The sequence below is a fragment of the Uloborus diversus genome, chromosome 7 (assembly GCF_026930045.1).
Source record: "Uloborus diversus isolate 005 chromosome 7, Udiv.v.3.1, whole genome shotgun sequence".
In the NCBI taxonomy this organism is placed as follows: domain Eukaryota; kingdom Metazoa; phylum Arthropoda; class Arachnida; order Araneae; family Uloboridae; genus Uloborus; species Uloborus diversus.
This window is the reverse complement of record NC_072737.1, coordinates 19,749,694-19,862,760: the sequence shown is the minus strand read 5'-3', so window position 1 is coordinate 19,862,760 and position 113,067 is coordinate 19,749,694. Positions and strand designations below refer to the sequence as shown.

At 35.8% G+C, this 113,067-nt stretch overlaps 2 protein-coding genes across 2 annotated transcripts; both read left to right on the top strand.

Annotated features, from left to right (window-relative positions):
* Positions 1 to 42,503: 42,503 nt before the first annotated feature.
* On the top strand, positions 42,504 to 72,713 carry LOC129226320 (neprilysin-1-like). Its single transcript, XM_054860921.1, has 9 exons — positions 42,504 to 42,563; positions 52,695 to 52,841; positions 53,304 to 53,384; positions 58,145 to 58,362; positions 61,215 to 61,391; positions 64,919 to 64,999; positions 66,261 to 66,388; positions 71,274 to 71,475; positions 72,606 to 72,713. Exons 2-9 carry the CDS (start codon positions 52,715 to 52,717, stop codon positions 72,711 to 72,713), a joined length of 1,122 nt encoding a protein of 373 aa, XP_054716896.1. The 5' UTR covers positions 42,504 to 42,563; positions 52,695 to 52,714.
* Positions 72,714 to 75,068: 2,355 nt separating this feature from the next.
* LOC129226123 (uncharacterized) lies at positions 75,069 to 101,442 on the top strand. Its single transcript, XM_054860722.1, has 9 exons — positions 75,069 to 75,139; positions 79,464 to 79,576; positions 80,689 to 80,793; positions 81,431 to 81,498; positions 90,386 to 90,501; positions 91,608 to 91,673; positions 95,113 to 95,206; positions 97,255 to 97,313; positions 101,254 to 101,442. The coding sequence occupies exons 1-7, from the start codon at positions 75,101 to 75,103 to the stop codon at positions 95,143 to 95,145; spliced, it is 540 nt and encodes a 179-aa protein (XP_054716697.1). The 5' UTR covers positions 75,069 to 75,100; the 3' UTR covers positions 95,146 to 95,206; positions 97,255 to 97,313; positions 101,254 to 101,442.
* Positions 101,443 to 113,067: the final 11,625 nt, after the last annotated feature.

Sequence of the window (113,067 nt, the reverse complement as noted above, 5' to 3'; positions counted from 1 at the left end):
CAATTCTTAGTAAGCAATACTTGCAAAAATATTGTTTTGTTTACTGAATTTTGCGCATAGGAACGGCTATACAGGGTGTTCCGTCTTAACCTGCAAGGCCTTTATTTTCGCAACCGTTAGTTCTAGATGTATATTTCCAATTGCAAAAACTTTCAAAATCAGATTCGGAGTTCAGACATTGAAAGTTTGAAGCAAAAATAAAAATGAGTCAGAAAATAAAAAATTTAACTTTTTATACGGGCCTCAGGTCCTCTAACTAATATTTAAAGAAACAATCTCCATTGAAAACTATTACTGACACAAAAAAACTTGACATTTGTGACATCAGAACTCAAGGAGATATTCCATTTCAAAGTTTTAAGGGACCATACAGAAGATGAGATTGGAACTTATCGCCCTTTCAGAAGAATGACAGGTCGTCCAAGTTAGAAAAACAAGGTACTATTTATATTTTTCATTGCTATTCAAAAATAAACGCAAATGTTATACCGTGATACAAAAAAACACACTACAAAACCTCGAGCAATTCGTGAAGCTACGCTCTATGCACACATATCATTTTAATCACTTGTTAACTGCTATATTTCCAGCCAAAAGGTGTTATTGATGGCGAGTGAAAAGTGGTCTAAGTCACAAAACGCTGTATTTCAAATCTCGGTTAATTATTGGTCGTACTAATTTCAAACTTTTTTTGTTGGAATTATTTTTAAATGGAGATTATTTCCCTAAGCATAAGTTAGGGGACCTGGGGCCAGTATAAAAAGTTAAATTTTGTATTTTTTGACTTATTTTTATTTCCACTTCTAACTTTCAATATCTTAACCCTGCATCTGATTTTGAACATTTTTGTAATTGGAAGTATAGATCTAGAACTAACGGTTGCGAAAATAAAGGTCTTGCAGGTTAAAACGGAACACCCTGTATATTTGAGAAAGAAAAATATTAACTACTTTTAAAGTACAAGAAAATTTATAATTCTTTCTTTTTCTTCTCGCAAAATTTTCAGCAAATTCCTTGATTCTGAAGAAAGAGCATTTGTTTTAGCGTCCTGAGTGTTCTTTGAAATTAAACATGACAAAATTTATTTGTTCGAAAGTTTGCCTTAAAGGGGACTGTCATCATCTCAAGGTCGATCTGCTGAGCACCCCATCCCAAGGGATGTCCATCCCCGCTAAGGGCAATGGCTCACCCCCTACCCCAAAGAACGAGTCTCCTACAATGTTACAGGGTTTACTGTAAAAACGCACCACACCTCAACCTAAAAATTTAAATGGCATTGTCTGCGCCATGAACCCCGCCTTGGCGGGCACAACCTGTCATTAAATATTCTCTGTTGTTTGTGTATTAGTGTCTGAAAAGTTTGAAATATCCTAAACTCTTTATCCGAAAGAAAAAAAAAGACTATTGGTCAATTATACAAAACGGAAAAAGACAAGAAAATTTTCAGATGAAAGGTAAACCTGATCTCTAATAGGGGGTGTTCTGGTGTCATGTCTCCCAGAGGATTGTCCATACGGAACAGATAGAGGAAAAAATCAGTGCCTCGTAAAATTAGAAACGGAGGTGGTCGCCGCATAGAGGTATCCATACTCATAGCACTAGCTCAGCCAGAATCTTTTCCATGGAAGGAGTATGGTTATAACAGTCCTCTACACTATATTAAAACCTGTATGCGTCTGGCTGTGTGTGTGTCTGTAACCCTATCTCCTCCGAAATGGCAATGTCTACCAAGCCAATACTGGTACCGTTGGATACGGGACATACAGGGAAAGCTTAGCCAGTCTACATACCCAGTCTCACCCCTCTAACCTTTAAGGGGCTGGACATCCAGTCCTGAATGCTTTGAGGACATACTCACCCCTGTATGTCCTCATGAATGCAGGAGTGAAAGCATTAAATTCATCAATTGTCACCCACCACAGATGACACTGATCCACCGCAGGTGGCGAACGGATGATGGAGAGCGGAACAAGCGGGAAACGGTGCCCCTTAGCACATTTATACAGCGTGTTCCCGTATAACCTGCAAGACCTCTAACTTGGCAAACGTTAGTACTAGATACAAACTTTCAATTGCAAAAATAGTCAAAAAAAGGTGCCGAGTTAGGATCAGAGGCGGATACAGAAAACCATTTTAGGAGTGTCCAGCTGAAGAATGCCCCTCCCCCCCCCCCCCCCCACCCATGACGAACCTACGGTTTTAGGTACGAAAACCTTTTGAAACTGCTTGGGAGTCAATTAAAAAGCACCAAATCGGCCAGGAATAAGGGACCTAGTTGGAGATAAATGTTGCAAATCAATTTCATAAGAAACGATGTAGTACTTCAAATATTTACGTTCAAAAGTAGTTAATGAATTGAAAAGATACTGTAATCATTTATATTTTATGCAGTAAGTGTTTGAACACGATGTGGATGGATACTGTTGTCGACGGTTTAGGGGAGTGGGGGGGGGGCGTAACCCCCATGACTGAGAAAAATGTCTAAGTGTTAAAAGAGTGCTCGAAATTATTTTCAGCAGATTTTAACTGAGTGAGAAATTTCAGCTGATACTAAAAAACCGATAATCGTAAACAGAAAATTACACTAACTTCTTGTATCTCATTCAATCAACACAGGCATCACTATTTCACCTCGATCCTGGAGCCCGGTGGATGATGTTATGTGACAAATGAGCAAACGCAGCGATTTCAGTTTCAATAAATTAGTTTTTCTTTTACTACTTCAAATATCGGTATCATATTGCGACGGAAGTGAAAGGAATTCGATGTAGTTAGAATAGTTATTTGTGTTGTTTCCGTTGCGGCCTGTGGTTGCGAATGTTTTGAGAACTCGATTACGTGAACTTTTACTACTCTTGATGCCTCAAAAACCTGATTTGAAGCAGAAATGAAAATGAGAAAATTGATGTTTGAAGGGGAATATGATATATTTGATGACGTACAAGTCACGTGAGTAATTTTCCCTGTTTCAAAAATGCATGCATGTACAGTACAACTACCGATTATCCACGGAATTGTGTGGCACGAGTGCCGCGGATAATAAAAATCGCGGATAAATCGCAAACAGACATAATAAAATAAGGGATTAATAAGGTGAAAGTTGTCCTTCCTCAAAAACTTGAATTGATGCAAAACACTTTCTACAAACAATGAAAAGAGATACTGTGCAGTATAAATGTTTTGTATTTTTTGCGAAACAGAACTTAGCATCAATATAGAACAAGTGTATGTACGATGAAGAAAGCACAATAAATTAAGAAATTAAACAAAAATAACTAAATTTAAATTCGCAATTTTTCGACAAAAAAAAAAGTCATTCGTCTTTTCTTCTCTGCTATAATAACATGTTCCTGATTATTGATTGATTCGCGAATAACCGGGAGTTTATTGCATACATACGTACACACATACACACACAGGGGATTTCAAATATTTTGAGGTTAATTTTTAGAGGAGTCAGATAACATCGAAGAAAATGAGAATAGCAGGGGTCGCAGAAAAATAAATAAATAAATAATTTGAATTTTGACCTCTTGAGTTCAAATTATGTTTTTCGCAATCACGAGTGTGTGTGTGTATGTAGGCGTGTGTTTATGTGTGTGGGGGGGGTATGTGTGTTTGTGTGTAGGGGGTATGTGTATGTGTGTGTAGGCATGTGTGTTTGTGTCTGTGTGCAGGTAGGAGTGTGTGGGTAATTGTGTGTATGAGTGTTTGTGTGTGAGGGGGGGGAATGTGTATGTGTGTGTAGGCATATGTGTTTGCGTCTGTGTGCAGGCTTGAATGTGTGGGTAGTTGTGTGTAGGTGTGTGTGTATGTGTTTGTGTATGTGTGTACGTGCGTGTATGTATGTGTGTAAGTGTAGGATATTGACGCAACCTGGAGACGGTTTTCGCTAAAGGAGTAGTATCGTGAGGCGGCCGGTCGACGGTGATGCTGCAGAGGGTGCTGGTGGGAAAATAAAATGATAGGGCCTCAAAACAGTCAAATGAAAGCTATAAGCAATCGTGATTGCTCAAAAAAAAAAATAAAAAATAAAAAAAAAAAAAAAAAAAAAAAAAACGGCCGGAGTCAGATTTTCGAATGAAAGGACAATTTACTTGCTGAAAATAAGTTCCAAACGAGCCAACTTTCCCGTTTACCAAAATTAGCTTTCTAGCATTCCATCAATGATCAATGTTCTCTTCATTAGCTAAGATTGCATTTTTCGTCAAAGATACCTTTTTAACATTTAGAACTGTGTGATTTCTAACACCAAAATATTCTTCTCTCATCTGATGAAATAGATTCGTAAAAAATAAATAAACGAACAAATAAAGTAGCAGCAACTTTTAAACAATGCTGAAGTTCAATTATTGAAACTCCGAATAGCCACTAAACCACTTTTACTTGGGCAACCCTATACCATCGGTTTCATAATATTTTTACCTACATTTTTTTTTTTTAACATAACTTATGTGGAAACTCAATTAAAGTAAAATACTCATTTCTGGCCACATTTTAGCCCCAGGCAATCCTGATTATGTCAAACGCAATGGGTAGGCAACCTTACTAAAGTGTTTCGTTTACAACTTTTACTCTTCATTTATTTATGATTAGTGGTACCCGCACGGCTTTGCCCCTAGTAGAAAATTAAAAAGTCATTTGGTTCGCCTGTACATTAACAAATAATGGATGATGAATTTCTCGACAATTGGCTTGTGCTCATGTTACGGTTCCACGTTATGATGATTTCGTAATTTACTATTCCACGTTGTGATCATTTGCTCGGAAAATTTCTTAAAATTGGAATCGAAAAAGAACAAAATCGAATTTTTGAAAAATCGCTTCGAGGTGAACACCCCCATGCTACAAACTAACTTTGTACCAAATTTCTTGAAAATCGGCCGAACGGCTTAGGCGCTAAAGCGCGTAACAGAGATCCTGACAGACAGACAGAGATCCGGACAGAGATACTTTCAGCTTTCTTATTAGTAAATAGAACAATTTTTGGAAACTCAATGAGGGTAAATGACTCATTTTTGGGCACTTTTTAGCCTCTGGCAATCCTGCTTAGGAACCGGAAAAAGGTAGACACTCTTACTTTAGCGTATTATTCACATCTTTTGCTCTTCATTTATGACAACAATTTCTGGAAAATAGATGATGGGTAAATTATCTCCCTCTTTGAAAACCTATTATCCCCTGATAACCCTGATTAGGGACCCGAAAAAGGTAAGAAACCTTACTTAAGCGTTTTATTTCCATCTTTTACCCTTCACTTATGATAATTTTCTGAAACTCAATGAGGGTAAATTGCTCATTTTTAGGCACCTTTCAATCCCTGGCAACCCTGATTAGTTCACGTGAAAAAGAGGTAGAAATTCTTACTTACGCGTTTTATTTACAACTTTTACTTTTCATCTATGGTTCTATGGTAACAATTCCTGGGATCTTAGTCTAAATGTTTATATACTCTATCCTCCTTTCAAGTTAGTTGCAATGTTTTTGAGACGCCCCACAGTGTGGCATAGTGGGCAAAAATCCACCGAACTCGCGGGTTTTGAGCTAGGATCTTCTATTATGGCTCAAAATGCGGCAAAATTCTTCGACTATTTCGTATTGGTGCTACAATTTTGAATTTCTTAACCCCCTAAGCCCCGCAGAGCTCAGAATGGACCCAAGTCGCGATTTTGAAAACTAAAAAGTATGACCATATTTTTTCCCTGATATGTGACTCAATGCTTAGTATAAATCGAGGAATTGGATGATAAAACACAACTTTTGATCGCTGCCAGGTGTTTAGAAATGCTTTTTTCCACCGTATAAGTCATTAAAAACATGATTTTTCAGGTTTTTCCGTTGCAAAAATGTGTTTTAACGGTCTTCTCGCATCTCCCGCGCAAGAACAAATAAATATTTTAATTCTAATCTACAAGTTTTCAATCATTTTCCAAAGTTCAAAAGGTAAAAACCTCCCTAAAACACCGAAAAATTGCTCAAAGTAAGAATTTTAGCTCCATATCCTACCATTGTCCATGGGAATACATCTGTGCAATAGCGACAAACAGCTTATTTTATATGTATACATTTATGGGTATACATTTTGAGAATAAATCGTCTGCGTTCGAATTAAGACCTTTACATTTAGAATTTCCGAATGCTTTTGATGTTTTTAAGAAAATTTAATGTATTAAAGAAGCAGTTGAGCAAATGTGTAGACGCAAAATTAGTATGTTTGTTTCCTCGGAATAATCGTAATCTTTGAATTGTAACTGGTATGTTCACTCTTTTACGTAGGTGTTTTTGTTGAAATTCTAACTTAAAATGTAAAAACACATGTTAAAATTTTAATGTGTTTTAAACTAAAAAATCAATGCTCAGATGAACCCTTTAAGCCCCAGTTTTGTTCCTAACAACATCATTCATAGGTTATAATACAGCTAAATTTAAGGTAGGGATGAAAGGATTAATGAAATTATATGATTTTACTTCACTCTATTTAATTTAAAAAACAAATATTTACAAATATATGTCCATTAGCTTTCACTTTAGAAGTATGAAAAACAGTAAAGACATGTTATTTTAACTTTATTATAAAGTTTTATTGAATTTATATTAAAATTTATGTTGTTTTGTTGGTCTTACACGCAGAAACTGATTTTTGAAAAATGTAATTTACATAATTTGTATAAATACTTATTTATCTAACAGAGGACAAAGTTTTCTATTTTGCATACTTATGTAAAAGAGTGAACATACCTGCCATAATTCAAATATTCCGATTAATCCAAGGAAACAGACAAACATACTAACATTGCGTCTACACATTTGCTCAACTGTTACTTCAATACATTAAATTTTCTTAAAAACATCAAAAGCATTCGGAAATTCTAAATGTAAAGGTCTTAATTCGAACGCAGACGATTTATTCTCAAAATGTATACACATAAATATATACATATAAAATAAGCTGTTTGCCGATATTGCAGATTTATTCCCGTGGACAATGGTAGGATCTCGAGCTGAAATTCGAATTTTGAGCAGTTTTTCGGTGTTTTAGGGAGGTTTTTACCTTTTGAACTTTGGAAAATGATTGAAAACTTGTAGATTAGAATTAAAATTATATTTGTTCTTGAGCGGGAAACGTGTGAAGACCGTTTAAACCCATTTTTGCAACGGAAAAAACCTGAAAAATCATGTTTTTAATGACTTATACGGTGGAAAAAAGCATTTCTAAACACCTGGCAGCGATCAAAAGTTGTGTTTTATCATCCAATTCCTCGATTTATACTAAGCATTGAGTCACATATCAGGGAAAAAATATGGTCATACTTTTTAGTTTTCAAAATCGCGACTTGGATCCATTCTGAGCTCTGCGGGGCTTAGGGGGTTAAGAAATTCAAAATTGTAGCACCACTACGAAATAGTCGAAGAATTTTGCCGCATTTTGAGCCATAATAGAAGATCCTAGCTCAAAACACGCGAGTTCGGTGGATTTTTGCCCACTATGCCACACTGTGCGCCCTGATACACTTTTGCGATTTCAAGATTTATTTAAAAAATAATTTTAATGAACTGCATTTTCAATCTGACTGCAGAAATGTACATATTCTTTTTCGGATTAATATTTATGAATACTATGTTATGAAACTGACATAAGTCAGGGGTGCTAAACTAGCAGGAGGGGGGGGGGGGCTTTGCACAGACTGCGCCGTTGAAATTTTTATGGAAATGGTGTTTAAATGGATATTTCTCTTTTTTGGGGGGGGAGGGGGTTTTCGCTCTGGGGGGCTTTATGGTATGTATTTGGGAGGGGGGCGCTCCTCGGTGAATTCGACATTACTTACATTTAATATTTCCAAAAGCTAAGCATTTAGATTTAGATGCTTCATCGTTATTATTTGGTTCAATTTTTCGCTTAATGTTTAATTTTAAAATATTATGGGTTATAATATACTGCAAACATTACAATTTTACTTTCAATTGCGTCATCTATTAACCTAATTGTGTCGTCTAAATAATCAACTTCGTCTATTAAAAACAATATTTTAAAAATTTTAATCATCTGTAAAGGCTACTTTTTCGCAAACTTTTTTTTTTTTTTTTTTCAAATTTTCGATACCTTACGTCACCAATATTTTCATCGATATTATTAAACTAGCCGTCTACGATGAGCAACGGGTTCGCCAATTATATAACTAACTGTTAGATATCTGAATCGATTATTTCAGAAAGGGCGTAAGTCCTACTGGAATCCATTGGACTTACGCCCTTTCTGAAATAATCGATTCTCTTATGGTTAAGATTTGCAACATTTTAACAAACACTACATGAAATAGCACTAAAAATGATTTTGGAACGAAGTTAAGAAAGAGCAGGGATACATTAGCGCTAAAAATTGTTTTATTAATAATGGTGAAAATGAAAATATACCTGTAGTTACAACAAGCGATGGCGTTTGAAGTAGACTGCGAACTAGCTGTTGGAAAAGAGTATTCCCAATTTTGCAGATGCTTCATCCCATCAACGGTCATCGAAATCAACACATTGATACCTGCTTCTAGCTTGCTGCCAACGAAAAATTCAAATTACAACGAATAGGTATCCGCTGCAAGTCTGACTGTGAGGTCCGTGAACCAGGATATGGGACTACAGGGGTGTATACTGCCGTGGGCAGGCAAACGGCTTTATCTGCAAAAATGAGTTTTCGAGATAGTTGAAGAAATGTGTGTTGGATTCAATACTAACAATAAGGAACTGCTGGAATTAGATTTTTTTAACGCCTTTTTTTTCAGCAGAAACCAAAATAAGCAAGCTTGTACAATTAAGCTAACGTACAATAGATGACAAAAATGCCAAAAAGTGAAAAATAAAATATTTGTGATTACTGCTCTTTACCAGCCCACGGCAGTATAGTGCTTCTTACTTTTTTGTACGAAGTAAAGAAATTGTTCTACCTTAATCACGAAATTTTTTATATTTAAATTTGGACGATATTTTCATTTTAATTAACCCTTAATGAGCGTTGACTGGTTTGTTTTCAGCACGTCCGTAATCGCATATGTACCTACGAACGAATAAGCAATCGAAATGCTCATTTTGACCACCCCCCGAGTTCATTATAACGAATTTTCTCATGGCGTCTTTATGCGCCTATGTATATTATAGGCGTATAAAGACGCCATAAGAACATGTACGTATGTATCTAGCAAAAATCAAAAATAGGAAGCTGTAGAAGACTGAAATTTCATATGTAAGCTCTATATAGGGTACAATTGCATTCCGCCTGTGGTTGTGATTGGATGTACCAAACCGGATCCTTACTTGTTTTTTAGGGCAAGACAATGTTAATTTCATTAAAAAGAGATAAAATGGAGGGAGTGAAAACTTTCATTCGTGAAGCAAAGACCCCAAGTCACGTGATAGATTTCAAAGCAAAGCATTGGAAGAAAACAGGTTCTTTCGCTAGTTTCAAGCAATGGTCAACCATTTCTTGTTGTTGAGTGACGTGACTTGTGGTCTTTGTCTCAGCTTTTGCTAAACCAATGATTGGATTTGCTCCGTCCTCCATTCACTAATTCCTGCTCTAAGGTAAATTTCAATGCATATTGAAGAAATATCATAACTTGACAATGTATCGCCAAATTTTTGTCTACAGTTTGTAGATTTATCGCAAAAGTTAATGACAATAATGAGATGCCGAGTCCAGCATTTATTTGACGATATTTAATGATATTACTATAAAACGCCCGTCAAACCCTAGCAAGAAGTTTCATTTGAGTCTCTGTAACACGGTCCTGCCTACATTAGTTCCGTACAACATAAAGGGGGGGGGGGTTAAAATTTACTAACTCCGCGGCACTGTATTCTTGTCCTTTTCCCACGCTGTTAGTTCTTGTTGTTGTAATTTCAAATCTCGGACGCCAATATAATAATCTAATTTCTTTCTATTTGAAAGAATCAGTCTATGCATTTACTATGCTTTATACATTAGTGGGTAGGTAAATGTCATTATCTACGATAAGGAGTTTCAGAGTTATTTGCCGAACAGTGTCTTTGATTTCCCGCTAACATAAGGAGAAGATCGGATTTTGAAGGGATTTTTAGGCGTAGGAAAATATTTAAGACATAAAAATCCCAAAACTTGTTTAAAAGTATGCATTTTGCGTTTTTAAGTGCACTCCCCCTTTCTTTTTCTTTTTGAGTTTTTAAAAAATATCGATTATTTAATAGGCGTGCAAGGAAGTCGCGTGGTGTGGAGTCAGAATTTTTTTGAAAAAAATTTCAAACAACAACTGCGAATTTCTAGTTGTGTGTAGAGAGGGGGGAGGATTGATTTACCCATCATTTTAATACTGTTCCGTTGAGGGAGAATCTAGGGAGCTGGAAAGATAAGCGAATGCAACTTATCTAAGTTTGCTATATGTGTATACACTGAAATAACTAATTGAATTGTAAATCAGTGTTTCTCCAACTTTTTAGCCCCGCGAGCTGATAAAATATGAAAAACATTTCGCAGGTCGGTGTTTTTTTTTTTTTTTTCAATTTAAAAAAAAAGATTGCTAAAATATTACTAATCATATTATTAGTAGCATTTTTATTATGATTTACTAACGAAAGTAGTTTAATGAAAATACTTGTAGTCAATATGCATTATCTATGTATAAACAAAACCTTTAATAAAATTTTTCGACTTTTTTCCAAAGATACTAGTACACAATTCAGTCCAGTAGGATAATAGAAGCGACTCGTAACAAATGGAAAATGTAAGCTCATTCCTGTGTTGCCAACATTCAGAGGAAAAATGGTGGATTTTTGATTTTAAAATTGTATTACCATAAAATGTTGCGAGTAAAATGTTTCCATTAGTTTTTCTTCAGGCATAAAAATCGTTTAAATGAGAAAAGGAAAAAATATAATGAGTCTAATTTCTAGTCAAAGTTTCAATATTGAAACTCCGAACAACGGCAACCCTATGATTGGTGCAGCTTTGCTTAGACAACCCTATACCATCGGTTTTGTATAATTTTTACTTACATTTTTACTTTCTTCTATATCTAATATATAGAAGAAAGTATTAGATTCGTGCAAATTTTCGAATTTCGAATTTTGACGGATTCGAACGTTTTGAGGTGTGCTGAGTCCATTTCGACTATTTTTGGAAAATGTCTGTCTGTCTGTGTGTATGTGTGTGTGTCACGTCTGTGTGTGACCAGTTTTTTGCGGCCGCTCTACAGCAAAAACTACCGCATGAAATCGAACGAAATTTGGTACACATATGTGCCCCTATGTGAACTTGTGCCCATTGGTTTTTGGCGCGAATTCATCCAAGGGGGGTGGAGCAATGGGACGTTTTTTGAGTTACGCGTGATTGCTATTCCTCAGGAAGTAACTGGCAGAATCAAACAAAATTTGGTCCATGTGTTGCCAGTAACAGGAACAGGTGCTGATTCAATTTTGGTGTCAATAACTCAAACGGGGGTTGAGCTATAGAACGTTTTTTGTCGTAAATTGTGACTGCTGTATCTCAAGAAATAATGAACGGAATGAAAGAAAAATTTATCGGCAAGTAGCCCTTAGTGGGTATAAAAGCTGATTTTATTTTGGTGTCGACAGCTAAAAAGAGGGTAGCGCAATCGCCCGTTCTTTTTTTCCATTGTGAGTGCCCTATCTCAAGAAGTAATGCTACTTTCTGGTTGAAATTTGGAATATATGTGAATCCATATGTAAACAGGCTTTGGTTCAACTTTGGCGCCAATCGCGCCAAGAGGTGCTGATTTATTTTTATTATCATTATGATTTATTATGATTTATTTTTTTAGCGAATAAAAATAGCTTTATTAATGCAACAATAAGAAAGATAAATCGTAATAGATTGTCGTCTGCGTATTTCTCGTGATTTTAATCGTATGGAAATGATCGGAAATATTATCTCAATGATTTAAATTTTTTAACTGTTGCCAACTTATGTTTGTTAACAAATAAAATATTTGTAATTAATTCAAGCAAGGCTTTTAAAATAACTTTCAATTTTCGCTCTTTGCTTTGCTTTTGCAATAATTCAGACATTGGGATGGTCGTCAAGTTTTTGCATGTGTAATTTTGTTTTTGTTGGGAATATTGCTTCCTCGTCAAGCATGGGGAGGGATCAGAAAAAGGAAAAATATAGAAGAAAGTTTCGTGATGGCCACAACATACTAGTTTCATATAACTTATGTGGTAACTCGATGACGGTAAATTACTCATTTTTTTTTGCACTTTTTAGCCCCTGAGAGCCCTTGTTAGGGATCGGAAAAAGGTAGGCAACCTTACTTTAACGTTTTCTTTACCGCTTTTACTCTTCATTTATAACAACAATTTTTGGAAAATCGCAACAGGTAGGCAACCTTACTTTAACGTTTTCTTTACCGCTTTTACTCTTCATTTATAACAACAATTTTTGGAAAATCGCAACAGGTAGGCAACCTTACTTTAACGTTTTCTTTACCGCTTTTACTCTTCATTTATAACAACAATTTTTGGAAAATCGCAACAGGTAGGCAACCTTACTCTAACGTTTTCTTTACAGTTTTTACTCTTGATTTAAGGCAACAATTTCTGGAAACTCGATGAGGGGTAAATTATTTCCCGCATTGAAAACCTTTTATCCCCTGACAGCCCTGATTAGTGATCCGAAAAAGGTAGGCAACCTTACTTAAGTTTTAATTCCCCTCTTTTACTCTTCATTTATCATAACTATTTTCGGAAACTGGATGAGGGTAAATTACTCATTTTTAGGCTCCTTTCAACCCCTGGCAACCCTGATTAGTTCAAGTGAAAGAGGTAGAAATTCTTACTTTCACGTTTTATTTACAACATTTACTCTTCATATATGGTAACAAATAATATAGGAAACTTGATAAGGGTGGATCGAGCCTGGTGGGATCTCGCCCTGTTATGATCCGGACAGAGTTTCCTGCGGACAGGGGCCGATTCGCCAGATGAGCGGTTGAGAATCCCTCTTGCAGATGATAATGAACATTTCATTGCAACGACGACAAGTGTCAATCATTCTTTTATTGGGAACAATTGCTCCAGCAGAAAAACAAAGCGTCGAGATGTTTGCGCCAACCGTCAGTGCCAACAATCTACTCAAGCACTCCATTGTCTGGAGATTGCCCTGAAATTGCTAGGGACAAGATATTCACGGTCTTGTTGAATGTCTTTGTTTAAAAGAATTAACAAAAAAGGATGCAATTAAATGATTGTCTTTTGGGAGGGGAAAGGAAGAGAAGATTTCATTCTATCTCAAAACTAACCATATAAATAGGCTTAAAAAATAATTGAATAAATTAATTAATTAATTAATAATAATAATAAATCAAACAAGTGTTTAAATTTGGTCTCCCCAACGCTTTTGACAGTTCGAGAAAAAATTAGCTATGCACCTACAAATATTCATAGTTGAATCCGTCTGTTCTAAACTTTGACTTGAATAAGGAGTAAAAAATAATAGTTATGTTATTTAACACACATATCGTCGCCTCAGAGCAACATTAGGATATCTTAATGTTATTTCTGGGATTAGATATCTTAGTGTTGCTCTTGAGGCGACAATATTTCCTGTATATCACCACCGATATTTTCTGTAGGGGTCGATGCAGACTTTTACTTTTGGATAAGTATTTTGTGGGGGGATAGGGAGACACTTTGTTGAATTTTCTTTACATTTTTGGGAACGTGTCCCTCTTCTCTTTCTGAGGAAAAAATCTTCTCATAACCTCTCTAGCCTAAGAATCTTTGCGAAGCGAATGTTTCTTACAAACCAAATGTAAAAGATTTTGAAATTCTGAGGTTTTTCGTTTCTACCAATGTTTTTCGAATTTATTAAGGAAACGAAAGGACTTTCTAAAAGGACTAATTTTAAGGTACATTTTGTAAAGAGGTCGCTTTTGCGACACTAAGTTTGGTAAAGAAGCTGCTTTTTTGATACAGAATTTTCAAGTAACTTTTACAACAACGAATATTGTAAAAAGGACCCGATTTGTGCCCGACTTAACTCATGATCTGTCCACTCAGGATATATAGTCTATGTTTGCAAGGTGTTTCAAAACTCAATTACCATACTTGTCGCAAACTTGCACGCAAAGCCAAAAACTGGCGGATGCGAAACTAGTCAAAAATGAGGCAGTGATAAGCAAATGGATGCAAGTGGACTATTTTAAGTTTCGAGTAAAACGCGTTTAAAGATCAGATCCTATGTAGGCTTTCATTGAATTTTTTTTTCTAAATCATGCTGTGCAGCAGCACTACCAGGGCTACTAGTACAATCTCTTGCCCCAAGACAGAGGATAGGTTCACCGACCATTTATACTATTATCTCCAAATTTTTAATTTTGCCACTTGCATCCCTTTGCATCTCACTGCCTCAAATGATTTACACAGAGACAATTGAAGGGCTCGGGGAAAGAATGTGATACGCTACATGATGTGAATTTTTCAATAGGCCAATTTCCAACTTTTGAAAAATTCTACAAATATTTTTATAGGTGTTATACATTCTATTATCTGCAATACTTAAACCAGATACATTTTTCTCCAAATGATATAATCCATTGTCATGTTTATTTCAACTATCAAAGCTGCATTTAGACCAAAAAAAAAAATCATTTTTTCAAAAGTGTGGCTTATCACGTTCTTGCCCCGAGCCCTTCAATTTCACACAGTGTTTTCGTTTTTTAGGAAGGTTTGCAGCAATTGAAATTAGTTGCCCGTAGCTCTAATACACGCGTTGAAATAACAACGCAGTCATCGGTAAAAGCTTGTCAAAAAGAGTCGTCGCGTCGATGTTTTGCATTATACGAGACATGTAGTTCACGTGCAGGCAGCAAATTGCAGCAACTGCTTTGCAACCCTTTCTTAAAAACCAAAACTTTATGTAACATCGTTTCTGTGACACTTTTTGCATCCGTCAGTTTTCAACTTCGAGTGCATAGTTTTTTGAGGAAAAAAATAATTTATCAATCGGCATAAAAACCCTAAAGTATAAATATTTTATGGATATTTCACGGGTCATGGATTCGATTTTCTTTTTTTTTGAAAACTATTAGGATTTTGTCTATGTGTCCTAAATTTGTTGTCTTTGCTTTCTAGTGGCTGCAAAGGTTGGCTTCAACAAAGGACGAACTTAGAGAAGACGCTGCTATCTTTGTCAAGTCTATTGCTACTAACGTTACTCTTGTGGATACTTGTGTCAGTTACGTATCAAAGTAAGCGCAGATTATTCAACTTACCCAATCACACATTAATAAAATTACTTGACGGTTCGGTAACTTTAACCCTGTAACTACAGTGGTGCCATTCATTTCATGTGCCTTTGTTAACTTGGATGCCTTCAAGGCGTCATTGCCAAAAAAGTCAAATTGATGAAGAAGCACAAATAGTAAACATATTCAATGTAACTACTTCAAAAGATGAGTCAACATCCAAAAGATTTGGATGTAAAATGCAGTAGAGTCAGATGTGGTAAAAGGAAAAAGAAATTTCAACGTGAGACCCTTCGCGTCCTTTAGGATGAATAAAGACATAAAATTTTGAACATTGTGTCCAAAACTACACTCTATGAGAATAACTGAGTGTAAAACATTTGACTTTGTGACTGAGGGGTGCAAACGGCAAACCCTTCTGTGGGGGAACCGTGAAAAGGAATGTTGAAGCCAATTAGTATATGACTAAATTTTTGGAATTTCGAAAAAATCCAGGGGTTTTAAGTCATGAAGTTGCTCTTTGCACGCTGACGGGAAATTTTAAAAAAATCTTTTTCCTTAAAGTTAAACTGATTGTTGAACATGCGTCACTTCACACACACACACACACACACACATATATATATATATATATGTGAGGCAGATCGTGCAACGTCGGACAACGCAGCAGAAATTGTGTTTAAAAAAAAAAAGAAGATGAGGGGGGTAGAAATTTGCAAGGGGATCTTGAACTAGAATAAATCCAAAATACGGAAAATCTGAAATTTTGAATAGTCAAATAACGGGTTCCGACTTTGGCGTATTGAACTGTATTTTCTCAAAAATTGTTATGGATGAAACAAAGACGAGATTCCTTTAAAATGAATCTTCTGATGCGTAAAATCGCGCCGTCAACTCTAATTTCCCACCAAAATGGGTGAATTTCTCGAAAATAGGGTCGAGCTCAATTTTACGCAACCTTCGGTATCTGTCAAATAGTCAAAAATAATGATAAAATTATACGACGACCCATGCGCGCTGGGAAAAGAAATAGTGCAAAATCAGGGAAATGGCTTTACTTTACAGACAAATAGCCATTTTTGAAATTCAGGGTTGACATTCAAAGATCTATCTGGCTGTCTAAGAGAGAGAAAAATCTCAACTTTTTTTAGCCTACTTTCCCAGTAAAAGTCTGAGAAAGAAGAAAAACGCATGAAAGAAGGCTTAATGCATCTTAAAAAATATCGCGAAAAACAAAAAAATGTAAAAAATAAATTAAATAACTAAATAAATATCGAAAAATTAAAAATTGGAAGGGTATTGAGATGGGTGAAAATGTCTGTCGGTCTGCCCCCCCCCCTATTTGAGTAAAATGCCCGATTCGAACAAAAATTTATTTTGTTCCAGGGTGGTGACAGATCAGGGAAATCAGGGAGATCAGGGAAAAGTCAGGGAACTTTATTAATCAGGGAAAAGTCAGGGAAATATCAGGGAATTATGAAAAATAACAAAAAATCAGGGAAAATTGATTTTATGAAGAATTTTTTTTTTTTTTTTTTGCTTTACAAAATTAAGTACTTTAATTCCCTACGCATTTTCCGCCAATTATCTGTTCAAGAAAAAAAAAAGTAAAATTAATGAGGTGCGATTATACACTGCCACATATTTGTGCATCTTTTTCCCTCAACGTCAAAGTATTGAATCTTACTCATCAACCACAGGATGAACTTCCTAAGATTGCTTCTGTGTCTGTTAGGTTGTTTATTTTACCTAGCTTGAAATTTCCTTTTTTCAGTGCCAAACAACCATAGAGGCAAAGAGGAAGCCTTCATTAATGCCTTAGCTCCTTTGCCTTTATTCCATTGTCTCGAAGTGATTAGCGTACTGTAATCACGATTTCAAGAAGAAATCTTTGGTTTTTGAATTAATACTGATAAAAGCTTAAAAGTTATTACTTCTTCATGTTTTTAATTTAATTGCTAAAATTTAACTTCCAATAAAAAAAACTTTGTTTTTTGCCGCTATACTATTTGTTGTCACCGCAGATTATAAAGGTTTTCTTTTCTTCAGACTTAAGTGATTCTTTAATTTTATAGCCAAGTTGTATTCTTCTTTTATACATTTTGAAATTAACTAATTGCTTTTTTCTTTCTTTCTATCTTTCTTTTTTTTTTTCTTGCATTTCAAAGTTGTTTGCTACAAAAGCAATCTAAGATTTTTTTGTTACATACTGAAATCATTTGAAATAGAGTTAACTTGTGTACTTAAATAAATATCTTTATTTTTTATTGTTAAAATGCTGTATTCATTCATTAAAACTTAATGTTCTTGATTAGAGAAAAGCTCCTTATGAATGGATGTCAAATGGTTTCATCTGTTTTGCATAAATATGTCAATTAGTTATATAAGATTAACTAAACTTCTATCCTTTCACTATTACTAGTTATTCTTGCAACAATAATTATAATGTTTGAAAACTTAGTTCAAAATAATTTCAATTACATTTTAGTTCTATCATAAATACACATGTTTTTAAGAGTAATTTTAATAGTTTCTTAAAATTCTTATGCTAAGTGGTTTCTGGAAGTAAAGTTTTTTTTTAAATAATTTTCTATAATCTTTTCATGTAGAAAAATTTAATGTACTGTTTTGTAGATTCCCCCCCCCCCCCCAAAATTGACTTGATATGCTTTTTTAAAACCATTCTTTTAAAAACGTAGCATCTTTTTAAAAAATATTTTTAGTTCAACAACTTTACACAACTTAAAACGTTTAAAATACTGCATTTTATACAAACATACAATGGATTTCAAGTAGAGCAAAGAAAGAAAACCATTATCATTGGTAACGTAAATCAGGGAAATTTGGTGAACTTAATCAGGGAAAAGTCAGGGAACTTTTTTTCACAGTTCCTGTCGCCACCCTGTGTTTGAAAGATCTCGGCGAGGATACCTCATTCCTTCTGTTTCATTTTTTGATTTGAACAATTTTTGTTCAATTTTGAACAGTTCAAAAGAACTTAACATTAGCGCCTACGGGTAAATTCAAAGCAAATGCAAATCCTGCACTTAGAGACGAATTTTCTTCAAGCAAACTTTGTTAGAAAAGGCTCTTGATGAAGAACATGTAAAGAAAATATCTTTTTGATTTGAACAATTTTCCTTTCAATTTTGAACAGTTCAAATCTCTTAATATTAGCGCCTACGGGGAAACTGAAAGTCAATATAGATTCCGAACTTAAAAGTGTTGGAAATAGCTCTTGACGAACAACTCCGACTCCGAGAATTTTGGGGCACCTGACTTCGACTCTTGTACCCGAAAATTCGTCGGACTCCGACTCCTTTTTCCAAATTATAAATAGCCTATTGACTTTTTGGTGCTTCAGCAATGAAATAATACCGTCACGCATGTTATGGCGCGAGTTTCATCGTTGATGACGTCAGAGCGTTCGACGTCATCAACGATGCCTGAGAAAATCGCCTGTCAAGGTATGAGGCATAAAAATTGCTTCTACATTTGAACGAAGCCATTGCCTGTTTGGTAATATTTTGATCGTTGAAATTTTAACCCTAACTCCAGGAGACTAACCTTAAACTACAGTAGATAGAATTCATTGTTGAAAACTTTTTCTTTTCTTCATTCCCCTGAAATGACACAGACAGTCTTACCAGTAAAACAGTTAAGTTACCAGATCCAGTTCAGCCTTGTCACAATAAAGCCTTTCCCTGCATGTTAAACATTACCAAAACATATTATCAAATCACCATGCCGTGGCGAGAGTTTCATTGTTGATGACGACCGGAGCGTTTCTCGATCATTGGCTATTATATGTATGAGGATGACATGAGAAAAGAAAATTTGTTTGGAATTTTCAGCTTTTATTTTCATGAAATAAATCAATCCTGAGGGGTCAAGGTCCCTTCATTTTTGTAAGTGATGGGGGCAGCAGTTACCCCCTTTGCCTCCTCGTACGAGCCAACCATGAGAGTGTATATATCCAAAACTGTCAGTCGTTTCCTTCGAACCAAATTGCGCAGATAAAAACAAAAATACGCCAACCACCGAGGACAATGGAGTTCCATTGAGAAGATCTCCGACAGGCGGCTATTTTCCAATAAAAGCTGTCGTGGAATCTGTCTCGATTTTGAAAGAGAACTTGGGACGTTGTCGAGATCTCCTTCGGGATCATTGTTAATTCAAATATAGGTCAATGTGGAAGGGAAAAAAGTGCTGTCGAGTACACGTAATGCTCTCGAGCAGCCGAATAATGCGTCATGTCTATTTTTCAAAGAAAGAAATGGTTTTCTTTTTCTTTTTAGTGTTTTCTTAGGTTATTTTGATGTGAATTGGGTATTTTAACCCTTTCAGACGTGGCGTCCGGTATACCGGACATGAACTTTAAATAGCTGCTAATCATTTATTAATTGAATAAATTACTCGATTTTTTTTTCGTCGTTAACTCTTTACAGTCTGCTTATTATTATCCGTGCAAGAATTTTTCATTTTGGGATTGGCAACATTAAGAAATAGGGATTTGGAGGATGGGACTGGATCATTTTCACAACCACGGATTCTCGTTGCAAAAAAAGCAAGTTTTTTTTTCTTCTGATTTTTTAAAAATATATAATCTTTTATTAATCGTTTCAAATGCTTTTATTATGCTTTATTATTGCTTAGAGAATATTTTACAATGAAGTTTGCTTGATATTTCATCGTTTTTACTTTCTTCTATATCTAATATATAGAAGAAAGTATTGGATTCGTGCAAATTTTCGAATTTCGAATTTTGACGGATTCGAACGTTTTGAGGTGTGCTGAGTCCATTTCGACTATTTTTGGAAAATGTCTGTCTGTCTGTCTGTGTGTGTGTATGTATGTGTGTGTGTATGTATGTGTGTATGTGTGTGTGTCACGTCTGTGTGTGACCAGTTTTTTGTGGCCGCTCTACAGCAAAAACTACCGCACGAAATCGAACGAAATTTGGTACACATATGTGCCCCTATGTGAACTTGTGCCCATTGGTTTTTGGCGCGAATTCCTCCAAGGGGGGTGGAGCAATGGGACGTTTTTTGAGTTACGCGTGCTTGCTATTCCTCAGGAAGTAACTGGCGGAATCAAACAAAATTTGGACCATATGTTGCCATTAACAGGAACAGGTGCTGATTCAATTTTGGTGGCAATAACTCAAACGGGGGTTGAGCTATAGAACGTTTTTTGTCGTCATTGTGACTGCTGTATCTCAAGAAATAATGAACGGAATGAAAGAAAAATTTATCGGCAAGTAGACCTTAGTGGGTATAAGAGCTGATTTTATTTTGGTGTCAAAAACTGAAAAGGGGGTGGCGCAATCGAATGTTCTTTTTTTTTCATTGTGAGTGCCATTTCTCAAGAAGTAATGCTACGTTCTGGATGAAATTTGGAATAAATGTGAATCTATTTGTAAATAGGCGTTGTTTCAATTTTGGCGCCAATCGCTCCATGGGGGTCTGATTTTTTTTTTTGTGTTAATAAAAATAGCTTTATAAATGCAACAATAAGAAAGATAAATTACAATATTCTCGTCTGCTTATTTCACGTGATTTTAATTTTCGGGAGATAATCGGAAATGTTATCGCAATGATTTAAAATTAATAACTGTTGCCATTTTATGTTTGTTAACAAATAAAACATCTAATTAATTCAAGCAAGGCTTTTAAAATAACTTTCAAGTCGTTCTTTGCTTTGCTTTTGCGGGAATTCAGGAATTCGGACGGTCGTCAAGTTTTTTTTTTTTTTTTTTTTGCTGGGAATATTGCATTCTTTTCAAGCATAGGGATTGATCAGAATTCACAAGAAAGATATAGAAGAAAGTTTCGTGATGGCCACAACATACTAGTTTAATCTAAAATATGTATTTCAATAATATATATCCGGATTATTGGACGTGTGATAACCCTTTTAATTTTTCGCCAATACACTTGAAATTTTGTCTATAAGATACTCTTAACCATAGCAAACTGTCGACGAAATAAAACATTTTTGGTTAAGTATTTCATAATTCCGTCTGAAGAAGAATTTGAGCAGTAAAAGCCGGGACTGCAGCGACCGAGTTGCGTTTTGGTCCTGATTTTGGTGTAAATGAGTCAGCATCGGAATCGGAAGTTGAGGGGTTAAAATTAAAAGAGTCGGAGCAGATCTTTTCCTCCCAGTGTCTACGATGGGGTTGTTTCTATCAGTTAAGGGTACTACTTTTTGTCACTGAAGTTGATGGAATGAGGAAAAAAAAAAAAAAAACATGGAGCAGATATAATCTTTTATTTTCCAAACGTTTCAATTTTTAATTAATTTTTTTTAATTATAAATTTTTCAAACAAGGCCTGGTCTTTATGACGTCACAAGTGTTGAACTTTGGCGCGTATTCCACTGGCGAGCTGAATGCTTACGCTTGCTGTCGACCGCATTTCCAGGTTATGATAATTCAGAAGCGAATTAAATATTGCACCCTACGCTTGCTATCAACCGTATCGTTGCCAACACATCTGAGTAAAGATGCGAATTAAATATTGCGCTCCGCGCTAGTGGCATCAGTGAATGGCATTTCATCACTTCTGGTGTCAGGTGCAGAAGCGTAAAAAAAAAATTAATTAAATCTGCGCACTAATTAAAATAATTTTTGAAAAATATTAAATTTTGTCAAATTACTTAAAAAATGGTCAGATCTTATGTTTTTAAGCGAAAAAAAATGTTTTAAAATTTCGGAAACGTCCGCATTCTGCCGGTGCCCAGGAGTAAGAGTTTGAATGGGGCTGATTTTGGGGTAAAGAAGTTTGTGTCGGTAATCGGGAGTCAAAAGTTTAAAATGGGGTCATTTCCAAAATTTTAAAAGTATTTTTTTCTGAAAGAACATGCTTAAAATCATAGGATCTAACTATTTTTTAAATAATTTGTTTAAGTTTAATATTTTTAAAAAATTACTTAAATCGGTGCGCTTTCATTGTTTACATTTCTTGCCGATGACATCACAAATGATGAAATGCCATTCTGTGTTGCCATTCACAGAGCAAAATTTTTAATTCGCATCTTTACTCACGTGTATTGGCAACGATAGGGTTGATAGCAAGCATAGGGCGCAATGGTATCGTTTCAGAAATTTTAACAGCATTTTTTTCTGAAAGAACATGCTTAAAAACATAGGATCTAACCATTTTTTAAATAATTTGTTAAAGTTTAATATTTAAAAAAAATTACTTAAATCGGTGCGCTTTCATTGTTTACATTTCTTGCCGATTTCTTCACAAATGATGAAATGCCATTCAGTGTTGCCATTCACAGAGCACAATATTTAATTCGCATATTTACTCACGTGTATTTACAACGACATGGTTGATAGTAAGCGTAGCGCGCAATTTTAATTCGCTTCTTGATTATCAAAACGTGCAAACGTGGTACAAAGATGCGCCAAAGAGCATCATTTGTGACATCATCAAGACAACGCCTTGTTTGAACGGACAGTTTAAAAAATTGATTAATAAATAACCATAGACTAATAATAAGAGTAGACCGAGCTTTCCCTGACTTGCTGATGAAAAAACTGGCTCATGGATACATCATGTGACTGGTGGGAGGCTTGGCGAAAACTTTGGCAGCATGGTTGCTAGATGGCAACATTATCTATAGTTTGGCATTCGACATGTATTTTAAGACGTAATGTGTTTTCTTTATAATTTTTTTTCCAGGTCCAGAGATTGAACTGTTTTTCTTTTAATGCATTATTTTGACATTAGTAATTAGTTTTTGATCACAGTTTTCAGTAACTTTTTAACCGACTTCAAAAAGGAGGGGGTTATCAGTTCATACCGTATGTTTTTTTTTTTTTGTTTGTCCACTCACAGCGTCTCACCTAGTGAACCGATTTTGATGATTCTTTTTTTTAATGGATAGGGGATGGCTCAACTTAGGTCCCATTACTTTGTTTGACCATATTTGTTCCTTAGACAAAAAGTTATGGGCAAAAAAACAGTAAATTTCATGCAATTTCCCTATTAAATGATTAAATGTGAAACCCATTGTTATAAAAATTTGGTGCCATATAACAGTAACATTAATAGTAATTGTAATGATAATTTTGAATAAAGGCTTCTCGGAAGCAAGCATCACGTTTCTTCAGTGTCATTGCTCCATAGTGGTGGTAAAGCTAACCTGGAAGCAAGGTGAAGCAGTGATCAGGATCTGCTTAGCCTTCACAATACTACCAGGTTATGTTTGCCTCAACTATACAGGACTGAATCACAAGCAACTACTATGCTGTGAAGTGCAAATTAGTTAGAGATATTTAAATGGTTATACTTAAATTAACACACAAATACATTCCAGAGAGGAACAAAGATACATTTTTAGTGCCAATCGCTTGAAGTTTAAGACGTGCTTATAGTTTTTTTTTAGTATGAAGCATTTTTAGGAAAAAAAAGGGTTAAATTTAATAATGGTAACTTCTTACTTTTACTGAAATATATACATTTACACTAAAAAGAATGAAATAAAAAAGTTTTGGAAAAAAATAGAATCGACTTCGAAATTGTTCTAAAAAGGGAAAAATAATTTTATTCTTTTAACACCATCGATAATACTTTTAAACATAATTTTTGAAGTTGGCGCAAAAACGATAGAAAAGATCATTCACAGCCATAACTCAACTACAACTATAAATTTATCCAGATCTAGTTTCTTTACTACCACATATATTTTGCATTGATAACAGCATATTTGAGTAACGATATGAATGTTTCGTTCCTAACTTTGGATGATTTTCTGAAAAAAATATGAAAGAAGCATAGTTACACTGGATTTTACTTTTTGTTTTTGCGCCAACTTCAAAAATTATGTTTAAAAGTATTATCGATGGTGTTAAAAGAATAAAATTATTTTTCCCTTTTTAGAGCAATTTCGAAGTCGGTTTTATTTTTTTCCAAAAATTTTTTATATTTCATTTGGAACTGCTACGTCAGCGTTGGCGTGAACGTAATGGTGTAAATGTTTTGCGTTAACGCAAAAATGTACTAATCGGTATCTTAAATTGAAATTGTAGGTAAAAATCTTACCGTTTGCCGATTCTTTTCTGGGCGCTTGCATCTTTAATTGCTTAGAGAGTTATTGAAATAGACTAAAGAAAATGCACAATACTATCTAAACGAAAAACTCACTATATTAATAAAATATTTACAGCTTAGAATAACAAATGCAAGCGTTGATCGTCTGATACAATCAACGCCCGCTGTTGCTAGGATATCCACCAGTCACATGGTTTGGTTTATGAGCAGCAAAAGGGTTACCATAGCTCGGTCTATTCTTATTATTAGTCTATGTAAATAACTGTTGGGGAAAATGAAAGAATTTTCTGGGTCCATGTTTTTTTTTTTTTGCTTTTTCTATCAATTTCAGTGACTAAAAGTACTACTTTTGACTAAAGGAAACAAACCCATTCCAAAAGTCGGGAAGGATCGTTTCCCCTCAGAGTTCGCAACTCTGCCTTTGTGGTGTCAGAGTCCGAATTGGTGACGGGCTAATTTTGGGATAAAGGAATTGGAGTCAAAGGCACTAAAATTTCCCTTGTCGGAGTCGGAGCAGGGAACGATTTTTTTACTTCTAACCCACTAGCCCTGGTTTTAATGTAGAGCAGGATTTTAAGAAGTGTTTGTGTTGAATGAAAAGTCGCCAGAAATGAAGAACTAACTTTTTTTATGAACCAAGCTAGCTGCGTCACCCGGCTCTGCACGGTCTACCTCGAAAATAAAAGTTGTGTCAAGTGACGCGTGTTCGACAATCAGGCTTGAACAAAACAAAAAAAAATTTAAAAAAAACGGTAAAATTTTACGGCAGATTTCGGAAAAATAATCAGAAAGGAAACATTTAAAATCCAAATAAATTTTAAATTACAGGAAAAGCCTCAAAACAGAAACCAGAATTTTACTCGTTCATATTCGAGAAAAAAAATGGCAACAAATCTTTCGTCTCAATGATTTTCTTCACGCTACAAATTTCAATAAAAGCATTGTTACGGAAAGTTGAGTTGAAGCATTGAATAATAACTTGAATGGAGGAAAAGCCTTCAAAAATTAGGGATTTTATGTCGAAATCCAAGTATCATAATTAATATAGTTCTTCATTGATACCTCCGCTAATTATTATCGGAGGATTATGTTAAGTAGCCAAACATAAAGGCAGAAAAATTACGAATCAATCTATACCTGGTTCGATGGTCAGTTCACTGGCGTTCGGGAGAAGTAACTCGGACAAAGATACATAGGTACATACGCTCAGTTTTTAATTATATAAGATATTTTTTTCTTAAAATATATATTTTGATGTTTCTCAGACGACAGTTTACTTAGTGTTCGAAAATGGCTGTACACCTCTAGTTTTAACACTACGGAATTTGCGTTCCTTACAAAAAAACACTCGGTAAGAATATTCGGTGTTCTAGAGCTTGAGTACGCCGCCTTGCGGTGATTTAAGGAATTAGCCGAAGAGGTAAAACATTTCAATTTTGGGTGGACAAGGCAGGTATCTCATTGGACAGTTTATATTCTACGTAAGTGGGGCGGTCTTGGTTCTACCTCTTTCAGCAGTTATTAGACAGATACAACAGCGCCTCTGCAGTTTGTTTGGATTTTGAATATAATATTGGTACGTAGTCGCTTGGAAAATTTATACTTTCTAACTTGGCGGAAACAGAAAAATATCGTTTGCTTCATCACCACTGGCCATGCCTCTAAAACCAGCTAAACTCAAAAGTGAAGCTCTCTTTTTCAAGAAATATAGTACTCAATGGTGCCAATCAACAATAAAAAGATGCAAAATGTTAACAATTGCATTTATGAGAAATAAAAAAATTTTGAAAAAAAAAAATAGAACCGACTTCAAAATTGTTCTAAAAAGTGAAAAATAATTTTATTCTGTAAACACCATCGATAATACTTTTAAACATAATTTTTGAAGTTGGCGCAAAAACGATCGATAAAATCATTCACAGCCATAACTCAACTACAAGTATAAATTTAACCAGGTCCAGTTTCTTCACTACCACATGCATTACGCATTGATGACAGCATATCTGAGTAACGATATAAATGTTTCGTTCCTAAGTTTGGATGATTTTTTGATAAAAATATGAACGAAGCATGGTTACAATGGATTTTACTTTTTGTTTTGCGCCAACTTCAAAAATTATGTTTAAAAGTATTATCGATGGTGTTTAAAGAATAAAATTATTTTTCACTTTTTAGAGCAATTTTGAAGTCGGTTCTATTTTTTTTTTTCAAAATTTTTTTATTTCATTCTTTTTAGTGTAAATGTAGATATTTCAGTAAAAGTGAGAAGTTACCTAGTAAGAAGTGCGGCTCTATATCACTGTATTGCTTTAGAAAAGCCTTTATTCAAAATTATCATTACAATTACTATTAATGTTACAGTTATATCGCACCAAACTTTTATAACAATGAGTCTCATATTGTCGCGTAGATGAAAATAGCGAAGACAATGTGAAAGCCAAATGAAGCGAATACTCGTTAGTCTCAACTCGAGATCTTTATTCAGAACCACGAATGAACGTTACATCTCCTTATATACAACTTGAAAAAGTGCTGGAACTTTCCAGACTTTAAAAGATACAGAAATTAATAGAACATTCGAGAAACAGTAGAAACGAAATTTTAGTAACATTCACTTTGTCCTAGTCGGGATTTGAACCCGGGTTGCTCGTGTGGGAGACGAGAATTCTACCACTGAGCCACCGTTATCCTCGGATGAAAAGAGCGAACTTCGCTACAATATGATTTTAATCATTTAATAGGGAAATTTACTGTTTTTTGCCCATAACTTTTTATCTAAAGAACAAATATGGTCAAACAAAGTAATGGGACCTAAGTTGAGCCATCCTCTATCCATTAAAAAAAGAATCATCAAAATCGGTTCACTAGGTGAGACGCTATGAGTGGACAAACAAAAAAAAAACATACATACGGTATGAACTGATAACCGCCTCCTTTTTGAAGTCGGTTAAAAATATAATACAGTGAAACCTGTGTAAGTTGACCACTCGCGGTGCAGTGCTTTGGTGGTCAACTTAGACAGGTGGTCAACTTATAAAGGGCGGTAATTTTTTTTTTTTTTTTTGTCATTTCTTGCACCACGTATTCATTTTTTGAGGAATTCACCCTTACTCTTTCTGTTCAACTCACTTTCATTGTTTAAGATTACTGAAAGTGAAACAATAATTAAAAATACTATTCAAATAATTTTGTTAATTTTTCCTTGTTTTTAACTATATTAGACACTTTAGTTTTAGAAATTCCATACATGCCAGCTAATATTCTCTGGCTTTTTCCATTTTCAGTTAATTTTAATATTTCATACTTTTTATTAATCTCAAGTTCAGCTAACTTTCCTTTTGAAACCTTTTTATGTAAAACTTATAGCACAAAGAACAACAAGCTTGACTCTACCAGTTTATAAAGGCAAAATGAAAATGTCCTCTCTCTTAATCCCTCGCACCAGAAAAATTTAACTTTACTCATTAGCAAGCTCAGATCTGCGTACCCGCAGTGCAAGAGACCCGCGTCCTTAAAGGGGCTAACGGCTCTAGAAATTGAAGAAAAAATAGAAAAAGAAAAAAAAAACTAGCACTAAGACATATTCACATTACTAAAAGACTTTACTTTACTATCTCAAATAGAACATCAAATGAAAAACAAGTTTTGAGAATAAAGAGCAGCATAAAGCTTTATTCTGCTGGGTTTAGTTAGTAAAATGCTGTTCTGTCATCAAAGCCTTAACAACATTCTCGGAAAGCTATGAAAATAATAATAATAACAAATAAATAATAAAATAAAATAATTTGTTGAAGAAAGTTTAAAAAAAAAATTAATAAACCAAGTGGTCAACTTACAAAGGGTTTCTTACAATACTCCAAACTAAATTTGGCGAACATTAGTGGTCAAGATAGACAGGTGGTCAAGATAGAGAGGTGGTCAAGTTACAGAGGTTTTCCTTCATTATATGAGATAGGACTAATTCCGTTCCTGACAAAAACGGTCAACATAGACAGGTGGTCAACTTACAAGGGTGGTCAACTTTACAGGTTTTACTGTATAAAGAAAAATTATTTTGAATTTTGACATCTTGAATTCAAATTATGTTTTTCGCAATCACGAGTGTGTGTATGTAGGCGTGTGTGGAAGGTATGTGTGTTGTGTGTAGGGGTATGTGTGCTGTGTGTAGGGGTATGTGTATGTGTGTGTAGGCATGTGTGTTTGTGTCTGTGTGCAGGCATAAGTGTGAGTAATTGTGTGTATGAAAGTGTGTGTATGTAGGGGGTATGTGTATGTGTGTGTAGGCATGTGTGTTTGTGTCTATGTGCAGGCATGAATGTGTGGGTACTTGTGTGTATGTGTGTGTATGAATTTGTGTGTGTGTATGTGTAGGTGTCTGTATGTATGCATGAATGTGTGAGTAGTTGTGTGTATGTTTTTGTGTGTGTATGTGTCGGTGTCTGTATGTATCCGTGTGTGTATGTGTATGTGTGTGTAGGTGTATGTGTGTATGTATGTGTTTGTGTATGTGTTTGTGTGTGTGTAGTTGTGTATGTATGCGCGTGTGTGTAGGACATGGATGCAACCAGGAGACGGCTTTCGCTATAGGAGCAGCATCGTGAGGAGCCGGTCGACGGTGATGGTGCGGAGGGTGGCGAAGGGAAAATAAAATGATAGCACGCCAAAACAGTCAAATGAGAACAATAAGCAATCGTGATTGTTCAAAAATTTAAAAATATTGTTTCAAAACGCTGTAGCTATAATGGGGTTGTTTCCTAAATTTCGAAAGTATGTTCTTCTGAAAGAGCATGCTTAAAAACATAGGATTTGACCATTTTTTAAATAATTTGACGAAGTTAACTATTTTTTAAAAAATACTTAAGTCAGTGCGCAGACTCAATTTCATTTTCTATGCTTCTGCGCATTCAGGGCCGGATTAACGTCTATTTACGCCCCTAGGCCAAACTTAGAGATTACACCCTCCTACTCCCTTCACATATTCGAAGTGTATCGAAATCGTATCCCCCCCCCCCTCTTCTTTCTCAGAGGCGTAGCAGCGTCCGGGAGATAAGTGAAAATTTCGCGCCCCTTCCCCAGTTTGAAAATTAAGGGATGGGTTTCATTTTCAATTTTCCCATGGTTAATGTTCAAAGGGGGGGGGGGGGCTGTGGATTTGCCGGTGCACTCCAGAAATTTGCCAAAATTGACGCTTCAGAAATGCAATTTTAGGCCATTTAACTCGAAGTAACGGTCATCTTTGATGATGTTAGAGAAAGGGATCGGTTAGGGAACTCTCCCCCTCCCTTTTCGAAATTAAAGTCATAAAACTAAGTTTTTGAAAAACTTCAATGATGCTGGGAGACAACGAAGAAATTGAGGTCCTAAAACAATTTTAGAGGATATTTTTTTGATGAGCGGGTTGCTTTAGCAAGGAACTTATTTGAAATTAAAGACTGCAACATTCGAAGACATCTTTTATGATGTTAGGGAAATGGATGGGGTTAAGCCATTCTCCCCCAGAAAGTTTTCGAAATTAAAAGCCTAAATACTTTATTGTGAGTCATCTTTAATAACAAAAGAAGGAGGGATGGAATTGGGTAACTCTCTTCCGTAAATTTTTCGAATTTAAAGTCCTAAAAACAAAGCTTTAGACAATTTTAATAATGTTGGAGAAAGGCTGAACTCTGCAGCTATCCGGATTTTTTTTTCTTCTAAATTCAGGTCCTAATCTTAGGCGATTTAAATGAGTTGGAGAAGGGGGGAGGGGATACTGAAGTCAAGGTCACTTCCCTGGAAAATTTTTGGGCTTGAGGACTTAAAAACAAAATTTTAGACGATCTGTTATGATATGAAAGCCTTTGAAAAGAAAACTCTAAATTTGCATTTGTAGGACTTCTAATGCATCTGATGGTGCTGGGTAAAGGGATTGGGGGTTTGAGGACTCTTTTCCGGAAAATTTTCGAAATTTTAGACCATCTTCAAAATGCTAAGAAGGGGAGGGGGACCCTCCTGCACAGATGTTCAAAAGTTGAGGTCCTATGAAAAAAATCTCGATAATGTTCGGAAAATATAGAAACACTCGGAAACTTTTTGAAACTAACGTTTCATAAAAAGCAAACTCAGAAAAACTTTGAAGATGTTAGTGGAAGTGGGTTGGGGGAATCTCTTCTGTAATTTTTTTCTGAAATTAAATTTATAAAATTCGCAATTTTAGGTTACCTTTGGTGACGTAACATGATGGGATTAGGCTCAGAAAACGCCTCCCTCCCCACATTGCTAAGTCCCGAAATTTTTATTCATTTCTTAAAATATGTTATCAAACATCTTGCCTCAATTTTTCTTTTTCAAAAACATTTAACTGTTTTGGTTTTCCATTGTGAAATTTTCAAATTTTCCGCCTCAAAATGTTTATCTGTTTGGAAAACAAATGTCTGTAGCCCAAGGAAAAAGCTTTTACCGGTTTGAGCTGAGATGATATTTAGCAGTGATATCTGAAGTATTTTTTCCCCTTTTTATTTACATTTAGATATCATGACTCTTGAATTCCTTGATAGCTTCATTTTTTACCTTGAAAATATTTAAAACTGCTGGTCTCTCTCTGTAAATATATTTAATTTTTCTTTTATTTTTATCAACTTTGTTGTGATCTAGATGATGTTTTGAAAAAAAAAAATATTCAGAAAAATAATATGTTGGAAGTGAAACCCAATAACAGAGGTAATTATAAAGGAAAAGATAGAAAATTGTGTCAAAGAAATTATTTATTAGGAAACTTGTATGCAATGCTTAGTGTGGAGAACTAAAGCAGACTATGGTGAATATTTTGTGTACAAAATAGGGGATATTATTGGCAAAGGCCGCAGGAGGTCACTGTGAACTCCCCAAAATTTCCTTATGCGTCAAACAATGTCTGACAGTTTGGACACAACATAAAAATATTCTTTAAAGGGATGTCTATTGTCTGTTTTCGTTAGATTTTGCTACACGTGCAATTATGCATACTCGTGTTTTGTCATTCCGTAAAATTTGAAACTTCATTCGGTAAATTAATAATTTCATCCCTTCAAAAATTTAAGCTTCGGGCGCCGCTAATTATTGACTGTCAAAACTAAACATGAACTAATAAATTATTAATTGCAAAACATATACTTATTGACATGATTTAAAGACATCAAGAGAAAAATTGTTTCATGAACAAGTTTTTTACATTGAACACTTTCTATATCATAGTTTTACCGAATTTTGAAATCATTGTTCAAATCAAAGATATTGAAAATTTAGTGTCACCGGGTTTTGAAAACCAGTGGGGGTGCTCAAACACCGAGCACAATGGACCAAACAAGGGCAATTTTTCAGAGCGTATAACTCTCAAGAAAATGTGCTTCAGTTTTATAAACAGAAACACTAGGCGGAAAATATCTTATTTTACTTCGGGTTTTTACCACAAAAAAATTTTACGAGAAAAAAATAAATAAATGAAAATAAAATAAAGTAAAATAGAATGAATTAAATTAAAGCAGAGAAAATTTTAGTGAGAATCAAAACACAAATAGTTTAGGAACAAAAACACAACAGTATAATTTGTTCTTTTTGTTAAGCTTAGCTAAATATTTAAAAATTCGTCCCTTTTTGTATGGCCTCTTTTTTCTGCTTGTAGAAAAAGAGGCCATACAAAAAGGTTTTCATCAGTTTTCTGCTGATAGTGGGGGTGCCCGGCACCTCCGCAAATATTGGGGGGAGAGGGGGTTGCTGGAGCATCGCAGCGCCCTCGGAGTCGGCGCCCCTAGAAAATTATCTGTTTTGACCAGAAACAGTACCTAGACTCAAGCATTACGCCCCTCTCCTCTAATTGCTTTTTTCTGCTCAGTGGTAAGGTCCCAATCAGTTCTAGCTGTATTTTTACTGTCCAAATACTAGCATGCCACTTTCCTTTTATTTTTCTAATGAGTTGTTCATTTTTTTCTCCTCCTGGATATGCGCCCTTTTTGGCTTGCGCCCCTAGGCCAGGGCCTAGGTTGGCCTATTGGGTAATCCGGGCTTGCGCATGATATCACAAATGATGAACTGCCATTCGCTGTTGCCATCCGCGCAGAGGGTAATATTTAATTCGCTTCTTTACTCACATGTATGGCAACGATATGGTTGATAACAAGTGTAGAGCGCAATATTAAATTTGCTTCTTGATTATCATAACGTGTAATCGTGGTAGAGAGCAAGAGTAAGCATTCAGTGCGCCAATGGAATACGCGCCTAAGTTCATCATTTGTGACTTAATAAAGACCACGCCTTGTTTGAAAAATCGGACATTTAAAAAAATTAATTAAAAAATAACTATTGGGAAAATGAAAGTATTTTCTGGGTCCATGTTTTTTTTTTTTTTGCTCATTCTATCAACTTCAGTGACTAAAAGTAGTACTTTTGATTGAAGGAAACCACCCCATTGGGGCAAACCTAACCTGGCAGCGTTATGAAGGCTACGCAGATCCTAATCACAGCATTACGAAGCTGCCAGGTTAGGTTTGACCAAAAATAGAAAAATGAAACACATATTTTTTAAATGATGCACATCGTCTTAAAGAGAAAATTAGCATCTTTCAAATAAAAAAACCGCAACAAAATATCGTGCATCAATCCGGAGATAAAACAGTTTGAATTTTTTTTTTCGAAAATTGCGAGTGAGAAAAAGCTGCCATGCAGGAGCGCCCCAATTGATTTGAAATTTTGAGATTTTTCCAGCCCTTCCCCCTGCAGTAAAATAGTAGGGGAATGTGGGGCAAAGTGAAATGGATAAGGTGACTGAGCTTTTTCAAACTGAACTAGTTGGAAATTTGTTTTGAAAATTACAGTACAAGAAATAACATAGTATTTTTTTTTATAAAACTTGCATTGAAACATTATTTTTACTTCCTTTTACAAAAAAGGAAGTATTGTATTCGCGGAAAAATTTTCACTCAAAAATCGGCCTCAATTTCCATTTTTCTCACCCCCGAATGAATGTTGAGTATTTTTTTTCGACTTGATCACACGTGGATATATGCTTAGGAACGTACAGACCCCCGAAATATCCATTTTGACGACCCCCGAGTTAATTACAGCGAATTTTCTCGTGACGTCCGTAAGTACGTATGTATGTGCGTATGTGTGTATGTATCTCGCATAGCTCAAAAACGGTACGTCCTAGAAAATTTAAATTTGGTACGTAGACTCCTAGTGGGGTCTAGTTGTGCACCTTCCCTTTTGGTTGCATTTGGATGTTCTTAAGGGGGTCTTTTGCCCCTTTTGGGGGGGGGAATCATTGTTAATTTCGATGTAAACTCAAGTTGTGTTATAATTTGTCGGACACTTGGCGATATATCGCCAGTCTTTTGGTTGCCAAGTTTTCTCGCCAAGCTGGCGACAAATTTGGCAATTTTCTTTTTTTTTAAATTTGGTTTCAATTTGGACACTGTTGGTGATATTTAGAGAGTAAACAACTGAGTCACATTAAAATTGCCAATAATGGGGAAATGACATTAAATTGGAGTAAAAGGAAGTCATGTGATGCACACATCAGCTCGTTTATTTTTGGCAGTAACTTTGAGCTTTCAAGAAAAAGTGGAATATTTTCATTTTTTTTCATGAGGCAAAGTGAAAAATAAAATATTTCTGTCATGAAATATTTTCTATTCGATTATAAAAAGTATTTTTGATCAAATGAATCTGTAAATAAAATTTTGAATGAATAAATAAAAAGAAAACAGAACTATAAATGAATTATTTAATTAATTAAGTAATAAATACATGAAGAAAAACAAATGAATGAGTAAAAGAGTGAATGAAAAAAAAAAAAAAGTGAAGAGATGAATAAATAAGTGAATTACTAAATAGTGGAATGTAAATGAATGAATTAATAAATGAATACAAAAATGTTTTTGTAAATGATTGAGTGAGTAAACAAAATAAGCTCTTTCACTTTGCCCCGCATGCGCTCGACTACTTGAGCAAAATATTTAAAATACAAATAAGCTAAATATTAACTACATAAATAGCGCACCGCATATTAGAAGGCTTCAATTCATATTTAAAACGTTAATAACAGGAACTTTATTATTTTATAATATCAAAAATGATTTTGGACTTACAACAAATATTACAATAACATTATCAATTTTTAAAATCGCCTGCATTATCATAAGTTTCAATCTTCCGCGGTATTTTTTTCCTTATTGGAATTGACTGTATCGTCGCCTCAAAGCAACAATAAGATATCTTAGTGGGCCATTCCACCGTCAGGTATGCGTCACCGACAAAAATACGCGTAAATTTAACTAACCTTTCGTCATATCTCTTAATATTTTAATGAAACAGGGGTAAGCAATTTTTTTTAATCTTTACATTTGATAAAAAGATACTCCTGACACAATTATATTTTTACTAAACAATTTGGTTATTTAAAATAAAATTTATTTATATGCGTCACGTGCGGGACATGAAAAGTCAACCTCTTTTAACTTGCTTACGAATAAGCTAATATTTTTGCTATTAATACAGCAATGACGAAACAAACTGTAGAGCTTGAAAGCTATAGTTCCAACGTAAAGGAAACATATCTCATTAATTTAGAAATAATTATTTAAACCATTGAAAAAAAATATGCATATGCCCATTCCATTGAAAATAGTCTTTTTATCCCGCACGTAACAGTTCCTATATTTCAGAAAAAAGAAATAATTTTTGAAGAAAGTTTTTGCTTAAGAAGTCACACATGCGTTTGTGATTTCTTAAGCAACAAAATTCTGTTCATCATCCTTTTAAATTATTATTTTTTTATGAAATATATGAAGCGTCACGTGCGTTTTCCGTGGAATGGCCCTAGTGTTATTTCTGGGATTAGATATCTTACCGTTGCTCTGAGGCGACGATATATGCAACTACATTGTTAAAATATTACCAGATAAGCGGTGCTAAAAACAGAGTTATGACTTTTCACTTTGCCCCAAATTCCCCTACTCACTATTTTCATTCCTCTAAAGTGTAATCATGGCCACCCACCTCGATTACTAATTTCTTGAGGAAACACTCTTTCGCTCGATTGAATAAACCTCTGGGGTTCCAAAAGGGGAAACGCAGCTGCACTCAAATTTACTAAAATGAATCATAATCGCCCGAATAGGGATCCTAGCCTGGCCCCAAATAGTTGAGACATTCCATCTGGAAATAAAATTGCGTTCTTGTTTTGTTAAAAATGCAAATTAAGGTCTTTTATTAACAATTTTCACTTGATGAGAAATCACGTATTGCTTATTAGCTTCACTTGACCAAAGTTGATGTTGCTCTGATTTTTCAGATTACCGTGACGATGATTGTTTTTAGTATTTATTTAGAGATTGAAATTTTCGTCGTCATTAGTTACAAATCGTTTGTGGTTTGATTTTATTCAGATTTTTTTTTCAGGGCTTAACTCAAGCAGACTTTAAATTAAAAAGGAGGTTTCTTTTGTGTAAACAACAAATTTTTTTTCATTATCCTTTTAAACTATTATTTATAACTAGCAAAAATACCCGGCGTTGCCTGGGTCAGTAATAATTATTAGAAAAAATCGTTACTTGCTTTTGTTTTCTGTTTTAAGTAAAAGAATCTAAAACACATCTTTTTGACGTGATTAAAAATCGAGTTTCTTCCTTACCCATAAAACTAAAATAGCAATAAGTATAAAGAACAAAGTAGTATTGATTTAGAAACGAAAGCACCATATTTAAGCATATACAAATTTCCAAAACATGAAATTAATCTTCTCATGGTTAAAAAGATTAATCTGTTGATACTTTTTTTTTAACATGGAGTCTAAAACCTTCTCTGTATGGCTAATGAAGTACGAAGTGATTAAAAAAAAGTAGCTGCGCTCGTAATCCCCTTATACTTGCTTTAGTGATTTCGGGAAATTTCAATCATTGTGGCTCTTGGTGCGATTTTACCGAATTTGCGAAAGTCGTTTCGGGGTACCTTCGATGATGCTCCCCCATTCTTTCCTTACTTTGTAAAACGATATGATATTAATTTTCGTTACAGAGATATCGTCGCCAGATGCTGAGATATTTTTGGTCACCATAAAATGGCGCTAAACAGTTTCATCCGAAATGTTACCAAAATAAGTAATAAAATTTGGTGATTGTTTGAAATTGTGCAAAAAGGAAAATTAATGGAAGTTTTTGTGCTGTTTACGGATTTGCCTAATTTAGTTGCTGGATTATTTGACACAGTAAAAAAAGTCTTTTGAAAATTCTTTGATTGGCGATATTTTGTTTACATGGTGAAAGCTGAGAAACATTATGACGTAGTCTTCGGCTTCAAAAACAGCAACGTTGAAAAAACTGCCAAATGCATCAGCTACGGAAATCTTTCTGCAAAAATTTTGGCGATATGCTGGTTGTTTGGATAATGAGTAAGTGTTCAGTCAGCATAAATAATAATAAAAACCATTAATTACATTAAAGTTCCGTTTAAATGGAAAATCATCAGCCAAATCATGTATTATTTGCCAATCTTGTGCAAAAATCTTACTTCAAGATTTGACTTGAGAAAAGCCTTGAACAATCACGAAAAGCATAGAAAGTCAACAATACAACAATTGTCGCTATCAACAGGGAGTTGAGATGATACACTAAATACTGTATTGAGTTGAGGAAAGCCTTCGAACATGGATCTAAAAAGCTCATAACTCGTTTTTTATTCTACTTAGAAATTTCGAACAGGTGCCATCTTCAGCAGAAAAACCAGAGCTTTCGATGGACATATAATGTAAATATGTGCAAGTATTTTTTCATCCCAATATTAGAGAATTTATACAAAAATTGTGTTTTATTGCCCCCCTAAGGGGGTTTTGCCCCCCCATAACGGGACGAAAACTACCCTATGTGTTATTCTGATGCATAAGCTATATTATTGTAAAGTTTCATCAAAATCCGTTCAGTAGTTTTTGCGTGAAAGAGTAACAAACATCCATCCATACATCCATACATCCATACATCCATACAGACAAACTTTCGCAGATATAATATTAGTAAGATGAAATGTATGAAGCATCACGTGCGGGACAAAATTACCGTTCTCCGTGGAATGACACTCGCAGAAGAAATCCTGCGCAATAAATGTCTGTATTTGCAGTTTCAAAGATTTTTTTTTTCACAATAAGTTTTTAAAACTGCTCTATTCTTTTTTTTTCTTTTTTTGGGGGGGGGGAGGGGCAAGGATTAAAAAGCAACAGCAAAAATCCTTTTGAGTTAATATTTTTAAGTTTAGAAGTTTTTTTTCGTTTTTGCTCTTAGCTTTGGTAAAGTAAATAAATAAATCCTTAGGAAAAGATAAAAATATGCAGTAATAAGTGCACGGAATCACAGTAGCAGATTAAAGTGTGCAGTCATCGTAGAAAAAAGTATTGCTCACTGTGTGATGACAATTATGAATAAAGAGAGCGAAAAAAAACTTTTCTCTTTTCCCATCTCTCAGCTCTTCGCCAATTGTCTTCTGCAACGAACCTTGAACCCTGAGTCAAACCAATGAACTCGGTGGTCGTTGAGTAAATTGGGTAATGGTGAGTGTCTGCGGACACGAGGCTGTTGTGGTTCAGAGCAACACACACCACACTCACTGGAAATCTGAAATGATTCACCCGGCAATTAAAGAGAAGCGCTTGTTTCATAACACGAGCTTTGATTTCGCATAGAAGAAACAAGTATCCTCATATAAATAACAGCCGATGATCAAGTAACCCGCATGTTTCAACAATGAAACTAGTGCCACGGCATGATTATTTAAGAATATGCTTTGGTAAGGTTTGACGTGCAGGGAAAGGCTTTATTGGGACAAGGCGGAACTCGATCCGGTCACTTAACTGTTTTACTGGTAAGACTGTGTCATTTCAGGGGAATGAAGAAACGAAACAGCGGTTAACTATGAACGCTACCTACTGGAGTTTAGGGTTCATCCATTGGAGTGAAGGTTAAAATTTCAACGATCAAACTATCACCGAACAGGCAATGGCGTCGTTCAAATGTAGAAGCAATTTTCACCTGTCATACCTTTAGTTAGCCAATAATGAAAGTAATAAAGTAGTGCTTTGCCGTGGACAGGTTAAGGACATTGAGAAGGAATAGATGAAGAGAGTGCAACCCTACTATCTCGATACGGCAACAGTACCATGTGACCTGGGGAGCAATTTCGAGTTGACCGTAACCGCTGAAGAAGTTTTCATTAGCTGAAGCCATGCAATATAAAAACCTTTAACTGCAGAAGGGAAAAATTAGATTTATAGTAATAGTGCAGTATTCTAGCATTGTAAACTGTGAGGAAAAAGCCACACCAGGAGGTCCAGTAACTTTTCCCTAGCATGTACGAATGTTTTTTACTTCTAAATAAAGAAAAAATAACATTTATATGCATTCAACGAGTACATATTCCACAGTTGCCTATAATTTTTAAATTTTTGTTCTTATTTTACCTATAAAAGTTATAAAGCATTGTATATCTTGAATGCAAATAACATTTTAGTTCATAAAAACATTTTTTACTTAACTAGTAATTATTTTAACGGCTCTTAAGCATTTTGTGTACATTTGCTTTGTTGGCGAGTATCTTCTCGCCAAGCTCCTATGAACAGCAGATGCGCAAGAATAAAGATTTGCTATTTTTATGCTTCAATTTAAATACTAGTATGCCTTCGTATGAAATCATTTCAAAACATTGATTACAACACATATGAATCCATAAATTTTCAGTCAATAACAGAACACTTTAAACTATTTGTACATGCCCGTCATGTTAGGGAATAAACATCAAAATACATGAAAAATGCAATTACATTATATTTTAAAATCCGGAAAGAAGTGGGGAGAGGGAATTTGAATGATAGGCCTGTATTTGTATCCGTTATTTACTTATTATTATGCGGTAAAGGAGTTGGAGTCAGAGTTGCTCTGATTTGTAGCCCCGACTTCATAATAAGCACCGTCGCGCCGTCTGAAAAATATTTAATGCCAAAAGAGCGATCGCGTGCGAAAACGCGACAACTTCCCAGCCAAACAAGTCACCTGAGCTGGGAAACATTGGGTCCCAAGCTTATTTCACTGAGACATTTGCTATGGCTCCTTCCATTAGTATTCCTTCTCAATGGTTAAGGACAGTAACTGCAAATGTTTAAAAAAAAATGTCTTCAAATAAGTAGACATACAGTTCCTTATGACAAAAAAATAAATAAATATTTTTGCAGCAAAATTACATAGGATTCTTCAAAACACATTTTAAAAAATATCAAAACAATTTCTCATATAATTTCTTCACGTGGTTCAAACATGACTTTCCTTTAAATAAAGCACGGTGAATGTAACGCTTTATCGTTATAGTTCAGCTGCAGTAGTGATTGTTAGGTCGCTTTAATTTATTGCACAATCTATGCAGGAGCTGTAATTTTAATCAAAATTAAAAGATAATTCACTTATAGGGGGGGGGGCTGCGCTTTTGCTATCCTAATTTAAAATTATTTATGTGAACATAATTTTTTTCCAAACTAAAAATTTGATCCGGATAAACGAGGGCCGGATAAAAATGGTTCTACTGTATTGCACTTAGGGTAACTTTGAACCCTAATTTCTCTTTTTTTAAACTACCTCGTATACCTCATATACATTTCAATAGTGTTTTAAACAAAGCAATTCATTACATAAGACTAATAGTTACATACAATGTTGATCTTTAGTCGTAATGACAAAGCCAATGAGCTTGCCAAGGAGTCCAGATCCTACCCCAATCATCGAACCTCACTACTTTAATGGATGCTAATGCCGGGGCCAACCGAAGAATTATCAGCAATAATTTGAAATTTTCTATTCTAGCCCTAAACTGTAATCGCACAATAGCATCGATAATAACCAAGCTACCAACAAAACATGTAAAGGGCATTAAAATCTCAAGTGACAGAGTAAGAAGTTACTCAATTCACTGCCCTGACTTTCAACTGTCTCCTCAGCATATATATCTTCAGCTGCCCAGCAATTCAGGCCAGGCTTCTCAAGATCGGCCTGGACGACCCAAATGATTTGATATTTTCAGAAAAGGCTGTAGAGTATTCACCAAACAAATGAACGAACATCTACAAGCACTATGAACTAACTACCTAAGAATTTGGAGGATAAAAAAGCTTCCTAACACCGTAAGAGTAAAGAAACTTAAAAGAGAGGTCACGTCTTTGGTAAAAAGAGGATGAAATTGAAACCGGGATTGTGGGATACATCGGTGCGAAAATGGGCGGGATTATGACACCGTGGTCGATTCGCGAGCTTGGTGATAGCGAATATATCCTTCAAATTGGCGATAGCGAACGAATAGGAGAGCTGACGGATTGGTTTGTGTTTTCATGTATTTTCATAAAAGTGCTTCATAAACTTTTGCAGCAACACCGAAGTTAAAATTAGCTACCAATTGAGATTCAATAATGCAATGTTTTGAATCAAAATATAAATTCAAGATCTTTAGCGAGAAGCTAAGGATTTTGGATTACATCGGTGCAACTTCCGGCTTCAATTTGGCGTGTCCTCTCTATCTTACTCTGTGCCAAACACTGACTTCAGAAGGATTGAATAATGCAGTTGGCGATGTACAATATTGCTAACTTTTTTTTGTGAAGTGAAGAGTTGAAAACTTATTTCATAGCCTTGCTGGGAGAGAGCCTCTAGGACTTTCTAGTTGTTTTTTCCGTTCTTCCATAAATTCTTACGTAACTTACTGGTAGGGTTTGAGAATGTTGTCCTAAGATGTTGCCTTTTTGTGAGCAATCACGATTGCACATTGCTTTCATTTGACTGTTTTTGGCGTCCTATGATTTTATTTTCCCACCGCCACCCTCCGCACCATCACCGTCGACGGGCTCCTCACGGTACTACTCCTATAGCGAAAGCCGTCTCCAGGTTGCATCCATGTCCTACACACACGCGCATACATACACAACTACACACACACGCACACATACACACACACCACAACACATACACACATACACCTACACACACATATACAAACACATACAACGCGCATACATACATACATACACATACACAAAAACATACACACAACTACCCACACATTCATGCCTGCACACAAACACAAACATATATGCCTACACACATACACATACCCCCCCCCCCACACACATTCATACACACAACTACCCACACACTTATGCCAGCACACAGACACAAACACATATGCCTACACACACATACACATACCCCTACACACAAACACACACGCCTACATACACGCACTCGTGATTGCGAAAAACATAATTTGAATTCAAGATGTTAAAATTCAAATTATTATTTTTTATTTTTTTTTGAAAAGTAGTCTTGGGAAAATGAATTTCAATAATGCAGCAACCATTCCACAATGGGGTTGTTTCCTTCAGTCAAAAGTAGTACTTTTTACAAAAGTAGTCACTGAAATTGATAGAATAAGCAAAAAAAATAATAACATGGACCCAGAAAATACTTTCATTTTCCCAACAGTTATTTTTTTAGTTAATTTTTTTAAATGTCCGATTTTTCAAACAAGGCTTGGTCTTTATGACGTCACAAATGATGCTTTATATCGCTTCTTTCTATCGCGTTTCCACGTTATGATAATCAAGAAGCAAATTAAAATTGCGCTCTACGCTTGTTGTCAACCATATCGTTGCCAATACACGTGAGTAAAGATGCGAATTAAATATTTTGTTCTGTGAATGGCAACACAGAATGGCATTTCATCATTTGTGATGTCATCCGCAGAAGACATAAACAATGAAAGCGCACAGATTTAAGTAATTTTTTAAAAATATTAAAGTTAAATTATTTAAAAAATGGTCAGATCCTATGTTTTTAAGCATGCTCTTTCAGAAAAAAATACTTTTAAAATTTTGGAAACGACCCCATTCGAATTGCGCCCAATTGCGTGCCTCTCCAAATGCGGGAGGTTAAAAAACCGGACCCCCCCCCCGCCACCCCCGTAGTTGAAGTCAAAAAAAAAAAGTTGAAATGTAGGTCATTGTTTTTTCTTACGTTTGTTCAAAATGCAGTTTTTTAATGTTTTTTTTTATAATGATTCTTTTTCCTTTTTGTAAAACTGTCAATTTGTCCTTGTATGCTGAAATGTAGATTTCACCAATTGATGATTTATATGAAATATCATTGAATCATAAGAAATATTTTTCTTTTCCTCTTAGAATCCAAAACAGATGCTTTAGAAGAAAAATTAAGAGGTTGTTGGACCAAAGAATGCGTTCAAACAGGTAAATGTTGTTGCTTGCATTTATACAAAACTAATTTAAGTAACTGTGCCAATTCTAATCTTAAACATCTGACTACTATTTAATTTTTTCACCGCGTAAATGAGGATCTTAAGCCAATAGCATTTAATGTAAATCACTTGGCTTACGTCAGTGCTGATTCTAAGCAAATAGCAACCATTCTTGCCAATGTAAGAACGGAATTTGAGCAAAATAAGATTCCTTTAATCTTTATTAAATTCTGTCTTGCTTTAAAAAAGAACATTTACCAACTTTTCATACGTTTTCTATTAATTTTGTTTTATTTTATTCATCTATTAATTTTTATATTTTGAAAACAGTTTTGAAAAAAAAAGAAGTGATGGTGCGGGGGGGGGGAGCTTTTTCTTGTTTTAAAGAAGAACATTTACCAACTTTTAATAAGTTTACTATTCATTTTGTTGTTTTTTATTTATTTTTATTCTTTTTTTACATTTTGAAAACAGTTAAGAAAAAAAGATTAAAAGTGGTGTGTGGGGGGGGGGGGCTTACCAATCTACAAATTCATGTCCGCTCATTTCATGCATAGTCATGATCAATTACTACTTACTAGACCATCCCCAGTAAGAGAACCCCATATTTAAGTGGTTAGAATCTGAAAAATGTCATTATTTCATAAGTCAAATTTTATTTAAAAATTCATAAAAATATGATCCCATTGAGATCCCAACTTGAAACTTTGTACAAATAAAGATAAAATACACACAAATTTTTAAGAATTTAAGAAAAAAATTCATTATACGTTTTCTGAGAAATTTAAATTTAAAATTTAAATTTTATTTTTTTTAAATGATTTTTTTTCTGAAGTTAGTCATGTTGCATATCCTAGTGAACAACAACTAATGTACTTTAAAATGCTTTTTACCAAATCTTTCTATTTATATTTGGTGCTGAGTTATCGTCCATTTTATGTTCAAGCATACATGAGAAAAAGAGGGTTTTTTCGAACAATCACAGTCTCATTAATAAAAAAATAAAAGAGATAAAAATCTAAAAATTTGGACTTTTCATTACCTCGAGAGTACAATCGATGAGCCACATTTCAAAGAAATACGAAAAGGTGAAGGAAGAAATTTCCCAAATTTTGGATCATGACCCATAAATGAATCCTTAACTGCCCTTTACTTGCACTAAGATGAGCTGCTGATGGCGTAAGTGGAATGTGGGGAGGAGAAAGGGATGTTGATGTTCGGAACGGGAGTCATCTTCCATAAAAAACATCAGATGAAAGTAATACACATTAAATACATTATAATTTAGACAACAAAAACTAATCATTAAAACATCACATCATAATTTTTTTACGGGTATTGTAAGATTTGAGGCGAAAACTACTATTGCGTAAAAACCTTGATTTTCTTCAATATTTTTTTGAGTTGTGTCACTTTCCTTGCCGGGGTGCGATATGACGATCAATGGCATCCAAGGTTGCCCATCCCCCCCAAATTCAATGTCGCAAATTCCCCCCCCCCCCCAAAAAAAAAAAAAATTCTCTCGACCGCCTTTCCCTTGTCTATTTTTACCTCTATTTTTTTAATTTATTTTTTTAAGTATTTTTTTAATTAAAAACAATTAAATTATTTTTATTTAACTATTTTTTAAATTATTATTTTTTTTAGATATTTATTTATTTTTTGTTTTTAATTATTATTATTTTTTTATTTTGAATTTATAATTTCTGCTCTACGCTAATATGACATACACACAGACTAAATAAAAAAATTAAAATATAAACAGAATAAAAAAAAAACTTTTCCTTGAAAATAAATCAATAAATAAAGTAAAAAAACATTTTAACCCCCCCCCCCCCCAAGTTTTGATCGTGAAACTTGCGCCATAATTCCCCCCCCCCCTTGTGAACACCCCTCATGGTATCAAATACGGTTGTAATCTTTTGGCGCAAATCTTGTTGATCACGTGGCACATGGAGCTTGAACAAGCGATCTTTGATATAACCCCATAAAAAAATCGTCTGTTTGATAATATGGGGCGCCCATCTTGTTGGAAAATGAACGATCGTTGACAGAGACATGTCACAGCGAGTGAAATGAGAAATAGACTTTAGATTTTATATTTTGCCGAATTACAAAAGGTACAAATATCGAACATTTATGAAAAAGAACTTGCAATGTTTCTCTTTCCAGTAAAGCCAACGTTGCTGCTGCATCGATAATGTGTTTGTCTCAGTGGTTCGAAGTAGCGCGCTACAAGTAGCGACGCTACTGTAGTAGCTACATTTTTAGTAGTTTGTAGTGTAGCGCACTACTTTAAAAAAAAAGTAGAGTAGCGAGTAGTTTGCAGTGATTTCTGAAAACTACTTTTGAATAAAGTTTCAAAAAAAAAAAAAAAAACGCGTTTTCAAACGAATCTGACTGGTGCAAGTCTTACGCGAGTAAAACTTGCACCAATCAGATTCGTAAGACTGAAAAATACAAGCTGACCTCTGATATATTATTTTGACGCCACGCGTTCTATCTGTTTGACGCCATTAGTTTGTTTGGCATAGAAACTTACACATTTTCCCAATATTCGCCTTGAATAGAGCATGGCTTAGAAAGAAAGAAACGAAGTTTTTCCATTTATGCAAACTTTGCCCCTTAAGCAAAATGCTTTCAGTATCAATTCCATTTGCACATACAGTCGGATCTCAACTTACGGAGGGATGCGTTTCAAACTTTAGATAAACAGCTAGCTTTGTGAAATTATGTTTCATCAACTTCATATTTAGTACGAAACTAATGCGGAGCGGCGATTTGTACGTTAACAATCTGATGTTTCGACTAGTACGGTGCGAGTAATTTTGGCTTTCAGTGATGCTGAAAGGAAATTCCATTCACGAAACTAATATTTAGTACCCAAGAAAGAAGATGATATAAGCCCTGCTTTTAAATAATTTTCGTGTTGCGGGTGAGGAATTTGCGTCAGCTGCAAAATTCGTTTCTCGAGTAAAACTCGCTATATAGACATTTCGCGTTTGTCGAATTGCGTTGTAGCCCGAGACCACTGTTGTTGAAAATTGCACATTGAAGTAAATAAGCATTTTTAGTTATGTTTCATGCTTCGGATAATTAGTAGTACCGTTTGGGATATTTTCCCTATTTCTTTATTTTTCTTTTTTACTGATTAAATGTTGATATACTAACATATTAAAAGTCAATTATTAAGTGTTGTGAGTTTTTGAGATTATTCGGTAAAATTGAAAAATTATTTTATTTCATTTTATCAGGGGCGTAAGAAAAGAGATGGTGACCAGGTTCGGAACCCTAGTTTTAAGTGCAAAAGCAATTAATTCCTATGAAATATAAGTTCCTTTAAAATTAACTCATATAATGAAAATTAAAGTTTTTCTCTTTCGTTTAAAAGATGCTTTTCATCATCTAAATCAATTTTATGTTTATGTATGTCTATATAAAATTTAAATCAAATTAAGACTGGATTTATCTCAATTTCAAGTAGCCGAGTTACACTTCTTGAATGAAATACTATTTACTGTCGGAAAAGGATTAAAAATTTGAAGGTTGAATTCCTACCACTTTTAAATCCTTTCTTGCAGGGAATATTCGTGCAAATGGTAAAAAATGTTTGGATTGACGAATCGTTTCAGTAAAGGCAAGAAAGAATATATAATTTATAGCAATACATTTGACCCTCCTTTTTACGCGGGGGTTACATTCCACGGAAATGCCGCGTAAATCGAAACCGCAAAAATTGAGACCTAATAGTAGTGTTAAAATAGGGTTAGGTTTCGTAGATAAAAAAATACTTCATTCCAGTGATGACTAATTGTATAATAAGTTTAATGTGTACTTATATCGATTATTATGCACAACATGCAGAAAGAAAACATAAACTAATTTCGTGTTCTGTTTATAATGAAGAGCTGACTATGATAGTCTTTTGGTAGTCATTAAGAATTTTTCTCTGTAATTCTTTGCAGAGCATTAACGCATACGTGATCACTTGCGTCATTTCCATGATAGAATCTTCTTTCACTAAAAAATCAGAACGATCATTTCTATTGTCTAGGAAAGGCACAAAATTTTAAAGGTTAACGTACTTGGTTATGCGTCACCGAAGTCGGTATCCTCGTTGGTTTTTTATCACTCCTAAAAGCTCTTCTTCCAGTAAGTTCTGAACTGTGTGAGTTTAATAACTTTACTTCTGGAAAGAGCTCTGGGACCAATTGCAAAAAAGGTCTCCAGTGGTCCAAACTCGATTATTAGCACGCCAAAATGCAGTTTAATACGTGCAATCTGCAATCTTTAGGAGTTAGGATTTTGAAAGAGGGGAAATTTTTATCTGTTTGCATTGCCGAAACCGCGTAAAACCGAAACTCATCCGCGTAAAATAAAATAAAGGTGTCAAATCTTAAACCGCGTATAATCGAAACCGTGTAAAATAAACCCGTGTAAAACGAGGGTCTTCTGTATTCCATGTTAAAATGAGCCAATATATCAATCTGAAAATTTTTTAATTTTTTTCATTCAATCCTCAAACGGTGTGTATGTGTATGTTATTTATTTATTTTTTAAAAAGTAGCGAAGTAGCGACTACATTTCAAAAGTAGTTTGTAGTTGCTACATTTTGGAAAAAGTAGTTGTAGTTAACTACATTTTTGCTAAAGTAGATGTAGTTGTAGTTCGCTACAAAAAAAATGTAGTTTTTCCAACCACTGGTTTGTCTTGATAAACCTTCCAAACCCTTTACGGTCATGTAATTGTGACATCCCCCGTATTATTTTAGTTGAAGACGGTAGACAAATCGTAAAATCATTTAGGGCTTCTTTAAACATAAGGGTACCACAGACGCACTTGGTATTTACGTGCGGCCAAGTTCAACAGATATCTGGCAGCGATCCACGCGGTATCATCTAAGTGCAATGAAGGCTGGAGACATGCCAGACAAGAAGACGTGAACTTGAAAAGGTTCTTCCATTTATTTTAGTTGTGATAACACTTAACAAATGAAAGCTTTAAAAGAATCATGAAACAAAACGGCCTGTTAGACTCTTGTTGCGCTTTCGACAAATGATAATGAATTCCAACAAAAAAAGGTTGATGGATGATTTCGTTTTAAGACGCGTTTACAATTGTTCTGGAAAAATAGTGACAAACAACTTTCACATTATTTATTTAGCATAGTATGGGTTTTTTCTCTTGTAATTTTATTTTAAAATCAAAAAACAGGATAAGTCTAAACTCTTGTGCAAAACTTTGAGGAGTGTTAGAGGGCTAGATAAGAAGCAATAATCATATGGAACAAATTAGGGCTCGACTGATGGCATTTTTTTGCCGATAAGCCGATGCCGATTGTTGGCCGATTGTTCAAAGACGGCCGATGGGCGATTGTTTTTCTCCAAATGACCGATGGCCGATGTCGATGGCCGATGGCAAAAAAATAAATAAATAAATAAATGGAAATAAATTGCTAAAATTGTCAGGGATTTGAAGAATTCTTCCCACTCCCTTTCTTACTCTTGCCACCATTTTCCTGATGTTGAAAAAGGGAAGTTTTTGTTTTATTAGGAGGTTTTCAAGAAACGCTCTTATAATTAAGTGTTAACTTTTTCTTATGACGAAATTTAGGAAAACTTCATTGTTTTTTTCATCGTCGAGTTAATCTCTACAGTAGAAAAAATATTGGTTCCATGATTTTCCTCTGCCACCCCCTAAGAAAAAAGCAAGGAGCTGTACTAATATGCTATCAAGAAAAACTCTTGTTTGGTATCTAAGTAATTTTATTCTGGTAGTGATACGAAAGACTTACATTTCTAAGAGATTTTCTACTTGCCTGCAAATATAGATTAAAAATATACTATCCTTTTTGGGGAAAAGCGTTTGTGTTTCCAAAATATTGAGGGTAAATTTGCCGCCCCTAAAAAAGTGCCGCCAGGGGCTAACCGCCCCCTCCATCCCACCCTATCTACGCCACTGGTTTCACGTATCGCCTCAACCCCCCCCCCCCCCCCCCTCTATCACCTCAAGTATATTTGGTCAATACACGTATAGTGTAATCGGAAAACCGGGATTTTAATCTTAAGCAGGCTATTAAGTGAAAGTAAAGTAAGTTTGTACGCAAAATGTGTGTGTGTTTGTGTGTGCATATTATATATATATATATATATATATATATATATATATATATATATATATATATATATATATATATATATATATATATATATATATATATATATATATATATATATATATATATATATAACTTTATTTTGAGAGTCTTAATATAAGAGCTCATGAAATCAAAGAAGCAAAGAGCTAATACACATTAATTTGAGGAAATCTATGATCTAAGTGAGATTGGCATATAAGACCAGCTGCGTTGGTGGGAGGGCTGCCATTGTTTGTGATTGATAAATTTCTTGAATGTTAGGTTGTAATTTACGCAGTGCATCAGATTACTTTCAATACCCTCTTCGATGCTTTGACTTTGTATGTGGTGCTAATGCTAAAAATTCAGATTCACTCATATGTGGATGAAAACTACACCAACAACCTGAAAAAGGCGATAGTGTCGAAAATATTCACATGTGACCACAAAATTGAACAAATTATAGTTAGTTTTACTTTTTCCTTTTATTTTTTCTAAACATGCACGCCTCCCAGGACACTCTTCTTCGCCCACTAGTGAGGTGTGCACTTGTGTGGAGTAAAAAAAATCAAAATCTGATAAACGTTTAATTATAGTGCGGGAAATTTCCTTTTTGTAGAGATATTTAGTCATGCAAAAGAATTTCGACAGAAAAAAAATATCTTGAGGGATCGCCCGCGCCTTGAAGTTGATAGCGCTTTTTTATCTAATTTTACCTATCGTCTCACTGCTTTAGTATCACATGTGAGGTTTTGAAAACCATAAAATTCCGTATGTATGCCATCAAGCACCATTTCTTTCAAAGTTTTATCTGAAATTTCTATTTTGGAAAGGTGGAGTCAAGTTTCCTCTTTTCTGCTTATCGATGTGAGCTCATGGTAGTCTTTCAACTTCGAAATTGAAATCTGAAGTTTTCAATGCCCAGTCGAATTCTTCGTATTTGTCTTCGTATTCCGACGCAAACCAAGGTCTCTGATGACGATCATCTGCATTCTCTAGTGTTATATTTTTTTAAATTCTCAAGTAACCAGTGTACTGAACTACAGTACTGTTGAGGATCGAAACGTCATCTGAGAACATGGTTTCCGTCGGAGTACGATAGCAAAGTTGAAGAATCCGATTGGACAACAAAAATTTATAATTACGATGGGGGACCCAAAAGAAACCGGACTGATGGTGCGATGCCATTCCTAGATGTAGTACAGTGTTCTCCAGCTAGATGGCTCAAGTAGAAACCTTCACAAACCAGCTGTGCAAGTGGCTTCAGTTGAGTTGATAACGTCTGATCGTAGTGTTAGTTTTCTCAGGTGCTGTTACTTTCCGTCTGCGAACTCATTATGGAAGATTTAAAAGAACAAACTGTAAGCTTGAAATTTTGCTTTCTGCTTGAAAAGTCGGCAACGGAATAGCTTACCAAATGCTTCAACAAGCTTTCAAGAACGATGCTGTGAGCCGTACACAAGTTTTCGGGTGGTTGGGCGCTTTAAACGTGGTAGTATGAATGTTGAAGATCATGCTCGCTCTGAGCGCCCTTCAACATCTTGAAATGATGAAAACGTTGAAAAAATCTGCCAAAAAAATCAACGATAGTCACTGTTTTACAATTGAAGAAACTTCAGAAGAAACAAGAGTGAGTTGGAGCCTCGCGCGGGCTATCGGAAGAATGGTTCCTTCACCATGATAACGCTCCCGTACACACAGCCATCACTATTAACCGCTACTTGGCCTCTCAAGGGTGACCAGTCGTTCCTCGACCCCCGTATTCGCCAGACCTAGCCTCCTGTGATTCCTTTCGGTTCCCGAGGCTAAAAAAAATTCTGAAAATAAAGCGTTTTGATGATGTAGAGGCTGTAAAATCTGCTTCGCAACGGGTACTGGACATGGTCAAAGTTAAAGAGTTCCAGGGGAACTTCGAACAGTGGAAAAAAAGAATTAACAAGTGTATTGCATCTGAGGGTGAACACTTTGAAGGAGACTGAAGAAATTTTGTGAATAAACTAATATATAAATATTTTAGAACAAAATTCCGGTTATTTTTAGGTCCCCCCTCGTACAGATTACAATTTCGATGCTGAGAGACTACCTTAAGCTGATTGATAGGTGGGAGCGGGAAAACTCTGATCCTCGACCTAAAATAGAAATTTCAGATAAAACTTTGAAAGAAATGGTACTTGATGGCGATACCTACTGAATTGTATGATTTACAAAACCTCACGTTATACTGAAACAATGAGACTATGCCTAAAATTAGACAAAGAAGTGTCAACCAGTTTGTTGTCTAACCAAGAGAGATGGAATTCTTAGAGTCAGATTATTAGAATTCAGAAATATTACCCAACAATGCATCACTAAGGCCAAACATTGTTAGGAGTCAAGATAATGAGCCCGACTTGATTGCCAAACTACGCTTTGTTGTGTGAAATGTGGTTATAGTTTGAGAGCTCAAAAATCATTCAAATTTATTTAGCAACGTCTTTTGCTTCAAAGTGCGACTTTTGTGGGGATGTTGCAAACTACATATTTATTTTCAAACTTTTATACTTAACCAACGTTTTTTTACACGTAAATTTTACATTTCGCACCAAAGTTATGCTCTCACGTTGCTTATCACACGTAAATTTTTCATTTTGTTATGCGCTAAGGGGAAAATCAACTTTTTCTCTCTCTATGTAAGAAATGCTTTTATTACTTTTTTTTCGATATGTGTGTAAGGATTAATTAATACGACAGCACATTTTTACAAATAATGACTTCAGATACTTCTTCTCAAAGTACGGCGCCTTACGATGTTGGTCAGTTTTAAGGCTACGTTGGTCAAATTCAAAGCATGTGTGGAACTTTAAAATATAGTTCATTATTAAAATGATCACATGCGGTGTGTAATCTACACAAAAAGCCTACTCTTAAGTGATGTTACATCAAATTTTTATTTTTGATGAAATTATTTTCAGTTTTTCCAGTTTTTATGCAATATTATGGTCAACTTCAAGACACGGTCGATACATCAAGATATTTTTTTCTGTCGAACTTTTCCGTACCATTACTTTACGTTTATCAGATTTTGATTTTTTTCACTCCACCCTAGTGTGCACCTCCCCAGCCTCAGTTTGAGAACCCCTGAATTAGAGCGAGCACAAAAACCCTTTTAAAACTTGCATCCCAGTTTGTTTTGACGTGCAGTGGTGAATTTAAAATATCGCAAATGTTTCAAGTGCGCGAGAGGCCCCATGGCCATAGGGGCCCCGTAGGAGTTACAAAAATGCTTATGATAAATAGTTTACAAGTTCTGTGATAGAGAAAGAGGGCCCCAAAATGTATTTTGAAGAGCCCCAAAACTTGTAACTCCGCCGAAGCAATAGAGAAAGTATGCATTACTGTGATTCATATTACAAATATCGAAAATCAAAAAATTACAGTCGGTTCAATGGGAATCTCACAAAATGTCACAAAAACCGGTTTCGCCATCTCATATGTTTCCAAGTTGATCTCCAATTCTGCAATATATCACCAAATGATCAGTTTAAGACGCTATATTAGTTTTGCATTGATTTAGTAATTGATAGCCACAAAAAAAAAGAAGAGTAAATAGGCCTTTTAGAGCACCCGAAAACAAAAAGGGAAGTGCACAAATGGAAAAAAAAAATTTGGCAAAATTTTGGAAACGACCCCATTACGTACAATTTGCACAAAAATCTCTGCATCTAAAACCAAAAACTGTGTGGTGAAAACTAGGAGATAAATTTTTCTTTTGCCTCATGGCAACGATCTTTTTATTTTCGATCTAAAACCGCTAAACTGCTCTTGGTCATAACTATTTTCCGAATTTCTTGCTGTGTGTTGAGCATTTTTGGCACCAATGAAGAGATAAAAATAGAAAAGAGATAAGAGAAAAAAAAATACTTTTAAAATTTTGAAAACGACCCCATTCTCCTGTATATATTCGTTACCTTGATTGATTAATTCTTGACACGCGTTCCCTTATTGCAGCGGGTCAGATATTATCTCTGATGGATTCAGAGTCGGATGCATGCTCCAACTTTTACGACTTCACCTGCGGTCAGTACGGCAGAGCTCCTGGACAGACAGAATCAGTGGACAAAAGCTCTGCGGACGTCGTCTATTTTTCAGCAAAAAGTAAGATGTTTTTTCTGCCTCATTCTAGAATCTGATCGTGATAGTTTAGAAGCTATAAACATGATTCTGGGTCTTTCATTTTGGGGAGGAGCCTTAGAGCAGGAATTAGCAAATAGAGGGAGCAAGTCCAATCATTCGCTTAGCAAAAGCTGAGGCAAAGACGCCAAGTCATGTGACTCAACAACGACAAATGATTGACATGTTTGACGTAAAACTAGTTAAAGAAGCCTAATTTCTTCCAATGCTTTGCTTTGAAATTCATCACGTGACTTGGGATCTTTGCTCCATGAATGAAAGTCTTCACTCCCTCCATTTTATCTCTTCTCAACGGGTGGATGTATGGTTTTAATATTCTTGACCTTTGTAATGAAACAATATGTTTCTCTCCCTTTGTCAGCTATTCATAGAATGTCAAAGGGTTAATGACCATTTATTTATAACGTGAATGTTTGTGTTTGACAGGACTCTTAGAATCTAGAGAAAATAATGGAGTACAAAGTCTGGACTCTGTGAAGGCTCTCTATTCCGCTTGCATGGAGTTCGGTAAATATATCTCTCTTTATAGTTGAAAGAAATACCAGGTGTTTTACAATCAGTAACACGTAGAAGTGTAGTAAAATTATCAAAAGTTGCTGAGGCGGGAGCTCTAAAATTATACAGTTGTAAGCATTGGAATATGTTTAAAATTTAATCCGACTTCCCGCCATCACGCAATAGCTCCAAAATGCATTTTTTCGTTCACGTGGCTTTTGCTGTATACAAAAAGCGACAGCCCAGGTAGCGCACGTAACGTTTAAAACGTTTCATAAACGTTTTAGGTTGGTTGTCACAACGTTAACAACCATTTTGAAACGTTTACGAAACGGATGTGTGCTACCTGGGGAGTTTTCTTATTCTATGTTATGTGTCACTGAGGAATCACCAAATCATATTTAACACATTATTATTATAACCATACTAGAGGACCCGACAGACGTTGTTCTGTTCAAACTTTGTAAATAGAAAAGTTAGGAGATTTTCAATAAACTATCTAGCGTTTGAACCGCTTGGTTGAAAAAACATGTAAAATGAAAATGTTTTTAAGATGCTTAGTGTCAGAATGCGTGTATTTATTACAACTTGATTTATCGAATGCCCACTGAGCAGTTGTTTTTACTAACTATTTTTTCTCGTTGTACTTGAAAGATCTTAATAGATTATATGGTTTGTTCCTTCAGTCATACTCAAAGGATAAAAAATCGCCCTCAGATATTAAGTGTAAAAAACTAACTACCCATCTAGAACAAACGAGAAATCCCACTGCAAAGTCCCCCATATGAAAAAGAATAAAACAATCGAAAGGATATCGTTTTAAAAAATGATAAAAGTAAAACAGTTCCCTGAATAAGCGAAAATCCCCCCCCCCTCCCGATGTAAAATGTAAACCCGATGTAAAACACATTCTTCAACTAATAGACTAAACACTATAAAAACCAAAAACAATTCTTTGCAATTTAAAATATTTCGCCAAATAAACAAAAAAAATACTATAAATTACAATAACAGTAGCTTTAAAATGTAAAAAAAAAAATAACGTAACTCTATTGTTTATGGCTAAAGTCGCCAAGCCACCACGTTACTGTAATCCAGCCGATCATAAAGCGAAGCGAACTCCGACCGATTAGCGGTCCGATTTTTTGAACGAAAACTTTTAAATCCGCTCTCTCGCTGAGCATTTGTCTCACTTGCTATTTTTCCTTGCGTTCTTGGATGATTTTCATATATTGCTTAGTTAGTTTTTTCCACTAAAGATAAAAATCTTCCACTGCACTGATCTTTTGTGTACAGAGCTATCCTGTTGGACTAAAATAAAATATGTTTCGTCTTTAAATTCCACTATCTTTCCCTTAATTATGTACCGATTAGTTTGATAATCCTTAAAGTGTTCTTACCATTTGGTGCCAAAACTCAGATGGATTTCAGCTGAGAAACAAATGTTGCTGGGTACGGTACTTTTTAATCATTTGGTTAGGAAAACCTAAAGCGCCGATCCGGTCACATGGTTCAACTACGACGACAGAACACACGTTTTGCGTGAACCTTGCTGTACTTTACTTTAAAATATATCACTGGACCTAAAATCGTTGCTTTCAAGAAATGAAGGCTTCACTCTCACTCTCTACGCTTTATCTATTCTCAGTTGACATATCACAATAGGAAATTTCATTATAAAAAGCAGAGCTTGCTTTCTTATTGTCATTTGGCAACGGGTTAAATATTTATTTCAGTTCTCTCTCAACAATAGTTTAAAATAAATATTAATCATTTGGGAGATTTTGCCATCCAATGTTTAAATTAAATAATTAATTAACAAAAACGTTTCCGATTCGATCCATCGCGCTTCGAAACCATGCTTGCTACAACTTAATTACACACAAAAATTTTGATCAAAATCGGTCCAGCCGTTTAAAAGCCTTATGGTGACAAACGTCCGCACAGAAGATTTTTATATATTAAGATTTAACTGTTGGTCAGGATTGAAATTATTGGTGTGAATTAGCGTAACTGGGGCGGAAATAACAAGGCAAATAAATACAATTTGTTTTATATTGAACTAGCAAAAATACCCGGCGTTGCGTGGGTTAGCAATAATTATCAGAAACAATCGTTACTTGCATTTGTTTTCTGTTTTAAGTGAAAGAACTTAAAACACACCCTTTTGACGTGACTTAAAATCTAGCTTCTTCCTTACTCATAAAACTAAAGTAGCAGGAAAAAAGAGCAAAATAGTATTCATTTAGAAACGAAAACACAAAATTTAAGCGTATACAAATTTGAAGAATTTCCGAAATATGAAATTAAACTTCACATGTTTTAAAAAGATTTATCAGTTAATACTTATTTTTTTTTTTTTTTTTTTTACATTGAGTCTTACCTTCCCTGTATGTCTATTGAAGAACTAACTGTTTAAAAAAAATGTAGCCGCGCGCCCGTGATCCCCTTAAACTTGCTTTAGTTATTTTGGAAAATCTGAATTATTGTGGGTTTCTAGGTGCGATTTAAAATATTACCGAATTTGCAGGAATCGTTTTGGGATACCTTGGATAATGCTCTCCCTCCTTACTTTGTAAAACGGTATGTTACTCATTTTTGTTAAAGAGATATTGTCGGCATATGCTAAGATACTTTTGGTCACCATAAAATGGCGCTAAACAATTTCATCCGTAATGTTTCCAAAATAAGTAGTAAAATTTGGCGATGGTTTGAATTTGTGCACAAAGTCATATTAATGGAAGTTTTTGTGCTGTTTATGGATTTGCCTAATTTAGTTGCTGGATTATTTTACAGTAAAAAAAGTTTTTTAAAGATTCTTTGATTGACGATATTTTGTTTACATGGTGAAAGCTGACAAACATTATTACGTAGTCTTTGACTTCAAAAACCGTGACATTTGAGAAAACTGCCAAATGCATCCACTACTGAAATCTTTCCGCATAAATTTTGGCGAGGTTTCTGCTGTTAGATTGGATAATGATTAAAAAATCCAATCTGCACAAATAATAAAAAAAACCCATTAATTACACTAAAGTTCCGTTTTAAATGGAAAATAATCAACCAAATCTATAGTTATTATTAGCCAATCTTTGGGGAAAAAACGTTACTTTAAGATTTGACTTGAGAAAAGCCTCAAACAGTCAGACGAAACACAAAAACATTCAACAATTCTAACTATGAACCGGGAGTTGAGTACACTAAATAATGAATTGGGTTGAGGAAAGCCTTCGAACATGGAACAAAAAAAGCCCATAACCCGTTTTTCATGCAACTTAGAACTTTCTAACAGATGCCATCTTCAGCAGAAAAATAAGCGCTTTCGATGGACACATAATTTTAAACATGTGCACGTATTTTTTAACACCGTCATATTGGGGGTATTTATGCGAAAATTTGGACAAATTAGAATAAAAAAGGAACTATCAATCGGATTTTTATCGAAATGGTCTACAAACCTTCCCAGTACCAAAAAGAACAAACGGTGAAAGTTTCAGCCAAATCTGCCGGGTAGTTTCTGAGATCTTAGGGAACAAATTTACCAAAGTCCATTTTTATATATATAGACTAGCTGCATTCTTTGCCCGTACACCTTGAAAATAAAAATTGTGTCAAGATTCAACAATCAGGCTTAAATAAATTAAAAAAAAAAAAACGTGCAAAATTTTCTTTCCAAACAATGATGACAGATATTAAAATACTTTTAAGAAATTAAATCGAGAAAGATGGATTTAAAAAGCGTAACCATGGAGACACAAAATAAAATAAGTTTAAGAAATGAAAATGAGAAAGAAAATGGTTAACAATTTGAATGGACATGAGATTTATTGAAACTGATTTAAAATGCTTGTAACTTTTTTTTCGTTTGAGATCGAAGCTTAATTTTTCGACCACAGGTCGAGATAGATCTGGAGTAAAAAATGTCGCTTTTTCCATTGGTGTCAAAGAGGAAAACTGTGGGGACAATTCTTTCACTTTTTATTGATAGATTGAATGAGGAAAGTAGTGCTTAAATTTCAGCTAAGCCTAAACAAATTCGAGCTAAAAACGTAAATAACTTCCGCCCTATTTAAGTTAGAGCATTGAAACAAATTGCGTAGAACGCGGAAAATTCTACTCTTTCGAACGATATATGATATTAATATAGGTGCAAGTAATTTTCTCCCCCACATTTGGGAATTTATGTGAAAATTGGGCCTAAATTGGAATAAAAAAAGACCTATTCATCGAATTTTTTTTTTCGAACCGGCCTGCAAACCTTTCGGGTGCTAAAAGAAAGATTTTGTGAAAATTTCAGCGAAATCGGCCGGGTAGTTTTCGAGTTGTGCGCGTTCACACAAACAGACGCTTTTTGGAGACTTCATTTTATACTATGTAGTGATGGGACAAAAGGAAAGCACATGTGTGCCGTTTGCAGATATTGAGATGAACTTGAGTACGTTTTAGACACGACTCGAACAACGTACGGTGTACATACGGAGCTGTAATAATGAAAGGTATTGTTTTCTGTTTAATAAAATGATTAAACACCTCACATGACGTTTGTTTTTCTTACTGCGACAATACAGCTATTACTTAGGGGTTTTTTTTCCTTTTTTTTAAGATGTAAAAAAGTTCTTGAACCTGTGAAGTAATGGATCAAACTGCAAAATCATACGATAATTTGTGAATTTTAAAAATATGTCAAAGACTTTTCGGACACCCTGTACAATTATATATATATTAATGTTTTTACTAGGACAGTTAATTTGGAAAATAAATGCTCATTCTAGGCTTTCTGAAAGACGGCCAAAGTCCTGAAGAGTTGGTGAGACGCTTACTGGCCACCTTCCAGATAGGCAAATGGCCGTTGATCGAGAACTTCTTCGAAGATGAGCCTCCTTTGACTTTGGAGCAGAGACTCACCGCTCTCGCGTTGGTGGATGTTCCGGTGGCATTCCGGATGGAGGTGGTGCCGGATAATCAAGTTCCCGGATCGTATCTCGTCAAGGTAAACGTTTGGGCTCTAAGGATGATTGGAATCACTTGATTAGGCAATAGAAAAAGTTTTTGGAAAATTCAGCAGGGGGACGAAAATGTGCACATCTGCCTCTCTTTTTTCAAAAAAAAAAAGAAAATTGCAGAAGATTTATACAAAAAAAAAAAAAGAAAAAGCGAAATAAATAGGCAAATAATTCGGAAGAGATTATGTGACATACTTTTGAAATAATTAAAGTAACTACTTGTTAAAAAATTGAAAGTGAATAAAAGGAAATTTTTAAACTTTTCTTCCATAACATGATTATTAAAAATAATTTCTTCCAGAAATAGAATTTCAATTTATATCATACGTAATATTTTTCAGCTAATAAGGCCCCGTACCACTCCTTAGATTTGATTTGTACAGAGCTAACTGTGTCATGGAGAGGCAGAGTCCCGCCATGACGTCATCATTTCACAATGAAAGCGAGCCATCATGGTTTTCAAAACGAATGGAAATATGAGGGATGGAACTTTAATAGGGGCAACTATTTATTTACAGCTGATACAAAAGTAGTGAATGCCACCAAGTTTTGCAGTAGTTCAATCAGTCACCAGCGTTGTGTTCCAACTATGTGGAAGTTGTATTTTGCTCTTGTAATAGCAACTGTTCCGCTGATAGTTCAGATGGAGCGGTCTACTGCGGCGAGAATCTCTTTAACAGTTCTGAAGCGAATGCCACAAAAAGCTTCCTTTAGAGCTAAGTGAAAGTCATAAAGACACAAGTCTTTTTGGTTGATTTGTGGTGGTTAGATGAGGGAACTACTTTTTTTGTGGCGTTTGCTTCAGAACAGTTATAAATATTCTTGCGGAAGTAGACCGCTTCAATCGAACAATCAGCAGAATAGACGCTACTCCTAAGACTTTCAACTCAATGAAAACGGACTGTACACAGTGCTGGTGAGGTGATTGTATTGAAAGACTAAAACTTGGTGTCAAGTATGACTTGTTAGATATAAATAAATAGTTTCCCCTTTTAAAGTACCAACCCTTGGATGAAAGTAGTAAAAGGAAATGAAGTTGAACATATGGAAATTCGTTTTAAGTTGAGAGGAAAAATGGGGAAGATTTTATATTTCGTGCAGAAGGACGAAGAATAAGTTAAAATGAAGATGGTTCCGCAAAATGCGTAAAAGTTTACATGTTTGTTTGTGTTCAAAATGCATCAATGTGTTTGGTAACTAAATTGATTCTCATTTTCAGAGCAGGGAGATGTAGATATGTAGTAAAACTAACCTATTTTTATCGACTAGTAAGTAAGAAATACCGGCAGAGAGTATAGAAAACGGAGCAAGGATCACTCTTCAGGGCAATAGGGCGTACTCGGAAGCGAAAGGGCAACAGGAAAGCCCAAAAGGGGCATTAAGACGTGCCGTAAGAACAGCCAAAAATTCTGGAATTCGTACTATGTAATAAAGAGTAGCAATGGTAAAAGGACAATTCAAGATACAGATCCCCGTAACGTTAAAGAAAGAGCTGAAATTCCAAATCTGTTGTATTTTTTGCAAAGTAATGTATTAAATACATTTTTGTGATTTGTTTAAAGTGTTTTATTTTACTGTAAATTCCTTTAATTTAAGATACAACAAGAGTCAAATCATGAAGTGTCAGGGAATAGGAAACAAATAAACACCTGCAATACTAAACTAGGCAAGAAAGTTTATTTTGCAAATACAAAGGATAAAAACATGTGTTTAGGATTTATATACATGGTACGATCCAAAAGTGATGAGCCTTACGTTATACTGACGCATGCACGCCCTGCAGCTCGCTCCGCTTCACAGCGATGGTGGTGGGGGTTGTTGGCTTTACAACGTAACGCAGTTGCCTCCCAGCTTTCGGAGAGGTACCATCAGTAACCCCTATACGGTGGTGCGTGACACGGCGATATGAAAAGTTCGGCAGAGCAATGCAAAGAGATCAAATTTTGCTTCCTGTTTCCTTCCCAAACGTTCGCAATGCTTAAACAGACGTTTGGGACTGAGTGTCTGTCCTATTCGCAAGTAGAAAAGTCGCATGAGGCCTTTCGTAAGGCTAGGAAGTGGTGACCGACAAACCACAGTCTGGACGTCCGTCCTAAGCCCATACTGACGTAAATGTGCAACGAGTGTGTGAACTTTTGAACACGGCGTGGTGTTTAAGTCTCTACCGAGGAGCAAAAGCCCTGGACTTATCGTAAACAATGGTGCAACGCATTGCTACGGAGAAGTTGTACATGCGGTAAGTCTGCGTGAAACTTGTGCCGAAAGTTCTGACTGAAGAAGGTCTGAGTCAACGCTCCCGTGTTGCCCTAGCCTTCCTACAGTCCAGGTTGTGGCCTCCTTACTTCTTCTTGTTTCCACTATTAAAATCAGCGCTGAAAAGGAAACATTTCGACTCCATCGAAGTCATCCAAGCACATGTCAAGGCAGCCCTTGCAGATATCTCGAAACAGGACTTCAGGGATGCCTTTTGAGGCATGGAAAAGCCGCCTACAGAAGTGCATTGTTGCAGGAGGTGCCTATTTTTAAGACTAATAGGCACTTATACCGACCAGCTCAAAAAATCTGTCTTTTTTAGCGAAAGCTCATTACTTTGGAATCGCACCATGTATGTTGTTTTCACTCTACATTAATTCACTTTGAGATATGATAAGACTCAAATTATGTTGTACAAAAGAACAGGAAAATTCGATTCGCATAATAATGTTAAATGAAGCAAAAAAGTTTGAAAACCGTCTGTAGACATCCAAAGACTTAACAAATACCTTCTAGGTTTAATTATGTTGTTTTATTTTGCAACCACTTGCAGAATTCTAAACTTTGAAATTTACTTTTCCTACAGTTGTCCCCAGGCGGTCCGCGGGAATCTATGCGCACTCCCGAAGACATTCGAAGCGATGTTCTTCTTCGTGACGGTATGAGAATCCAGTTCATCCGATTGGGGTCGTCTGAAGCAAAGGTGGGTTCCGAAGTAGAAGACATTGTGGGCATGGACGCCTATTTCGCGCAGGTGGAACAGGTAAGTAGTATTTACTTCACAGCTATGAAGTTCTTTTCGCCTTGCAAAGTGTCTTTTCGTCATACAGACGAAAAAACACTTTGCAAGAACTGGTCTTGAAGAACTTGCTTCAGAACTCGTCTTTTCGTCATACAGACGAAAAGACGAGTTCTGAATTTACCATGAACTATGCGGTCCCTCCTCCCCTTCCAAAGCTATTTTTGCAATCATTCTCTTGTTATCTGGGTAACCCCAAAGTAAACAGAAAAACCAAGGGAGAATAAATTCAGGGAGTAAAGTGTCTGTCAAAGGGAAATATTATGGCTAGTAGCTTGAAACCGTTACGCATGCCGTCTAAAACTGCTTGCAATTATTCGCATTGAATCAGCAAGTCTTCCGCTGATAAACTAGTGTGCAGCTGTAACATATACCCAGACCTAGGTTGTTTTGTTTCACCAGCAAAGAGCTCTTTGGTGATGAATCCGTAATTGAAATTTTGCCAATGGTGCCAAGTTTTGTGCAACAGTCGTTCCATTCGGCCAAAATAAGATAAGGCTGAACAGCAAGTCTTGGGCGTCAAAATTATCTAGTTTATCCAGTTGTGTTTCCATATTTGGCTCCCAAACTTCTTAATGTTGCCGTTATTGCTCTTTGCTCGATGTTGCTCCGTGGTCTCGCTTTCCGTGGGATATCATTTTAAAGGGTTGGACATTAACCTGATACATTTTACGACACTTCTATTCAAATTTTACCAAGAGCTACACTGGAAGAGAAACATTCTGCATAAGCTAGGAAAAAAAAAAGAGTTTAAACTTAAACTTCGAATTTTAGAACTTTCTTTCCATATGGGTCATTCCATACGAAATGAGCAAAATTCACAAAAAAGTGGTGGCCGCATGGTAACAGATTTTTATGAAATTTGGTATACAGGTTCCTTTTATGCCTGTATAAAAATATCTAAAATATTTTTGCTTAATATTTTTTATTTGAGTAGTTACATGCGATTGAAAATTGGTCCAATTGAATAGCATTCTCATTAATGCTAAATGTTGCATTTTTGAAGGCTTGTATCTGATTAACTATTTAATGAAAACATAAAAGTTATATGTTGTTGCAATCTATGGAGTAGAGTAATTAATCTGATATCAGTAAAAATTTCAAAGTTATTATAGTTGACTTTTAACCGAGTTTCAAAAACTGAAAATATTTCAGTTTTCTCATAATTAAGCATTTTATTTTTCAATCTCAATCTTTAAGGAATGCATTAACTTTGCTGGTATTAATACCCAATAATGTGCTTAGTATCATAAAAAAACTACCTTACTTTTGAAGTTGTATTTTAACTCCTTTGTCTTCAAAATCAGTTTTAAACTTAGTGACATTTTGTAAAATGATGATTTTCTCCTTCACATAGACACAAAAATTTAAATGAGGGAAAATTCAGACAACTTTAAAATTTTGCAAGAATATAGAGCTGTGTTTCTACTATTTGCTTGAAGAAACTCGAAATTGGTTTTCAATTTCCAAACTTAAAATAAAATTCAGAAAAATAGCATTTTCTTTGTGTTTTATGGGTCATCCATACAGATTTGACGAATGCGTGCGCTCGACCATTTTAAATTTTTTTTTTTTGAAATTCATATCCCTTAAAGCTGCATATGAAAGATGTTTAAAACCACTTTTATTTTTTCTCTCAACTGGACCTTTGATTTTTTAGAGGTCATCAAAAGGGATTTTCGTAGTCAAAAAAGGGACTTTTTGCATTTTGGCCAAAATCTATTTGAATTACATTTATAATAGTTAATTTAAAGCTTTGATGTTAAAGTGCAAGTTGATAGTCTTACATGCTGAATTACGTAGCTGTAAGTATTTAATTAATGGCAACAGGTTGAAGTTCAAGGTCAAATGTAAAAATTTTACTCATTTCAAAGGGGGATAACTCGCGTAGGGGACGGAAACACAAAATGAAATACAGCAAAAACTAATTACTGGAACCATGCTAAAAAGAATATGTAACTGTTGCTGTGTGTTTGGGTACCCTTTATAGATTACAGCCCCTCAAAAATCGGAAAAATGACATTTTTAAACCTCTGTTAACCAAAAGGGGATGAAGTTTATTTCGTCAAATATCTTATTCATGGATAAAACAAATTTCCTCAAACTCATAGTCCAATCTCAAATGCTATTGTGAATTACACAAAATGGTCCTCTGCCCATATCTTTAAACTTAGTATCTTCTCTAAGAGCTATTTTTTTTCCTATATCACGAATGGAGAGGAAAATTCAACACAATAATTAAGGAAACATTTCAGCAAGTACTTCATAAACATGCTTTTGAGAAAATGAAACTCGAAAGAAATGGTTAGTTTTGCTACACTTAGAATAAAAAGAAGTAACTAATGAAATTTTACCTTAGTTCAAGTTACTCTAGCAACAAAAATACTCTGATACCAATGATTAAAATTTACTAGCATCTAAAAGACACTTCAATGTGTTACGTAAAAAAAAAATTTAGTAAATTTAGAGCATTCCCTCATCTTCAAAAAAACATCTGAAATAGAGGAAAAAATGAAATTTTCGGAAATTTTTGATCTTTTAAAGTACGATTTCGTCATCAAGAAATTCATAAACAATTACGAAATTAGAGCAGATAGTCAGTTATAGATAGTAAAAATGATTCAGATTAAAAAAACTGTTAGTTTTTCATTAAAAGAGCTGGAAGAGTGAATTGAAATCTGAAGTAAATTGGCAAAATTTCAATCTTTGTTAATGTCTCAGATTCAAAAAAATATCCTAATAAATTTTACTTTGCTATTTCCCAATAGAGATTTGTTTATAGAATATGGAGATATTTATTTTTCAAGTGTACGTTTATAACTTATGGAGTTATTGAGTCACAAACTGTCCGCCATGAACTCTGAAAATTTAGGCTTAGCGTAAGCATCAACTTCTAATTTCAATAACAAAGCAACAAACAGTTTTTAAACTTCCATACTTTGCATTCCCTCATAGATATGCATGGTTTACCTAAATAAAAATTTTCATTGAAATCTGTGACATGTCAGCCACAGCTGATTTGCTCATTTCGCATGGAATGACCCATATACACATATATATATGTGTATGCGTGTGAACAGCATTTCAGTCGTCTTGACATACACAATTTGGACATAATAACACACAAACGCATGCACAGTCACGTCACTCCATAAATTTTATAGAACCCCTCTTTTTTTCACAATTCATGCTGTTTACACTTACTCATGACGTTGACATTGCGTGTTCTACAAACTCAAAGCTTTACGAAACATGTAAAGATACTTGTGCGTAAAAAATATTCATCGAATTGTTGACTGCTTTATTGTATTTTTATTTTAAAGTAAATAACTAACTACAGAATTAATTAGCTTTTTGGGCTATTAAAAACGATTTTCAAAAGGTGGTTTTATTGGAAATATGACATTAGTGTAAGTAAAGTAGTAATTTTAAAAACATTACAAAAGATGAATAGCTAATGTAACATATTTCCCCTCTTTTTAAACTTTCAGGATACGGATGTCGACTGCAACACCCTGGACCTTATTCCACCAGCAGATGTGGTAGGAGAGTTGCAGAGACTCATTCCTGAGGTAATTAAACTCATTAAAATGCATCCTTGGGGACGATTGACAGCTAAATCCGACCAAAGAAGATGCCGTTCGCTCGCAATGGACATTTTAAAAAAAATTGCTTATTTTGTTAAGCACATAGTGCTTAATAACTGCTACAGGTAGAGATTGTCTGTCGGTGTTTTAACGCTAGAAAGATAGAGGGGCCTGTGTGTGTTCCCATCTTAGTTTGTTGTTCCATAAATTGAATTAGAATTTACTGAACGTAATGGAACTTCTGACTTTCCATAACTATTTAAGTGGTTTTTTAAAAATTATTTAGTCATTCGCCTTAAGACAATGCAGTTATGGAACTTCATATCTAGAACTACAGGAGGAGCCACAATGGCCCCAGGAGTATTTTACGACAGAGACATTGTTCTTTTGGATCTATGAACAAGAAGTCTACCCAAACTAAACGAGCCTATACTTTAACGTACACCAACTTCGAATTTCTGGCACTGGATGTCTGTCATCTAAATGTTCTTCCTTCTGCTTTTGTACCATTTAATTCAGAGATGGTAATACTGCTAACTATGGATATTTGAAAATTGATTAATTTGGTGGGAAATATTCCTTGTACAATCTTAGAAAGGGTAAATTAAAATTTTGGTCAAATTGAAAAAAAAAAAAAAAAGAACATAAGTTAACGGCACCAGTAACAGACAATCTCAGTTTGGATTTAAATAAAAAGAATTTTAGGCGGGTAAAACTGGTGTTTTGCTGTGCCCCATAAATACACTGCAACCATCTAGCGTTATCAGAGTGAATCGTTTGAGCCAGTAAGTATTTACAAGGCAGTGGTGGAAGGTTAGGAGCAGCCACCACGAGGTCTGCCTGCGTTTTATGTTCACTTGAATTTAATAAGGTTTTAGACCTAAAAATTAAGAACTTTTGCTCATTTTGAAGAGAAAAGGAATTTGATCTATTAGTCATCCTTTCCTCATCCTATCTGTTACTGGGTGTCATCAGAATTGTTGGTGTCTGTTACTGAAGGTCTGACATTTCTTTTTTCGAAATTGAGCAATTAAAAAAAGAATGAACTCATTCAGAGGATCCAGAAGCAGCCAAACCATAGATGAGATGTAGTTGCATTAGAGAAAAATAGTTTAAAAGGCTCAAAAAATTGAGTTAACCTGAGAGCGACGTCTTAAGCATGTCTGTTACTGGTGCCGTTTCCCTAACATGTGCAAGACATTCCAAGTACACACTCGAATACGCGTTGGTGCTTGTTCCTTTTCAGGCAGATTGGAAGAGCATCATTTCAATAATTCAGGAAGCCGCTGGGCTGGTTCGCCCTTTCGCTGTCGAGCTGCACTGCCGAGCAAAGATCAGAGACTACATTGTGCACCTGGATGGACTACCGTTCAGGCAAGTAGAGTATTGGTTTTCAAAAAAAGAATCCAAAAATATGTTTTCCCCTTAAAAAAAAAAAGGTCCAGAAGCCACATGCTATGTACCAAAAGCTTGTTAAAGGTTTTTCCCCTGGTTTTCGGGTTGGCATACTACATCTCCTCAACACAGAACGATACATATGTGACCATTCAACATGTGTGACGATACATTTTGAAGCGGGTTAGTAGTGGAGGGGCCAAAATTCCACGGAAAGCGGCCATTTTGTCCCGCACGTGATGCTTCATATATGTCATAAAAAATTATTTAAAAGGACGATGAACAAAATTTTGTTGCTAAGAAATCACAAACGCATGTGTGACTTCTTAAGCAAAAGATTTCGTCATTACCTTTTAAAATTATTTCTTTTTTTATGAAATTTAGGAACTGTCACGTGCGGGACAAAATGACCATTTTCAATGCAATTGGCATGCACATATTTTTTTTTTCAATGGTTTAAATAATTATTTTTAAATTAATAAGCTATGTTTCCTTTACGTTGGAACCATAGCTTTCAAATCCTACAACTTGTTTCTTCATTGCTGTATTAATAGAGCAAAAATATTAGCTTATTCATAAGCAAGTTACCAGAGGTTCACTTTGGATGTCCCGCACGTGACGCATGTAAATAAATTTTATTTTAAATAACGAAATTGTGTAATTAGAATATAATTGTGTCAGGAGTATCTTTGTATCAAATGTAAAGATTAAAAAAAATTGCTCACCCGTTTCATTAAAATATTAAGAGATATGACGAAATGTTAATGAAATTTAAGCGTATTTTTGTCCCGCACGTGACGGTGGAATGGCCTGGAGGGTTTACTACGTGGCAATTGCGTTGAGAACCAACGAATATATGGGTTCCGAAAATACATGATTAATGTTACATAATTCTGTGTTTACATAATTCTGTGATAAACAAAGGATCCCCGAAATGCATTGTTACGGCCTCGAAAACTGTAGGTCCACCACTGGGTCTTAGAGGGGCGAATATAAAAGCATTTACAGTTTCAGAGTTCAGATAAGCCACGTTTAGGCATGCGTAGGACGAACAGTCAAAACAACCCAATGCGGAAAGCTGTCCGCCACTGTGTTTTAACACAGCAAACGTATACATTACATATTTACGTACATATAAGAGAATAATATAAATATGCATATACATTAGAAATATTTTATTACATCCGTTCCTGGAGAAAGTTAAAGCGGCACACTTGTTTAAACAAGTCGTCCTCTTCTAAATGCTTAAAAGATAAGTGTAAAAATAATTCAAATTTCATTTTTAATTCAGTTTTATGATTTAGTTATCAAGGCCTGATTACTGAATAAGCCAACTTAGGACACCCCTGCCTCTTATAGGCTCCCAAACGGCTAAAATTGTAAGGTTTGACTGCAGGGGGCCTTCAAAACAGTGCTTGACCTAGGGTCTTCGGACATTTTAATCGGCTCCTATCAGTTATACAGTTCCTCTTTACTCCTCGAATCTACAAATTGGTACCTCAGAGTCAGACTAACATAAGCCCAACAAAGTTGATTTTCATGTTATTATTGCATTTTATAAAGAATCTTATTCCACAAAGAGCAATAAGAACGTAATTCCATTAAAGAAATTTCTTCATACTTTTTTACCAATGCTATAAGAGCACGTGTATCAACCTTTGTATGCATCACACAGACAAACGTTTTTATACTCTCCTCCAAAGTAATGACAATGTGACTGACCTACGATAGTCTTGCTTTAGGGTACTGATATTATGAAGTTAAAACAATAGGTTGGAGCGAAAACACTCGAAGAAAAGTGTTTCTCTCATTTAATTAGCCTGTATGCGGAAAAGTTGCCACCTATAAGTGTAATCATGCCACTGAAATTTCAGCTTCCTACGGCAATATCTTTAGCTGTCCATTTGCAATAGAAATTTCTAAGAAATTCTAAAATTTAAGGAGTTTTACTTTAACTCTTCGCAAGTTTTCTCTTAGGGAAAAAAAAAAAAAAAAAAAACAAGATTTGATTCAGTGGAGGTGACTGCATAGAGAGGTAAATAACACCACCACCTTCTTTTAGTCTTCAAAAATCTAGGTTAATTGTTTTCTAGAACACTACATTATTGACTCTTAGTTTCAAATTTAGGTAGTGAAATTCTAGATGCTATCCTTGATCGTATAAATCCGTCTCGAACGTCATTTCCACATACGGCTGCTGATGCATTAGTAATTAATTTAACGCAGTGTTCTACTGCTTGTGAATGGCACGGGTATTTTAAAACAGTAATATCCTTATCAGGAAAATCCAAAATTATCTGGTGCAGTTCATTATCAGAAATAGATTTCGTAACTGGTGGTTCAGTAAGTTTAACTGAATTCCAGTTAATTAAATCCGTATTAGCTCTCTGCGTTGAAATTTACTACTGGAATCTTGAATTTTCGAACATTGTTAACGAGTTTAGCCATTTTTCTACATTTTAAAACTCTTTGAGGATCCAACTGTCTCACTTGTATTTGACTATCAAACAGCATTGATAGTAGAATGTTCTCTAGATATCCGAAATACGCGTTTCTCTGCAGTGTTCTATCTACCATGTTCTTAAGCTCTTCAGGCAGAAATCTAGATTTTTTAATGATGTTGTAAAAATATTGACTACCATACCGACATGATGATTCAGATTTAATATCAAACCACGTACATCCGTATACTCTCATAACATATTGTGTTAAAATTTTCAAGTTCTCCGATGGGTCTCTTGTTGAAATATACAACTGCAAAATTCTATTTGCTGTCGTTAACCATCTGGAATGACTCATTTTTGCAGGATTCTTTCGTGACAAGTTAAATGAAATTTTTCCGTTTGAAATTCCAGTACAAATTTCGTAGAGATAATCGTTGATCTGTACTAAGTTCATTAAACGCAATTTCAGGCAACGTTACTTCTACTTTTTCAAAGTTAACTACAATCATCTTTTCACATGTGATTAAAGTTTTTTCCCAATTTCTCCACAATATTCTTTAGGGCCCGAAGTTTTTCCGCCCAAATGTTGCAGTAAATGGCTTAGAGGTAATTCATTAGTATGTAATAAGCAAATAAACCACTGCAAAGGTCGTCCAACAGCAAGCTCAATTTGTCTCATGACTCCATTTTTAAATCCTGTATTGACTACTGTTCCGTCGCTACCAACAACTTGAAACTTAGAAATGTCAACATTTTTCTCTAAAAAAAAATAATATGCTTGTTTTAATGCCATTAGAAGCACCAGAAACAGGAGTAATATGGCCAATGTATACTTTGACCCAGGTTCAGAAACTAAAACAACATGCTCTTCTGTTATTGTCCTTGTAAATATCTAAATGTCGCTTTTTCTTATTTAATTTGAATTAAAGTTCTATCTTTTCGACAGTCGAAGTATATTCCGTATTCTCCTGATAAAGGGAGCTCATCATCTTTCCTTTTCAAGTCAATGCGGTTTTTATTTCTTTCTCTTCTTATTTTACTACGATCGATTACTTTAGAAGGATCTTCTTTCGTAATTATTCCTATATCTTTTAAAGCTGCATTTATAAGAATTGACGCTGATCTAAACGGACCCACCAATTCTGTCACAAGCCTGTGCTACATTTGGGAGTCTAGTTCTCATTTGCGAAGTTGAAGGGGAATCTTGACCTATAATTTTGCTTTTCTTTTTAAGGTATTTATAGTCAAAAATCGTATTTTCAGTTTCATGTGAAGAACATGAAGAATCCAAAATAAGTTCCATATTAGGAGAAATTCTACGACCTGCGCTTTCCATACTATCGTGCTGTTGAGCTTTTTAGCCCTTTCTGCTGCTTTTTCTCTCCGTTTCGGTCTTTTTTCAATCATTTTGCTTGCTTTAATATCAACATTTCCAATTACCATTCTACGAAATGTTCTTTGATCAGTTAAAAATGCTCTTTTGTCTACAGGCACTTTAAACTTACTGTTACATGGTGAAATATCAAACAGATTTTCTTCACCTAATTTTCTAAAAGACACAGTATTTTTCGAAACATTTAGTACACCTTCTCTTTTTAAATGTCTCTTAACATTACGATATTTCACATGATATTTTCTTACCTTATTATTTATTTGTTGATCCGTTACAGTAGGAAAAGAAAAGAACTTTCCCCCATAAGCATTTAAGGTCTTCCATTAAACGGTAACACACATCAACAAAAGAAGATTCCTATCTATTTCTTTTTAAAAATTCCTGACGTATGTATAAGTAATGTCTTATAACATCTGCATACGTAGGTAGAATATTATCTTTGAAGATTTTCGGAGCTCCAAACACTGGACAAAAGTCTTGTGATCGAGTATTAGGTATTTTGAAATGCCGTGAGTACTCACTAAACATAAACAAGAAAAATCGCTATAACATTATGTACACTTAATAGAACTCTCTAACGATAAAAAGACAGTTAACTCAAAATAAAAAACGCAATTGACTGTAATGAACTAAGTTAGCGTTAAGTAAACATTAGTCGGCTAGGAAAAGCATGCGCAAGCGCAATGCACATTTGAAGATCATCTTGCAATTCCCAAGGTCATTCAAGTATTCATTGACTATTTACTTTATTTAATAAGGTTTAGTTTTAACTATTCGTAGCTTCAAATGAGAGATGTTATGTTTTATCATTCCGTTTTTGTCATTTTGGTGCGAAATTAGGTAAAATACTCAAAATTGATGGTCAAATGGGCAGCTAAAGATATTATTTGATTTAGCTGAAATTTTGCATGACAAATAGGCTTGGTAAAAGGCAACTTTCCCACATACAGGCTTTACATATTTCTTACTTTCATTTTTTCACTCCACCCTATTGTACAAGCTTTTAAACATTTTAATTGTTTTGCAGGAGTCTATACAATTACCTCGGATGGCGATTTTTCTCTAAATTCTCCCACTACATGGGGCCTGATTTTATGCAGCCTCGCTCGGAAAAAGGGTACGGCGTCGTGCCCAGGTGGAGAAGTTGCTTGGCGCTGATCGAAAAGTTCGCAGGTCCGGCCCTGGCTGATGCTCTCACAGCTCAACAAGAAGAGAAAATCCACGCAAAAGTAAGTTCTTTTTTAAGATAGAACCACCTGCTGTTTTTTATTAAAATCGTACATCGTCCACCTCCGCTTTTGGAAATCAGAAGTCCTAATTTTTGTCTTTTTGAAACACAAATATAGGGTGGACATAAAAAATCGACCCTGCTTTAAAGTCGTTTAGCGGCCAAACTATTGATCAGGAAATAACGAAATTTTGTGCGAAGCATAATAAAATTATGGGAATTTGTTCGAGAGGGTAAAAGGATCGGCTTTAATACATTATCTAAAACCATAACAGTTCTGCTATCCGTAAATGAAGTTTTCATACAATACTATTTTTTTTACTTAAGTGCTTTTAGATTTTTTGAGCAATCACATTGCTTATTTTTCTCATTTGACTGTTTTGAATTCCTTTGATTTTATTTTCCCCCCGCCTCCCTCTGCAGCACCACCGTCGACCGGCCTCCCGATGCTGCTCCTCTAGCGAAAATCCGTCTAAAGGTTGCGTCTATATCCTACACTCACACACACCTACACACACACATACCCACACACACACTCATGCCTGCACACAGACACAAACACACACGCCTACATACACACACGCACATACACACGCCTACACCCACACACACCTACACATACGCACCCACACATACCCACACAATCATGCCTGCACACAGACACAAACACATACATACATACACATACATTCACGCACATACACACACCTACACACACACCTACACACACATACGGCACCTACACATACCCACACAATCATGCCTGCACACACACACAAACACACACATACATACACATACATACACGCACATACACACACCTACACACACACACGCACATACACACGCCTACACACACATACGGCACCTACACATACCCACACAATCATGCCTGTACACAAACACAAACACACACATACCCACACAATCGTGCCTGCACACAGACACACATACACACACGCATACACACACACACTTACAAACACACACGCCTACACACACACACACACACGTGATTGCGAAAAACATAATTCGAATTCAAGATGTCAAAATTCAAATTAATATTTATTTATTTATTTATTTATTTATTTATTTTTGTCTACATAAGCTCATACATTTATTTCCTAACAGGCCAATGAAATTGTGAATGCTACTTTGTCTACCACGGAGAGGCTGCTGTCAGGAGCAAGGTGGCTTTCATCTTCGGAAAAGTCCAGGATATTGCAAAAGGTTGTATAATGAACAGATTCCACTCAGTTTCGTATTTTTTTTTTTTTTTTTCAATATATTTCTGACATGTTTAGACAAAATGTTTCAGAAACTCGGTTACGTCATTTAATAATTGAAAAAAAAAAGTAATTAATTTAAACTAAAAGAGAATAAATAAATGATGGCTAAATAAAAGAAAAAAATGAATTCGTCAGCTATAAAGTGAAGTTTTTGCTAATAAGGGTATTTACAGTTATGTTCTGAAACATTGCTTTTTCTTTTCTTTTTGAAGCGTTCTTCTATTCTTTTATTGTTTTTTTTTTTTTTTTTTTTTTTTTTTACCTTTTTGAATTTCTATATTGTGTAATTGATTACTCCGTGTTTCTTCGCATTCTCGGAAAACCGGAAATCTCTGATTGTCAAACAATGGTTTCTGTAACGTAAATAAAAATGAACATCTCTTCTCGCAGCATCCCGTAAGCGTAAAAGTTGACCTTGGCCCTGTTCACTTTCCAGGACGGAGGGGCATTCTCGCACTCCAGCGACAACCCCATCCGCAATTCGAAGAATAAATAACTTCTTATGATATTATTTTCTCAGCTAGGAATAAAATGTCTACGCCCCCCCCCCCCATTCTTGTTTACCAATCTACCGTTCACAACGGTAGTAGCTTTTCACTTTTCTATGATGTTTAACGCGCGGATTCGAAAAAATTATATTGGTTTGGCTCAAACGCTTAGAAAATCCTTGAAAAAAAATCTAGTGATTTTTAAATTTCACGGAAAGTCCACAAGCTAGGTAAACCAAACTCGGTGAGTCGGGGGTTGTGCATACAAATAAGATGCTAAATGCAGCTCACAGATCTTCGGTCATTCGCAGTCACATCATTTGGGGGTTTGACAGCCAGCGAATTGATATGATAGTGTCAAACAGCTTGATGAATTACGCTGTTAATTTTTTCGTGAGATCTTTTCAGTGGATGTTGAAATTGATGTTGTTTTTCGATTACAATTGAAAGTTTAAAAAAAAAAAAAAATGCTACTGACACAGCAGGCGGCTAATCTACTGTATTAAAACCTGGCTGCATTTATCTATGTTTGTCATCCTATTTTCTCGAAAAGGGTAGCGATTAGAGGTTCGAACTGAATATCGTAAGAATGGAAATTTTAGGATCACATGGATAGCACCGTCTCATTCAATTAGGCATGTTTTCTTGTATTTTGATGCTTTTTCCTATGAAATGCATTGATTTCATTCCCATTGTGCCCCCCCCCCCCCTCTCAGAAAACTTTGAAACGACTGGCCTGATGAAGTCTGTCTGCATTGATGATCACGAAAATGGAGTTTGGTAGGAAAAAAAGATACCTTGCTATTAAAGCGGAAGCAAAAGAGCTTATTATAGACTACAAACTGTTCTAATGAAAATAAGTCTACATTTCAAGTTCGCAAAATAATCACTTGAGGAGATAATCTTGTAGAAATATAGATGAAGTACTTTTTAATTTTTTCTCGACGAAAAGTATTTCTTAATTAAGGTTATACACGCTTCCTGAAACTTCAATGACTTTAGTGCTATGGTACAGCAGTGCCCACACCTTTATTCACAGGTGCTTCAAAATACAGGGTGTTTCAAAATGAATAGCGGGGTTTTAACATGCTATTATATTTATTACACCAAACTTACAGCCACAAGTGATATATCAAATGAAAGAGAAACTCAAACAGTTTTGTTTGTTGGCATCAGTGCGCATGCTAACTGGTACTTCTTATCTGGATACTTTAAAGCTATGGCTCTTCCCTTAACTGACACAAGATGAACCAGAAAACTTCATCTTTCAGCAAGATGGTGCGCCGCCTCACTGGCATAATGAGGTACGCGATTGGCTTAATCTAACTGTACCCGACCGTTGGATTGGTCGTAAGGGGCCTAATGACAGGGCTTGTTTCCCACTGCCTCCACGGTCACCCGACCTAACGCCGTGTGATTTCTATCTTTTGGGGGTTTATTAAAGACCATATGTATGTGCCTCCACTGCCAGCCGACCTTCCCGAATTAATCAACAGGATTGAAGCAGCTGTTGCAGCAATTACTAATGAGACACTCATCAACGTTTGGGAAGAACTCGCATATCGTCTTGACGTGTGCCGAGTGACGAATGGTGCTCACATTGAACACTTGCAGGCTATTATGTAAAACTGTTTGAGTTTCTGTTTCATTTGATATATCACTTGTGGCTGTAAGTTTGGTGTAATAAATATTATAACATGTTAAAACCCCGCTATTCATTTTGAAACACCCTGTATTCTTGAAACTCTGTACGTGTAACCGATATTCTATTGATTTATACGGCTAACTCCTTTACGTTCTTTTTCCTTTGCAGGTTTCTCGCCTCAAAGTGGTGTTGCCTTTTGGAAAGATGACCAACAACAGAAGTCTCATTGTAAACATTCCAGAAGTAAGTTACTTGTACTGTAATTACGGTAAGTTTGAGTTCGTTAACTGTGCCACGTACATTTCAGCTCCCCAACTATGCGCATGTTCACCCACGTTGTTGCCTTCGTAAAGTGAAAAGTATGAACCAACCTCGTTTATACGTGCTAACTGCTTAAAAGGCAAGCCAAATGATCGAAAGGCCGGGTAATCCGGGGAGGAAAGCAACAAACAAAGCAAATCCTCAAATAAGGGAATTAACTGTTCATTACGACAGAAAACCATATTTTACAGCAAAATTACATAAAATTGTTCAAAAGACATTAAAATACACATTTTCGAAATTCATAGAAAAGCAACAAGCTGTCGTATCAATATGCAATTTGCACCATAATACTTCCTAGGTGTACCAGTGGCCACATTGCTGTGTTGGCCACTGAAAGCTCCAGATCTAACAATTTGTGAGTTTTTCTTGTGTGATTTTGTCAGAAACAAAGTGTTCGTGCTTCCATTTCTGAAGGAATTGCTCCTGTAAGTATAAGGGAAATGATAGCAACATTTTGAAGCTACGGATAGCTAAAATGCTAGAATCATTAACAATGCATCTTCTATGCTGAGTATGGTAGGAACTGAGAAACTGCATCGATACCTGCCATGTCACCAGAGATCACACATAGAACACATACCAAAACTTGAAGAGCTGATGTTACACTGTAAACGTGATTTATTATAATTAAGTCAAAACAACGTTCATAAGAGCGCTTTCTTTTCTGTCCCAGCCAATACAAAACCCCGTGTACAACCAACACCTCGAAATACTAAATGCCTATCGCACTTACCTCAAAAAGTGAACTTCCGTCAATGACTGCGTTTACTTCCGGTACGGAGGACAGCGCTACCTAACGGTAATCCAAGGATGGCGTTGCTACGGCGATGGATTTAAACATTCTCCTCCTGAATATCCATCCATATATCGTACTAATTCTTAGAACATCATTACCCAGCGGCCATCCAACGAAGGCGTTGCTATCGCGATGGATCCAAACAATTCATATCTAATTGTTAGTTGATTGATTTCTAAGTTTAGATTTAGAGGTTTAGACATTAACCAGTAGTTAATTTATCTGCTATTAATTTCTAATACTTTCAATAGACGGCAGTGGCCTCCGTGCCAACATTGACAGGTCCTCCCTCGTTCAGAGTTCATTTTGGCATTATGCTAAGAGCGAGAAAGTGATAGGCATTTAGTATTACGGAGGTGTTGGTGCACCGTATCCCACGTTTAACTTGAGTGACCATTTATTTTCGCAACCGTTAGCCGAGGTACTAGTTGAAACAAAATAAGCAAAATAGAAGTAGAAACAAGATATTCAGAGTTTGATGCGAGAAAAAAAAAAGTTAATGAATTATACGCAACCGAATTTTTCATACTTCCCGCAGCTCCATACATTTAAATTTGGAAAGATCACAAGCATAAAAATCAATTCGAAATCAAAAAACTGACATAAATATGGCCCATTTTCACCAATCATTGCCACGCAGCGTTTTGTGACTTATTCTGCCGTGTGCAGGTAAACGGCAGCATCTGCAGAAATGAGTTTTGCAGATACTTGAAGAAATGTGTGGGGGATTCAATACTAACACTAGGAAAATGTTGGAATTGTGCGGGGTTTTTTTTTTTTTTTTTCCGCGCCTTTTTTTTCGGCGGAAACCAAATAAGCAAGCTTGTACAATAAAGCTAACTTACAATAGGTGACAAAAAAAAATTATAATTAATTAATTTGAATAATGGTTTTTTGAACTCAAATTATGTTTTTCGCTATCATGAGTGTGTGTGTGTATAGGCGTGTGTGTTTGTGTCGAGGCATGAGTGTGTGGGTATGTGTGTGTGGGTATGTGTGTGTGTATAGGTATGTTTATGTATGAGTGTGTGTTTGTGTCGGTATGCAGGCAAGAGTGTGTGTGTGTATATATGCGTGGGTGTTTGTGTCTGTGCAGGCATGAGTGTGTGTATGTGCGTGTGTGTGTGTGCAGTCATGAGTGTATGTATGTGTGTATGTGTAGATGTGTGTATGTATGCGTGTGTGTGTAGGATATGGACGCAACCTGGAGACGGTTTTCGCTAGAGGAGCAGCATCGTGAGGCCGGTGGACGGTGGTGCTGCAGATGGAGGCGGGGGGGGGGGGAAATAAAATCAGCGTAACGCCAAGGACAGTCAAATAAGAACAATAAGTAATCGTGATTGCTCAAAAAAAGAAAAATTCGCAGTTACTGCGCGTTAACCACTTTACTCTAGTGGTCATTTACATATCTTCAGGGGCTATATAGCAATTTACAATAATAAATTAGGTAGAAGTAGATTATATGTGTGCAGAGTATTTATTTTAATCGTACGAACCTTTGTCATGTGACTTTCCGTATCGCAGCATTACACATCAACTTTCACGTTTGTCTTTCAATAGCAATATAGAGGATAAATATATACTGCTTTTCTTACTTTACAGCACGTCGTCATTGTTGCTCTTCTAACAGGGTGATATGTTCCTGTCTCATTTTCTGCACGATTCCTACTCTATATATACACTGCTCAACATTGAAAATGCAACACCAAGAAGGAATGTTCAGAAATTTATGCAAATTTTAGAGTAGACGTACATCATTGAGTTATGTAAATGATGTGAAATGCGCAGCTCTCCGACGCACGTGAAGTAAAATATAAGGGAAGGAACTTGCAGAATGGGCAATATTCGTGTCGTTATTTCCGACAGGAGAATTATCGAAAAACTTTTGTTTTTGTCTTGGCGGATACGTGTAACACGAGAAAATGACAGGCCGACGCGACGTCAACGAAGGCACTTCCAGCAGATAGACGATTTTACGAGGGGTATGGTGATCGGACTGAGAAGGGGAGGTTGGTCAGTACGTCAAATCGCAGCTGATACCCACATGGATGCGAGCACGGTGCATCGGCTGTGCCGAAGATGGTTGGAACAACGAAATGTGGCAAGATTGAGGGGTGCAGGGGCAGCCAGAGTGACGTCAGAACGCGTGGATCGACGCATCCACCGACAAGCTGTAGCAGACCCACAAGTCACTTGTTCCTCGATCCTGCAACAGGTGCAAGATACCCTGAATGTTCCCGTGTCAACCAGAACCGTTTGGTCGCACGTGGTCTGCAATCACGGCGTCCGCTAAGAAGGCTGCTATTGACCCCACAACATAGACAGCAACGTTTAGTATGGTGCCGGACTACAGCGAAGTGGATGATAGAATGGCGAAATGTCGTGTTCTCAGATGAATCCCGCTTCTGTTTATCCGGTGATAGTCGCCGCATACGTGTGTGGCGTCGACGTGGAGACAGATCTAATCCGGCAGTAACTGTGGAACGTCCCACCGCACGACAACGTGGCGTAATGGTTTGGGGCGCAATTCCATATCACCTCTAGTTCGTATTCAGGGCACTATGACGGCCCAACGATACTTGGATAATGTGCTGCTGCCAGTAGCAATCCCTGACCTTCAAGGGCTACCTAATGCAATTTTTCAGCAAGATAACTTCCGACCACACAGTGCTCGCATCTGCCAACATGCTCTCCAAGGCACACAGATGCTTCCCTGGTCACCATACTCTCCTGACCTGTCACCAATCTAACATGTATGGGATGTGATTGGATGCCGTTTGCAGACTCTGTCCCTGCCTCGTTCAGAAGACGAACTGTGGTAAATGGTTGAAAGGGAATGGAGAGCCATCCCTCTGGACACCATCCGCACCCTTATTGACTCTATGCCGAAACGTGTTTCTTCGTGTATCGCTGTCCGCGGTGGTCCTACATCCTCCTGAGCCGACGCCGTTCTCGCTCTGTATTCTGCCTATCATTTTGAAATTAAGATCATTTGTTATTCCTTGCTTTCTCTGTCTTTTTTTTAAATTTCATCACTTTCTTACCACTCCTTCTTGGTATTGCATTTTCAATGTCGAGCAGTGTATATACTTTAGAATTTGGAACTCTTATCTAGTTGAATTTTAGTTGCAATTATTTCGAACTTTTGAAGGTTTTTTTTTTTTAATTTTAATTTTTAAGTTGAGGATTTTTTTAAATATGACCGCGGGGACCTTAAGACCGTATAAAACGTAGGTTTCGGATTTTTTCTTTCCTTCTTTCTTTTTTCTTTTAACTTTTAGTTATAATCTTAGCTTTCGGGAAAAATGAAAATGACAGACCTTATCTGAACATTGAATAACTCTCTTTTTATAAATTAACCTTTTTTTTAAAATTCAAAACAAATGCATAATGTTTTGAACTAAAGCATTACAGATAAGCGTCAAAAAGTGCTTCACTATTTTTCAGGTTCGTTTAGAAAACTTCACGTTAATTGTCGTCGATCTTTACAGGCAGTGGGTTCTTCATAATTTCAAGAAACTGTCCCATGATTTCCGGAACAAGGATGAGGTCATATCTGGGTAAGCGCTTTTTTTTTTTTTTAGTAAGATGTTGAATTTTATTTGAAATATATCGTACTCTACTATAATCAAGGTGGTTTTTTTTTATTCCTCTTGTTAGCGTTTACGCAGAGTAAGCTAAACCTTATTTTAGTTGGCTTTTACTTAACACATTGACTGCGTCGTCGACAGCCAATATATGGACTCCCTGCGCGACCGCCTGTACTTCTTGTGCATTCTCTTCTTCTGCAACTGGAAAAACATTTTCAGCGTTGCCCTCTGTTTCAGCTATGAAACCGTCTGAAAGGTCATTATCAATGGATGCCGGTTGAAGGTCTATAAGAGCAGGCTCAGGGTTGGTGAAATTAGTCTCTTCGTTGTCGATCTCCCTGTCGCTCAAGTTGCAACTGTCCCTGTCACCATCGTCAACTAGTTCATCATCCGATAAAGTAACATATTTCACTGCATCTTCGAGCGACATATACTTACGTTTGCTCATTTTACGTTTTTATTTACTCCACAGACTACAGCACAAAAAACTCGCGCGCTACCTCGTTTGATCGCGCGCACGTTTGCTTGCATCAGAAAATGTTTTCACAGCAAACGCAGTAGTGGCGCAATCTTGTGTTCTCTTTTTGAACCTTGTCTACAGGGCCGGATTTAGGGGAGGGCAGGCGGGGCTACTGCCCCTGGGCCTCCACAACAAAGGGGCCCCCCACAATAAAATTTTTACAAAATATCCTAACTTTCGCGGGTCAAAAAATCGAAAATATCGGATACATGCATATATATCAAAATATTCGGATATATGTCAAAGTATCGGATATTTTTGAAAATATGATGATCTTTTTGAATCCTGATTAGGGGCTTCCACTCCTTTGTGGCCCCGGGCCCTCCACGCTTCCAAATCCGATCCTGCTTGTCTAAATGTTCGTCTATGAGCGGCAGAACAGCCAGAAAAGCCAATGGAACCCGCTGAAAAAATATAGCAACGTGTTGGCTGGAGGACGAGCTATCTCGTCCCTAGCGCATACAGCATAATTCTGGAGGACGAGTTATCTCGTCCCTAGCAGTCAATGTGTTAAAAAGCTGTAATGCTGTAATATCAAATCCTCAAATGTACTTTTTTCCAGACATTGGGCACTGGTTTCTGGTTCTGTAAAGGACTCGAACGGGGAAAGCATCCTTGTATATTTTGATAAGCTGATGGATCCATATCTTCGACTTCATACTACTGAGTAAGAATATTGTTCTTATCAATCTATCTTTTTTTTATTTTTTCGTTTCTTTACTTTATACATTCTTTTTAACTCATACTACTAAATATTTTACACTAGCTTGCATGACACTGATATGAAATAAGTTTGTAACTTTACAGTTTCATTAACCCGGGATGATTTCTGGACAAAAATCATATCTATCAAAATTTTACTAAAACTGAAGTTACCAGTTTCGAAAGAAAATGCACTTGCAGTTGAAATTATAGTTAATGTGTAGTAATTACTACAGGAATGCTGTAATTCTTGGACGGTGAAAAATACCCTAGCGTCTTACAATTTTTAAATGTATAATATTTTTCTTCCTGTGTCATATAATACTTTTGCTGTTAAAAAGAAGTTGAAAGAGCAATTTAAAAAAAAATAAAAACGCAGAACCAAATTTTAAAACAAATGAATAAACAACTCTGATAAAGTGTTGTAAATTACAAAGAGAAATCTTAGATTTCTTTTTTTTTTCCCTACTTTGTTAAAGAATTTTCTCAGCATAAAAGTTTTTCCAACGTTCAGGAATTACGCCGGAGAGTTGCAGTCCAGATATTATCCCGGGTAATTTTTGGGATTATGTTTCATCTTTGATAGCGGTTTTTCCTTACAGTTATCTCAACTACGGAGGCTTTGGTGCATTCCTAGCGAGAGAAATATCGAAATCTTTGCTTTCTATGGGTACGTAACTATATAACTAACTTTTCTTTAAATAACTGCTTCTTTTTATTGGTTTCTGTTCTGTATTTTCGAAAAAAAAAAGGAAAAATATTTTAAATGCACTACATTATGAACTTGAAATCATGTTTTCGATGTTTTTGAAAAAATATTTAATGCTACTTGATTTGAAAACTTTTCATAACACACAAAAATAACGTATTCGTTTGTGTTTTTTACTTCCTTTTACAAAAAAAGAAGTATTGCATTCGCAAAAAAATTTTCACTCAAAAATCGATCTTAATTTCCATTTTACTCACCCCCGAAAGAATGTTGAGTTTTTTTTTCGACTCGACCGCGCGTGGATAAGTGCCTAAGAACGTATAGACATGCGAAATATCCATAAAGACGATTCCCGAGTTAATTACAACGAATTTTCTCGTGACGTCTGTATGTATGTATGTCGCATAACTCAAGAACGGCAAGTCCTAGAAAGTTGAAATTTGGTACGTAGACTCCTAGTGGGGTCTAGTTGTGCTTCTCCTTAAGTTGCATTCGGATGTTCCTAAGGGGGTCTTTTGCCCTTTTTGGGGGGGGGGGGAAATCATTGTTAATTTCGATGTAAACTCAAGTAGTGCTATAATTTGGCGGACACTTGGCGATATATCGCCAGTCTTTTAACCGCCAAGTTTTGTAGCCAACTTGGCGAGAAATTTGGCTGTTTTTTTTTTTTTTTTTGAGCAATCACGATTGCTTATTGTTCTTACTTGACCGTCCTTGGCGTTGTGGTTCTTTTTCAGCTTGAACCAGGGGCCTCTGCAGCACCACCGCCCACCGGCCTCTGCAGGCCCGTCGGAATCCGTTTTTCCTGTTCGGAGGCGTTTATGTCCTGTACATATACACACTCATATATACACACACGCCTATGTGCATACACACAGGTCTACGCACACACACACACACAACTACACACACGTAACTACCCAGGAGGAGGGGCAAGCTTGGGGGGACAGGAGCCTTTTCTAGAAACAATAACTCCAATGATTAGGACCCTGTCGCACCTCGTGATTGCGAAATACATAATTTGAATTCAAAATGTAAGTATTCAAATTAATTATTTTTTTTTTTTTCTTCAAATCTGTTTTAATTTGGCCACTGTTGGTGATATTTAGAGGGTAAACTCTTGAATCACATTAAAATTGCCAGTAATGGGGAAATGACATCAAATTGGGAGTAAAAGGAAGTCATGTGATGCGCACCATTAGCTCGTTTAATTTATGGCAGCCTGCAAAACGTGTCTGAATGCTCGGTAGGAAAAGAGATAGTTTTCCCAGTACAGTACCAAATCAAATAAGCTTCAGTTTGTTGGACATGGATTTGATTTTTGCGTCTGTTAACCAGGGGAGCCCCGGACTTAAATTTTTTGGAGAGAAAAATTCTCGATTCACCGAATGAAACTCCGAATTTTACCGCACGATAAAATTCGGATTTGTTCCACATCTACCCCGAATGAGAAAAGATTACATATTAGGCATCATTAAAAAAATGCAATACTGTACATTGTCTCCAAATTTGACAAATCATTAGAAGAATATTACCGACTAAGGAAAATTTTGGAGATCACATTGGCCTCCCGTAACCTCCCACATGAGTGCCCCTGCTAGTAACCGTTATTGTTAGACAGGATTTATGAATTTCGTTTTTAGGCATTTTTGGCGAAATAACTGGTTTGGGGCTATTAATTAATTACGTAAGGGTCCCGAGAAGGAGAGGAGTTGGAAAAATCTCTACATAGCCGTATTTCGGGTGGGGGTCAACCCCTCCCCCCCCCTTCAAAGTAGTATTACGTAATATTTTTTGTCGATATTTTACATTAGAAATCACGCTGCGCAGTGGCTCGGCAGGAATGATATTTCATTTGCGTCTAGATAGTAAAAACGTATTAGGATGGCGCTGTTTTTTATTTGTTTTACAAAGAATGAATAGTTTAAAGTGTAAAAAGAATCACACTATGTATGACATGTTTTACTTTTAATTAGTTCGCGTCATATACAAAAAAATGTTGAAAACACATTCAGTCTGGATTCCAACTTTTTAGTAACTATTTCTTTACACAAAATGATTTAATTTAATAATAGTGAATTTAATAGCGATTCGAGTGATGTACAATCCGTTATTTTATTGTTTTGAAAAACGAAATGGAATCTTACGGAAGAATAAGGGGGAGAGGTTTTAAAAATCTTACGTACCCTTACGTGGGGGGAGGGGGGTCTAAAATTAACAAAATCATCATCACGTAATTAATGAATGGCCCCTTTTCTCTGCTTCCTCAGACATGCCTAAGAATGTCTTCTCATACAATTTTTTAATGCTTATACTTTCTTTAGTATAGGTCCTTTTGAAAATTTTAAGCGTGCAAGATAAAATGTAAAACGACTAACGATGCTTGGAGTTTCGCGTTTGATTAAAAAGCTTGCCTCCATCAAAAATCATAAAAAATACATTAAAGGCACATACCATACACCGACAACCCGGTTATCCCATCTAGGGACTGCAGTTTCGTCCTAGTTTGGACTCGTCAAGAATAACCAAGCAGATGCCATCTCATTGAAGCTGAGAGTGCCAACAAACTGGTAGATAAAGTAAATTTATTCGAGGCATTCTCGTCAGTATTTTAAAAAGAAAAATCAAAGTCTTTAACCACAACATTAAATAGAAAACGCATTGGAGATGCTAAATGTATAAATTTATACGTAGGTTAACAAAGAAAATTGTATTCGTTTTCTATGTTCTTCGACGACATATTTTGTTGCCTTCGTTTGTGAGTTTTAAATTTCAATCGACGTTATTTGTTGAGCTTGCATTATCAAATTTTTGAACTCTGTCAATAATATTTGTTGATCTTGCACTTTGAAATTATCCATTACGACTTATATTTTCAGTCAAAACACGTGTTTTTGGGTTGACTGAACTCCCTTAGCCGACTATTCCGTTTCACGTTTAAATCTCATGCATTTTTGCATTTGAATACTAATACACTAAGCTTTATTAATTACGTGGGCTTACATTTTAAGTTTGATAATACAGGGTCTACATAATAAGTAATGAGGCTCATTTTTACTTCCTTCTACAAAAAAGGAAGTATTGTATTCGCGAAAAAAATTTCACTCAAACATCGACCTTAATTTCCATTTTGCTCATCCCCGAATGAATGTTGAGTTTTTTTTTTTTTTCGACTCGACCACACGTGGATAAGTGCCCAAGAACGTATAGAGACGCGAAATATCCATTTTCACGATTCCCGAAACGATTACAACCAGTTTTCTCTTGACGTCTGTATGTACGTATACGTGCGTATGTATGTCGCATAACTCAAGAACGGTATGTCCTAGAAAGTTGAAATTTTGTGCGTAGACTCCTAGTGGAGTTTAGTTGTGCGCCTCCCCCTTTCGGTTGCATTCGGGTGTTTCTAAAGGGGTATTTTGCCCCTTTTGGGGGGGAAATCATTGTAAATTTCTTTGCAAATTCAAGTGGTGTTATAATTTGGCGGACACTTGACGATAAATCGACAGTGTTTTTTTCGCCAAGTTTTGTCGCCAACTTGGCGACAAAGTTGGCGATTTTTTTTTAAATCTGGTTTTAATTTGGCCACTGTTGGTGAAATTTAGAAAGTTAGCCACTGAATCACATTAAAATTGCAATAATGGGGAAATAGCATTAAATTGGTGTAAAAGGAAGTCATGTGATGCACACATCAGCTCGTTTCTTGATGCGACTGTACGTCTCAAGTGCGCTCAAACTGGATAGGTTTGTGGTGGGGGTTACAGTTGGGACTCACTCCTGTCCGCAGTTGCCTAGGTGTCTTTGTTCGGGCAGCATCGTCGTTATAGTGTACCTGTGTTGCAAACGTCGGATCCAGCTCCAAAATGCAGAGAACATTTGAGCAGCGTTACTGCTGGGCCGAAACCCCATAGTAGAGTTAGGTACAAAGCGTTGTGTTTGATTTGGTGGACTTTTGGATTGTAGAATATAGTAGAAATAATAGTTGAATTCATTATAACACATTGAATATTTATTAAATAAAATAGTACATATACAATTCTAAACTAAGCTTAGATATTTAGTCAGGAAGTAAACATTTATATTCAAAATATTAAAGATTTTAATAATTAAGTACATCATGATTCTGCTCTCCAAAGGAATTAAACTTTAATCTACTGGTTTAAATTAAGTAGTGGGAAGTGGGAGCTAGTATAGTACGTGCTAAGATTTCGGTCCTTTCTCCACGTTTCTATCATGACTCCGGATAAAACGTCTCGGAGAAAACCAGAGCTCTCGAAAGCTCTTCTGCCCTCAAAACACTATCTTCTCTATCCTCGAGAAATCCTAACTCCCCCGTTTTATACCGGGGGATGTAGTTCCCTGATCGGGCACATTCTCAGAGTATCATGGTTCAACATCTGGAGAGCCAGCTTCCAGGAAAACCCTATGTTTTATGGAGTACGGAGTGTCGCAAAGTGTCAGAATGGAATTTTGTTATTCCCAAGTCTTCTATTTTATGGGCTCGAAAATGTCAGAACTTCAGAAGTTATATCCTGCAGCTGTGACTCGGGAACGGGAAAATGTTTGAAAGCTCCGAAAGAAGCTAACCCCTTTTGACCCAATGCGGGTGTCACAGAGAGAGGAAAATGCCCTTCGGAATTCCAAGTGTCTTTTACTCAAAACAAGCGATGGGAAAACTTTCCCGCCAAAATGTGTTTACTTCTAATTTTCTATTTTATGAGATGCAACTGTTAGCAGAATGAGGGAGGATGTCCCTTTCTAGGCATGTGGGGCAGAAGGTCAAACTCGGGCCCCACAATCCGCCATTTTTGTTTTGTAGGGTCATTACTCTCATTTTTTTTTCTTTATCATTATCAGTGGGAAACTTATATGGGAAGATGAACGTTCAATTACCCCACATTCTTCTAATTCATTCAATTGCCGTTTTAATTCGGACCGAAGAGATTCGGGTACGGAATAAGGGCGTGTGGAAGGTAATTTGCACAGATCTACGTGTAGATTCGGAGTTTCTATATTTGATCTGCCCATAGTGTAGATTCTGGTACTAAAAATATCTGCATATTTGTACAGTGTTGAAGAAGTTTGGTTTTTGTTTCATTATCTAAATGCGATAAATTAAAATCCGATTCCTTAAATTCATCCTTCCTTAGTTGTTTTATTTTTTTCATATCCCGTATTTAATGTCCGAATTAATGTTTGCCATTTTTGTATTTTTGTTGAGGGATATTTCCTCCGAAGAAAGGTTTGAAATAACAACTGAAACAGTTTTATCTTTTGAAATTTTTGCAACCGCTGTATGTATTTCTAAAAATGGATTACGTAAAATTGGAGTTAACAAAATGTCGTCTCCTACTTTAGCGGGGATATCGACAGATAAATCAATAATTTTGGTTTCATGTGGTTGCAGTGTGTGCTTTTTCCTGAGAGTGTCTGTTGACGAAGGCAAATTATTAAATGAAGTGGAATTAGCATCATAAAGTCTCGTTGAAACAGTATTGGATGCAAGCGTGTCATTGTGAAAATTAAGTTGAAATTTGTGTAATTTTAGAAAATCATAGCCCAAAATAGCCCTGTATTGCGACGGAAAATTTTTTGTAACAAAAAAATTGTGCCGAAAATGCTTATCACCTATTGTTATTGGAATTGAAATGCAACACTCAAATTTTAAAGTTTCGCCTGAAATAGTTTTTATCAAACTGTCCTTACTAACTGGTTTGATTAAAGGATCATTTTTAATTTTCTTGTACACAAAATCATCAAGGAGACTAACGCTAGCACCACTATCAACAAGACAAACAGTGTCGAGGCCTGCAAATTTCATTACTAATACGAGTAAATAAAAATTTGAAATATTTGGGTCAATTTTCTGGGTATTCAAGACGCATGGAAACGGCTTATATTTCTCGGTTTGGGGATCGCTAACCGTTTCATTTTTTTCTTTTATTTCGGCGAGCCCCACCTCTAGTTTAAAGGACGCTGATTTGTAGAGGGGTGAAATTGAGAAAAGGCGCACTGCTGATCTCTGTTATTCTGGGTCTAGGACTGAAAGTGAGGGTGGAAACTTTGGCGCGGCAGATAAGAGTTGTTGTAAGGGGATCTGCTGGAGAGCTAATTCTGCGGGGGGAGGACGGGGGTGCCATTTCTTGTGCGATTTCGAAAATAACATTCGCTAGTGTAATGATTCGTCCTATTGCAAATTTCGCAATGTCGTGCATTGTTTTGTTCGTATGTGGGTGGAGGTCTGAAGCTTCGGGAATTATTTTGCCCGTGTGTATTTACTGATCTGCAATTGCCTGAAAATTTTTGCCTATAATTAGGTGGAGTTCTAAAGTTATTTGTTCTGGGTTGATATTGATTTCGAGATTCGCGAAAGTTTGAAGAGATTTTTAAATCCTGGATATCTTTAGTTAATGAAGAGATCATTTCGTGCGTGGCACGCGCATGTTCGGACAGGATGGTAGCAAAATCGCAGTTAGTCGGCGAGGTGGTTGTCTGAGTGTTTGTGTTATTTACTGCGTGTTTATTTTCAATTCTGTTCAACTGTAGCAATTCCACGAAGTCGACCGCTTCCTGGAACTCCGTGGGATTTTTCATTAAGACTGATTGTTTAAATTCTGGGAGTAAGCCGTCAATGAATTTGGACAATTTTGTGTTATTATAAATTTTCTTAACGTCGGCGTTTTCTAACGCGATATCGCCAAAAAATTTCAATGTGGCGGTGGCGACCCTAGCAGCAAAGTGTTTAGCTGGCTCCTTTTTGTACATTTTACAAGATGAAAATAGTTGTTGTCGTGATGTTAAACTGAATTTAATTTCAAAAAAATCTAAAAATTTTGTTTTGAAATTATCATAGTTAAGCTCAGAAGATAGATCCGGGCAGTTTATCAAGTAATTTAATGCGTCACCTCGGATTAGTGATTTGATAACGAACAATTTCTCTTCATCGGAACAATTGGATGCGTGGTAAGACTATCAACTAATAGTACAAAATATCGGGGTGTGACAGCAGAAGCGTTATCGAATTGTGGGATAAGGGACTGAAAGGTGGCTAGTTTTGAAATAATGGGAAGGGAATTGGCACCCGCGGGAGGATTTTCGGAGTTTGTATTTTGCATGATTACACAATTTTTTTTCTGGCAAAATATTTCAATAAACAAATAATAAAGCGATAAATTTTCTCGAAAAAACACAAATAAAATACGTTTTCAATATCGATCCGTCATAATAGAGAAAAATTAAAACGATAAATAATAATTTCATTTCACAAAAAAAAAATCAGCAAGTATAAAATCAAACAAAAAAAATTTCAAGAGCCTTAAATTGTTTTTAGACATGACCACGTAAAGCTATAGACACCATTTAAAATCCGAAGAAATCATTGAGTCTTATTTTAAAAGTGATATAATATTACAGGTACAAAGTGATAAGATGAATCCAACTAAATGAATGCAAACAAAGTCATTTCTCTAACAAAATAGAAAAAGTCACGGTATCATTTACTGTTGCCTTCGACTAAATTAAAATTCGCATCATCAATAAACATTCAAAAATTTGCACGGCATCATTTACTGCTGCCGATCACTACATTTAAATTCGCGTCGTCAATAACCGTTCGAAATGGTCACGGCATCATTTACTGTTTCCGATCACTAACTTAAATTTCGCGTCATCAATAACCGTTCGGAATGGTCACGGCTTTCCCGCCAAAATGAGTTTACTTCTAATTTTCTATTTTATGAGATGCAACTGTTAGCAGAATGGGGGAGGATGTCCCTTTCTTTGCATGTGGGGCAGAAGGTCAAACTCGGGCCCCACATTACGCTATAAAGTTTCGTGTGGAACTTGGTAAATCGGCCTCAGAGACTTTAGAGATGTGTAAGCAAATGTTCGGAGGTAATTTTCTGTTGAAGGCGCATGTGTTTCGGTGGCACAACCCCCTTCAAAGATGGCCGGGAGAGCGTCGAGGATGAATCTCAAACAGGGAGTCCGTCAACCAGCGGAACGTACGCAAATGTGGAAGATGTGCTAGTTGTGCTAAACTCGGAAAGCCGGTTATGTGTGAGAATGGTTGCAGATGTAGTTGGACTTGATAAAATGACAGTTCACAGCATCATCGCTGAAAACTTGAGAAATAATGGAAACACCTGCTTCATCCTCCGAGACTTTCTGGTCAATAATGGCATCTCTACGGTTCTCCACCCCGCCTACTGCCACTATTTAGCTCCAGCAAACTTCTTTCTATTCCCGAAGATGAAAACATCACTTAAAGAGTATCACCATGGAACTCTGGATGCCGTGAAAGCGCTAGTAGAAGACTTTTAAAGGACATTGTGGAAGCAGACTACAAAGCAGCCTTTGAAGCCTAGAAGACTCGCTGGGATAAGTGTGTGCTAGGCCAAAGGTCCTATTTTGAAGAATTTAAGGTGTGAGTATTAATATCTGCAATAAATTCTCAGAATTCAGCTCAGTATCATTACCTTTTATGCAGGCCCTGTATTCCTATTAAATTCCAAATTACAGTCAATGTTTTTATTTTTGTTAAGAACAAATTTTCCATTAGTTTTTTTTTTTTTTTTTTTTTTTTTGTATGATTGTTAATGAACCTCTTTTATAATTTTTTACCAAAAACCTTGAGAGGAATTGACAAAAGCAAAAGATGGCCCATATTCGAAATGGTTTCTATATCAACCTTTCCTAAAAGTGAGGAGGGGCTGCTTTCTCATAAACCCTGCCTTCCTTATTTACAAAGAGTTAGCAAGAGAGCTCTTACCAACCTTAAATCTTTAGTCAACATATTTGTTTCACGAACTTCGGAATACTAACTCACGTTGAACATTCCGTATTTCAGAAGTGGGAGAGCTGCCTGCGGAGCAAAAGACCACCTGGGACGCCTTGTTGAGTACTAGAAATGCCAGTCAATGCCTACTCAACTTTTTTGCAGAGAATTTTGATATTGATTCCGAGGTAGGTGTACACCGTTATTCATGAAAGTTAAATAGGAATTTCAAGAAAGTTAAGAGTTTTACAAGGTACTAAAATTGTTTTAGCTTTAAATCTCTATGTGCAATTTTAATGTTTTTCTGATTTTCTCTATATATTAAAAAAAGTAACGTCAAAGAAATTATGAAATTCTGTCTGTGGCCGGCCTGCGTCCAGGAGACTCCATAGCACTTATAGAGTAACGGCACCAATAACAGACATGCTTAAGAAATCGCTCTCAGGTTAACTCAATTTTCTGAGCCTTTTAATGTACATTTAGACTTTTAAAACTATTTTTCTCCCATGCAACTACATCTCATCTAACATTTGGCTTCTTCTGGATCCTTTGAACTTGTTAATTCTATTTTTATTTGCTCAATTTCGAAAGAAGGCCCCCAGTAACTAACACCGACAACTCTGATACCCAGTATAAGACACGATGAGAAAATTATGAGCAATGGACAGAATCCCCCTTTCCTCTTCAAAATGTGCAAAAGTACTTTATTTTTAGAACTAAAGCTTTATTAAATTCAGATGAACATGAAACACCGGCAGACCTCGTGGTGGCTGTTAATAACCTTCCACCACTGCCTTATAAATACCAACTGGCTCGTAACATTCACCCTGATAACACTAGATGGTTGCACCGTATTCATGGGCCACACAGTAACATCCGTTTCACCCGCCTAAAATTAGCATTATTTAAGTCCAAACTTACGACTGTCTGATACTGGACAGTTGTTTGTTACTGGTGCCGTTACTCTATACATCATTAAAATTTCGTACAAAGTTAGTCCAGTGGTTTGCACCTGTTTTTTTTTTTTTTTTTTAACTTCAAACTAGTGGTTTTTTTTTTTTTTTTTTTTTTTTTTTTTGCAATTAATTTTTTAAGCACTTTAGCCTTTTATGAAAAATTAACGAGAAAATGAGCCGAAACATTTTGCATTAGGTCTTAAACCACACCCTCTGAAAACCATAAAATAATGAAAAAAATAAACATTTTTTGTTGAAAAAAAAAAGCTATGTTATTATCATTTTTATTTTTTTCTTAATTGTATATTTCAGTATTATTTTTTTTTGCCTTTTTACAGAAAAATCGGCACGATGCTATGCGAGTAATCTTCTTGGATAGAATGTCTCTGGAAATAGCATACGAAGTAAGTACTATTTGTGTAAAAATGTAATAAAAGAAGAACCTAATTTTAAGGGAAAATATTCTTGTTACGAGTACAAAGTATAAATAAATTTATATTGAGAGGAAATATTCATATGATTTTATTGAGACGTTAAACCAATATTTTAGAAAAGAAAAGCATGCTGTGGGAAGCTTAAAAACATAGGTTTAACACGATAAATATATTTACAATGTTCAAAAACTCACTGTAAGTTTGGAGCGAGAAAAAAGAAAATTGCTTCTATTTTCTGTAGATTGAATAATTTTTAGACTAATTCAATTTTTTAAAAACTTTTTTCGAAAACAAAAGAAGTAAATTAAAAAATCCTCAACTTAATTTTTTTTTTTTTTTTTTTTGGTTTGCGTAAATGAATCGACATAGAAAAATGTGATATATGCAAAAAGCAAAAAAATGTAAGCTTTTATGGTGTGCTACGCAAGTGGGACCAAAATTTCAAAACAATTTTCAAAGAAGAAGGAAAGGAAATGGGGAAAAAAGAAATATAAGTAGGTAACAATCCGAATAAATTTTATATACATTTCAACTAAAGATAACTTGAAAAAAGGTATAAATTTGATTAAAAGATGTTATTCACGAAGTAAATTATACTCATTTAGTTTACATCTTCAATTTGGTTATTTTTTATTGAATTATGATAAATATTGTAAAGCGGCGCAAAACTGAGAGATGTAGATGTATAATATTACTTCACTTACTTAACATTGCATTTTTAAAAAAAGTAATCTAATTTATGTTGTAGGATGACGGCACCAGTAACAGACATGCTTAGGACATCGCTCCCGGGTTAACTCAATTTTCTGAGCCTTTTAATGTATTTAGATTTTGAAAACTATTTTTCTCTCCTTTAGATTAGTTTATGCTATTTTTATTTGCTCAATTTCGGAAAAAGGTCCGACCCCCAGTAACTGATACCAAAATTTCTGATGATACCCAGTAACAGGTTAGGATGAGGAAAGGATGAGTAATGGACAAAATTCCCTTTCTCTCATCAAAATGTGCGAAAAGTTCTTTATTTTTAGAACTAAAGCTTTATTTAATTCAGATGAACATGAAATACTGGCAGACCTCGTGGTGGCTGCTCCTTCCACCACTGCCTTGTAAATACCAACTGCCTCATGAAATTCACTCTGATAAACACCCGATGGTTGCACCGCATTCATGGGTCGCAGCAACATCCAGTTTCACCCGCTTATGATTCTTATTAGTATTTAAATCCAAACTTACGACTGACTGTTACTGGACCCCTCGTTCTGTTACTGGTGCCGTTACCCTATGGTTTGTTTGAAATTCATCTTTTTCTCAAGTCAAGTTATCTTGTCCCATTCAAGAAAATTGTTTTTTTTGAAATATATGTTTGTTGAATTTTAACTTTATTTAGACTTATTATCTTGTGTTAAGTTTTTACTCCCGACCGAGAAAATTTTTGAAAATGCCTTTGAAAACGTGAAACGTGTTCTTTTTTTCCTTGCGTGTAGCGTTATTGATATTGTTAGAACAGGAATCATTTTTCGGATATGAGCTAATTCAGACACTGCTATCGCGATAAGCTCATTATATGTTACTTCTAAAATGGAAAATCTTACTTTTCTAAAAAGTATCTTTTTCCCCTTAAAAATTTCCCTTTCTTTCATTTACAACGCGTATGATGTGAAATGCGTAATATGTTTGCACTAGAAAATCGCCCGTCAAGGAATGACGGTTTAATATTGCTTCTACATTTGAACGAGGCCATTGCCTGTTTGGGAGATATTTTTGATAGTTGAAATTTTAATCCTAACTCCAGTGGATCAACCCTAAACTCCAGCAGGTGAAGTCCATTGTTGACCATTTTTTCGTTTCTTCCATTCCCCTGAAATGACATAGTCTTACCAGTAAAACAGTTAAAATACCGGATCCAGTTCAGCCTTGTCACAGCAAAGCCTTTCCCTGCACGTCAAACATTACCACAATATATTATCAAAATTATCATACCGATGCCGTGGCGCGAGTTTCATTGTTGATGGACGTCAGGAGCGTTATCAGATCATTGGCTATTATATATATATATAAGGATTCTTGACAGAAATTAGAACTTTCTACTACAAAGTTTTAAATATTACTATTTAAAGTATTAATTAATATTTTTAGCAGTATTTGAAATTAAACTTTATGTTTTTGGACACTTTATTACATTCGTGTAAATGAAATGCCAAAACCTTTACAAGTACTCATGTTCTCTCACTTCATCTCGCTGTTATAACAATACTTAATTATACTAACAATTGCAGAATTTGGACTTTATTTGTCAGAAAACGTTTGTTAAATATTGAAAAATTTGTAAATTTAGTGGAATAAACGGTCAGTAGTTGTTTTATGAGTTTAAATCAACTTATGGGGAAGTAAAAAAGCTGTCGAACAAAAAGTTATCCAATGTGGAAATGCGCGAAAAAGGTCGGGAGGAGGGGGGGGCTTAAAATTATGACAGCTAGTGACAAGGGAGGAACTTTTAGTTGTTTTCCCTAGTCACTTTTTTTTTACACCAAAGGCTAGGCGTTTATGTTTTATTTATTTATTTAAAATTATTGCACACTGCAGAAAAAATCCAAGTACAGTTGCAATGCAAGCAAAAGCAAAAACATAACTATAGCAATTAAAACAAATTGTACCTTTAAAAAATTAAAACATCTTGACAAAAAGTCATTATTAAAAATATTTAAATTGCGACAGTAATGGTTAAAAAGTTTGTAAAATTTAAATGGAAAAAAATTATGAACGTAATTGAGTTTAGCGAAAATATTTCTATAGCATGAGTCCTTTATTTGGAACAGCAAGTTAAATGCTGGGGGAGTATCCGCTTTAGTTGTGATATCACACATTTTGGTTGAAATAAAAATATTTTCCTCTAACAACCTGTATTTTTATTATACTGTGACATGTAACAAAGGGGTGGTAAGGGAGTTTGATAAGGGTTTTAGACCTAAAAAATAAAGAACTTTTGCACATTTTGAAGAGAAACGGGAAATTCGATCCATTAGTCATCCTTTCCTCATCCTATCTGTTACTGGGTATCCTCAGAATTGTCGGTGTCTGTTACTGGGGGTTGGATTTTTTCGAAATTGAGCAAATAAAAATAGAATGAACACATTCAGAGAATCCAGAAGCAGCCAAATTGCATGAGAGAAAAATAGTTTTAAAAGTATAAATACATTAAAAGGCTCAGAAAATTGAGTTAACCTGAAAGCGATGTCCTTAAGCATGTCTGTTACAGGTGCCGGTACTCTTTTGCCTCAAAGTGGGATCCGATTTAATTTCAAATTGTAAAGAATGGACGAGGATTATGAAGAGAAAAAAAGTGGCTTTGGGAAATCAGTTTTGAAAATCCGAGATCTTAAATTTCTATGTTTATAAATTTTTCTTCCAGAGTGCGAAATCCATGGTGCCCAGTAACCCCTGATGATATCTTACCTGGATTGGACTTGAGAGAGTTCAAGATGTTCTTCCTCGCTTACGCGCAGGTACACGCCATTGCTATTTATTTCACGTATGTGTTTGCACCCTTGAGATAAATATACAGGAGGGTGGTTCGAAAAAATAGATTTTTTTTAATTTCGGAATCGCGTTACCTCTTAAAAGTTGTAGTTTGGTATCCACTATGGGGAAAAATAATTGAAAAAAGTATAAATTCGTGCATAAGGCTGAAAATTCGAAAAAAATGTGTTAAAATTTGAAATTTTTAAAAAATGAATAAAATTATTATTAATATTTTTTTTTTGTATTTTTTCGTAACGCAACAGCCATAAAGTATCGGTGTATAGCGTAGTTTTGACCTAAACAGTATTTTATAGCTTTTACATAAGATCTTTATTTCGTGCATGAGCCATACATTGCGCAGTAGATTTTAACCCAATTTAAGGCGTATGCGCAAAAGAAAGATTTTATGTAAAAGCTATAAAATGTTTTTTTTAGGTTCAAACTACGTTACATACTGACAATTTATGGCTGTTGCATTATGAAAATAAAAAAAAAATAATAATTTTATTATTTTTTGAAAAATTCAATTTTTAGCATTTTTTTTCTATTTTTCAGCCTCATGCGCAAACGCAAAATGTCATTTTAGAACTTTTTTTGTCATTTTTTCCTAATTGAGGATACCAAACTACAAATTTTGAGAGGTAACGCGATTTCGAAATAAAGAAGTCGATTTTTTCGAACCACCCTAATATACATTACCCCCGAGGGTCCCCTGTTCCTGTCACTGACGTGTGACATACCAGATGACCCTAATATACAGTCAACCCATGGTTGCTATGGAGTTGGTAAACGTCCAGTTAAGACGAGTCTACCTAAATGAGGGCAAAAGTAAAAATTTTATGCTCGTGCTTCGTCAATTTCAATGTGACTCTGCTTAATTTACAGGCTAGCATACATCTCTGCAAAAGCTGGCATCCCTGGAAACTAATAGATGCGTCCATTTCCGCCTGTAAACCGGAAGTTTGTATTTCCATCTGATCGGTGGTCAGACTACCTATTCTTCTGTGAAAAGTTATTAAAATGAAGTTATAGGTAACAGGCTTCTAGTATTAAACTTTGGACATAACAATGTTGAATACTGCCATGAAACGCCCCGCAAACTGTAAGGAAAACTCCGAAACTTCACTGAATATTTCCCCCGGTATTTCACGTTTTTCAAAAGAAACTGGTGGAAACAGAAGTATTTAGGAATAAAGCTTCCTGAACTGCTACAATAGTTTTGTTTTTCAAACCTCGCAAGTTTTAGTAATATTTTGTCATACTGAATGGCTTATCTGGGAAATTATTAAGCTGGTTTAAGAGATAGTTCTAAATTCATACAGTAGCAAACTTAATCAACTTTAAACACGTTCAGAATAAGTTATTTTTTGAAAAACTAGTCGTTTAGATTCACTAAGTTACCGTCCAATAGCCAGGGCTATGGCAAAAATACATGAAATACACCACCAGCTCAGTCAATTCCAACCGAGGACTGCAGTTTCGTGCGTGTTCAGCACTCATCAGCCCGGCATAGCAGTTACAGAATGTTATATGACAAAAAATATCACAACTTACTTTTAATGTTTTAAATATACTCCAAATCCTTCGGAAATAACTTTCTTTGGCATATGCTATCAAACTTCATCATAAAATAAGCTGGAATATGCATGTTAGTGAAAATAAAGTTGCCTAAACTTGATGACGTACTCCTTAGCAACCATTTCAGTTCTTGGGGCTTTCTGTTGCGACGGTAACGGTTCAACTCGAAGATTGCAGGCAAGGTATGGTATTTTCAGTAAGTTATGTTTTTGCACTTTTGGCTTCCTTAAGAGGTTTTCCACCTCCAGCTCAGTCACTCCTATGCCGGGCTGATGAGTGCTAAGAAGCACGAAACTGCAGTCCTCGGCTGGAATTGACTGAGTTGGTGGTGTATTTCATGTAGTCGTTTAGAGTTAAGAGACTAGTTAGGAGTTAAACTGTGTAACGCTGAGCAACGTAGCTAGTTTTGTTTAAAACTCGAATGCAAACTGAAATTGGAATCGTTTCATTCCAGGGTTTTTGCAGCAATGAAGACGTAAGAGATCCAACAGCATACATTCCAGTTCGAAAAAGGTAAGTTGTAAATCCGCAGATCTAGGCATACGCCTGTTTCGTGCTTCCAAAACACGTGAACGTAATATTTTTGCAATTTTGTGCTTTAATAACAGAATTTTTTATGCTTAGAATATAATCATAACAATGATAGGTTGTTTTTCCTACCTTGACACTGTACTGGCAGAGGTGAAACTATTACCTTGTTCGATTATTTTTATGAAAATTTTCCAAAAAGGGATTTTATGTCAAATATAGTCGCCAAGTTGGTGACCCAGAAACATGTCAAAAAATCTGGTGACGAAACCAAAATATTTACATACATCTTCAATTTAACAATTGAAAGTATTAGTCTGCCTTCTACTTTTCAAAAACCTTAAATACAGTCAATTCGCGATAACTCGATCTAAAGGAACCGGCGAAAAACTTTGACTTATCGGAAGTTTGTCTTTTCGCTAGTTTCGATTTTCGACATTTTAATATTAAAAACCATCGAATATTTTAATTAATATATACATATAACAGACAAAATTACAGAACTTAAAAGTTTTCAAGCACAATATGCGCAGTTTAATCAAAAATATTGAGAGAAAAAAAATCAAAAGCATGTTTTTGAATTCTATACTGCTGGAGCCACTTGAGTTGAGCTGATTCTACTTCAGGAAAGGTGCACATCTTCATTCGTTTCAAATTCGGATTCATGGATTCTACAGCTTTAGAAGTTTCTCTTTTTCTTTCAATATCATTGAAGGAATACTTACTTACTTAGACACCTTTAATAGTAAAAAAAAAAAAAAAACTCACTCTGTCTCTCATGAACTTAGCAAATGATCGAACCAAAGAATGACTAGGAACGCTGCTTAATTTCGGTCAGCCTTTGAATAAAGGTACAATCAGTTGACTTTACATCTTAAAAGCTAATTCGTAGTACAGCAACATGTCACGTCCCTGTTGTAAACAATACAGTATAACAAAAGAAAACAAGCTAACTCATTTCCGCACGTGTAACTCCTTTATCGCACATTGGCTCAACAGGTGCTCTTCTTGCTTTAGAGGTCTATTGTGCAGGAGTTGCAAGTGAAGCAAGGGCGGATCCAGAAAATGTTCAAGGAGGGGGCGATTGTTTTTTACTGTTCACTCTTTGGAACTTTAATCTCTTAAAACTTTCGAAGGAGTGTACTGAACCCCCATTTCTTACCCTTATGTAAACAAAGGCGTCCTATAGTGGTGTTTCTTTCAAAACATATCCAGGGTGAGCCTTTGAACCTATCCCTAATTATCATCTAAGATCGTCTAAAATTGAGATTTTAGAACTTCAATTAAAAAAAAATCCTATTGATAGTTCTAGTCCCTATCTCCAGAGTAACAAGAGATGGGTTACGATTGCGTTTTCAAAACTTTAATTCCGAAATAGCCCTTTCTTCTAACACCATCTAAGATTATGTACAATTGCGTTTTTGGAACTTTAATATCTAAAATATACTTGAAGAAAGTACTAGTTTTTCGGCTCAAGGAGGGGGCGAACGCCCCCATCGCCCCTCCCTTGTATCCGCCCTTGAAGTGAAGGTAAATTAATTTTTCCCTCATAGTCACTTGTTTTTTTTTTTTTCTCTCTCTCTCTCTCTCTCTTCGTACTTTCGAAATAAATTTCGAATCAGCTTTGAAAAAACATCCAGTTAAAGAAAGTTATCTTCGAGATATTGAAAATAATAGACACAAAATTAAAGACAAAGGGGTCGGGGGGACTTGATAAAAACTTCGAGTTATAGTAATAGTTGAGTTATCAGACTTAGAGTTATCGCTAATTGACTGTAGTATACTTAAAAGCTTATGTAAGTAACATCTTTCAGTCGTTGTAGCGATCATTTCTGAATTTGCATAAAGACACAGAGAAACTTGTGTCAGGAAAATATTTGCAGTTGTCACATTGTGTTGAAGTCTCAACTATAAATGGTTTTAAACTAAGATACTAAACTTCGTTTAAAGCCAACTTAGTTGAATCAACTTTTCTTATAATAAACCGATTTATTCGAGCAGCGAGGGTGCCCCAAACTTAAATTTTTGGGAGGGCTAAAATGCTCAATTTGCCAAATGGAGCTCCAAATTTTACCGAATTATAATAGTGTAGAGCCGAAAGGAACTCCAAATTTTTCCGAATGATGATGATGATGCTAAATGGAAACTCCAAATTTTACTGAATGATGATATTTTGCCGAATAGAACTCCAAGTTTTACCGAATCGTCAGACAAAATTTACCAAATAAAGAAAATTTTTGGGAGGTCACAGTGACCTCCGAACGGGGCGCCCCTGCGAGCAGCTGCTCCACAACGCTGAACCTCCACACTGAACCGAATTATCTCAAGTGGTTTACTTGTGTGTAGAGCGAACGAATCATCAATTAGAACGGGCAAAGCCTTGCGGGTACCACTAGTACACTCCTGTTTGCGAAAATTGCAACATCATAGTTGAATGCAATTTGATACACAGTTGAGTGGTAATTGTACAAATAAATGGTTACATTTTCAAGTCAAACAAACAATAAAAAGAGATAGAAATTAGTGTTTTGTGTGGCCACCACGCGCCGCAATAAGAGCGGCTACACGACTCGGCATGGAGTGAAACTAAGTTTGAATATCTGCCTGCGGAAGAGTATTGCATATTGCTTCTATGGTGCAACCAAAGTTCGTCTGTCGAAGCAACAGGGGGAGGATCACAAGCGAGACACCGCCCAACGAAATCCCACGCATGTTCATTCGGTGACATATCCGGGGGATATGCAGACCAAGGAAGAAGCTGTACCTGCTGCGAATCAAGGTAGGATTTGACAGCCCTGGAGACATGTGGATGAGCATTATCCTGCTGGAATACAGCCTCTGGCAATCCTTGCAGGAAAGGAATAGCTTGGGGCTGTAAAACTTCGTTTATGTGTCGGGTACTGTTCAAATTGCCCACAATTCGTAGCAATTGTGATCGTCCATGATATGCCATGGCACCCCAGACCATAACTCCGGGTGTGCGTCCACTGTGGCGTTCGATAATGCACTCCGGAATGTGCCGTTCACCGGCATTGCGCCTGACACGAATTCGGCCATCATGGTGCCACAAATTGAAGCGGGATTCATCAGAAAAGACGACCTGCTGCCAATCAGCCCGCCAGCTCCCTATGCACATTGGCCCATTGTAGCCGCAGGCGGCGATGGTTTTGCGTGAGAGGAATCCTGTATAAAGGAATCCTTGCACGCTGCCCACGCTGCAACAGACGTCTCTAAATTGATGAAGCACACAATGAAACACCTGTAGCTGTTGACCACTGTGCTGGTCAATTGTCTATAAAAGAAGCTGTGCGGTCCGTCAGCGCCATATGCACCAGGTGTCTGTCTTTGCGAGCTGACGTCACATTTCGGGTTCCACCCCCGGATTTCCGAGCTGTTCGACCCTCGTCCGTCCACTGCTTCCAACGCAATCATACACGCCTCGCTACAGGCGTCTATTCATATTCGGTTCGATCCGCCGTTCAGAGAGGGCGCTGCTCAGCATACGCATGAGCTACCGGTCTGCAATTCTAATCATTTGCGTATCATGCCATACTTTACATTTCCTGCAATATTCAGCTCACTCGCGTAAGTCCTTCGTGGTGTTGCTATTTTCACAAACAGGAGTGTATTACCATATAATAAGAAGAGCAGTTTTCAACAACTTTAAAAAATAACTTCCACTAGTCACCTTAGAACTAATGAATGATGCAATAAGCTGTGTACAATGCTGCCTCCTTTTTTCTCTTTCTTTTTTTTTTGGGGGGGGGGGAAATAAAGAGTGTTAAACCTATATTTTATAACCTTACCAGGAAGGAGAGTGCAGCACTGCCTTTCTTTTTTTTTAAGTCAAAAATACAAAAAAGATTTTTGCACGTATTTAACCTAAATGACTGCACCTTACATATTTCTCTTTCTGTCGTTTCAGGATCAACGCTGCCGTGTCGAGTTTCCGTAGCTTCGCGGATACTTTCCAATGTGATTCTCTTCCTGCATGCCACCTGTGGATGTGAGCCAGCTTCCCGCGCATTTTGCTCGAAATAAGAACTTTTTTTACGTAAAAAAAGTGTCGCAGTCGAATTGTGTTTCTTTTGTAAATAAATATTATTAAAAATCAGTCTTTGATAAGGGATTCTTCGAGTCATTTGACCAGTTACTTTCACGAATTTGTTTTCAAATCAATGATAATGGAGCACTTAGTAGTATTCAAAGCGTTTTCAAGCGAAATTAACTATTTTTTACGCTAAAATTATCCATCATCTTCATTTTTAATTTTCTGTTGCAGTACTTAAATAACTATCAAAAAGAGAAATGTGAGATAAAATATCGTGCGCAAGGGATCTTAAAATCCGACTTAAAAAGTGCAATAGTGGTTCACTTGAACGAATAAAAAACACCCAGACGGGGAATTAAAAAGATATGTATCAAATAAAAAAAAAATTCGTAGCCCAATTATTAAGTGTGGCAGACGTAGCATATAGTAGTTGTGCAACGGAGAGATGGCGGATGAACATTTCATTTTGGAAACATAACATTTCATTTTGTTGTCGGTACTATCAGTAAAAACACGTAAGGGAGGGTGGCCGAAAACAGGTAAGCCATCGTATCCCCCCCCCCCCATGATCTATAAGCGGCGATGCATACGTATGTCGTGTTTACATGAACACACCCGAGTTTTAATCAGTCCCAATGAAGCAGCATGGCACAACCAGGCTTAAAATAATAAAAAAATGATACATTTCTAAAAATAAATGAAGCTTTGTAAATTGTGATTAGTAAAAGACCAGAATATTTTTTTGATTGTCAATAACATTACGTTATTCTGACACCATCCACCTACAAACTACGATAGTCATTTCGTGTGTTTCTTTTTTTTATTTTAAGGTTATAATTATTGAAATAAGAAACGTGCTTTTGGACAAAGCGGGTATAGGATTTAATCATATATTTATTCATAATTTCTTGACTCTTGTGCTGACTTAGATTTTCTATTTCAATAGGATAAGTATAACTTTAAAAAGTAATTTTTTAGGATGGCAATTAATGAGTCTAATTATTTAATCAGTTATTTTTTTATGTTTTATAAACTAATGTGCTGATTTTAAATTGGGTAATTTCAACTTCTTTATATTCTTTTTTAATAATTGCTGGTAGCTAGTCAATTATTTTAATCATTTATAACTTCATATTTGATTGGCAAATGTACCAAATCACAATTAGTTAAGCTTATCCGCTTTGGGCTCCCTGGTAGGGCAAAGCAGGTTTTTCAAATGTTTTTAAAGTTTGATAATAAATAAATATTGGGTTTGAAATAATACAATAATAACTTTTTATTTTGAAATTCAAAAACCCTGCTAAGAAATAAAACCGAAATTGTTGCGATAAAAATCCAAAAACTACAATTTTCGAGCGTTCTTGGAGGACCTACCCACTTTGAGCCACCCTCCTCTAAGCAGTAAAAACTTTAACAGCTTGCGTAATCTTGCTGATCCTACCTATTACAAAATGTAGCGGTCTGCTTCCGCTTACATTTCATCCGCGATCTCTCCGTTGCACAACTATATGTAGTAAAAAATCTTTAAAATAAACTCCACTAGAGCGAAAAAAGCAACCTATAGATACCACAACACTGTTCGTGACTTTCATCGTTGATCGAATGATTTGTAGAATGATCGGTTATAATTCTATTCTATTCTATTCAAGAGTCACAACTGACTACAACTGTATTTATGTCGAGGACTGCATACAAAGTGCCTTGCCTCCATTATTTTATATACCGATAGATGGCAGCACCATCACCGGATCGAACAGTTAATGAGAATTTAGAACTAGTTCAAGAGCTAATAGCTACCTGGTACTAGCACCCCCAGAGGTATCGTTTCACTTGGAGGACATTGAGACCACGAGCATATTTAACGTCGCCCAGTCCCCTTTAATGACGACGGTGGGTCTTCGACCAGCGGGGATCGAACCCGAGCCCCTCCGGCCCCGAGTCCAATGCCCTACCGATCAGGCTACCACGGCCCAATGATCGGTTATAAAGTGAGTGCTTTTGATAGTGGAATGGTTTCCAGATGCAGGAAAGCTTTTGACATGTCGTAATAGTGATGAATGATAATTAATCGAACGATCAAACAAATGAATTAGCTTCTGCTGATACACTCTATCCAATTATTCGCCAGTTAAATGAGTCAAAATAATGATGCGGAAATAGATCTGTCGATTTTAAAATCGCAGAAAACAACACTCGGTTTGTAAATATGTCATGAAGACTAGGCTGCCGTGGGCAGGTAAAGGGCAGTAACTGCAAATTTTTCTTTTTTTTTTTTTGCATTTTTGTCATCTATTACACGTTAGCTTTATTATGCACTAATGGCACCCGCACGGCTTTGCCCGTAATAGAAAATTAAAAGGTCTTTTGGTTCGCCTATATATTTACAAATAATGTATGATGCATTTCTCACCAATTGGCTTGCCCATGTTACGGTTCCACGTTGTGATAACTTGGTCATTTCCTTGTCCATTTTATGATAATTTTGCTCGGGAAAATGTTCTTAAAATTGGAATGTAAAAAGAACAAAATCGAATTTTCAAAAAATCGCTTCGATATGCACACCCCCATGCTACAAACCAACTTTGTGCCAAATTTCATGAAAATCGGCCGAACGGTCCAGGCGCTATGCGCGTCACAGAGATCCAGACATCCTGACAGAGAGACTTTGAGCTTTATGAAGTTACTAGTGGTAACCGCACGGCTTTGCCCGTGATAGAAAATTAAAAGGTCTTTTGGTTCGCCTGTATATTTACAAATAATGTATGGTGAATCTTCTCGTCAATTGGCCCATGTACCTATGTTACGGTTCCACGTTATGATAATTTCGTATCTCGCCAATTGGCTTGTGCCCATGTTACGGTTCCCTGTTATGATAATTTCGTAATTTACGCGTCCATCTTATGATATTTTTGTTCTTAAAATTGGAATAGAAAAAGAACCACATGGAATTTTCGAAAAATCGCTTCGAGGTGCACACCCCCATGCTACAAACTAACTTAGTGCCAAATTTCATGAAAATCGGCCCAACGGTCCAGGCCCTATGCGCGTCACAGAGATCCAGACATCCTCCGGACAGAAAGACTTTCAGCTTCATTATTAGTAAAGATAAAGATAAAGAAGATTAGTAAGGAAAAAGATGCTTGTGTGTGTGCTTATTCGGTTTACGCCAAAAAAGGAGCAAAAAAAAAAAAAAAAAAAAACGTCTAATTCCAACATTTCCGTCTCGTTGTATTGAATCCGAGACACATTTCTTCAAATATCTCAATTGAAGTAAACTCATTTCTGCAGATACTGCCGTTTACCTGCCCACGGCAGTAGGGCTCTTAACACTTTTTTTGTCAAGAATGAAGTGATGCATCTAGATTTAGACGATCAGTTTTTTCATTAGTTTGACTTTTTGAGCAATCAAGAGTGCTTAAAGTTTTCACTTATTTTGTTCCTCACCCTCTCGACCTTACACGATCCTCATGGGACATCTCGCATCCAGCCCCTTTCACTGGTTTGAATTTTGACATCTTGAATTCAAATCAAATGTTTTGCAATTATAATCGCGATAGGAGCCATTTTTAGAAACGAGTAAGTTCATGCTGTAATTCGTAATTGAGAAAAACACAATTTATTTTCAATACATCAAAATTCAAATTTTAATGCCACGGACTGGATGCTTAAGGCTGAAGTTACTTTTTACTTCCTTTTACAAAAAAGGAAGTATTGTATTCGCGAAAAAAAAATTCACTCAAAAATCGACCTTAATTTCCATTTTACTCACCCCCGAATAAATATTTAGTTGTTTTTTTTTTTTTTTTCGACTCGACCACACGTGGACAGTTCCTAAGAACGTCTAAATACGCGAAATATCCATTTTGACGATTACCCGAGTTAATTACAACGAGTTTTCTCGTCACGTCCGTATGTGCGTTTGTGCATATGTATCTCGTATAACTCAAAAACAGTATGTTCTGGAAAGTTGAAATTTAGTACGTAGACTGCTAGTGCGGTCTAGTTGTGCACCTTCCCTTTTGGTTGCATTCGCATGTTCCTAAGGGGGTCTTTTACACCTTTTTTGGGGGGAAATCATTGTTAATTTCAATGCTCGTGACGTCTGTGTGTATACTCCTGTTCGTGAAAATTGCAACACCATGAAGGTGGCATCATAGTTGAATACAATTTAATACACAGTTGAGTGGTAATGGTACAAATAAATGATCACATTTTCAAACGAAACAAACAATAAAAAGAGATAGAAATTAGTATTTTGTGTGGCCACCACGCGCCGGAATAAGAGCTGCTATACGACTCGGCATGGAGTGAAACAAAGTTTGAATATCTGCCTGCGGAAGAGTATTCCATATTGTTTGTATGCGCAACCAAAGTTCGTCTGTCGAAGCAACAGGACGAGTATCACGAGCGAGACGCCGCCCAACGATCGGTGACATATCCGGGGAATATGCAGGCCAAGGAAGAAGCTGTACCAGCTGCAAGTCAAGGTAGGATTTGACAGTCCTGGCGATATGTGGACGGGCATTATCCTGCTCTAATACAGCTCCTGGCAATCCTTGCAGGAAAGGAATAGCTTGGGGCTGTAAAACTTCGGTTAAGTATCGGGTACTGTTCAAATTGTCCACAATTCGTAGCAATTGTTATCGTCCATGATATGCCATGGCACCCCAGACCATAACTCCGGGTGTGCGTCCACTGCGGCGTTCGATAATGCACTCCGGAATGTGCCGTTCACCGGCATAGCGCCTGAGACGAATTCGGCCACCATGGTGCCACAAATTGAAGCGGGATTCGTCAGAAAAGACGACCTGCTGCCAATCAGCACGCCAGCTCCTATGCACATTGGCCCATTGTAGCCGCAGGCGGCGATGGTTTTGCGTGAGAGGAATCCTGTATAAAGGAATCCTTGCGCGCAGCCCACTCTGCAGCAGACGTCTCCGAATGGATGAAGCATAAAATGAAACACCTGTAGCTGTTAACCAATGTGCTGCCAATTGTCTAGAAGAAGCTGTGAGGTCCGTCAGCGCCATACGCACCAGGTGTCTGTCATCGCGAGCTGACGTCACATTTCGGGGTCCACTCCCGGATTTCCGAGCTGTCCGACCCTCGTCCGTCCACTGCTTCCAAACACGCATGATTGTGCTGCTGTTACGCTGCACACAAGCGGCTACTGCACGATAAGACAATCCAGCTTCACTAAGGCCAACGAATCTGCCCCGTTCAAACTCCGAAATTTGCTCAAATTTCGCTTTCTTTCGTCGAAGAGGCGTAGCAAAAATTCAGTTTACGTTTACTCTAGCATATAACCACCGATAATCATACACGTTTCAATACAGCCGTCTATTTACATTCGGTTCGATCCGCCGTTTAGAGGGCGCTGCTCAGCATACGCATGCGCTACCGGTCTGCAATTCTAATCATTTGCATATCATGCCCTACTTTACATTTCCTGCAGTTTTCAGCTCTCTCGCTTAAGTCTTTCATGCTGTTGCAATTTTCACAAACAGGAGTGCAGTGTACGTATGTGCGTACGTGCGTATGTATGTCGCATAACTCAAGAACGGAATGTCCTAGAAAGTTGAAATTTGGTATGTAGACTCCTAGTAGGATCTAGTAGTGCAGCTCCCCTTTTGGTTGCATTCGGGTGCTTTTAAAGGGGTCTTTTGCCCCTTTTTGGGGGGAAATCATTGTTAATTTCGATGTAAACTTAGGTGGTGTTATAATTTGGTGGACACTTGGCGATATATCGCCTGTCTTTTGGTCGCCATGTTTTGTCGCCAAGTTGGCGACAAATTTGGCGATTTTTTTCCTTTTTTTAAAATCTGGTTTCAATTTGACCACTGTTGGTGATATTTAGATAGTAAACTATTGAATCACATTAAAACTGCTAATAATGAGAAAATAAATTGGACTAAAAAAAAGTCATGTGATGCACACATCAGCTGGTTTCTCTTTTGCTTCCTCTCCCCCTCCCCCCCCCCCTCCTTTTTTTTATGCTGCCGCTAAAAATCTTATGGCTTTTAGCTGTCTTTTTATCACCGCCCGCCCCCCACTTTTCAGTTTCAATCGCCGCCTCTGGCTCTTCTTGATCGCTGGTCGCGCCAGATTGGATTAGCCTCATCAAGCAGGGCCTGAATGATGAATTTTAGGACAGTAGGTCCGGCACATATGCCCTTGAACAGCACAAAACGACGAAAATGCTGTAGAGGTGAAACCACTGAACTTTTCTGTTATTACATATGTTACAGGTTAATGCGCAATGAGGATAGAAACTTCCTAAACGTAATGCCTAGATAGCAAAGAATAGCTGTTTTGATGTTAAAAGCCACATTGTTTTTCACTTCATATGTCTTTCTTAATTTCAAACACCATTTCAAACGAATGGGGTTGTTTCCTTCAGTCGAAAGAAGTACTTCTAGTCACTGAAATTGATAGTATAAGCAAAAAAAATAACATGGACCCAGAAAATTATTTCATTTTCCCAACTGTTATTTTTTAATTAATTTTTTAAAGTGTCCGATTTTTCAAACGAGGCGTGGTCTTGATGACATCCCAAATGATGCTCTTTGGCGCAACTTTCTATCGCGTTTCCACGTTATGATAATCAAGAAGCGAATTAAAATTGCGCTCTATGCTTGCTATCAACCCTATCGTTGCCAATACACGTGAGTAAAGATGCGAATTAATATTTTGCTCTGTGAATGGCAACTCAGAATGGCATTTCATCATTTGTGATGTCATCGGCAAGAAATGTAAACAATGAAAGCGCACCGATTTAAGTAATTTTTTAAAAACATTAAACTTAAACAAGTTATTTAAAAAATAGTTAGATCCTATGCTTTTAAGAATGTTCTTTCAGAAAAAAAATACTTTTAAAATTTTGGAAACGACCCCATTATACTGCCGTTCTAACTCGTATCTGCATCTGCGCTCAAAATGAGAAAATGCCAAAAGTTGTGTGCTTCATGAGTTTGATACGGATGCAACTTTTTCAGATTTTTTAAAAAAATATTTCCTATTCACAAATGACCATAAAACATTGTATTTAGGTAAATTATGTGACAAAGAATAACTTGGGGACCGTAACTCAATTTTGATAAAAAGTGCAGACATGACTTTTGTGCTTAGCACGGCAGTGTAGCCATATTTTCGTACAATTTTTATATGGTCTGCAGAACCGTCATTTGGACGATCAAGGGGCAGGATTTTAGATCCATAATGTATTTATGCATTTTGTTGTCTTTTCTCTATAAAATGATTCTTTGCCCCCTCCCCCCCTCCCGGCAATTATTTAAAATGACGGGCTGATTCTTTTTTTTTTTTTTTTTGGAGGCACCTGGCGCTAGGAGGCCCTTAAGCCCCTAAGCCTAATGGTAAATCAGGGCCTGTTACCCATAGATCTTTACAACGAAATTCAGTTACATTATCATTTAAAAATACAAAATAAATGGATCACTGAAAAAGTGTTTAACTTATTTAGGGGAAGAAACATGAAATTCTATTCTTTCTTTTTTTTTCTTTCATCAGTTACAAAAGCGGTCTTAGAAACACACACAAAACTCTGAAAATAAGATGAAAATAATAACTTGACTTCACTACTAATCACACTAATAAGAGAACGTAAGACATTGAACTAATCGAATTGTACCGTCTGTCACATCAATGTGGAACCCTCGTGCGTCCCTCGCATAATACGGAACTCGTATAACACGGTTTTGATATTACATGGCATAAATTTTGCGATTATAAGAACACGGATTCGATATCACACTACATGAAAGTTGAAGTTAATATTACACGGTTTTGATATAACGCGATTTTTTTTTTTTTTTTAAATGAATTTCATTTTTATTTCACTTAAAAAACGTTGAAAATTATATTAAGCTAAATTTCGCAAACGATAAATAAAAAAAAAATAGCAATAGAATAATGGGGTCGTTTTCGAAATTTTAAAAGTATTTTTTTCTGAAAGAGCATGCTTTTAAGCATGCTCTTATCGCTTAATCGTACATAGGATCCGACCATTTTTTAAATAATTTGTTTAAGTTTAATATTTTTAATAAATTACTGAAATCTGTGCGATTTTATTGTTTACGCTTCTGTCGTGTGACATCACAAATGATGAACTGCCATTCTCTGTTGCCAATCACAGAGCAAAATATTTAATTCACATCTTTCCTCACGTGTATTGGCAACGATATGGTTGATAGCAAGCGTAGAGCGCAATTTTAATTCGCTTGTTGATTATCATAACGTGGAACCGTGGTAGAAAGACGCGCCAAAATGCATCATTTGTGACGTCATAAGGATCACGCCTTATTTTCAAAATCGGACACTTTAAAAAATTAATTAAAAAATAACTGTTGGGAAAATGAAAGTATTTTCTGGGTCCATGTTATTTTTTTAACTTATTCTATCAATTTCAGTGACTAAAAGTAGTACTTTTGACTGAAGGAAACCACGACATTCTATTAATTTTATTTTATACATACATTTTTTTCGTTGCTGTTGCTCAGACGACTTTTATTGCTGCAGAAAATCTCTAATTTTCTTTTTCACAGTATGCGTTTTGTTCTTTGTAAATGAATTTGATTAAAGTTTCTTCTTTTTTCTTTCTATGAATGCAAACAGCGGGTTTTGTAAATTTTATTAGAACGAAGTTTCAGTTATGATAAAACTTGACACCCTAAGACGTGACTCCTATATAACACGATATACATTGCCTTGATCTACAATAATATCCAAGTTTCGCATAAGACAACTTCGATATACTGTGGCTCCTAAAAGTGTTCGTACACCTACGACTTTCAATGAAATAGGGCCCTATCTATTGGTTAGAATTAATATTTCGAAATAGGTATTTAATTATAAGATCCATAATCAATTTTCAACAAAACTACATGAAATTTTTTAAAAATTTATTAAAACTTAATTTTTTAAAAATTAAAAACCAAAAAGTGCCGGAAATTTTATCTCACAAAAGTCTTTGTACACTTTAAAAAATATCTATATATTATTGAATAATATAACTTTTTATTAAGTTATTATTTAGTAGAATATCATGCAGTATCAACAACACCTTTTAAACGTCTGGGAATAGATTTCATTCTTTTTTCTTTCTTTTTTTTGCGTAATTTCTGAGTAAGTGTTCAACCACCACTTCGAGTCTTATTGTTACTAGCTCTATTTTCGTTTCAAAGCCGTATTTTCGTAATCTAGCCTCCAGATATCTCTAAATATGTTACATTAAGTTCAAATCTGGAGGTTGAAGGGGTATTTTCTAAACTTTAGGATCATTTTTGAGGCACTAGACGCAAACGTTGAAAATCGTGTGCTTCTTATCGTTGTCTTGATAAAAAACAAAGTTGTTTCCGATAACCAAATTTTTGGCTAATAGTTTAAAATTGGTTTTTTAAATATTTAAATGAACAGCATGATTCATTATTTCATCGAAAAATTCCAAACTACCAAGTCCTGATGCTGATATGCACCCTCACACGAAAACGCCTCCACCGTCCTGATTAACTGGTTCAACTAAGTTCTTAAGATTAGGTTCTTAATTTTTTCTTCTATTTACAATTGTACAAAAATTTGACCAAAAATGTTGAATTTATTTTTATCTGTAAGTAAGACGTAATTTCAAAACGTTTTGAGCTTTTTTATCATTGATTTTGCAACGAAAAGCGTAAGCTTTCTATGTTTCGCACGGTCAAGAAAATTGCTGCGGGAAGAGGCCCCAGTTAATCCAGCTAATCAGAGAACTTGACAAACAACTTTAGGTTAAAATTAAACGTAAAAATTTTCATTTAACTCTGCAGAAACTTTTACAGCACTCAAATGTGTCTTTTTTTATAATTTTTTTTAACTAAATCTACGATCACGCTTTCACAACTTTGCCGGTTGACCTTTTCTTACCTTGTTTTCGGTCCGATTCTTTTCTTTACAGCATTTTATCAAGCACTTTACTATAGAATGGAATAAATTAACTAATTTAGAGAAATTTCAAACCAATTTACCGCTACTGTGGGGAAAAAATTCAAATTTCGAATGGTGTTTGTGGTTTTTTACGAATACCCGCCATTTTAAAGTAATAAGCACAGTATTAAGGAATAAAAAAACAAAAAATTAAAGGCAAATGAGTTTTAAGGGTCAATACAATGCAAAAATAATAAAAAAAAAACGACATATGATAATTTTAATCATGAATTTATTCGAAAATATGTGAGTGTACGATGACTTTTGTAGCATATTATTTCTCTGTCTCTTCGTTTTTTGGCCCATTTCAAAAAGAAGATCCATCAATATTTTTAAAAGAATACAGGGTTTTATTTAGAATGACATAGGAATGGTGTGAAAAAAAATTGGACTTTATATTCGAATTCAGTTTTGCGTTATTTTGGTTTTACTAAAAAATTTCAAAGTGTACGAAAACTTTTGGGAGCCACGGTATCTCGAAACGCGGTTTCGATACAACACGGTACAAATTACCCTGAATTATGTTATTTACATACATATACAAACTAAAATAATTATTTAAATAAACAAATAAGTTTCTTATAACACGGTTTCGACATAGCACGGTACGAATTAACCGTGTTATACTAGAGATACCTATATATTACTTTAGCGCAAACAAACTTTTAAAAAAATCAAGCGCAAATTGATAGTGATTCGTTCTTATCAACATGCGATTCAGAAGGACCAAAAACCTAAATTTGTTACTTCTTTGACAAAAATTAGTTCCGCAAATATTGGACAAACGTGTAAAACCCCTATTATTATTATTACTAGCTGCGTGCCCGGCGTTGCACGGGCTACCTAAAAAATGTAAGAGCAGTCCAGTTGATGCTTTTGTAGTACACTGACACTAGTTTCTAACGCGTTAAGGAATAAATAAATGCGTGTAAAGCAAGGTTTGCAAAACACCAGTAAAACATATTTTTGCCAAAACACCTCATCAACGTTAATAATTTTACCTGTTCATATTCGAGAAAAAAAAATGGCAACAGATCTTTCATCTCAATGATTTTCTTCACGCTATACATTTTAATAAAAGCATTGTTGCGGAAAGTTGAGATGAAGCACTGAATAATAATTTAAATGGAGGAAAGCCTTCGAAAAATAGGGATTTGATTTTGAAATCTAAGAGTCATAATAAATAGTTTTTAATTGATATCTCCGCTAATTATTATCGGAGGATTATGTTAAATAGCCAAACATGAAGACGGGAGGATTACGAATCCATCGATACCTGGTTCGATGGTCAGTTCACTGTCGTTCGGGAGAAGAAGCTTGGACATAGATAGATAGATAGATAGATACTCAGATTTTATATGTATAAGATTATTATTATTCACAAATTGAACTGCTTTTTGCACGTTCGAATTTAAAACGTTGGAACCTACAGTATGCTTCTCTGGCATACTGTAGAGTTAGAATTTTACTTGTGGCTTTAAATGAAATGTTGTTTTTACATCGCGATTCCTTTTTTAACAGCCATTCAAACCACTTTTTTATATCATGACCAGTTTTCTGCAACATAAAGATTCATTTAAATGTCTCACTTATTATTTGCAACTTTTTTTTCATATACTACTTCAAGAGAGAGAACTATTTCATTCGCAACTTCAACAAACTATAGGGGCGCTGCAGCCACTGTCTAATGGCGGATGAAAAAGGTAAACAAGC

What these genes read in the sequence shown, in the direction of transcription:
- LOC129226123 (XM_054860722.1), top strand. Translation starts at nt 75,101, where the DNA reads ATGACCAACAACAGAAGTCTCATTGTAAACATTCCAGAA. An exon ending in GAAATCTTTGCTTTCTATGG is followed by an intron (nt 81,499 to 90,385) that starts GTACGTAACTAT and finishes TCCGTATTTCAG; the next exon opens with AAGTGGGAGAGCTGCCTGCG. An exon ending in ATTTTGATATTGATTCCGAG is followed by an intron (nt 90,502 to 91,607) that starts GTAGGTGTACAC and finishes GCCTTTTTACAG; the next exon opens with AAAAATCGGCACGATGCTAT.
- LOC129226320 (XM_054860921.1), top strand. Translation starts at nt 52,715, where the DNA reads ATGGATTCAGAGTCGGATGCATGCTCCAACTTTTACGACTTCACCTGC. An exon ending in CGTCTATTTTTCAGCAAAAA is followed by an intron (nt 52,842 to 53,303) that starts GTAAGATGTTTT and finishes TGTGTTTGACAG; the next exon opens with GACTCTTAGAATCTAGAGAA. An exon ending in AAGAGAAAATCCACGCAAAA is followed by an intron (nt 71,476 to 72,605) that starts GTAAGTTCTTTT and finishes ATTTCCTAACAG; the next exon opens with GCCAATGAAATTGTGAATGC.